The 144179-nt window shown below is 38.4% G+C and overlaps 7 protein-coding genes across 16 annotated transcripts; 4 read left to right on the top strand and 3 right to left on the bottom strand.

Moving 5' to 3' along the window:
• Window positions 1–2456: 2456 nt before the first annotated feature.
• LOC121642980 (C-terminal binding protein 1) lies at window positions 2457–24631 on the bottom strand. Its single transcript, XM_041990087.1, has 11 exons — window positions 24411–24631; window positions 14720–14874; window positions 13015–13159; window positions 11350–11453; window positions 10832–10934; window positions 10505–10629; window positions 9086–9175; window positions 8542–8672; window positions 7053–7180; window positions 6460–6574; window positions 2457–5109 (listed from the first exon to the last, which is right to left on the bottom strand). The coding sequence occupies exons 1-11, from the start codon at window positions 24448–24450 to the stop codon at window positions 4914–4916; spliced, it is 1332 nt and encodes a 443-aa protein (XP_041846021.1). The 5' UTR covers window positions 24451–24631; the 3' UTR covers window positions 2457–4913.
• Window positions 24632–33356: 8725 nt separating this feature from the next.
• Window positions 33357–44057, top strand: maea (macrophage erythroblast attacher, E3 ubiquitin ligase). Of its 2 annotated transcripts, none has more exons than XM_041990549.1 (9): window positions 33357–33461; window positions 36215–36397; window positions 39219–39422; window positions 39678–39800; window positions 40880–40956; window positions 41058–41166; window positions 41720–41853; window positions 42049–42244; window positions 42360–44057. In XM_041990549.1, the coding sequence occupies exons 1-9, from the start codon at window positions 33393–33395 to the stop codon at window positions 42453–42455; spliced, it is 1191 nt and encodes a 396-aa protein (XP_041846483.1). In that variant the 5' UTR covers window positions 33357–33392; the 3' UTR covers window positions 42456–44057. The 2 variants fall into 2 exon arrangements, with proteins under 2 accessions (XP_041846483.1, XP_041846484.1); XM_041990550.1 differs by lacking the exon at window positions 33357–33461 and adding an exon at window positions 34469–34490.
• A 1278-nt stretch (window positions 44058–45335) lies between these two features.
• On the top strand, window positions 45336–48641 carry LOC121643512 (heterogeneous nuclear ribonucleoprotein A0-like). Its single transcript, XM_041990966.1, has 3 exons — window positions 45336–46493; window positions 47891–47992; window positions 48539–48641. Exon 1 carries the CDS (start codon window positions 45408–45410, stop codon window positions 46311–46313), a length of 906 nt encoding a protein of 301 aa, XP_041846900.1. The 5' UTR covers window positions 45336–45407; the 3' UTR covers window positions 46314–46493; window positions 47891–47992; window positions 48539–48641.
• A 1623-nt stretch (window positions 48642–50264) lies between these two features.
• On the top strand, window positions 50265–51830 carry LOC121643513 (heterogeneous nuclear ribonucleoprotein A0-like). The gene has a single exon (XM_041990967.1). It carries the CDS (start codon window positions 50341–50343, stop codon window positions 51229–51231), a length of 891 nt encoding a protein of 296 aa, XP_041846901.1. The 5' UTR covers window positions 50265–50340; the 3' UTR covers window positions 51232–51830.
• Window positions 51831–52972: 1142 nt separating this feature from the next.
• Window positions 52973–67714, top strand: klhl3 (kelch-like family member 3). Of its 3 annotated transcripts, none has more exons than XM_041990965.1 (15): window positions 52973–53113; window positions 55209–55343; window positions 55948–56054; window positions 56135–56256; window positions 58808–58970; window positions 59078–59187; window positions 61817–61933; window positions 62110–62259; window positions 62405–62522; window positions 62722–62919; window positions 63839–63940; window positions 64037–64165; window positions 64928–65068; window positions 65493–65636; window positions 65729–67714. In XM_041990965.1, exons 1-15 carry the CDS (start codon window positions 53061–53063, stop codon window positions 65755–65757), a joined length of 1818 nt encoding a protein of 605 aa, XP_041846899.1. In that variant the 5' UTR covers window positions 52973–53060; the 3' UTR covers window positions 65758–67714. The 3 variants fall into 3 exon arrangements, with proteins under 3 accessions (XP_041846899.1, XP_041846898.1, XP_041846897.1); XM_041990964.1 differs by having other exon boundaries at window positions 55206–55343; XM_041990963.1 differs by having other exon boundaries at window positions 55185–55343.
• Window positions 67715–72482: 4768 nt separating this feature from the next.
• Window positions 72483–134653, bottom strand: fam13b (family with sequence similarity 13 member B). Of its 7 annotated transcripts, none has more exons than XM_041989547.1 (24): window positions 134434–134653; window positions 119173–119325; window positions 117953–118171; window positions 113428–113640; window positions 112212–112389; window positions 111591–111735; window positions 101298–101425; window positions 88436–88480; window positions 86668–86763; window positions 86094–86241; window positions 84750–84847; window positions 84055–84106; window positions 83711–83840; window positions 82358–82429; window positions 81535–81808; window positions 81061–81199; window positions 80541–80622; window positions 79719–79895; window positions 78854–79068; window positions 77470–77553; window positions 77278–77373; window positions 76623–76981; window positions 75950–76051; window positions 72483–74517 (listed from the first exon to the last, which is right to left on the bottom strand). In XM_041989547.1, exons 3-24 carry the CDS (start codon window positions 118116–118118, stop codon window positions 74394–74396), a joined length of 3123 nt encoding a protein of 1040 aa, XP_041845481.1. In that variant the 5' UTR covers window positions 118119–118171; window positions 119173–119325; window positions 134434–134653; the 3' UTR covers window positions 72483–74393. The 7 variants fall into 7 exon arrangements, with proteins under 7 accessions (XP_041845481.1, XP_041845482.1, XP_041845485.1 ...); XM_041989548.1 differs by having other exon boundaries at window positions 119173–119320; XM_041989551.1 differs by lacking the exon at window positions 77470–77553.
• Window positions 134654–136133: 1480 nt separating this feature from the next.
• Window positions 136134–143220, bottom strand: cxcl14 (chemokine (C-X-C motif) ligand 14). The gene is made up of 4 exons (XM_041991141.1): window positions 142886–143220; window positions 141277–141382; window positions 138383–138496; window positions 136134–137612 (listed from the first exon to the last, which is right to left on the bottom strand). The coding sequence occupies exons 1-4, from the start codon at window positions 142947–142949 to the stop codon at window positions 137597–137599; spliced, it is 300 nt and encodes a 99-aa protein (XP_041847075.1). The 5' UTR covers window positions 142950–143220; the 3' UTR covers window positions 136134–137596.
• Window positions 143221–144179: the final 959 nt, after the last annotated feature.

Genomic DNA, 144179 nt, shown 5'->3' with positions numbered 1-144179 from the left:
GTGCTGGAAGAAAAGTAGAGATTACAAAGCAGGATAAAAGCAAAGACAAGAGAGATAAATGTCTTGTTACGTCCTGTGCAAGAGGACAGCAAAAGTCAGTTCATGATCAAGTTCTTGGAATAACATTAATTAATAATAATAATAATAATAACATTAATCTTTTAACATCTGCAGGAAACTCCTGTGGATGTTCTATCAGTCTGTGGTGGCTAGTACGCTTTTTTATGCTGTTGTCTGCTGGGGGGTAACATGACAAAAAGGTTTGCTAACAGGCTGGAAAAACTCATCAACTTAACTTAAATCCTTGACGATCACTTTAGCTTCCAGTAATTTTTCAATTCTTCTTTGATTTCTTTTTATTATTATCATCAAAATATTTAATCTTTCATCTGTTTCATTTTTCAGTTCTAATTCTTCTGTGCGTGATATGTCACTTATTGCCACGTTCATACTGGCTATTCTGTCTCTCCAGTTAATTATATGAACTTTAATTTGATGACAAAAAATTTTCTGTTTGACCAATCTCTTCTGCAGTCAGTATGGACATCCACAGCTCTGATGTGAAACAACTTGTGTGGAGGAATGTGGAAAATGTAACTTGTATATTTTGCATAAAACTGAAAACACATTCTGGTTGCAACTCCACCATAGATTCAGATGTTAGGTCTTCTCTGCAGCATGACTGTCACAGCTCTGCTGGTGACATCTAGTGGAAGAATGTTGTAAATTGATATTTAGAGTTGCTTAGAAAATTGTGCACTTAGTAAAATTAAAAACTCTTCTCATATTTTTTGACAGATATTGACAATATTTTTGTGTAGGGAATACTTTATTAGTTTATCAGTAGTCTGAAGCACTCGTAATGTTAACCACAGTCTTGTAAATAGGATTTTTGTACCTTTTTTCTGTTTTACATTTTATAGATCGTTTTCAGTCTAACATAAAAAAAACAGCCAAATAATAATGATGCTAAATTTGCAGGGAAAAGATAAAGATGTTGATAGTAGTCTATCAGTAGAGTCTGCATGTCATTTTATAAAGGACAGCTGTAAGTGAATCATCTGCTCTTTCTAGAAAACCAGTTTTTTTTCTAAAATGCACAAGCTGATATTTTCAGTTTGTCCAGTTAACAGACCAGAAACCAAAGATCCCTTTTATATAAAAGAAAAAGCAGAGAATCGCTGGAAACATATATTGTGTTCCAGTTTTGCTTGAAAAGTCAAAGTATGCCATTAAAATGTTTGCAAGCCAGGTTATAATTCACCAGATGCAAAACCAAATAAAAAAATAAATAAATGCACACTTCTATTCTTGACCTAAGTTTATTCTCTAAACTATCCTGTGTATTTTTGCCAGAGGTGGCAGTATTTCTGTCAAATAAGTTTTAACTTTAAACATATCAAGTTAGATATGAGAAACAAAACAACTGCAGTTGTCTCACAAGAGGGAAAATAAAATAACTCTTCTTCAGGAATTACTTCAGTGTCTGGTAATGTCTGGGATAATGTATCAAATCTGGGAAGATGGTAGCCAGTCATGTGAGTTTGTTCTTGGATGGCTCAAACTGGAAACAGCTGGGAAATCCCATCATTTTAATTTTTCCCATGTCAGAAATAATTAGAAAAGTTATTTTCATTCCTCCAGATGTGCATCAACATTTCTTTGAAGCAGCTCAACCAAACAAAATATTTTGTCATCGCTTATCACCTTTTCTTGTTTAAATCATCTAAATGTTAATCAGAAACTACAATAAAACCATGCAAAAGGATTAACTTTACTTTGTCTGACTTCCCTTTTAATAATTTTAACTGTTCAATTCTGGAAAATAAAAAAAAAAAAAATTAAACCCCATAGACAGAGATGTGTGATACAGGTCAAAATTTATAGTCAGAGAGAAAAGATTAATAAATTTATTTGCATTTACCCCCCACCCCTCGCCAGGTTTGGCATAAACCACCTCCATATTTATTCTAAAGGAGTCTTTTTAATTTTAAGCCAAACAGTTGGCATCTTTCTACTAAAACCTGGATTATTGAACAATACTGGCCAATTGGACCTTATCTGTAAGTCAGTTATGTCAACGTGTGATTTTAAAGCATTCCTCAGCCAGTATAGATGTTGTATTGATGTTATCATCATGCTGCCAAACATAGTATGAAGATGTCTGCTCTGTTTTAAGTTTCCAAATTGTAAATTTGCATAACATTACCAAAAATCTGAGCAGGTATTGACTGGTTTTAGCAATCCTATTGATCCAAAGTAGAATATAGTGTCATAATTTGTGCATATTTGTGGTCAACAGAGAAGCTCAGACACTCATTCCTGCCTACATATCTACAGCAAATTTGAAAGGACTTTATTGCAACTTTTTTGTAGGATTTCTAAAAGAGTTATTTGTGAAATCAGGCAGCTAAAACTATTAAATCAGACAGACTGAGAAGAGAATGGCACAAATGTCACCTTTCCAAAGTTTATTTCCTTCTAAAATAATTCATACAAATGCATACAGTCACAAACATATCTTTTTTTCAGGTTTTCATTATTTGACCAAAAATAATGATATTTACTGTAGAATATAGAATATGTATACTGTATATTGCTACGCCTACTACTTTACCATAAAGAAGACAAAGGTAGGCAACAGTGGACTGTGTGTTACCATCAGGGATGGAATTTCAAGGAGCACCTCAACTTTTTAAAAGTTTGCGGCACCTGTTGGTTCAAAGGAGGAATGTTTACAATTTATATTGGGAAGGAGAAGCAAAGAGTTGTTTTTTTTTCCTCCTCAACATGGCAGGCATCTGGTGAGGAAAGATAAAGTTGAAAGTTTAGAAAATAATCTCATGGTTTTTTCAGGGCTTCAGCCTAACAGTACCTTAGTTTCTATAAGCCCTGCTAAGAATCTGGTCAGAGAGAACTTGACCAAGGCTGTCAAATGCTCGCAGACCGTTTGGAGAAATTTCCATCCCTGATCGCTACGCTTACCACCTCACCATACAGAATACCAGGTAGGCAACAGTAAACTGTTTTTACTACTCAGCTGTTGGTAGGAGGGGATCCAGAAAGTACGGTCACTCAGGTGGCCTGCTAACATCTGAACTGGAATCACTTAGAAATACTCTAGAGTGAAGATGGATATTGGATATTTAACCAGTGATATGACAATGTCAGCATCTTGTTTACCTTAGTTGGAATGTAACCAGTTCAAGTGTAAGTGGATAATGCTAATGCTGTGTGGGACGTACTGGCTGCCACCCCTCCTTCCAGCGCTGTTTTTTTACACACAGATACAACCAAGTCACATTGACACAGGCAGGCAGAACACCATATATACACAAAGACACAGAGGCCACAGAGGGTGGTTAAATGGTACAGTCAGGAAGGACCCGGTGAAATGTTGAAGGACCGCTAGTCTGGAGAAATCAAGTTTGTCCTGACATAATATTGTTAAATGCATTTGCTTCTCTGTGTTTGTATGGAAGTTATCTCCCATGTTGTCTTTAGGGGAGTTCCTCTTTTAAAAATATGATCAAACTTACAAAGTGTTCGGTCTTTTTTAAAGGCTTAAAAGGTTGGAAGAACATATAAGACATAAATTGGTTTGACTGAACATTAAGTATACTGCTTCCTTAGACCTGTACAATGGATATGAAAACTTAGCATCTCTTTTATATGATTAAACTTACATGGAGTGATGGGTAGCATCAATAAAATACTGATTTATAAGCATGTGGCAGCATAAAAATGAATTAAACTGTTCATGCTCTAAAACCTGCAGGATTATTATGTATGAGAAGGGAAGCATTGGATCATTATGCAAAGTTAGGATATGAAACCTTTTTCAAACTCTCAGCTACTGCAAACTCTCAGTGCATCACTTTGTTGGTGTATAAATTAAAATCATGACAAGGAAAAAAGTAGTTCCAGCCAAGCATACCAGTTTCCCACCTCTCTGGGGCCTTTCTTCCTCAATTTGGGTCAAACATTTACAGAAGTCCCAAGAGCAAAATAACATGCCCCTTAAACAAATCCAACAAAAGCAAACATTACATCAACTTTGACTCTTGCTAAAGTTGTTTTTTTGTTTTTGTTTTTGTTTTTTGTTTTTTTGTTTTGTTTTCCAATGTAGAGGGACACAGAAAGGCAAGCAGGTAGCAAAACAAAAGCACTAAGTGGCATCAAAAAAAACTTGTTCAAGAAAAAATATTAATAAACCAACTGCGGAAACTTAATTTCCTGAGATGGTGTGCAAAAAACTGCCTTTTTTTTTTTTTTTTGAGGGGGGGCTGCTAATTTGGAGACACATAAAAAGGAAAAGAAAGCAGATTTTGTCTCAAACAGTTTTGCTACGTAGAGATCTCCTTTTTCTTAAGACTGGAAAACAAATCAGTTTCCTCTTGCTGCAAGTCTAAAAACTGTTCACAGACAGGTTACATTCATTTCATAACCCACTAACTTTGCTTGTACATCAGACTAAGGAAAGGACACAGAAAAACATGAAACCCGCCCCTCTAACTTTGGACACACTATAGTCTATAACAGCGGATTTTGATCCTGTATTTTTTTCTTCTCAAATCAACAGATAATTTTATTTATTTATTTTAACCTCAAGCAGAGGATGTAGAGATAAACCTGTAATCAAGCAGGTCAAGCTCTGGCTGGGGTAGAGGACGACTGTTGTGCTCCTTAATAACAGTTATCCACTCCCTCTACATCTTTACCTTCCTTTTCTTCCTCTTTGGAGTGTGACCAGGCTGTTGGGAAGCAATCGCCAAAGAGTTGTGAATCCAATCTGAACCTGTCTGATAACAACTTTACATTTGGAAACTTATCGCTATAACACCCGTTGCCATGTCAACATCCTCCAGTCACCAGACAACACGGGCAAGCCTGTGCTTGTGTGTGCAAGGAGCCTACAGTTGGTCGTTTGGATGCTGCTCTCTGTCGCTCTCGGGTGGCTTCACTGTGTTTTGTCCAGGAGACAGTGCATGAGGAGGGTGTGTGACAGCGGGCGGGAGGGTGTGTGCAATCGGCACAGCGCTTGGCACAATGCCTTCAACTGGAGGTGGGAGGCCACCAGCTGGCAAGCTCACCACTCCTGGGGGATACCTGAAGTGGTGGAAAAGATTTAAATCTTATTGAAAAAGAAGAGCTGATACAGCAGTAGAGGATGGTCCATAATGAAGCAGATCTACATCCAATCACTGTAGCCTTATTCCAAAAGTGGAATTTGTAAACTACCAAAGTAGTTAAGAATTAAGTGTTTTATGGAAAGAAGAACACTTAGAGTGATTCAATGGTGCACATTTATGGAGCGGTCACACGTTGACAGAGGTGCCACTATAGGTCGTACATCAAGCACTAGTAGTGTGGTGGCGGGGTCTGCTGCCATTTAATTTGGGCCTTGTTAAATCACTTGTCAATAGCCTTAAAATAAAATAAAATAAAATAAAGTTTCTAGATGATATTTCACCCCAATAGTGAAACTAAAAGACGTCTGTGACAGAACACTGCTTGCTGGGCTGGCAAAGGCCTAAAAGATGATAGAAAAATGACCTGCCCCCCTTTCCTTACTTAATTTAATTCTTATTGACGACTTGCGGACTCTTCTCAAATGTGAGATTTAACAGTAAAGGAGAACAAAACTCGTTTTTAAATGGCATTTGAGAGGCTAGAGTGGCTGCTTCAGCAGAGGTTGTTCATGAAAACATCAAATAACTGAGACTGTGAATAAGCAGCAAAAGGGGACATTGGTTACTACTTTTAAAAGGTAACAGTGGTATTCAGTTACTGTTTTGTGTAACCTTTTTGGTTTAATTGTTTTAAAAACTGAGAACATATAGCTGAGATGAGAAAATGATTTTTTCCTAATGTAGTTACCGAATAGTTATGTCCACTTATGTATTCCTTTGGAATAAAGAAACAAAAACAAGACACTTTTCTTACTTGGCTGTTCAGGTTTAATTTGGATTGGCTGATAAAAACATTATTTTCCATAGTATGTGGAGGAAGAGCAGTGTTTTGGTAGGAAAAAGAAGCTCTGTACCTCTATCATAAACTGTTGGGCTAAACTCTGCAAACACTCCCAAAATGATCCTAAGCAGCCCGAGTGTTGTGCTTGGTACACCATTTTCTGTCATTGCCCAGCTGAATTCCTCTTGCACTGCTCTGTCTACTTGTCAGTATAATTATAGACTTGTGCTGCCTCTCTTATCATGTGTAGTTGGTGCTGTCATGAAATCTGCAAGCACTAACAGACCGTAAATCCAACAGGGCGGCAACATGTTGACATTTAAAAAACACAAAACACATCCTGTCCTTTGTAATTCTATAACTTTGACAGGTCAAGTTCAGATTTTCTAAAATTGTTGATGAAAAATTATTGGTTATGATAAAAAAAACAAAACAATAATATTCAGACTACCCCTTCATGATGCTTGTTGCAGTGTCAGTTGTTACCTATAAGCCCCGTTAAGCTCAGGGTGGACTGTAGTTGGGTCAACTCCTGTCCAGTGGTTGTTTTGGGTGAGGAATTCTTTATTCACACAATTCTTCAGATTGTCTGGGATACGACCTAAAAAAAGATAAGAAAGACATAGCAAAAGAATAAGCAAGACAGAGAAAACTGTCTACTGTGAAAGCAAAGAAACTGGATCTAAAAGTCCTGCATTCTACAACTCACTTGGGAGAAGTAGTTAAAAGTTAAAGGACTATATTTCAAAACAGGTGTTCTTTTTTTTATGAAAATTGACCCAGTTTTTGCAAAGATGCAAAAGTTTGACAAGATTAAGCAGGTCATTGGTAGAATTGGGAACAATAGGATGTAAAAAATGAAAGAGACAGAAAAGGAGGAAAAAGAGAACTTTTTCCTTAGAAGACTGAAAACGGTCATCGCTCGCTTCTAAAATAAAAGTAAATGAAAAGAGTAATTTGTACTAAACTGCAGCAAAACATTTACAATGTCTCTTTCTTTCGGATGGATTTACATTTTCCATTTCAGGTGATGTTTTCAGCATGTTTCCATGCGTGTGTGTGCGGCTGTGTTTACTAACCTGTCACAGCCCTTCTGATCTCCCTGGCTGCCTCCTCTCTCATCTCCAGAGATGCCTGCTCGCTGTACCAGGCAGCATGTGGTGTGCAGATCAGATTGGGAGCATCCTTTAGTGGACCCTGGCTGAAACTGGCACATGCATAAACAGTAGAGTCAGTGTGTGCTGCAGCAAATAGTTTTATCCACCATTCAGTGTAAGCACTATCAAGTTATTTAAATGTTTTTCATAATAAAATAATAAAACAGTTCTTCTCATTTTAGATGCTGACATTTTGACTTGTATCTTATTTCAACTCTATTAAACTGAAGACAGAACAGAGGGGACGTAGAACATCTCACAACTGATTTAGTTATTAGTTAACAGGGCAGTAACACAATATTAAAACGCATCTGAAAAAGCCCAAGTCTCAGAAATGCACATAAAGAGCAATTCATTTCTCTGTCAAAGACTGCATAAGCAATTTCCAACATTTCTCATAATTAAATTGTAAAAATTTGGTGTATTTTGTCACCTATAGCACAGATAGTAATTAAATATTCTGACAGAAACACAGCAGCTGTTTGTGGGTTTAAGTTTACAGTGTACTCAAGTAAAGTGTGACCCCTTTTTTGCATCTTGATAAATCAGCATTTATATTTTGTTAAATCCTAAATACAGTGTCCTACAGACTAGTGGTGCTTATCATTTTGTTGTTTCCCTGATAAGGGTGCTTTGATAACAATTTTAAATGATACTTGTGCCTGAACTGTTCTCAACAACAGTATAGATCATCGGTGGAAAGCTACATAGCTTAAAGCTTATTTATGATGCGCCAAGAAAATGTGGATGACCGTCCTGCAAGCTGATGAATTAACATTTAAAATCATAAATCCTTAGTAAATCTGAGCTGTGCACACTTTACACGAGATAAAACTCTTTCAGTGATGTTGATGAAGCCTGTGCACATAGAGACAATATGGCCTAAAATCAATCCTACACTGGGTTACCTTTTGTCATGTTTACAAGCAGCAGTGCATGTTTGGATCATTCTGTTACTGATTACAATAACATAGGAAGCTATTCAGAAGAAGACTTTGCAAACAATATTAAATTAGGTTTTGCACATTCCAACAGCATGGCTCTGTTGGAAGTGATAGGGTGTCAAACTGGCTTGTCTTTAGTCCAGACCAGTCAGCCACTGAAATCATTTTGTGGACTATAAAATAAAAAAATTTAAAAAAAATTTCTCCAAACACTTAAGTCGCTAAAATCCTTTATGCAACAGGAATGTGGTGAAGCATGCATCACTTATTCTGTCTTTAAACTTAATTTATCTGAAGAAAGGGTTGAAATGTAAAATAGGTCATTGCAATAATTGCAATTATTGTGCACAGTGCTCACTGGTGAGCAGCAAAAGCATATTAAATGTTATCTACATTTGCTCTGTTTATAGTTAACAGCTGAACCTCCACCAGGGTTGATCTGTGTGTAGAAAGAGTAAATGGGTCACCTGAAAGGCTCTGTTTCATGAACATCCAGAGCAGCTCCACGTATCCTCCCTTCTTTCAGGGCCTGAGCCAGGGCTTTCTCCTCCACCAGACCCCCCCGGGCTGTGTTAACAAGGAATGCCCCCTGACGCATCTTTAACACATATGCAGAGTCACAGAATAAACAAAATATATATTTTCAAGATGAAAAAAATTGTGCTTTGAGTATAGAAATTACCAGTGAAAATTATGCATGAGATTAAATAACTGACATTTTATTGATCCATATAAGGCAATATTCTCTCCACTTTTTCCTTCCTCAAGCAAATTCATAAAAGTTTAAGTGTTTAAATCCCTCAAGTTAATGAAGAGCTCACATCAACAGATATTCCTTCACTCTATGCAGTGCAGAGGCTCACTAATCTATATGTCAGTGACGGGCCTGTCTGGGTGTCTTCTTCTTTAATATTTATGACTTTGGAATGCAGTATTTGATTTGTGTATGAATAAACAATTTCAGCGTATGTGCAGAGCTGTGAGTGTCTATGCACGTCTGTCCCAGCTTACCTGTTTGATGGTGAAGTCGTTGATCAGATGGTGGTTGTGTTCGTTGAGGCTGCAGTGCAGAGAAACACAGTCGGAGTGGAAGAGCAGATCCTGAACAGGAAGAGAGACAGAGGTGGCCATGAATCCCCTTTAACACTCCTCATTTGTCCAAGCGGAAGACCACTTAAAAAGATGTGTTTTTTTTTTTTATTAAGTTTTAGTGTTCATTTTAGTGTTTTTTTTTTTTTTTTTATCAATCAAAGTATCCACAACTCTGCTGCAATCTTTGCAACAATCTTTGTAACAATCTTTGTAATATTGGGCTGTTACCCAATTAATTCAAACCAAAACAGACCAAAACAACTTACAAACTGGTACAGTTTTGAGCTTTGAACTGGATATATTTACAGGTCTTTACATTTAGTATGGGCTGTACAATTTTATTTTTTGCAGCCCTTTATTTATAAGGTGCTCATTATCCCTTAGTTCTTCATTGGTACCTGTTTCTTCTGCTGTGTTCAGGCTTTGTCTTTTACCCTGAGATAAAGACTGGGACAGAAACTGTGGGCTATGCACAAAATGTTTGATTCCCACCAGAAAACTCCCAGCTTTATTATCCAAGTGTGTTTAGTCTGACTTTTAAAAATTCATGTTTACTTGTGTTACTGCTGATTAAAATGTTAATATGAGTTGGATGGCTGTAGTTTTAATGCATCTGTCAAATCCCACTATCACCTGACCAATACTGGTTCATATTAGTCTTTCATTCTGAGCCCCTTCATAAACACACATAGGTGTATTTTGTGGTAAACATGTCTAAAGCAAAAGCAGGGACCAAAATATCTTTTATATATTTTATTCTTTTAGGTCTACTGGATCATTTAGTGTAAAATGTATAAAAGCTGATGGACAATTGTGGAGACAGATTTTAGTGATTTTACTAATGAATAATTTTACTGTTATACAACTTAACAATTTACAAGTAAATCTTTTTTACACAGTCTATGTGTATTCATGCAATAGTTTAATAAATGTCAGCAAAATAGTAGCAAAGTCATGAGCAGACTGCAAGGTGTGCCAGACTGGCCTCTGAGAAAATTAAGCATTTGCATCCAAGGCCAGACAGCAGATAAGAAGCTAACATTGCTCTGTGTTTCCAACTGTATCATCTGCCCTGCGAAGGAGTGTAAGATAAGGGTATAAAATACTGAGCTCATCCTCCACAGGCAGAGAGCTCCTCCATTCAGATATGTGAACAACTGATGTGTGACCTCTGTCTCTTTCAAGATTAAAACACTTTGGCTCGGTTAAGCTTTGCAATATTTTTCTTACTGGACATTAGTAAAGGAAAAAGTTCCACAACAGTTACATATAAGAAGCAGTTGTAATGCCGATATGCCTCCTATGTGGTCATATTTATACCCCACCATGTGTATTTACCTGTAGTGTGGTAACTCTTTGTAGTCCTAGGGATCTTTCTACACCATCAGCCAAATAAGGGTCGTAGAAAATCACATTAAAGCCGAAAGCCTTGGCTCGCAGGGCTACAGCCTGGCCCACTCGACCTAAAGATACAAAGCCCACAGGCATGGAGTCACTCACCAACACATACAAGAGCTTCCAAATGCAAAAAAATGGGAAATGTGCAAGTTTCTGGTGCAGAACCTCATCAACAGTGCAAAATTTGCATGCAGACTTTAGTATGTCAAAACACAGATACTACATGCTCCCACTGACAAACTATGTCACATCAGTGTTGTTGCTCACCAAGCCCTATGAGTCCCAGGGTTTCTCCTCTGATCCTCGCCGCTCCCGATGCCACCTCCCGGATCTGCTCCACGCTCTGAACTCGTGTGCCCTCCCGGAGAGCCTGACACAGACAAAAGTTAGTTATCACCTCTAAACATAAAGCAGACACAAAAAAACATAACAGCTCAACATAATCCAGCTGTAATTGAAATCAGGACTGTGCACTTAATGACCAGAAGCTGAGTCCTTTTAGACATTGTGATCATGGTTGAATGAATAAGTCTAGATAATGATTTGAGGAACAAATCATTTTACTGTACCTTCTACACTTTACATCAACGTCTTTCAAATACAGCCACATTCTAAAGAAAATGAAATGTTTTAATTTTGCTGATATGTCAGTTGTCAATGATTAGTTGTCGTCGTAACTGAAATTGTAATGACCGAATGCACCGCTATAACCAGCACATTCAGATTTAGTTCATTTACATCCAGTCCATATGAGTTTGATTTATTATTCAGACAAGGCTACAGACCTGGTGCAGCCAGGTTGTACGTCGGTACAAGGTGAGGATGTGACAAAGCGTGGAGTCCGCCGTCTCCTCCACTGAGGCAGCCGGCATATTACATACAGCTATGCCTGTTGGACAAGACATCATATAAGGATTAGTAAAAGCTTTTTGGGGGGGTTGTTTGGGAAAGTATAAAGTTTGGTGAAAGCAATTTCTGTAGAGCGAAGTGCAAGCTGGAAGTGTGATGTCAGCAGTTTTCACTACAAAAGACAAAGCTACATTTATAAATAGCAGAGCCTCTTGGTGAAAGAAGATAGGAGATGTTAGGAAAGCTCAGGCTGTTGGAAGAAAGGTATTTATTTTTTTCTAAAATATTTCTGACTTGTAAATATGGCAGCACGAGGCGTGCTGAGAAAATTAACATTTTGCTGGTTGGCTGGGATTTTATTAAAAGACTGAATTGACATAGTTCATTAATTCAGATGAAATATAACTGAAAACGTTTTTCTTTTTAAACCTCCTGAGCTACACTTCTTTTTTCCATAGGAAATATGCTAAAGCTTAACTTGATACTATAGTCATACTCACACACAAGTAGCCCATTTTAATATTGCAGCTCACAATACAACAAATGGTCAAATAAATCCCAGTAAGTACCCCTGTTAGATTAAATAAATTTTGCTCTTACAAAGGAAATACCAAGTCTGATGCTGCGTTAGTTTGATTGAGTCATTTAAGATAGTAAAAATCATCTGGTGGCTCCATTCTGAGTAGCCTTAAGCTTAGCATTCCCATCAGAAATCCTTCCTGGTTCTCCAAACTGCGAGTGCCCTGATGACTGCTGCAAGAGGCCCAACTAAACTTGGTCAATTTTTGCACATTGGCCTCCTCTAATAAAGGCTAATTCATCTTGTGCACTGTCTCTGAACTCTCTCCGGCAAGTAAAAATCCGTCCAATGTTGATTCTTGTCTTATTTCCTCCTCTCCTTTATTCTCTTCTGTATCTTCTAATAATGTCCTCTTGGGTGTCTTTGCTGAATTAGCCATGGTGTGTTTTCAAAACAGTCAGTGTGTTGATATCCAGTTGCTGGTTTGTGACGTGGTGTCATAAACCAAAGTGCACTTGTTTGATGCCCCGGGATGGGGGGAAAAAGTTGTGATGTGCAGTTTAAAGATCCCATATTATGCAAAATTCACTTTCTAAAGGTTTTCTAACAGTCATATGTGTCCTCATAGCCTGTGTATGAGGCCCAAAAATTAGAAAATTCTGTCTCCTCTCTCACTTGCTTGCTCCACTTTTTAAGCAAATGTGTGGTTAAATAAGTAAGTCTGAGGTCTTCCCTTTGTGACCTCATGAAGGGAAATAACCACTCTCCCCAGTACTAGATGCTGCCACTTATAAACATTTAAAGGTTCAGACACAGAAACAGCCCATTCTCATTAGAGCTGGAGCTACTTTTGGAATGGTTGAAATTAAGGACCAAGGCTGAATTTGGGGTAATACACTTTGAAAACAATGTTGTTGGTCCTCTGAAACCCACATGAAATTGTTGAAAAAATCTATAATATGGGACCTTTAAGGTGTTTTGCAGACTGCCTCAAACAATTTGCTATGCAGGAAATATGCAAACAAGTTTCATGCTTATAGCCTGTTATTGTTTGAATGTTTGTGTGTGCACTTGTTTGTACCGAGCTCTCCGGCAGATTTAATGTCTATGTTGTCGTAACCGCTGCCGATGCGAACGATGATGCGCAGAGCTTTAAACTTCTCCAGGTCTTCTCTCATCAGCGTAATGGTGTGGTACATCAGAGCTCCTACAGCTTCGTTCAGGACCTGAACACACAACACATGCATTGTAAGTTTATCGATAAGTTTACAGAATCGAGTATAAAAAACATGAAATATAAATTAGCCTTTAACATAAAACATTTTCCAAATGCCAATTATGAATTTTCCTGCCTGTGCATAACATTCTCATCGTATTCTGAGAGGTCTGTAATCAAGATGGTGTCCTTTTGCCTTAGCTGACAATGAAGTAGCACAACTCAGAGAAATATCAATAGATTCCTATATAGAATGAGAGTATAATATGATAAAGCTGCCCAGACATCACCTTTTAATTGGTTTCCTGTTAATAGTATTATCTTATTATAATGTTGCCAACTGTCCTTTTCATGAACGTGTGAAAGGGTGAAAATGCCATGTGGTTCAATTATAATTAAAAAGACCTTTTAATTACACAGTGAGTTTGGCTGTTTAGTGGAGAGCCAGAGAGAGCAAGAGATAGAGCGAGAGCCATCTGTTTCTCCCACACTGTGGCCTACTGAGCACGCTCACTGAGAGAGTGTGCCTGGCAGACACCCAGAACAAGACGTAACCCTGCCAGACATACAAACCCATTTACAGTCCATACTGGCTGGGGCAGCATCTGAACATGACCCACATTTCAAGTTTCACTCTTTGTAGTCCTTATTCTGTCTCACTTATTTTTATTTTTATTTTACTTGGTCTTTGTTTCTGTAATTTATTTGTGTATTTCTTTTATAAATATTTAACACTTCCATAAAGACAGCCAGTGTTTTCTTTTAAACTTAAACAGGGATTCCTCTCTTTGGTATTGAAACAATGTGTATGAATTGTAAAGAAACAAAGTGACCCCAAATGATATCTGTGTTGCCATATTAATAAAATGTTTATACATTCAATGAAGACTGGTATGATTTTTCTTTTTTTTTCTTCTTCTTCTTCTTTTAAACATTTAACGTACATTTAACACAGAAAAAGCCTCACATTTAACTTTCACTTTGTTTTATCTCCTGTTCACTAACTGAAGACAGAATAGACGTTAACTTGATCAATGCATTAGGGGACCAAAAGAAAAGCCATATGTTCTAATAATGGGTTGATTTATTGCAAAATATTTGATGTTTTTCTTTGTCATTCATAAAAGTAAATGTATTTGGGTTTTTATCTGCTTCTTAGAACAAAAATGCAATTTCAAGGTGACAGTTGGTGCCTTTCTGGTGCTTTTCACATTTTATTTACAACAATTCAAATGCAAACAAATTTATATTAAATATAATAATTAGTTGCAGCTCAAAAAGTATAATTCCGAGTTTTCAACGTTAAAATACATATCCCGACATAAATTGAAGGCAGGGGCACAACTTTCTAGGACCCACATTAGCTACCATATTCTTCTTGGTTTTATATCAGCCAAGTAAAACAAGCTTGAACTTAATTTAACTCTACGTTTTCAATTAACCAAAACTGTGCTGGTGGAGTCCTTTAAACTTAAAGTGACATGTTTTCTGAATTTGTTGAAACACAAAAAAAAAAAAAAAAGGAAAAAAAAGAAAAATCTGTGCGTAGATGTGATTTAAAGTGTGTTACCTTCTCGTGGATCTCCTGTGTGGACTGGGCATCACAGAAAGCTACAGTTGCCACGTCTTTCAGGATGGGCATTTCCACAGTACAGTCGCGCCCGTCCAGCAGCGCCACCAGGGGGCGTGGGTGCATGGGCCCATTCATAATGGGTGGCCTGATGCCTAACCATAAAGAAATAAAATGTTAAATAACCACAAAAATATAGTGACAAGAAAGAAGAAGTAAATAATGAGGTTTACCAATTGGGACTTCTTTATTTGTTTTGGAAAAGAAATGTTAGCTCTGCCATTCACTGAATATAATTATATTTGTAGGAAGAAGTATTGCAGCATCTTAGGTCTTAATGGGTTTGATTTGTCCAGTTTTGTCATTTATAAAATGTGTGATTGTTCCAACACATGTAAGGATGTGTTTCATCTGGATCTCATAACGTTTCTCCAGACTGATGCAGTTGCCATGGTAAAAGTGTGGCAGAAAGAAAGGCAGTCAACAGGGAAATCAAAACATCATCAACAGCAAAATAGCGTATCAGTGAGCAGCTATTTACTGACAGCTGCAGTGTGAACTTGTGTTTCACAACTGTTTTTCTCCTCAGCACTTATCACTAGCACCTACTTTTAGTTTAATTATCATTACCTTTTTTATTAAAATTGCTGACACTTAAAACAGACTGTATTCAAAGAGATGGATGAGGTTGCTCTAGATGCATTTGAGCATTGGTAATTAGCCTATATGAGTTAAAACTGGTTGTATTTTTTATTTAGAAACCCCAAAACAGGTGCATAGAAACATTTCAGGATAATAAATGTCAGTCTGAGCAATGGAAATGTGAACAATGAGAAACAGCCAGTTGCTAAAATCTGTCAATAATTGAATGAGGCTGTCCTGCAGCATCTCCACAGGATGTTTTATTTAATCATCACTTCAGATTAAACCGTCACTCCGAGAGTGCTGCTAGGCCTTACAGGAGGAACAAAGGCAGTTAACAAGGTAAATGTGCCAAACAGTTCCACAAGTGAACCTTTGTTCAGGTTTAAAAAGGACCATGATTGACAGGAGTTGCATTTGTTAAGCTTAAATATTCACTCCCACTGCAATTATTTCCCTGGTATATTAGTTCCTCTCCAGATACTGAAGCATTAATCATTTCATGTCACTGGCAGCCACACTGACTGGGATTCATCTCAAGCATTGGCAGATGTAAATTTACAGTTTGTGCAACTGGGATTCTTTGACATGTAAAGTTTTTGACAGCACTGTAAAGCTATAGATAAAAAAAGAGAGAGTTATGTGTATTTTACTGATGCTGCAGACTCTGCCTATCACTCAATTCTTACTTACTCCCATCTGGGACGTACAGGCCAACATCTCAAATAAGCAGCCTCCTGTCAGTTCATTCAAAAAAGTTTGTCTTAAAACTTCAGATTGATGCACAGTTGACGTTCCCCCGGTTTGAACCCATTTCTCCAGTTGCATAAGCCTAAGTTGTGAGGAAGATGCCAAATGACTAAAGTGATCAATAAAAGAAAAATAAATAATCAACTTCAGCCAGTTTCTTTTTATGTTTGTCCTCCTATCTGCCATGTGCCCAAAAAGTAAAGGCGATGTACTCTGCATCTCCTGGGAGTGATGAGTGTAACACTAAATATTGTGATTAGAGAAACTAAATAAATAAAAAAAATCACAAAGTAATCACTTTAACCATTTTGCAGCAGTGTTCAGGACATGTCTGTGATAAAAATGAAACATTCTGATTAAAGAAAACAGAAACAAGCGGTTTGTGTTTAAACTATTTAATAATGAAAAACCAATAAGTTTAAAATTTGAGACTGAAAGAGGAAGAAGTGTCCACCCATCCCCCATTTCCACTAGAAACTTAGTTATTTTTAAACTAGCATACCCCTGTTTCCCTCAGCTTTTATCAGCACAGCATACAGAGCTATTTTATCAGTGACCACAGGATGAGCGCTTACATTTAGGATCAGGAACTTAACACAGATATTTACACAAAAAGTAGTGTTTGTTCCTAACCACATGTTTTAGGGTTTCATCAGACTTACATAGATCAGCATGAATAGAAACCCACTATTTCTATCCTCGTTTTTTTTTTTTTAGTTTTTTTTCTCTGATTGAGTCAGGTACATGACTACAGCTCTGGTTTCTTCTCCAGTTCTTACAGCATGTTGTTTCTTGAACAGCTTGAAACCTCACTCTGTGAAGACAAACTTCCTGAATTATTTGCTAATAAGAAGACACAAGGGCAATAAATTGGACTTTTTTTTATTATTAATAGATTTCACAAGCTGTACTGAAGCAAATACAGATTACAATTAAACAGCCCAGCACTCCATTTCTGTATTATCTTCTTATCTGCAGATTACATCATGAAACTTGATTGATGAAGCAGCCCTGCAGCACTGCAACAGCAATGGGGAGAAACTTAAATCCTGCCCCTATTACCTTATGTGGTCTGGTAAAACATTAGCTTTACATAGAACAGGATTTGCCTGCAGGCAGTTGCACTTATGCGTCAATATAAAATCCATGGTGCATTGCCGACAGTAATATTTGACAGACTCATGCTTTTCTGTGCAGTGTTGCATTATTCAGTATTTCTTTTTTATTGTTTTTTTTTTTTCCCAACAAACAAACTGTTTATAAGATTTGATTTGAGTGGAAACACTTAGACATACAGTTAAAAAATAACAGTATGTAACAAAGTGATTTTGACTCATAAAATAATTTTATCTCCCCAGACTAGTCAGTTTTTCAGTAGAGTGAGGATTTTGGAACGTAACAAAGATTCCAAACATTTCTACTGCTCACACTTGGTCAGACTGAAGGAGGAAATAACTCTCATTCCAGCAACATGGATGACCTTGGAAGGACCAGCACTACCGACTGCTGACTCGTACTTTATAATAAAGCCCTGGCCTGTTCACACCCTCTGTCTCTCCCCACCCCCGACACACACATACAGTTGTCCTGCACAGTAAATATGAATCCAATCTGTCACTGAATTCCGAAAAACTGAACAAACTTAAGTACCCATAATTTCTTGGTCTCAGTCATTAAATGTATTTTCCTGCTTTCCTGTCACATTAAATAATCATTAAGTCCTTTATTATATAAAATAATTACACAGGGTTTTTTCTCAGTCCCTCTAGTTCCTAAACCTCTTTCTATCCCCGTCATCTCCTCCTCCATCTCCTCTTCCTCTCTCATTATTTTAAATACTCCAGTCTGGGGTTAGGGTGATATGCTGGGAGCTTTCATAGGGCAAACCAGCCTTTTGACAGCCACTGAGACCCAAATATTCAGCTCTGTTACAACTACAGTTAATCTGATTTCCTATGAATACTACACATTTGGAGCAAATGCAGCAGGATATGGGTGTTCATTTTGATGCCCGTGAAACATTAAAAATATTTTTTAAAGGCGCTTTGCACCTAATTTACTTAAAAGCAATGACCTTATGCAGTGTAGCAGTAGTTTAGGTTTTGCTTAAAGGGCTTGACTAAGTGATATGAAAGACATGAAAATTGCATCCCCAGCAAAAAAAAAATAAAAATAAAAAATAACCAGAAAATATGGAAATAAGTCTGACTGACATTTGGAAATGGGAAAAGCATCTGCCAAAGACTGCTGGGACTGCAGTATGAGAGCCAGTGGGAGAGCCGTGTAGCTTGCCTATATCTACCTGTCATTGACCTGCTCACAAGAACATCTGGATTTTGTCCCGAGGAAGGAGACAATGTTTTCAGGCTGTCGGTCAACAAAGACTATGACAAAGATCATACATGTTTGTGCTCTTAAAATGTGCACGGTAATGAGAAGTCTGCCAGCCACAATGGAAAGTGAACACCACCTGCTTTGCCCAGGTTTTGACCACATGAACTGTAAGGCCTCTCAAAGTCTTACAAGAGGAAGTTGTGTTTTCAGGGAGCCTGTGTGTCCTTTAGGAACAAACATATAACTACAATAATTTATATAGAAATAATTGGATTTGGGAATTTTATATGTCGGACAATATCCAGAATATGTTTAAAAGTTTTAAAAACGCACAAGTTACTTTCTGACCTTAAAACTCATTTGATGGTCGTTGTGACACCTGCAAAGTCCAAGCAGTGTCCTAAGACTGAGAAACTACACATTTTTTCTTCGCTGTGTGACATTCCCGTTAAATTTTGCCTTACGCACCGCTTCACATGCAAGCTAGCAAGGGGCATTATGGCAGATTCAGCAAATAAATGCAAGAAGACATAGTCAGAGAAAAAGAGGAAAAGGAAGAAAAAAGGACAGAGCAAAAAAAAAAAAAAAAGAGTAAAGATTAGACTGTCTTGTACTGGCTGGAGAGAGCTCTCAGTGCAGGTAGGATGCAAGACGGTTGCCAAATTAGATGCTAAGAAAATTGCAAAAGTTCTGTAGTGAGTCTTTAAATGTGAGGATGTGCCCCCCCCCCCCCCCCCCCCCCCCCCCCCCCCCCCCCCCCCCCCCCCCGCCCCTTGTAGATGTTTGTTGTGTATGTTCTGTTAAATAGTACCTGACATCTTTATATCTAATAGCTCAGGTAAATATGACTTTTTAGATTTGTTATGATTAGTGAAAGCAGCTATTCTCTTTCATTACAACTTATTTAATCTGCTGTTTTAAACAGTTTCACTTTAAGGGTTAGAGTTACTATTACACTGAACCTTCTGCAAACATGTGGCAAAACATTCAACATGGCTGCTGCCTCCAGTCATTGGATGGGAGTATAACAAGTAAATATTATTTTAAATTAAAGTCAGTCCCAACAGGAATCCTTGTTAGAGAAGAACAAGGATACCATAGATTTCCTGATACTTACATGGACCTCATTTCTGCACTGGTAAAATTCACCAAAACCTAAAGACATATAAAAATTTGGATCTCTGGTTGTACTTTAAACATAATTTGTCTGTGAAAGTAAGGCGTGATAGATTCTAGTCAAACATTTTATGCAAGGATGAGTTTCATCATATTTTTTTAAGTAATGTTTGAGAAATATTTTATAAAATGTAACAGAGAAGACTAAGAACACTGGAAAAACTTGTGAATCAGGGGGTCCGAATTACAAAGGCCTTGATTTAACCATCTATATTTCTGCCCCGGATTTTAGTTGTCTCATTGAATCACAGGAATCTATTTTGCTCTCTTCTTTTTACTAAACCTTAACATCTTACTGAATCTGTTAGTAAAGGTGAGACCACAGCAGCTCTTTCATGTTGTAGATGTGTTTGTGAGCTGATCAAACAATTTGTGTCAACCTAAACCTGCTTTTTTGCGACACAAGTGTTGTGACCTGAAGAGCAATCCCATGTCTGATGCATCTCATACATCTTACCTTTGGATCTATTTTCTTTTAACCAGTAGTGATACATTACCATCCCTACAATGCGGCATCAATGCGCTGAGCTGTTTCCCAGCTCCTGTCAAAGAATAACCCCAAAGGAATGTCTCACTACTACCAGTTATCTCTCTGAATAACTCTCAGTTATGGTGAATAGTATTTTTACTTAAAATATCAGTCAAATCATATTACACATATTCAGCAGCATTGTCCCTTAATGTAGAAAAATTATGTCAGTGAATGATGAGGATGTAGCGATGCACCAGCAGGTTTGTATTCACATGACTTCATATCCTGAGATAATAGCTGTTTACAGATGTCCCGGGTAGACAGTAGGCTATGCTGACAGTTAGCCGTTTTATTACAGTTATTTAGTTATGTTAGGCTTTAAAGGTTCTTCCTCATTTGTATGTGTTATATGATCCTGAACCATATAAAACACAATAAAAAATTGAATCTTGATAAATTAAAGAGTGAAGTTATATGGCTTTGTCAAAGAAGAGCCAATAAACCTTTTTTTTTTTTTTTTTTATCTGAGCCAGCTCATCTTAAATATTCAATGCTTATATGTCCGGTGCCTTTTATATTTATGTGTGACAACAAGACACAAGCTCGGATAACAACAGATCAGGTTATTTGCATTTCTACACTAATTCATGTTTTGTGCCTGCTACACTGCTTTGGTCATTATCAAAATGAGCTGGTTGCAGCTGTCTTTGAAAAATCAGCCTTAGAACCGGAAGCTTCTGTGAGGTTTTATAACACGTTCATTTGCTTGGTTTAGTAAACGTGCACCACAGTCAAACAGAGCCACACAAGTTGCAGCTGAAATTCCTTTTCAATTTGAAGTTTGGAAAAGAGAAATGTCTGTTGTTTAAATCTGTTTTCAGTTCATTTCCAATTGAACTCAGCTTGAACTCAGATAAGACATCCGTGTTTATATGTGTGTGGAAGAGAAGCAAAGCGAGGATGACACCTGTGATCAGTCAGCCATCTGTGACCGTAGAAACCAAGCATCAAGCCACTGCAGGCTTGATTTATGTTACAGGCTCTTGTGGCATGCAGGAACATGGTGTGATTTGAAAGCCCTTACATCCTAATCTTTCACCCCCTCAGTGTTGATATCACCACTCCCCTCATCTATAGCTGCCTCATTTTCTGATTTTAATCTCTCATTTCACCATGTCTTCCTTTTATCTCCCTTTCCTTCTCCCTGTTTTTTTTTTAAACTCCTGCCATTTTTATCTCTAGCAGTAGCAAAAAACATGTATCACATCATGATTGTTTTCTTGCATAAAAATGCATAAAATACTGAATATCCAAATACGAGACTAGACGTGCCTGCAACCTTTAATCCTTTCACTTTTTCTTCTGATTCTACCCACACACAGCTTGGTTCCCAGAGAGGAAAGAGAAAAAAAAGATGGTAATATATCTCACTTTTTCCATCATTCCTACATCTACCCCACCCACATGTATGGACATACAGGTGCATACTCAGCACACCAGCCCATAGTAGATAAAATTAGTACTGTGCAGGGATGTTTTTGATGTGTACAAGTGCTTACACGATCACCATGCAGGTCTCTCTCACACATTCACACACCCTGTTGTACAAGAAGACACACATATTTGTAGGTAGTATCAGCAAGCCTCTTCAGGTTTGTCAGCTTTTTGTTCTCATTACAAAACACACTAGCTGCAAAACAGACCATAGCATTCGCAAGGAGAGTTGTTTTGGTGACTAGTTTAGAGCTGCAGTCTATGTGCCTAAACAAATTTAGATTTCTCACTGTATAGAAACTGGAAGCAAATCAAGTAATTGTTAAAAAGCAGACTTTCCAGCCCCACAGCAAACATACTGCATAGATTAAGCAGTTTATTGATCTTCAGAGCTAGACTGTAGCTCAATATAGCTATACAGTGAATCAACAGCAACCACTTACTATAGGAACAAAGAAAAATGTGGGACATTGAAAGAGAAATAAAATACCTTCAATTAGTAAGTCCCTTAAGATTAAGCTAGTTTAACAACAGTGATGAAAAGCAAAATTCACTGTGTGATGGATATCACCACCAGTCATCAATGGTTCGCTGCAACTGACAAACCATAAACAGGCATAAACAGTGCTTGCACTACTGGAAATTCTACATTTAAGTACAGGCTGTAACTGGATTGAAGCATAATGGCCAGTCTGCTATATTGGATTAACTGTTAATATGCAGAAATAAAGTCACAATCACTTTGAAGTTTCATCCTAAAGGACTATTAAGCCCATGAAAGCTTTATTGTATTTAGATTCAGGCTCTCAAATCAAGGTCTAGGGACTCGTAGGGTTGAAGTGGGGGTCAGTCTGGTTACAAAAGTAATTCAAATAAAAAAAAATTAAATAAAATCTACTTAACATATCTAATTCTGTTTAATAAGTCAGGATAGAAGAGCTTTGTTGAAAAACCAAGAGGCTGAATTTTAAAATACAAATGGATGAAAGAACTGGCCTTTATTTTTACAGCAAGTTATCTAATAAAGCTATATTTCAAGACAATTTTGTAGGATGGTGCCACATGGCTCTTTTCAAATAACATTTCAACATACGATTATTTTTTTCATATATATTTCCTCTGCCAAAACAGGATCTAGAATAACATATTTAATAATTCTCTTTTAAACCTCAAGTAATTTTTAATCTGCCTAACACATAGTTGACACGGCTTCTTTGTAGCTCAGTTTGCACACTATTAAGTGTTATAAATGCAACCCGTCCAGGCTGCAGAATGAAAATGCTCGTCAAAACAATCGTCTGTTAAACTGGAGTGTCTATTTTATATTCCAAGATCTGACATCTAATGGTACTTCACATCATCTTTTGGTTTCTCAAAGCTAACATGTAACCACATGAGTAGTTTCCCAAAATTTCATCATTTGAAACCAAGTGTGTCAACATGGAGGAAACAGCTTGAAGCAACGAAGCACAGTCACACTCCTCTCCACCTTGTTGTTGGGCTATTAAGATTATTTAGTTAAATCCACCTAATTAAGTGCTCTTAAAAAACAATAAATGTGGATTTCAGTATTTCATCCTGTAAATCAGATTTTCCTGTTTTTATGGGGGTACTGGCACATGTCTATGTGGTTGATCTGGGCCTGTATTGTCAGATCAAACATGACCTGATAAGAGGACCCCCGTCTTTCCAAACATGAATCAGGATCTAGATCAGCCAGTCATGCTTTCATCTAGAATGACAAGCAGATTTTTTTGTATACCGTCACTAAAGCATTCTGTAGCCCTCACCGCTCGCAGAAACAAAACCCAGTGACCAGACCGGTGTTGGGATTATTGACTGGTAGACAATTCTGCACAAGCATCTTGAAAATCACAGACCATCTTTAACTGTAATTCACGGTTGTCATTTCTGTGACCTTCACAAGCTGTTGGTGTAGATATGGAGAAGAATTTTCCCAAAGCAAGAGCAGAGGGAGGTGGGGGGGTTAAAAAAGATCAGAAGTGCAACTCCAGTCTTTGATGTCATCAAGAGATAGAGCCTGGAGCCTGCTGATGACATCACATATTAAAATCTGTGGTTCTTTAGAGACAACTAGGCTCACAAAACTACAGATAAAACATTTCAGCTTTTGGGTGGATACTCATTTATCTTCACACCCTCCTCCTTGGCTCCAAATCCAAACCCCACCTTTACCATTTCCTTGTTCTTAGCAGCCCTACCTTGATTTTCTAGAATAGTCTTTTCCAGCTACAATCACAAGGTGCATTTATCACCTGTGAGTGAATACGGCGCTGTGTGTGCATCTCTGTGCTCTAAAAATGTGTGTGGAATGAGTTCTCTTTATATGCATGCAAGTGTGCATACATGTAGATTGTGTGTGTGTGTGTGTCAGGGAACCACTCTCCATAAAAGAAACACAATGAAAGGGAAATATGTGTCATGTCCTTGCTAGCCCTCGAAGGAGAGAGAGATCTATTTCTGTCGCCACAAATGGAGGTGCTCAAGCAGCCTTCAATGGCAGAGATTTTCTCATCACACACACATACGCAGTCCCACACAGAGCTTCAGAGAAAAGGCTAACCGTTCTTGTGTGACGAGAGGCTGAGCGATGTGAAAAGATAGTGTGAGAAAGAATTAAGAGAAGGAGGAGGAGGAGGAGACGGAAAAAGGGAGAGGAAGAGAGAGAAGGGGGAGGGGAGAATGAAGGTAAAAATGTACACTGAGTTCACAAATATTAGTGCACACACACACACACATTTTAGAAACACATACACACACACACACACACACACGCATAAAAGCAGAGAGCTAGTTTTTTACCCAGAGGCATGCCTTTGTTGAGGATATGTGAGCTTCCCATGGTGTGTTCCCCTGCCGGCCAGCACACAACAGAAACCTACAGTCTTCACAGGGCAGACATGAACAGGAATCCAGTCAGCATATGGCGGCTGTGGCCAGCTACCTCGCTTCCCTTAGTCCTTCTCCCAGCCCCTTAGTGACAAGCATACACATGTGCTCCCCCTCTTTTCTCTCACTCCCCTCCCTTCCGTCCCCTTTGCTTGCCTGCTCTCTATCTATCTTACCCCTCCCTCCTTCCCTCCCTGCCTCACTAGCCACCTCCCGCCCCTTCCTTTCTCACTTTCTATTAGACAAATTCTCTCTCTCTTTTTGCTTCTTCCTCTGTCTCTGTCAGCTCCCCCCCCTAAAAGATTATATATATATATATATATATATATATATTGTGCGCACACAGAAAATGCATTTATAGGAGTAAGAGGGTAAAACAGAAAGAAAGACATGGCGAAGGAAGACAGGGCACAGAGTGTGTGTGAAAGAGTGTGTGAAAGAGTAAGAATGGGGAGGAGCTAACGCCGGCCAAAATTCATCTTTTGTTTCCTGAAAGATGACAGAGAGAGACAGGAAAAAAAAAAAGTTATGCAATTACAAGTCTGTAAGAGGAAAAACCAGTTCCTTCTGATGCCAGGAAAACTAACCTACCTGTTAGGGGGGGAAAAGCTTACTTACAACATGATAGAAAAAATAAAAATCTGTTTGGTTTTTTTTGTTTTTTGTTTTGTGTGTGTGTGTGTGTATGTGTGTGTGTGTGTCTTACTTAATAAATTTTCTAAAAACAAAATCCACCCACAATCCCAAGTTGCACCTATGACCTGAGTCAATTCAGAGTTTGATGATTTCTTTAAGAAGTTTTACAGCTGAAAATGGGTTCATTTTAATTACTGATTGTGAAAATTCATATTATATACAGAGTTTATCTGTGCATGAAAAAGTAGAATACTTCCTCTTATGCATAAAAAAAAAAAGAATATGAGAAAAAAAGACCATGAAGTAAAATCTTGTGTGTATGAAAAGTAAATAAACTTGAATAAAGTTATAAATAAATCTATTTAAAATGATGACAAGGAGCCTGAAATATGTTGAGGTGTATTAGCAAAGAGCCATGGACCCCCTGCCCCACCTCGTACTGCAAGCATGCTTGGAATTATGCTTTTAAAAGTGAGATTCTCTCCATAAATGATGTATTCTGACTGAGTCCTGTCTGATGGATATGGATGATGTGTGGACATTAATCATAAAACCCCCGAATGTTCAAAGCCCCAGGGACCCCCTGTGGTCTATGAGGACGCCCTTGGGGGGTCCTGGACCCCATGTTGGGAACCACTGATGTAAAGGGTATGAAACCAACTTTCAGGCTTGAACTAGAGATTTTGAAAGGACATTGCTTTAGCTTTTAGGCTTTAAAAGTGCATTTTTCAAATGTTCATTTGCCTCCATTAAACAAACTTTTAAATGAATTCAAACTTACTGATTGTTACTTTATAATAGCTTTCTTTCATCTGATTATCTAGTCATGTTATTGTACCCATCTAAATGATTCCTTAATTAGTTAATGATTTTACGTTTCAGCGCTTAAACAGCAAATACTATGTTTTTGCTTTCATTTCAAAGTTCATATTATTTTTTCTTGTCAAATTCACAAAAATACGTACAGTTTTATATAGAACATCAACAAAGAACTGTTAACACTGACAAACAGGAAAATCTACTATCTTACTAAAACTTTGTCATATAATTGTGTGTGTGTGTGTTTATGTGTGTGTGTGTGTGTGCTTGAATGTGCATGCACATATCCACGCCCCCTCAACCCAACGTTAGGGCCTAACCTACTTTAACAGCAATAAGGATTACATCACATCCACACTATCAGTAAATGTCACCAGCAGCCAGTGGGCAAGTTGGTTAACTCCATAAAGAGTCGGGAGGTTAAGGAAGCTGTTGTTTCCTTACTGAAATAAAAGGTTCAGATAGCACCTCTTTTCTTTTTCTTGCCATTCCTCTAGTTGTTCTTTAGACTGAGTAACAAAAGTGACTTTTACCTTTAAAATAACTTTTCATCTCCATCACTTTTGATGTATTTGGACAATGAAGATGTAATATGTATACATATTGTTCTTTTCTATTACATTGTACTGTATGATATGCGATATGACTTGTATATTTCTTTCCCAATTTAGATTTCTATTACAGACAGTATTGTCTCACTGTGTTTTCAGTGCATCATCTGTGAAGCTACAGTGATAAAAATGAGATATACAACTTTTTGTTGTGTGTTTATTATTGATTGAGCAGATGGTTTTATGAATAGTGACTTATGTGTAGTGTATGGAGGAGTACAGACTGAACAGCTTTTACTTCAGAGCAGTTTAATCTACTCGTGGTGATCATAGCAAATTAAATCAATCTGTGAAATCACAATTCACATTCAATAAACATGTTTATGTTTTCATTCATCTTGCTCACAATCTGGAATCCATGTGCACAAATTTATGTGGTAAATTTTCCACCAGTCCTTCAAATGACGTCATGGAATAAAGAAGTTTGTTAGTGTGTGTGCAGCTGTAGAGAGTTGTTAACACCTATAGGTAATGATTCTGTTTCAAATTAAAGTGGCATTACTGAACCTTAGTAGATTTTGATAATTTGGCACCCCCAGTAAAGGCTATTTTACATCCTATCTCTTCTCTGAGCTCCGTCCAGCCAGTAAAAGTCAGTCGGATGTTGACTCTTGGTCTGTCACTCTCTTGTCCTTTTCCTCACTTCCTTTGATAATGTCCTTCTGTGTTTTCTTGCTGAATTAGCCATGGCGCACGTTCAGAGCAGCCAGTAGCTTGTGTGTGACAATATGCCATCAAGTATAATAGAGTTGTTTGATGCCCTAGTCTGGAAAAATGTTGCAAAGTGTGGTGTCTCAGCCTCGGGATGCTGCAGGTGATGACAGCTCCAGGAATGTGCATAGTGAATATCAGTGTGCCATCAAAATGAGTCAGAAACACACAGTTTTAAGGTCAGAAACTTGTGTAGTGTTGCTTTGAGATAATCGCCTGTTGAAAGAGTCGCAAACATCAACATGTCAAATCCGCTCAAATTTAACACAAACCTTGATTATTGTTCGCATTGGTTTTGTGGCCTTCAGAAAAGAGAGATCACTCTGGCTTTACAGCGAAGACAACAAATGCACAAGGTGGAAAGCAGAAACAGGCTCTTGACATTTGTTATCGTCATCTCTAGAAAACACACTTCACAATCACATGGTACTCTGGGGTAAAGAAAACCAACTTATGTGCGTAATTCCAAGAAAAGCAAACATTTTTTTTTGTTGATTTTAATGTCTACCGGTTTCCCCTATTGAATAATGTTAATATAATACAACCCATTTGAAAAGTCAGATGTGGGTTTTGGAATGGGCAGAAGTCATATTCTCATATTTTTTTCTTAAACAACACATAATAAATCAGACCATTTTGTCTTAGAGCTGAAAAGACAAAAAGTTTGGTATGGGCATGCAAAACTATGTTTGTGACCATCTATTTCATCACTTCAACTGGGTCAAAGGGTTCTTAGAGAGACTGTGCCGGATCAAAAGCCAAAGCCAGTAAGGAGATATTTAGTAGGGATCAACATAAGTTTGTATCTGGCTTGTATTCTTTCACTCACACCTTCTAGTGAACTGCACCTAACTGACAGTATTCACACTTGAGGAGTCGCTCATTTCTAAAACACAAAATATCCTGCAGAAAAGTACAGTTGATATATTTTGAGCAGTTTTGGGTGACTGTAAATTGGCTAATGACAACTTAAAAGTTAATTTGACCATGCTTTACAAATCTGAGAACAGTAACCACTATTCTCTTTATGAGAACACAACAAATATAGTTATTTTTGCTTTTCTTTTTTAAGAAAGTTTGTTACTTGAAGTCAGAACTGCAGTCAGTGGTGGTATCTACTGTGAACAAACCTTGGCCTCTCCTTTTCTCACTAACTTAATAAAGGTGGTAGGTTCTACCTCTTTTTTTCACTCCTCAACAATCCTACAAGATCATATTTGAAGCAAGAAAAAGCCACACACTAAAGCATAAATTACATTCAGATCACAATAGCTGCTTTAATAATTTGCTACAGGATTAGGAGATTTGTGAAGGGTAATACAATAAAGATTTTACTCCGTATAAACCCTGTGCTGCGTGAAGAAGCAGCAGTATTAAGGCAGATTCAATATCTTACTGTAATAACCATGATATATTAATTTTAATAAGTAATGCCTGCTCTGTATTAAGCTTGTCACACCACAAATGGATGATAATACCAAGAAACAAGCATAATATGTAAGAATTAAATACTACAATGCAAATACTAATAATACATACTAATATTAAAATTACATGCAACGCTATGATTCTTAGACTGAATTTAAACTGAGAACTTGGTGTGAAAAGTAGGTACACACTCAACTCCACTTCACTCCGACTGCCTCTGACACACACAAGAGCCAAATGTTCCATACACTGATGTTTCTGAGGAAAGAGATGGTATCCAGCACCACAGGGGATAAAAAGAGAGGTGATGGAGAAATTATTTTCAGTCCCATTTCAGTCTTTGCTGTTTAAGTCAAACCTTGAATATTACCAGCATTTCATGTGAGGGGGAATATTTACACTCTGTCCTCTGCTTATCATTTTCTGCACACATCTTCCTCTTCTTCATCACTCCTCCACTTTCATTCTTGCTCTCACTCCTCATCCACTGTCACCTCCCCTCTGCCTCCTTCTCCCCTCCCTCCTCCTTTACCTGCTGCTCTTCAGTCTTGCCGTCTTGTTTTCTGTCTTCTTTCCCTCCCGATTTCTCACTCAGTCTCATTCACACTCCATCAACCCTACCCAACCCCACCTCCCATTCCACATTCCCATATCTCTTTCCCTCTCTTTTTCCATCTCAGGGTTTCTCATCATAAATCTCCACTCCCCCATACACAACACATACACTCTTTCTGTTCTCTCTGTAGTCACTGCAGCGTGTCTAATGGCTCTGCTCCTTCTCAGCAGATCCACCACGCGGAGGCCAGACAAGCAGCAGCCCCCGACCAACCGACGGCCTTATCAAGACTGACAGCCAACTAGACCTGGAGCTATCACCAGCACACACACACAAGTAATTACAAGAATACAAGCCTGCACGCCTTCAACAATGCAAGCACAATACATGCACTCTCACATAAGCCGTTGCAGGCAAAACAAACACACTGTGGTGCACATTCAAACACAGATACACGTGATGTGAAATAATGCTGCTGCAAAAAAGCCTTTTGTGCACTCATGCACACACACACACACACACACACACACAAAAGGATGCCTGAATGTGCTCTCACACACAAACATACAGAAAACTATATATGGTGGAGGTACAGATACACCTGTCACAAAAGCAGCAAACATGCACACGCAGGCATATAAAAACTCACATGGACAACAAATAGAATTTATGGATGCTGAAAGTGAGCTGCAGAACGATGTTGATGCACTACAGAGGAGAGAGGAGATACTGCAGAAAGTAGCAATCTTATCTACTGTAGGCGGAGAGGGTTCCTGCAGGCGTGAAGAATGTAACAATCATGTGTAAAAGAGGGAGAGCAGGGAAGAAGAGAAGGGAAGGAGGAAAAATAGCTGAAACAAAAGAGAAAAGAATGGAGAACAGACATGTTTGGAAAACAAAATAAGGGTGAAGAAGTATAAGAGGAGAAGGATAAGAAGTAAAGCATGAAGAACCATTAAAAATTACAGATATGGAAAATTTACCACGTAAACAGAACATGGTTTTATTCTGGCTTTTTCTTTCCTTTGTCTCCCATTTGCCTTTTCAAGCAGTAAAAAAAGCAACAGTCCAAGGATGAGAGATGCCGGATTAGTTTCTTCCTGTTCGGTGAAAATTAGCCTAAAATGCTTATCCATGACAACGCCGAAGTAAACTGAGAGCTGTTCTAGAATCACGTGAAGTAAAAACTATCATAATGCAAAATGTTATAAATTAATCTAATCATGAGGATATCACTTCTCCAACAGTATGTGCAAAGGTAAAAACTTACAGCACTTTTAATCAACAGACCACATTCAACCTCTCAAACACACAGAAATAAGATTTATTGACTACTTTGAATGTATGTGTTGTTTAATTTCTTATCCAAAGTTTAAAAATTCCTGTTGTAGTAAGTTTTAGCAATTCTGATTCAAACATTTTAAGACAGACCATCTCGCACTGTAAACGGTTAATGACCTTATACACAGACCAGAAAACATCAGTACACTACACTAAAACTAGCCTTGAGGGAATGGGTTGACAGTTAAGCTCTGAATTAACTGAATGTGTGTGTGATTGAGAATATCTTTACAATATTACACATGTCTATTCACAAATGATTGGCTATATTATTTAAGTGTTCTTACCTGTTAAAAAAAACTTGTCTTAAAACTAATTTTTAGTTTTTGGCTTTCTACCTCAGTGAGATTTTTTTGTTTCTTTTTTATCTTTTTTCTTTTTTATTGGTCTAGTTGTGTTGGACTTCAGTTGTTCTTATGTCATGATTGTATGTGTGTGTGTGTGTGTGTGATGTTTTGATTTGTTGATTTATGTTTTTTATAGTTTCTCAAGTATTCAGTAATGTGCAGCACTTTGCTTCAGCTGTGGTTGTTGTAACTTGCTTTATAAATAAAGTTGGTATGGCATCTAATATAAGAGTTGCAAGGCTGGAACGCTGAATTTTACAGTGCAGTGATAAATTAAACTTTTGACAGAGGTCTGCTATTCATAATGACTTCTGCATTCTGAAACCCTCCTTTCTTGAGGCACAGAATTGAGGACCAATGACGTTTTTCTCAATTAACTGTAGCTAAATTCAGCAACGCAGCAAAAAAGCAGCATACATTAATGCCGTGGAGATATCAGGAACTAATAACAGTCCTCCTGTCACAGACACTGTACCAGCAGTAAATTACTGAACAAGTTGTTATACTGTAAACACATGTAGCTATTTCCCGCCTTTTTTGGCTTGGCACAGTCAGTCAGGTCAGGCCACGTTGAGAAGTACAGGAAGTACTCAACACGGTCCCTCATAAAATAACGACGCACCATACATCACTTTCTTCTCGGAGTCCACAGTTCCACTTTGTTCCAAAGCTGTAAGAGGGCGGGGCATGAGGCAGAAAATGAGCCAATTGTGAATGAGCACAGTCAATGCCAGCCAATCAGAAAGGCCTTACTCTGGACTTTGGCCAATAGCAATATGTGAACTGAAACTGGGGGAGGGTGCTGACACTCAAACAGGAAAAGAAATCTGGCGGTGTAAACTAATATATTACATGTGGATTTTTGGTTGTTAATTACCTTGCTAGTATGTAGTGTTAAACATGACTCATCATATTGGGCTTCAGTTTTCATTTAGTTTTTCTTTATGATTTAATAAAATAAAGGTTTTAAGAAAATATTAACCCCTTTTAAAAACTATTTATAAGTGTTGTTCAACATCTTCAGTTGTTTATCCTGTCTCACAAACTTTCCAAATATTTAACAGTGATATTCAGTTATCAGATTTTGCATTTGGAAAACAAAAGCATATTTTTAAATATAGTTCTCTTAGTTGTCACCTTAGTAACTAATTAAAGCTTAATTTTTTTGTCGGCTTAGCTAATTTAACCATTTCAGCACTGCTGAATATTTGGTATTTGCTGCTGAAAATCTTGTTTTATCTGTTCTGACTAGACAGAAATTCTACTGCAAGTAAATTTAACAAGTAAATCTCATTGAGGATCAAACTTACTGTTGCTTGAAATGAACTATCCAATACAGCTGTCATGAAGCAACAGAAAACACAGGCGGATTAATGGACTTTGCTGCAGTCACTGATTTATTTAATTACAGAAATATCTCAAAGTCCTTCAGTTCTTCCAAGGTAAAAAGATATATATATATATATATATATATATATATATATATATATATATATATATATATATATATATATATATATATATATATATATATATATATGTATGTATGTATAAATATATATATATAGTTAAGACTGTGTTGATTTGATTTCTATGGTACATACAACAATCAAATGACCTAGAAAATCTGAGTTATCTGTAAGCATAGAACAAGACCAAAAGAAAACAGTGATTGGTCGTCATGTTCAGGCCCTCAGGCAACACTGCATTAAGGGCTGATATAATTATGTTGTAGAAATCACTGCTTGTGCTGAGGAGCACTTCTGAGAATGCAGAAAATATATACAAGTTTTGGAGCAACATATGCTGTCATCCAGCTTTTTCAGGAAGGGTCTTGTTAATTGACAGCAAAATGATGCCAAGCCATTGGCTGTTTGTATTACAATAGCATGGCTCTGTATTATAAGAGTTCTAGCACTAATCTGGTCTGCCTTCAGTCCTAACGTTCGAAAACTGAAAATATTTGCCACATTATATGAAAATAGTTCACACTGTACAACTGCTGAAATCATATATCATATATCAAGCTAGAATGTCGAATATACTATTTCTTAATTAAATACTGTGTTCAAGTTAATCAAAAATCAACTAATTCTATGTCTAATAATACTACTCAGCGCCACAGCTGAAAGGGTTTAGGTTTGAGTTTCTGTATCATACATTTTTGTCTTCTTCTGTTCTTCCACTTTTTAGAGTTGCTTTAAACTTAACGATTTTTTGTCTTTTTGTTCACCAAAATGAATGGAATGAAATGGTAAACACAATGGCTAAAGCTTAAAACCTGTTTTGAAAATAATAGATGAATTCAATTTAAATTTGAAACAAAGCCGTCGACGCTGTCAGTCAGTACTGGCACCGTGTCACCAGATGGCGGTAGTAAGCGCTGAGGCCATTCTGAGTTGACAGAAAAAAACGATAACAACCACAAGAAAACCCCAAAACCAAGATGGCGGTGCAAGAGACAGCATCTCAGCTGTCTATGGCTCTCAAAGTCCAAGAATATCCCACCCTTAAGGTAAACAAAAAGAAGGCTGGTGGATATTGATAGTTTAATGATCGTGATGTTAGGATGCACAGTGTTTGCAATGTTATTTGTTATATGTGGATTGGTAGTTCCATGAATAGCGAGGACAGCGAACTTGACAAGGAGGCTATCGTTAGCTGAGCTAGCCTAGCTATGTAGCTAACGTTCACAGTCTACTAGATTTGTAAAGACAATGTTTAGAATTTGGATACATAAAAGTTGCGGGCGGTTTGTTAGCTGCCTTTCCTTTGGTTTGATTGGTTTGGTTTCGTAGAGTTGAGAACGTCAAAAGCCCTACAACTGTAAACTTAAGTCTTACCCTGTTGTTTTTGTCATGATGGGCTTTACAGAGAAACTGCAGCATGTCAGTTATTGATTACCTATCCAACGCTTCATTAATTTAAACGTTTCTTGTCAGTGATTGTCACTAATTAGTGTTAACGGATCTAACAGCTAATCCACTTTGTTTCGGGGTTTTTTTTAAGCTTGAGAACCTTTCTATTAAATTGTGGTATGAACTGTATTGTGAGTAACATCACAGTCGAAGCCTGAAACAACATGGTTGCTCTTCCCTTCTGGAGCCAGGCAGGGCGTCAAAGAAATGACATGCAGACGTGATTGGCCTGCTAACGTTAGCTCGGTTTGCTGTGGTTAAACTAGTGTTGGCCATCTTTGTATCCTCAAAACTCTACAAGCCTACCCGATCCGTAAGGTCGAGATTGTGAATTCTAGCTGTAAGGAAGATCTATCGCTGGAAATCGCCGGACCTAAATAGTCCGTATCCCGACGGAGGAGCAGCCCTGTGAGTTAGCGCAGTGTCATCAGACTGCTGTTGCCTCTGTGCACTTCAAAATGGCCAGTGAGAGCAATCACAGCCTGCTGCCGCACACACGCACTGTTCCTCCATTCCACATAACGTTACTGCGACACCACTGCTAAAAGACGAGCTCCAACAACCCGTGCTGCTTAATGTTATACCGTATCGGTCAGGAAGACAGCGTCGTCGTTTTAAACAGGGTTGTGAGTACCCATGCATTGACAGCTTTGGTGTTGTATCTAATGGCGTAATGTTGCCGTGATTAATGTAAAGAGGTGCTTCGTGTAGCTGGCTGCGTTCAGATATGTCCGTGTTGAAATGCATGGTTGTATTCTGGGGATCTTTCTGCTGCAGTGAAATGATGGGCACCATTTTAAGACATGGCTGATGGTTATAATTGGTATCAAATGGGAGTCTACATCTGTATGAGACTGTGGTGGTTACATGTTGAGCAGAATAATGATCTGTCTGGGATGTCTGACACAGTGAGAAATGAGGTTTTCCAACAAAATGCAGCATATTGTGAATGCTGTGACTTTGTGGATGTCAGAATGCCAGATCAGTGCATCCTTAAAGAAAAAAGTAATAGTAATTATACATTTACATACAAAAAGGCTTAGGCTTTGTGTAATGGCTAATAATCTGTTTTGCTCATTAGGTTTTTTTTCAGGTATTAACCTGCACAGTGACCCTTTACTGTCTGGCATTGTTATATTGCTTTTATAAAATTTTCAGACTTGCTATAAATTACCTGAGCATGCATTTACTGCTGTTATTCTAATTATTAATGAGTAATGAAAACTGTTTGGAGAGGGCCTCTATGTCTCTTTAATTGAAAAACATCTTAAAATCATAGAAGACAGAAATCATGGTTATACAATGTCAGCCTGGTTCATCACTCAGCTGTCTCTTAAAATGAGGTCAGTTATATTATACAGTATGCAGCAGCCAGTAATATATTAAATAATAATATTTAACTTGTTTTTTAATGGCTTCTGCTATAATAGATTTGATGTAGTTAGATTGTAACTACATTTATTGCACATGCCATCTATACATTTGTTGGCATCTTATCATAGGTTATCTATATGTTTGAACGTCTCTTTTAATAGGGTCCTCGAGGTTAAAAAGCTTAGAATTTGATTCAAGTCATTGTTTTTTTATTGTATGCATGCTGTGTAATATGGGCCAAAGATTATATAATTACCGTTTTTAAAGACAGAATGATAGTACATGGTGCCTTTTTAACAAATGTTTATCGTTAGTATCCTTGTTATGCATTTATTACTATACATAATAGTAATAAATGTTTGAATTCTTGTTATTGTCAGCCATTAATCTCTGCTTCTCTCTTGTTTTCTGTGTACCAGTGCAATGCATTTTAATGCAGCTTAATTCCAAACTAATTTGTTTTCATTTACATGATTTACTGTTTCTGTTAACAGACAGAACAGAAAAAGTCTACTACAATGATTTTAATAACCCCAGCTTCATCTAAAAAAAATTACCACAAACAGCTGCTAATCTTTGTGTTTAGTTATATTCGGTGCATCAGATAAAGTTAGTTTACATGCACAGATCAATGCCATCGAAGGAGCTGAATGTGCTGCTGCCTCTGACTGAGCCTGGCGGACAGAAAGATGTTTAAAGACAATCAAGTCATTCAACTTGGAGGGTTGCTCTAGTTACACTTGCAGTTTCAGTAGTTTGTCGAAAAATTGCTTTAATTATTTGTATTATCCGTAGCAAAGAGTAACCAGATGCATAAATTGTTCATCACACATTCCTAATCTTAACAAATTTAGTCCTTTATCAGTGTAAACTAGGCTCCACATGATTGAGTTGTTATGGTAGTTTGTACAGAGTTGCATTCATGTCCTTTCTGTCTGTTACAGTGGTTCATGCTGTATGAAAATTTTCATTGCAGGTGCCATATGAGACTCTGAACAAGCGTTTCAGAGCAGCTCAGAAGAACATTGACCGGGAGACAAGTCACGTCACCATGGTAGTTGCAGAGCTGGAGAAGACGCTGAGCAGCTTCCCAGTGGTCGATTCAGTGGTGTCGCTGCTGGACGGAGTGGTGGAGAAACTCAGCGCCCTCAAGAGGAAGGTGAGGCCAGCACATGGACAAACAGCCCATTCAAGATGTCAGACAACTTCCTTTCTGTTTTGTGCAAGACTGACATTTAAAACTAAGATCGTATGAGTAAATGTATGTTGTTTGACCCTGGCACAGTGGCCCCCAACCTATTTTCCCTTAGGATCCCCTTCGTGCAATTACCAACAAGCTGTGGACCCCCTGCCCACTCCGTGTTGAAATTATGCTTGGTTTTTGCTTTCATTAGCTGTCTTCTCACCATAAATGATGCATTTTGGCTGAGTCCTTTGATAAAACCAAAGTTAAGGTAATTGCCTACATATATCCTTACTTTTTTTTCCCTCAAAATAAGGACATCATCTGCACTGTGGCATTTCCTAGACATGTCTTATTAATAAAATTGTGCAAAGTTAGTTTTCTTGGGCTCCAAAAACACTGGTTTCATGACTGAAACACCCAAATGATAAAAAAAAATTAAGCAAGTACACCTCAACTAGTCTCTCTGTTGACACGGTCTTAATTTAAATCACTCTGGCTCCAAACAGTCAAAGCCTCTGGGACCCCGCTGTGCATCCCAGGTTGGGATGTTCCCTAGCAGATTCAAGACCCAAGTTATGTTCCTTTTGTCTCTCTGTGGCTGCTTGTTTTGTGCTTCAGTAAAACTGCTCACAAAATCAATTCTTTGTCAAGGTCATATTTTAGTATTTCTGTCTTCAGAGGATCCCTTTTGCACAAAATGGCAAATACAGAGATGATACAAGGCATCAGAAAGCTACGAATGCTGTGAAATGCAGCCTTTCCAGCTGTGTTTCAGGTGGTTTATGACTGTTTTTGTTTTTTTAAACCTGGCCTGATAGCATTTCATCCCACTGAACAGCTGTTCTGAGAGCAAAGACTTGCACTTTATTATTATATAAATGGAAAAATTTCTGATCAGACCTTGAGTTTCTGAAAAAGTCTAACTGCTATTGCCCCTTGTCTTTCTACACCTTTTCCACTACAAGAACGTACTCACCTGTGTTTGAATTAGTAGAGTCCCGGTCTCTAATGTAACTCCTCTTTTTTTTTTACCCAGTTTACACCCCCTTGAAAGTAGTGCCAAGTAATGTGAGGGAAAGGGATAGCTGACCTTCTATGTAACACCTCCTGTGTTGTATGCGAAGGGAGGTGATTGGGCTATCTTAACATTTGGTTGCTCATGTTGCACCTAGACTTTCATCCATCAAGTCTGTTTCATTGTTGACACACGTATGTATTTAAATCTAAAAAAACTCCAAAGAGACATTCTGTGTGAAGCTACATTAATGTCATAGTTAAGATTTATGTGCTTGGCGGCTCTTTTTAATAATGCATATTAAGCCACAGTTTTAAACCTGCTGAACCTTTGGAGGAGATTTCATAATGACTTTATTGCAATTATTTCAGCTGGTGCTGTCATCATCTTGCATAATTGCTTAAAAAAACAGTCTCCTGCTTAATGCAGAAAAAAAGAACAAAAATGTTCTATTTTAATTACCCTCATTGTTTTATTTTTTTCAGTCACTGTTTGCTCATCATTTGGAAGTTCTTATTTTCTTCTGCTGTGCTCTAATGGCTCCAGCTGTTTATCTCAATATTTAATGACTTAATATTTAACCAACAGTCTGTTTTTTTTTTTAGCATTTGTTTGCACTAAAATGATAAAATTTACTTTAAAAATTAAAAGCCACAGCAGTAGTATTATTGCCAAAGTGAAAAATGAGAGCCCAGTATTTACAGCTGCTAGTAGCATGAATAAAAAGCCTAATTTAAAAGGCAATCACAATCATATTTTGGTGATTAACTGTCACTTAACATGCCATGAATGTTTCAGCCCTTCATACATCATCAAAGATCTCACTTCAGCTGTGGCTTAAAAGGTTATTCATTCTGAACAGAAGCGCCTCACTGTGACTTCTTTATTATGGTAAAACCAGGACCATGGTGGGTTGTTTGCCCAATGAGCTCTCTCTCTCTCTCTCTCTCTCTCTCTCTCTCTCTCTCTCTCTCTCTCTCTCTCTCTCTCTCTCTCTATATATATATATATATATATATATATATATATATATATATATATACCTATATAAAATTTGTTTATATTAAGAGAATTGAAGTCACTTCCATAATTAGGGGTGTAGGTGTTTTCCCTCTTGTAATTATGTAGTCTAAAGCAGTAAGGATTGAAATCTGCATGTCTGAACATAGGGGACTAAACCAGAAAGTCATATGTAAAAAAAAAAAAAAAAAAGTGCTTTATAAATAACATTTTATTTGGTTTGATTTGATCAATGAAGTCACAGTGAATGGCTATATCTTCTTCCCAATGTCCTCCCAGCTGAGAAAAACAGAGATCCTTTCAGTTGTGTTCACTCAAACAATACAAGCACTTAAAATTAAATTGCATCGGGGTCTTTATCTTTCCTCCTTTTTAGGACACACTGCTGTAATTTGCAGATGCAAAAGTGAAAAGATAAGAACTTCTCACAGGAAGGAGATAGCTCTGATTTCATGATGTCTCTAGAAGGTCAGACTGATCTGCAGAAGCTAAAAGGAGATGATGAGTTTATTTCATTTTGTTAAGAAAATATAGGAAGTAAACATGGCATTATATAGCAGCATGTTGTCTCCACTTCATGCAGTTTTGGTTTTAGATAAATAAATACAAAGTTTTCTCCGTGACGACGTTCCACAGAAAGTTGCTGTTCATCAAGGATTTGAATTTCAAACTTGTAGCTGTACCTGCTCTGATTTGGTTTAAACTTGTTTTACATGGTACACATTTAGCTTTTTCCAACTTCTACTTGTATTCCTAAAGGCTGCAGAGTCAATTCAAGCAGAAGATGAGAGCGCCAAGCTGTGTAAACGGCGCATCGAGCACTTAAAGGAGCACAGTAGTGACCAGCTGGCTTCGGTCAACCTATGGAAGAAGAAACGCATGGACCGCATGATGGTGGAGCATCTGCTGCGCTGTGGCTACTACAACACAGCTGTCAAGCTGGCCAGACAGAGTGGCATTGAGGTGATTGTTTCTGTGTGAATGTTCTGTCTTTAAGTTAAGCCAAGTATTTAGGAAATGAGGGAAGGAAAGAAGTGCATAGTGTACATACAGCATAGATTTATGTACGTTGTGTTGTTGTCATGTGAGTTGTTGCTGAAATGATCAAATTGTGGTTACTTTAGATGCTTCTTTAACCTTATGCTTCATGCATTTCTCAAATTTAGTGATTTTATTCTGATTCCTTATTTTTCTGCATCACTTCTGTTGTATTCTTAGGATCTGGTGAACATTGAGATGTTCCTCACAGCGAAGGAGGTGGAGGAGTCTCTAGAGAGGCAGGAGACAGCCACTTGCTTGGCCTGGTGCCATGACAATAAGTCCCGCCTCCGCAAGATGAAGGTTAGTTCAAATATGAGTTCGAGTAATTGAACCCATTCTGACTTTAGGTGCCTTTAAAAAAAAAAAAAAAAAAAAAAAAAAAAAAGTCTAAAACCTACTTTTTTCTAACAGGCTTGTAAAACCTGAATGTTTAATTACAAGTGTGACAGCATTTTCACAGCCCACTAAAAACTTTATTTCTGAGCCTGAAGAAACTGTAAATGTGAAATAAAACTGTTTAATAAGTTAAATAAAAATAAGTTATTATAAGCATTTATTCTCATTCCATGTTTTGTGTTACATGAAATGATAAGTGGCTTAAAAAGAACTAGCAAAGTAACCTTTGCTAGACCTGAAAAAAAAAAAATCTGACAAAAATATTCTTATGTGGAATTTTATCTGAAACTATCAGGAAAAATCTAATACCATTTTTTGTTATTAAATTATAATTCTATGTTTTTTATTAATTTTATTTAGTAATTTTATGCATTTATTTTTTCTGTTTATCCATCCATCCTTAAATTATATTTATATTAGATTAGATTAGATTATTCAACGAGTGAAGCCAAGACACAATAATCTTATAGGTTGTGTTTCTTTGATCGTTAGTCTTGTATTTTGAGGGGAAAGAGAACATTCGTTTTTATATCATGCTTTCAACTCTGCAGTAAATGGGCTGGAGTCTTTTTTTTAGTCTTTATGGACTACCAAACCCCTTTAACTACAAAGCCCCAATTACTGAGGCAAATAGACTTACACACTGCTGACACAAGGAGAGTGGACACAAGGGAGGGAGGGGGGTAATTTGGGGTTCATTATTGTGTGCAGAAACACTTTGACCCATGCCCTGGAGGAACAGCAGGAGACTGAACGATTGACCCTGTGGTTAGTGAGCAGACTGCTCTACCTCATGAGCCACAGCCAATAAGATATATATTTTTTAACTTCAAAAGACAGTTCAAAGCCCAACTGTGCTGCAAGATTTGCATGAAATTGATCGATTTTCTGTCTCTCCTCTGGGTCACGGAAAGAAAGCGTTCAACCACAGTTCAGTTTCGTAGTGTCAGCCTAACAGCAGCTTTTGTGTTTTTCTTTGGCAGAGTTGTCTGGAGTTTAGTCTGAGAATCCAGGAGTTCATTGAGCTCATCAGACAAAACAAGCGCATGGACGCAGTCCGGTACTTGACAAGAACAACTACAACACTACAGTCAAGCAGGATGTTGCAGTTTCATATTTTCAGACTGTCACTAAGTTTGTGGGTCTCTTTGTTTACAACAGACATGCAAGGAAGCACTTCAGCCAAGCAGAAGGTGGACAGTTGGATGAGGTTCGGCAGGTGATGGGCATGCTGGCCTTCCCATCAGATACGCACATTTCCCCATATAAGGTAGTTTATTTAGCTAAGCCTTCTTGCACAAATCTGGACTGAATTATTCCACAGAGTTTGTAAATTCATCAACACATAGCTTCTGATTTGTGAAAATCTTATTCTGTATGTGAAAATGCAAATAGGTTTCATTTTATGAGGTTTTTTTTGGCATCCAGAGCTGATTAGACCAGGTCCTGCTGAAGAACTGCAAGACTGAAGATAGTCAAATCTGGACTGAATTGTTCTACAGAGCATATGAATCATTAACAGTTTGTGAAACCTATGTTCGGTTTATGAAATAGCAAATAAGGCTTGTTTTATAACTTTTTCTTTTAATTAATTTTCTTTTTGCATCAGATGAGGTTGTGTTTAAGATTTTTGGATACAGATTGAGTCCTATAGCCACCTACTGACATTTCTTGGTATTACTGTTTTAAATAACTTAAATCTCTAGTCAAGTTGCTATAAAACAAGTTTCTTTTTTGCCAAATGGCCAAACCTAACTGTTAATGTGGTCAGTTTACAACAACTTTAATCTTACTTTTGTTTCATGTTCTTTCTGTTCCATCAGGATCTTTTAGATCCAGCCCGCTGGAAGATGCTCATCCAGCAGTTCCGATATGACAACTACAGACTGCACCAGCTAGGAAACAACTCAGTCTTCACCATCACCCTACAGGCTGGTCTCTCAGCCATCAAGACACCGTATCCTTTCTTCAACTGTTTAGCTCCTGCTATCCACACAATTTTTACCTAAAATGTCCAAGATCTAATGAAATGAATTACTTTGAAGACATATTTTGCTCTCTTGGAGTGTGAAGTGATTTGTTTTTTTCATTCCAATATCATACAAGGAGAAAATTTGTTAACTATAAATGTGATCCTTGACACCCTCTTCAGCCAATGCTACAAGGAGGATGGTACCTCCAAAAACCCAGACTGCCCCGTGTGCAGTAAATCTCTTAATAAACTGGCTCAGCCGCTACCTATGGCCCATTGCGCCAATTCCAGACTAGTCTGTAAGATCTCTGGGGAGGTCATGAATGAAAACAACCCTCCCATGATGCTGCCTAATGGATATGTCTACGGCTACAATGTGAGTACACGTTGAGATGTACGGGCATAAAGAAAAGTCTATTTTTTTTGTCAATATTAGAAGTGCAGTATGGATTTAAAAACAAATGTTTCCTCTGTTTATTTTCCTCCTACAGTCTCTTCTGTCCATTCGTCAAGATGACAAAGTAGTGTGTCCCAGAACCAAAGAAGTTTTTGACTTCTCTCAGGCGGAGAAGGTCTACATCATGTGATCCCTCAGAGGGTCCTTCTTAGTGTTAACAAGATCAAATATGGCCCGTCGTCCTTCCTCCTGTGACCAGGCCAACTTAGAGCCACCAGTGGAGCTGTGATCCAGTGCCCCCCTACAAACCTGAAAAGCCCTCAACACCCCCACCCACCCACCCATTCTGCTAGCTGATCAAATTCACCCTCCTTCCCATGTTTATCCCACAGAAACTGGGCTCTTCCTATTTCAGACTCTGTTGTAGATGTGGCTAGAAGTTGTTTGATCAGATCCATTGAAGCACATGGACTATCAACATTTTCAGTACGTTAAAGGCCTTCACTCTGATAAGTAGTCTAGACAAAAGACCAATGGGGTGAAATACTGCTAGATAGATGTTTGATTTTATTACAATAAATAAAAAATCTTGAGGTTACTTTGACTTTTCTTTTTACAAGTGGTTATCTTTTGTTACTTAAATACTGTGTCAGAAACATGTTCTCACTGTATTAACCAGACCAACACATGGAGTTTGGGCCTTTTGCAAAACAAACATGGCTGACTGGTCTCATCTCATTGTGTGTTGCATGCTGTTGACATCATCTATCCTTACAATCTATTTTTAGGAGGTTGTTGGAGAATTGTTGTGACATGGCTCTTTTAAACTGCATAATTTTCTTCATTTTGTCCCCATTTTATGGAAATGGGAGTCTGATTTTGGCTGCAGTAGTGTCCTCTTCAAATGTAAATACTTAGAATTGATCATTCTTATGTGTAAATTAGGAAGTTTTTGGGACAACTAATGGTAACAAAAAAAAAAAAAAAGAAATCCAAAAAATGCTTTGTATACTGGGCAGGTTTTTCTTGGGTTTTTATAAACCTGCCATAACTTGTAGTATTCTCAGATAAATGGGTTATTTGGTGCAATTCATAATTTCTGGGAAAGCTCAGGTTTTACAATTGGTGATATTGATTACTGAGTAGTTTACAATATGAAATTAACTCAAGTCTAAAAATGACAACCATCTTTAATGTGTTTTTTTTTCCACCCATATCAATAAACCATCTATATTTGAGCACTACCTTACTTTCATTTGAGTTAATACTATCATTTCAAAGTGAGATCCAGGGTCATTTTTAATAAATTTTTCTGCAGTTTTCCAGTTTTATTTATTAGCTTGTGGCTCCAATACTATAGGGTTTATGTAGCATTTAAGTACATAGTTTTTTTTTTAATCAGCATTACATGTAGTTCTATGCAGAAGCCTTTTATTTGAGGCAAAGTTACTGGCCAACAGTGCCGGCTAAACTATTTCGGGTCATTTAGAGCAAGAATTAGTCTCATTCTTTGACGTGGACACACTTCAGTATCAAATGCATAATTCTTATATTTCACACACATAAAGCAGCCCCTCAAAACTAAAATGTAGATTTAATTGCAGTTTAACTAAATCAGTTTGCAGTAATTTCTTCCACCTGTTTTTATCAATATATCAAAAGCCTTTCATTTGTGTCCATCAATCATTTGGAAGTGTATCTGTGAAGACAGATGTGTGTTTGTGTTGGTAGAATAGAAATGGGGATTGTTTGATGAGCAATATGCCTCATAAAGATTTCAGTGAAACTTTGATTCTAGTGTTTCTTTATTTGCAGTTTCTGCTCTGGTCACATGGGTCTATAAAAGTTGGCATTACCATAAGCTCAGGTAGGTGTGATGTGTGAAACAAGTTGTAATTCTGGTTACATGGAAACTTTTTTCCAAGAGCTGTCATTTGCCTGAAACTAAATTAAGATCCTCTGAGGAGGCTGGCGTTCTCGTTGGAAGAATTTTAGATGTTGTGTTAGTGTTAGATAAAAGAACCGGCAGCATAGTTGAGAGAATTTATATTTCTTTCCACAAAAGACCTGCTTAATTCTTGATTTTATAACATAAAATGGTTGTGTCAAAAACCTTTAAAATAGTATGAAATCTGGACACATTAAAGTCGGTGAACTGCTGTACACTTTCTTTTAGGCCAAAAATGTCGCATTCATTTTAAATTAAATTTACCTGGTTACATACGCATTGGAAATTTTCTATTCTACAGTCATTTAGCAGACGCTTTTATCCAAAGCGACTTACATTTGAGAGGAAGAACAACACAAGCATGAATTCAAACAAGATGGGACGTCATAATTAAGTGATAGTCAGACCGCTTTTGAGTCCAGTTGGACCCAGGTGCTGTCATGTAGTGCTAGTGCAGTGCATATAATTGTTTTGTTTTTTTGTTTTTTTTAATACAGGATCACGATTTCATCACACAATATCAACTAGGTCATAAGTGCATGATTTCATCACATAATATCAACTTGGGCATAAGTGCATGATTTCATCACACAATATCATCTTGGGCATAAGTGCACACAGCTTCTTCAGTACTTGGTTGAGCCAAAAAGCTGGACAAATCTTTCTGACTCATTTAGTTAAGCTAAATTTTTAAGGGAAACTAAGACTATGTGGTTTGTGTTAGTCAAAAAAATGAAATAATCCTCCATTTGTTTTTGGCATGTATTAAATTGAAATCGGTTTAATCAGACATGCCAAGTTTTATTTAAAGAAAAATTAAATATTGATATTTCCGTTTTTTATGTATACAGTTCATGGCTCGGCTACTAATACAAATGACATTATTCAACAAATAAATATTTGGTTAAGTTACAGAAATCATAACTATAAACTGCATTAGCCATTTAACTGTAAAACTACATAAGCTTAGAACCAAAAAGGAAAAATGTCTCAAAAAGCCCATTTCTATTTTTCACAGTCTACGCACTTTAACGCGCATGGACTTGTGCACCGGAACAAGGCGCCGCCAAACGTTATGCTAGTCTGACGTCACGAGTCCCGTATAAATACAACTGCGTTCTTCCTCCGCCGCCATCTTGAGATAGGAGCATTGTCGAATACAGATAACCATCCTAAGCTCGCCATTTTTTGAAAATGAGTGACCAGCTTTGCAAACTTTTCGTCGGTGGATTGAACGTGGACACCGACGACGATGGCCTACGCAAACATTTTGAGCAGTACGGCACGCTCACCGACTGCGTCGTTGTGGTGAACAAGCAGCTGCAGCGATCTCGCTGTTTTGGCTTTGTGACCTACTCCTCACCGGAGGAGGCTGACGCAGCCATGGCTGCTAGGCCGCACACCGTCGACGGCAACGCGGTCGAGGTAAAGCGAGCAGTGGCTAGAGAAGACGCCAACAAGCCAGAGGCTCTTGCTAAGGTTAAGAAAATCTTCGTTGGTGGCTTAAAAGACGACATCGAAGAAGATCATCTTTCCAATTACTTTTCTCAGTACGGCCAAGTCGAGAAGGCCGAAGTCATCTCCGAAAAGGAGACTGGAAAGAAAAGGGGGTTCGGCTTTGTGTACTTCACTGACCACGATGCAGCTGACAAGGCCGTTGTAGTCAAGTTTCACACTGTTAATGGACACAAAGTTGAGGTGAAGAAAGCTCTAACCAAGCAAGAGATGCAGGCAGCCAGCAGAGGCGGAATGTCGCAGAGAGGAAGACCAGTTAGAGGCATGAGGGGAAATCAAAATGGCTACGGCGGCAGGGATTATGGCGGAAACTACAACTACGGAAATGGCGGAGGCTACAATTGTGGTGGCTACGGAGGATACGGCGGGCCCTATGGGGGTGGATATGGTGATCAGGGAAGTGGCTATGGTGGCGGCAATGGTTATAACGACTTTGGCAGCAGCTACGGCCAGCATTCTTCTGGTTATGGTCCCATGAAAGGGCCATTTGGTGGCCAGAGGAGCGCCGCTCCATACTCCAGAGGCGGTGGCGGCGGTGGCTACCCCAGGGGGGGCTACGGTGGCGGCGGCGGTGGCGGCTACTAAATGATCCAGCACAAAAGCAAACAACCACCCCCATTCCCTGCCACAAGGTACCCCTCCCCAGCCAGGATTTGGACGCAAAAAACTCAGTCAGTAATGGGGCGTCAGCCGTGAAACCCAACCATGGCAGAGATACGGACAGAGACCCCCTAATCATAACGAAGACCTCAAAAGCTCTAACAGGTAGGAAGGTCACTTCCCAGAACACCTGATAATACCAAGCAGCAGTGGTTGCCGTTCATCTAGGACACACAAAAAAATGAAGATTTACATTTACAGTGATCCCTTTTTTATGTACCCACGCCACCAGCGTGCAGTTATCGTTTAGAGTTGAAATCTTTTTTTATTTGCGCTCATTCGTTGTTTATGAAAAGTTTCGATGTAGGATTGTTGCTGAAGTTTTGATTATTTTAATATTTGAAATTTTAAGCAGTTGGATTAGATTTTTGTTTTCTGAAGCCAATTTAGTGTGACTTTTCAATGTACGAGGATCAGACAGCATGTTATCTGTTTTCCATAGATATGTTATATTATCAAATTGTATACTTACTTTGGTCATTCAGCCAAGGCAAAACATGATGCCGCAGATCTAGATTCCTTGTTTTCTTTCCCATACTGTACTTAAACTCCTCACATCTAGTTATAGCCTCAGTCTAAATATTGTTCAATTTCCATTACATGTAGCAATACCTAATGTATATTGTATACTTTCTTGTCTGGAGAACAAAACATTGTTAAAACGCTTTGGTATGCTTATGTATGTTCATTTTAAATAAAACATTACACCACTTAGCTTAGTTATCTTACTTATTTAACCAGGCTTCCTCAAGTTTATCCACAGGTTTATAAGACATCATCTTGTTGATCTTTAGTTACATGGCATCAGAGTTTATTCCCATACACTCAGGTGGGTGAAATGGTTTGTCTACCCACAGCCAATGCATGTAGGCTTTGTAGGGTGTGACCTTGTTTTTTTTTTTTATTTTTATTTATTTATTTTTTTTTTATTTTGTGGTTTTTAGATATTGCTCTTGACTCATTTTCTTTTTTCTTTAACATTTCTGAATACAATTATTTGTCGACATGAGGGCTCTGATATTTATCTTTGATTATTCCTATATTTAGGTGTTCTTACTCGTATTCCAGTAGGCTATCCCAGCCAAAATAGCCGTAGCAGTTTGTTTGTAGGCTACATCAGGACCCTGTTGATTACCTGGGGTCGATTGTGATAGGAGTCTGAAATATCTCTTTAGGATATCCACATCCAGCCAACTAGGTATGTAAATCAACCTGTCTTCACTCTGTGTTGGTCAACAATGTATGGAATAACTTTTAGATGGTGCACAAGTGTGCCATTGTTTATTCTTATCAGCTCAATGCGTCTCTTTATATAGCTAATCTTTCATATTAAAAAAGGGGGTGGGTCTTGCTTAATTTGGTCTCTAATGAGCTGTAACTGGGTGGAAGGGGGCACACTGTTCCACAATTAAAAGAAATGACGGAACAAATAGACTGGTATCTCCTAGAATAATCCATATGTCCATGGTTTCTCATTCTTGTTTTTCTCCCATCTTCTCCAGGTTGCTTTGGTAACCTGGACACGAGGACATCACCCTGATAATGATGGGGTGTGTCACCATGCAGACAAAGGACTGGAGATTGGTTGTCACTCTCCCCTTCAGGTGAAGTTTTCAGTGGTTTTAAAGAAGTTTTATTTTTGGTTTCTACAAAATTTTGCAGTTGTTGCAGACTTATCGTTCATCACCCGCTTTGAACTCTAATGCAGATTGTAGACATGCAGAGTACCATACAACATGAATTTGTTTTTAATATTTTATGTGACAACAGGAAATGAACTGCAAACAAAAAAAAAAAAAAAAAAAAAAACTTGAGGGTGCCAGTTCATCTCATGTAAAAAAAAATTTTGATTTGCCTTTAGAAGCCAATACATTAAGGTCTTTACCTTTTAACAGTTGAGAAAATTTGGGTTTTAAAAGCAAAGCCTTTTTAAGGGTTACATATTTTTGATGAATTGAGCCAAAAACTTTTAATTAGTAGAAATTGCAAGTCCAACCCTTTATCAGCTACTTCAAGACAGGAGGAAAAATACTTAAAATTTGAGGTGCTGTAAACCTGTTGGGCTCAGTTTTACTTGCGTTATGTGATCAAACTGCTGTTAGTGACCCTTTGTTTGTAAATCTTACTTTTTGTTTTCTTGCTTTCTGTAGGTTAATGGTGCTTTGGCGGATTACAGATCACCCATAATGAAAAGAAACATCTAATGATGACAGTGCTTGTTATGATTGCAAATAAATCTATATATTTTTCATACAAAAGACTGGTGATGTTTTTACACTGGGGGGTAGTCTGCTTTACTTCCATGAAGGAGCCCATCACAGAAGTTTTACTGGTTTTAAAAGGTTTGCAAAGAGAGGGTTGAGGCCAAGGATGTAAAGATGAAGATTTCACCCAAATCCTACAACCTATGAAAATGTGGTTGTAGCTCATGTTCAGCTAAGAATATTTATCAAGTCTGTAAACTTAAATTACATTGTTCCTAATTTCAGTACTCTAGTTACTCTGGGCCAGTTTGAATATGCACAATGAAATCTGAATTTTATGGGTTAATATTGAACACTTAAATGATGCACATTTGAAATGTCACAGTACAAATTAAGTCTTGGGCAATTTCTTGAATTGGCTGCTTTTCATGTCAAAATGCACCCACCCCTAACTGAAATAATTATTTTAACTGGGGTGGTAAATCTGGAATTTTAAAGTGAGCCAGTATGGACAAAGTTCAGTTTGCAGTACAATGTGCTCAAAGCTTGAACGTCAGGAATTAATAATGGTATTTCAAGTGGAAGGTATATAAAATAAGTTTTTTCCTTTAAGGACTTTGTCATCTGCAACATGTTGCCTTTGGACAAACTCTAAGGTCTTTACTGAGAATTATTTTACCTTGGGCATGAAGTGCATCAGGGATGTAGCGACTGAAAGATGAAACTTGATCTGAATGCAGCATTCCCTATTACAGGGCCACAGTTTAGCACCTACTAGTGGGAATTGTAACACCTAATGGCTCAGTACACCAGCAATGTTGCAACACAATTCATCAGCTCTCTTTTGTTAAAGCTATGTGGGGGAAGGGAGCTCAGATCTCCATTTCCCTAGAAGAAACTGGTAAGGCTCAGATATTTGGATACAGGCAATGTAAAAGTGAGCTTATTAGGATACGTGGACTTGCTGTTGCATTTCACAGTTTCATAGCACGTGTTGTATGTGAAGTGCTTTGTATACGTCTTAATAACCCATGGGGATAAATACACTCAAATTTAATCCAAATAATAAAGACTTCAATGATTAGTTTGCACAATATTTGCACATCCTTTAATATCGCCTTATTTCGAAGAATTACATTGGTTAAAGGGTCATGTTAACGCTCAGCTAGAAAATCAGAAATACTTTAACCCCTGAAAGAAACTGCTACTAGAAACCTAATAACTAGACGGGTTACTGAACGCTCTCTTAAATTGCATCTTGACATTTGAAATAACGTTTTAGCAATAAGGTTCACAAATAAGGCTGAATAAATATTAAAAAAAAAAAAAAAACCCTATGGGTTATTGCAATTTCTAAAAATGTAGTAGCCTAAGTAAATTAAAAAAAACGAGGGTAATATATTCATTAATTTTTAGAGGGTTGTTGGACTTGAACAAGTAATTTCTTGTAATTTGTTGTTCCAGTACCAAAAGAAATACAGAAATGTAGTCTAACGTGTTTGTACAACGACCGCAAAAGTCGAGCTTTTTTTTTTTAACAGGAATGAAAGAGTTCCGACGCCCTTGAAGGCCGCAGCAATTGGAATGGTTTGCGCGTCAGTTGGGGGTGCTGAAATTTTCAAGATGACTAATCAGAGAACAGTACGTCATACGTAGGCGGGGCAGTGAAACGGCCCGCCCTGACGTTGCTCATTGAAGAAGCAGAGGGACGGTTTCATCTTACCATCCTCCTCGAAAGAAAGTCAATCATGGCGGCTATACTGTGTAAGCTTTTTGTAGGAGGGTTGAACGTAGAAACCACAAGCGATGGCCTCCGGAGTTACTTCGAACAGTTTGGATCGCTTACCGACTGCGTCGTGGTTATGAACCAGCAACTCGGACGGTCTCGTTGTTTCGGCTTCATCACCTACTCGTCACCGGAGGAGGCCGACGCAGCAATGGCGGCAAAACCACATGTCGTCGAAGGCAACAACGTGGAACTGAAAAGAGCCATCGCAAGAGAGGATGCCAACAACCCAGACATCCTCGCTAATGTGAAGAAAATTTTCGTCGGAGGTGTGAAAGACCACATCGAAGCAGACAACCTGACCGAATACTTCTCGCAGTTCGGTGTAGTGGAGAAGGCTGAAATCATCTCCGACAAGCAGACCGGCAGGAAGAGAGGCTTCGGCTTTGTCTTCTTTGAAGACACCGACTCCGCCACCAAAGCGGCGCTGACCAAATACCACACCATTAACGGGAACAAGGTGGAGGTAAAGAAAGCCCTCACTAAACAGGAGATGTCCACAGGCGGCCGCGGAGGAAGAGGCCGGGGAAGAGGGATGCAGAACTATGGCGGCGGAAGAGGAGGTGGTGGCTACGGGGGAGGATACGGCGGCAATTACGGAGGTGGCTATGGCTATGGTGGGGGCTACAACGGTGGTGGAGGCTACGGCGGTTACGGAGGATACGACGACTATAACAACCAAATGGGGGGTGGATACAGTAACGGAGACTTTGGGGACGGGTATGGACAACAGCAGTCAAATTATGGAGCAATGAAGGGGGGCAATTATTCCTATAGGAGCGGGGCTCCTTACAGAGGAGGTGGAGGAGGCGGGAGCTACGGCAGAGGTGGTGGGTATAGCGGTGGCTATTAGTAGCCCCCGTTAATGAAAAATATGGGGAAATTTGAAACGAACTTGAATTTACACAAACATCACATGAACCCAGGTGGGGATGAGCGGTCTTTAAGTTTTCTTAAAATCACCCACACAAAATGAATGAGACTGACCTGGATCCGCCGCCCCCACGTGGACCCCATCTTGTTCCACCCGTTATGGACTTTACTACAAAAATATTTGTGAATTGTTGAACTGTATTTTGTTATGTTTGGGGGGGAAAGGTTTGTTGTGAACCATGTGTTAAGGTCTGTCAGTCACTGCTTCGCAGCTCAAAAATTAGTTTGTTTTGCAGAGCAGATGTTATTTTTGCATCATGAACTCAGGGTTTTAAGTGAAGTTGGTTGCAGTTGGAGAGCACGAGACTTGATTGCTTGAGTTTCTTGATCTTAAAGCATTTTCGTGACAAAGCATCTCCAAGCAATGTCACGTTTTATTTTCACTGTAAATGACCTTTTTCCACTTTACCGTCCCATTACAGGTTTTTCTTTGTTTTTTAATTAAAAATCAGTGTGTTCAATTCACCCATATGTTTTTTGTTCTACTTTTATTAAAGTTTTTAATGTTTTGAACCTCTATCTAATCTCGCCGTATTAATTTAAATCATTCTGCAGCACTGTGGGAGCAGTTTTCCTTTTTTATCCATCTTGAGCAGCTCGTGTTGAGTTCATAAAGCTGCCACAAGGAGGGAGTATTTCCTGGAAATTGTAGAAAATTCATTCGATCGGCCATTTTATACTGGTAGCTTTATTGTCTTGGTGAAACAAGATGAATGTGAGCATCATTTCAAGCAGCACTTTGGTCTCCACATTGCACATTTTTAATATTACAACTTGATCCACTTAAATGCGATTATGCACAGAAAAACGCTTTTAACTCAATTTAGATGCCCCGAAAATTTTATTTGTAGAGGTAAGTGTGCGCTGTGTGAGAGTTAAAAAGCGCGAGATCTCACTCTGATATTATTTCTGGTTGCGAAAACGACCAACGTAAGTACTTGAGCGTCTCTTCAAACATAAAAGGAATCTTGATAGGAGGGGACTTAATTGCAATAGATGAATTTAGTCCATACACAATTAAAAAAGAAACTACTTTTAAAATTTCCAGAGATTTCCTTTAAACAATTTTGGTTTAAAAAAAAAAAGGGGGGGGCAGAAGTAATAACTTTAAGAGCCCCTTCCGCTACTTTTGTCTATTAGTTTTGTTATAAATCAAGATTCAAAGTACTGCCCCCATACATTAAATACATTTGAAATCCTCATGCAACAAAACAGGATGCCTTAGATGCACGTTGTCCAATACTAGTGTAAAATGTCAACAGAAACTTGGATTTGGCTAAATGTTAAGGTCAGGTGGGACAAAAAACATGTTTTTGTTTTCTTCAGAAGTAGGAATGAAATTTCAACACATCTTTGACATGCACAAATTACAATGCTGGTACTACAACGCTGTAGATGTGACCTTCAACCAGTAGGCTATGAACACTATTTTGCCTATTTTTAGCTGATTCAGTACTTTTCTAGGAAGTCGCACAATCTGAGCAAATGCAAATTGTATGAGGTCTAGCCGTCAGATTTATTGATGGTGTTGAACTATGAAGGGGTTGAGAATTTGTGACATTCAAAAACAATTACTGAATTTACCACAACTATATTTTAAGTACATTCCAACTATATAAGCACAAATTATCAAGTTCATTTGTACCTGGTGAGTTGCGAAACAAAGGCCGCGTACGTTGGCACCTTTTTGTAGGAGTGATTCATCTTGCTAATACGTAATCTTTGTGTGGATACACGGGCAGCGCTCTCATGCCTGCTGTGGTGTCTGATGACTCTGTGAGGATGGACGGTGTGTCGTTGGGGTAAGTTGGCTCAGCAGTGGGGATTATTTTGCAAAGCTGTGATTCACGCTGCTTTTACATCTGCTGCATAGCATTTTAGCCCACATGACCAACTGGCCACAAATCCAAGGGAGACAGTTCCAAGAGCTCGTTGCTAGCCCACGAATTCAAGCTAGCCATGTTGACTAGTTAGCATCGGTTAGTTAGCTAGCATCGGTGGCACCTCAGGTGATACAGATAAGTTGCCAACCAAAGTTAATATGTTAAAATTAGGGAAATGACATCTGTTAACTGCAAATACACAGTCATCTACACATGGAGCGGCTTGTAGTTAACCATAAAGTGGCTAGTTGTATGACTGGACCAACGATTTATTGTATTTAACCAAAGCTATGGCTTATGTTAGCAGTTAAGTTGAATGATTAGCAACGCTAAGATCTAGCCAGCCTGTCAAGTTGAACCAACAAATTTCCAATAGAATAAGATAAAATAAAATATAAACCTGTTATTTTGGATGCTAATGGATACTCTTATAGTGAGCGGATAGTTAGGGGTATGAACAAATGAGTTAACGAACTTGTGCTAAAGTGTATTGTTGGAACATCTTTTGATCAAGAGTCCAGCATCAATATTTTTGCGTTATCTTTGGGATAGGATGAGTTATTACGAGAGGCGTGTTAACAGTACAGTGTATGCGATGTCGGACTTCAGACTGTAAAACATTAAACCCAACAAAGATAGTCTGAGTTCTGCTCTCAGGGTGGAGCTGCTTACACTGTGTTTACATTTGAATTTAAAACTTGATTTGCTTGACTAGTGTCCAAAGTCAGACTTCCACATTGGTGAAGAGTATAAGGAAAGTGAGGATGGTTATTCCCTGATCCATAAAGGATACGGTCACTCCTCTCTCACACTGACTCCTCTTTATTCATATATTATTATTATTATTTGATAAGTCTAGTTTAAAATAGTTTTGCTCACAGATCATGAGAGGGTTATACTTTCCACTGCATTCACTTCAATTGCCAAATCAACAGAAACTTAAGACTGCATGTGTTGTTAATTCAGCTGCTGTTTAATTGGGCATGGCTGAATGGATGTTTGGTAGAGGACCAGGAACATGAGAGAGGCACATGCAATTTGAATTTTGCGTGCGGAGTACTAATCAAAAACACATTTACATCTTGGTGTATGAGTGTCAAATTTTTTTATGTAAAAGGAAAGTATGCAAAAGTAATTAATTATGTACCTGCTGTGATTGAATACAACTGATTGCTGTTTTGCAAATGCAGACATTTTCATTTGAGTGTAATTGTGTTTTGACATCTCGGGACCAGACTAGAACCCACGTTTTTCATTTAAGAGGAAACTGATTGTGATTAATTTGGTATATTGGAGCACATTTCATATCATTTAAACTGTTTCTGCTTTATCCTGTGAGGTAACCTGAAAAATTAAGATAATGGCTCTTTTGTGGGCAGGATTGATTTATTTCCTCTCAGCTATAATCCCAAACAGAGATTAATCTAGGTTAGATTATCGAATTCGGTTGTTAAATTCCTGATGTTTTGACAAATGTGTATTTTCTCAAACCCTGTTCATACCTAAATTTGAACACCGACAGTCATTTCTTGCACTACCCATTCAACCAACTTTGTCCTGTTTTATATTTTAAAACTGACAAGTGTTAATCCATCTGAACGTAGTGCATGACTAAGCCTTGCATGCATGAATGTCTTCTTGTGGATCATTTGTGTGACAGTTTGAGTTACAAAGCAGATTACACTGAAGAATTGTGGATGGGTCACTGGTGTCATGCAAGTGTAGCTAACACTGGCTAACAGTGAACTGTGTCAAGAAAGAGCCCCACAGGTCTTACAGGTTGGGAGTAACATTGCTGAGGACATTTGACATGGTGCAAATAGACTTCATGTGGGCAAAAATTAATATAATCAGAGGCAAATGTTGCATCCCAATTTGGTTAGAATGCTTCATTGTCAGTGTCCCATCCTTTTTTTTAAAAAAAAAAATTGGCAATAAAATAATGAAGCCTGTCTAACTGACGGGTTTCCATTTATCTTCACTGATGCAGACACTGCCTCTCATGTCTCACCAGCCTGGTGGCCACACCGGCCTCACCTCGCCCAAACTGCACCACGGATTCAGAGGAGGACACGGTGAATGGGGGGATGCACACCTTCAACCAGACGCACATGAGGAAAGCGTTCCAGCTGATGAACGAGCTAAGAAGGTGTGTCGCCCTCAGAGTTGTTTGTGCCTGCAGACGCACTACAACTGATGTATCCATGTTGGTTTCATAGATTAACACCAGTTTTTCTTGATTCACCGGCTCTGAAAATGCCAGTGCAGCAGTGGATTCTGCCTGCAGAGGAACTCTTGAATTTTTTTTTAAGCAAAAAATACACGCAAAAAGAAATATGGAAGATAAAACCAGTAGTAAAAAATATTTGTAAAATGCCAGTAAAAACAAAATGCAAGGATTTAGAAATGGCACTAAAATATCAAATGGGTACTTTTACTACTGGGATGCATCACCTTCTATTTATTCCTTCACCTACTCATTCATGCATTTCTCTGAGTGTAATCTAATTCAGGGGTGCCCAAATCCGGTCCTCGAGATATACCGTCCTGCAACTTTTAGATGCAACCCTTCTCCAACACACCTGAATCAAATGACTGACTCGTTACCAGGCCTCTGCAGAGCTGAATGTCATGCAGATGACATAATGATGATCTAATTCATATCATTGTTTACATGGAGTCCAGTCTGCTGAGGTTAGCACACATGTAGACAGTACTATCTATTTCAATCTCTGTCTCTCACCTTCCTTCAGTAAAAAGATGCTGTGTGACGTCCAGCTGGTGGCGGGGAGTGTTGAAGTGCCAGCCCACAGGGTGGTCTTAGCATCCTGTAGCCCCTACTTCTGTGCCATGTTCACAGGTACAAACACTGTTTTCTTGATTGAACCAGAGGCTTGTGTATCCTTTATGCTTAGCTGAATGTGCCTGTTTTGTGGGCAGGTGACATGAGTGAGAGTAAAGCCCATCAGGTGGAGATCAGAGAAGTGGACGGTCAGACTCTGAGAAATCTGATCGACTACATTTACACAGCAGAGATAGAAGTTACAGAAGACAACGTCCAGGTGAGACACTGTGTTTGTGTGTTGCTGTTAATGAGGAAAGTAGGAAAAACATAGTCTCTCTCTTTGTTTTTCTGCTTTTACTTTGGATTTGACCGTTTTTTCAGACAGTTTTTTTGCTTTACAGAGTGACTGCTGGTGTGATATACAGAGCTATTTTTATTTGCCATTCATATAATCATATAAGCGCTTCCTCACCAGTATCACAGGAGCACTGCTGAAGACATAGACATGATGCTGCTGGAGATCTCGATTTCAAAACACTTCTGCTCATTTTTTTCTACCACACATTCTTCCTTATTTACAGTTTTGGATAATTAAGTCAGAGCAGCTACTCTCAGCAAAAATACCACAACATTAGTCAGAGCTTCCTGCTTGTTGAGAAGGAAACTTGAAACTGTTGCCTTGACCTTTCTCTTCTGTGCAGACCCTTTGTTTTTGTTCAGCAGTTAAAGCAAAAACATGTCAGAGTAACAAAATAACAAGCTGGTGTTAAAATGTTCCTGAATTCGCACGAATAAATAAGCAAGCAAACTTCAGTTTGCAGCAAATAAACCAACTAAGCAAATTTGTTCATGATATTTCTTCTAACATTAACATGGAGGGAAAATTAAACGTGGGGAAAAGTGCAACGTTAATGTGACAAATATCTTGTTTGTGTTTGTCATTATTAGTGTTTTAAAAACTGCCTTAAAGAGAGACTTCTGATTTAATTCAACTCCAAGATGAATACTCTGTATTTGAAATAAAACTGTGTTGGAGACTAAGGAGTACTGAAAGAATCAGTTTAATCGACTTTGATAATTTGAAAGTTTTTAGCGTTTGTTGCACCTGAGGTGAGACGCATCACACAACTGCACACTTTTAACTGTCAAACTCTGGAAAGCCTGGTAGCTTTAAGTTTTGGTCTTTCCCTTAAATTCAGGTCACAATGAACTGGCTTGAGAAGCTGATGTTTACTACAAGGGATGTCAGAGCAGGTAATGGTTGGGAGATGTGTGTGTGGCAGTGCACGCACAGGATTGAGGCCTTGATCATCTGGGTGGTATTAACTGTTGAGCTGCATGGCTCTGCTCAAAGCTCAGCTTGATCCAGCTGCAGCCAGGATACTTCCTCTGATTATTAGAGCAGGAAGTGTGCATGGAGAGAGACAGGAAATCCTCCCACTGTTAGCTGTGTGTCCGTCTGATTGGCTTTTTTTTGTTATGTGTGGACTGTGTACAAGTTCTGACTAATACTTTGAAGAAACAAGGTTAGAAAATAGTGTTTAACTAAATCTCCTTTTTAAAATATGAGTTCTGTTTGCAGTCCTTCATGTATGTGTCACAGCTGCTGCATGTTAGTTTCTGGGGGTTAGGTGCTATCTTTGAAAAGACACAAGGCTTCAGTGCAGCTGTGAACAGGAAACAGGAGACATTAGCAAAAGTCATGTAGAGGATAAGTGAGTGAGCAGTTAGACAGGGAGGTGTAGAGGCCGGCAGACTGTCTCACTGACCCAGTTAACCTAATGTGTAGTGATGTTCCAAAGAGAAGCTTTGTCTGTTTGCAGTATGCTGTCAGCAGGGGATCCCTGTCCTAAGAGCTGGAATCAAAGTCAGCATGACTTCTTTTTGTCTCCTGGAAATGTTTTGCCTCTCATCCAAACAGCTTCTTCAGTTCTAAACTGATGAGGAGGTGAGGAGCTCCAGGCTTATAACCTGTTGTTTGGGCATTCACACTTGAGGGTTGTTGAAGTCATGAGTGTTGTTGACCCATCCAACCATCTTGTGGGTCCTTAGGATTATTGCCACTCGTGAGTTGTTTACCTGTCTTTAAAACTGCGGAGAGTTTCAGCAGACCTGCGGTTTTCTGGGAGTTTGTTCCACATGTGGGGAGCATAAAAGCTGAACGCTGCCTCTCCATGTTTAGTTCTGACTCTAGGAACAGAAAGTAGATTTGGCCCCGATGACCAGAGAGATCTGGTTGGTTCATAATGAACCAGAAGATCCTGAATGTATTTTGGACATAAACCATTCAGTGCTTTGTAAAGTAACAGCAGGACTTCGAAGTCAATTCTTTGACAGACAGAAAGTCAGTGTAAAGATCTGAGGACTGGAGTTATATCATTAAATAAATGCACTCTGTTTAAAATTTAAAAGATGAGCTGATTGAGTTGAATATAGTCAGTGGCATAAATACTCAGGTGCTGTTTTAGCTCATTTAACTGCAGCACTAGTGTTTTTATTACCCAGTTGTTTTTGTACAGGTGAAGAGACAATGTTGACAGTATACAAAATGACAACAGTCAGCACAAGTAGTTGGATTATGTCATGATTGTGACAAGCCTAATGTTTCCTGTGAGAGGGACATGAAACCATCTTAATGTGTCTTAGTTTAGTGGTTTATACAGTACAATTGTTAACATTTTGTATTTTGTACTGATTAATTAGCTGATTTTAAACTTTACTGGGTGGTGACATGATTGATTGGAAGGTTATGTCTTGGTGAATTGCATAATTAACTTTTTTCTTTTTCCATATTGGTCCAATTATAATGATATATTTTTCTTCTTTAGGTTCTTTTGCCAGCAGCCAGTCTTCTCCAGCTGATGGATGTCCGTCAGGTTTGTTGCGAGTTCCTGCAGTCTCAGCTTCATCCCACCAACTGTCTGGGCATCAGAGCCTTTGCTGACGTGCATACATGCACAGAGCTTCTCAGCCAGGCCCATGCATATGCAGGTAAGCCTTGTGCTGTTCACACCACAAAATCTGGCTCTTGGAGTTTAGGAGATTGCAAACTAAATGTTTCAGCTGTTGTGTGTAACCCTGCGTGTTTTTCTTCTCAGAGCAGCATTTCACTGATGTGGTGCAGGGTGAGGAGTTCCTGGCTCTGTCTCTGCAGCAGGTGTGCAGCCTCATCTCCAGTGACAAACTCACCGTCTCCACTGAGGAAAAGGTCAGTTTGCACCATAAACACACAACCTGTGACATTTAGTCACTGCTTGTAATATGCAAGTGTAATAAAAATATATATTTTTTTTCATTAGGGATTTTTGAGAACAACACAAAATGTTTTAGGTTTCGTTGGAGTCAAACAAGTTTGTGTCAGTATGTGTCCTAATCACACTGGCTGTGCATGATAAGCTAAAGCTGGCAGCAGACGTTTTCCAGAAGATGTCTGTCTGTAGTCAGCATGAAGCATCTCATGGAGCAGCTGTGTGTCATCCAGCTGTCAGAGCAGCGGTTCAGGCGGACAGCGGGAGCTGTCATATTGTCCCAGCGTAAAACAGACTGCAAACAGTCTTTAAAGCATCAGCTACCACCAGGCGTCTGGCTGGTTCGTGGGTGACTGTATTAAACCGAGTCCATGTGTTTGTTGACTCAATGTTACAACTCTGAAGATGTGGAAAAATTTCCATTTTGAAACCTAATTTAGAAATTATGTACCCTTAACCATCTTTGAAGACACCTTGTCTACATGAAAATAAGTCATGAGCTAGTTGTTATGGTTACTGTAGATGGTTATTTCAAGCAAAGGACTTCTTTTTTCCAAAGATGATAAAAATGACTATTGTGTAACCAAACTTTGTGATCTTTGATTAAACAGCATTAAAGGAACAATTGTAGGAATGGCTGCTCTTGGCTTCCATAAATGTGTAGCAATTCATGTGGTTATGTTTTTTATTTGTTTGGCATCTTTTTGTTGAAAATCACCACATTTGTGCCTCCTTTTACCCACTTGCTTATTTACTTTTTGAAACAGTCTTTGTTATTTCATGTTTACACATTTTATGGACATTCTTGATAATGACTCCATTCACACTGCATCTCAATTCAGAATTTTTTTTTTCCCCCATATGCGATTCAGATTTTGTAATGGCGGCCTGAACAGCACAAATCCAAATTATTATTATTATTATTATTATTATTATTATTATTATTATTATTAATAATAATAATAATAATAATAATAATAATAGTAATAATAATAATAGTAGTAGTAGTAGTAGTAGTAGTAATAATAATAATAATAATAATAATAATAATAATAATAATAATAATACATTTAAAAAATTTATTAGTATGTTTTTATCTGACCCAGGCCACTTTCATATCAGGTCCTAGATGGGATTTGTATCCGATTTGTGTGGAATCGTCCTCAGTCTGAACGGCCATGTCGAATTTTATCACAATTCTGCTGTTTCACAGTATTTACTGTATTGCTGTCTTTTCCTTTTTTCTATTGTAAATTACGACGACAAAACAACACCATCACTCTGAAAATATGAACAAAGAAAGCAAAGTAATGTGATGAAGGGGTCAGGATGGGGGCATATTTACAGTTAGTGTTAACGTGCGGGTCAGATCATGGGTTAGTTCCTACATTGTTGGGTCGGGTCTAGATTTCACAGGTCGGGTTTAGTAATCATCCTCTCGGGTTGCAGGTTGGTAAAATTGGACCCGCGCAGGAGTCTGCACAAACGAACTCGGCTGCATTGTCTGTACATGCCTCTGTACAGAAGTAGACGCCACTGCTCCACAAAAGGCCAGCATTAACATTCATGCTCTCTTTTTTTTCTGTCTTCTGTCTTCATTCATCAAATTGATAAACAGACATGAAACCTTCAGTACATCCATAAATACAACGTGACGTGTTATCCTCTGCACATGTGTGCCACGTCAGGGCTGCATACCTTTCACACTTGAGCACGATGAAGGTTGCATTGAAATGATAATGTGAACGACCACGCAAAACATCGGATACGTAGCCTGGCTGTTGTCATAAGTGATCAACCACAGAGGCATAAATAACTCATTCCTGCATCGTAACATAGCTGATTTATATTTGGCGTTACTCTGTGTCACTGTGATGAACCCGTTGTGCTGGTAGGGTGATCTCTGGATGGCAGAGTGGGGGGGTTGGCTGTGTTAGATGTTGTTTTCCCCTCTTTATTTGTTTATTTGGTTCATCCTGTTACAGGATTAGTGTGGGGATGGAGCTGGACAGAAGAAGCAGCAATGGAAGAAAATGCTGCTTTTGTTTATGTGCATGATTGAGACGATACTTCCTTGATCTAGGAGTTGCAAACATCTATTTCAGAAGCCTGACTAAAGTTAGTGGATTTTTTCTGCTTTAGGTGTTTCCAGATTTTGTTCTGAAGCAAAACCCTAGAAAAGAGAAAAACAAACTCTGGATGGGCATCGAGTGATGGTCCTGTTCAGCAGACAGATGATCACCTGCAAATGTGTGTAAATCACTGACTATAGAGCAGTAAATTACTGATGGGCTGCAGTGAAAAGCAAAGCTCTGCCACCTTTGTTATTCTCACTGCTGCTGGGAGTAATCCACCCTTTGGTTTTACCTTTGAAAGAGAGCAGCATCTTCAGTGGAGTGTTGTGCTTAACCACCATATGTTGATCCATTCTCAAGCCATGTCTGCATTTCCTCTTGTTTTTAACAGCAGCAAGGGAACTGAAAATGGGATTGAGCGCATTTTAAAAACTCAGCCCTTCCTTTGTCTCTTTCCAGTCTTCCGAGTCATCTTTGCTATCATTTGACTCTACTCTTCTTCTCTCTCTCCCAGGTGTTTGAGGCAATGATAGCTTGGATTAAGCATGATAAACCAGCCCGTCTGGAGCACATGCCGAGACTAATGGAACACGTTAGACTTCCACTACTGTCCAGGGACTACCTGGTTCAGGTAAACTACATATTCACTCGTCCCCTGAATAATCATCTTTTAGCCTTTTACACTGTCTGCGACATGCAGCAACAAGTCCCACTAAAGCAGAAATTATAAAAGTCTCCAGAGGTACATATATATTTTTAAATATATGTTTACTTATTTATTGTCTAAACTGTGGTTCTTGTTTATAGATTGTTGAGGAAGAAGCTTTGATTAAGAACAACACCACCTGCAAGGATTTTCTCATCGAGGCGATGAAATATCACCTGCTGCCAGCGGACCAGCGTCACCTCATCAAGACAGACAGAACACGGCCGCGAACTCCGGTCAGCATCCCGAAGGTACACAAACGACAAACCAACACCTGACAAGAACTTATTAAGTGCCGGCTGTCCTTTTAACAAAACACCTGTGTGTGTGTGTGTGTGTGTGTGTGTGTGTGTGTGTGTGTGTGTGTGTGTGTGTTTACATCTGTCCACCTTACAGGTGATGATTGTGGTTGGTGGCCAGGCTCCTAAAGCCATCCGCAGTGTGGAGTGTTACGACTTCCAGGAAGATCGTTGGTACCAAGTTTCCGACTTGCCTTCGAGACGTTGCCGGGCAGGTCAGTCTGTGTGTGTGTTCGTTTTTTTTTTTTTTTTAAATGTTAGATGAAAACAAGAAGCATCAACATCCTCATTTGCTACTGGACATGTAAAGACACAGTAAGAGAGAAAATCTTGCCAGTATATCACATCAATGAACATGGCCTTTAAAACATTTTAACATATTATCCTCGGATATCCTGTTTTTATGTTCCCCAGGCGTGGTTTCCATGGCGGGCCAAGTGTATGCAGTCGGTGGGTTCAACAGTTCGCTGCGGGAGCGGACGGTGGACGTGTACGACGGAGTGAGGGACCAGTGGAGCGCTGTGGCGAGCATGCAGGAGAGACGCAGCACACTGGGAGCTGCAGTGTTGGGGGACTTGCTGTACGCTGTAGGAGGCTTTAATGGAAGCATAGGTACACTTAAACACGAAGGAGTTGAGCAGTTATAAAGTTCAGGGTAAAATAAGTTGTCTTCACTGTTGATTAACAGTATGAAATACCTTTTTTTTATCTTAAAAATGAACACTTTAAACACATTATCTTAGTTTTACTGTTTGTGCGAGTTTATTGAGGATTATCACTCATGTTCGTGGGATTGGGTAGTCAGTTAAAGAAATTAGACTAAAAAGCGCTTTAAAAAAGAAATGTGAAGTCTCCAGCTTATAGCAGCTATAAGCTCTCCATCTTGTTTCATTTTCACCACCCCGTGCTTTTTTTATGGTACGTCAAGCTTGCTCTGCAAAACATAAAATACTGGAGGCAGAAGCTGATGTGTTACACGTTCTGATTGTAATCTGGTACCGAGGTATTTTTGACTCTGTAATCTAAGGAAGCCGTTTGAAGCCCTGCAGTCAAAATGCAGCTTTAATGGTGTCACAGCACAATCTTTGAATGAAAACGGCTCATGACAAACACCTAGACATGAAATTGAAATGAATGAAGTCATTTAATTTTTAACTAACTTTTCAGGTATTTATTTGTATTCACACATCATTCAGACAAAAAATAGTTCCTGTTTAAAAAAAAAAAAAGTTAAAATTGAAAAAATGTAGGACACATCAGAGCCGTTGTTCCCATGATTCTTTGCATCGTTATTGCACTGCTCTCTGAGCCCTATTCCCATGATTCAGCAGCATATCTTCTGCAGCGTCTACTGCAGTGAGCACAGTAAACACAGGCGATGGAGAGCCTCTTCATCTCTTGACATGGCTGGTAGTTTGCTGCAAAAAGCCTCCTGATCCAAACAGTTTATCTGTTCTTTTAAATCTAAATTTGAGTCTTTTTCACTGTTTCATTTGTCTGTTTTTCTTTCTTTGTGTTTCTGTTTTTTTAGGTTTGTCAACTGTTGAGGTCTACAATTATAAAACCAACGAGTGGCTGTATGTGACCTCCATGAACACCCGGCGCAGCAGTGTGGGTGTCGGTGTGGTTGATGGTAAGAAAGTGTGTGAGTGAGTTAGAGCTGCCCTATCGAATAAAAATAAGACATTTTTAATATGAGTTATATTAAGAGTTGTGTGTTTGTCTACAGGTAAGTTGTATGCAGTGGGAGGTTATGATGGAGCATCTCGGCAGTGTCTCAGCACGGTGGAAGAATATGACCCAGCCTTGGATCAGTGGTGCTATGTAGCTGATATGAGCACACGGAGAAGTGGAGCAGGTACATGCACACTAAGTTCAAACTAATCAGTCTCCATCTGGAGCAGCTCAGTTGAAACAGGTGATTTACCAGCTAGAGACGAGAGAGAGACAAGAGAGTGGCACATTATAGTCTATGCCAACACAAAAACAACACTGTCTGTTCATTCCTGCTGATTAAGAGAAACTATACAGATAATACTCAGCTTTAACTTGATGAGAAGCAGCTGCTCCCCCTAGTGGTCAATTAATGTAGTTGTACCCCCAAAATGGTTGGAAAGATCACAAATTCAGTTCATTACAGCCATTAGATGTTCTCAGTTTTAAAGAATCTTTTTAACATCCAGTTTTTTATTTTTTATTTATTTATTTTTTAATTATTAAATAAATAAAAAGAAAGTAGCAGAAACATTTTTTATTTATGAATCAACTGGAATGAGTAAATACTTTGGGCATTTTTTTTTTGTTTATTTTATCTTCGGCTGAACATTTATCGTGAAATGAATTAATAAATAAGATTTTGTGTAAATAACTGTTAGATTCTCCTTTGAAAGTTGACTATTGCCGCCCCGTCCTGTGTGTGCTCAGGATGAGGGACTGCACGATTTATTTTTTATGAATTGGCTTGTGTGAACACTGTTCTTATAAATAAAACTAATGTGTATTTGTTAATTGGATCACAATAAATTGGCTTGGCTTGATTACATCTGTAAAGTACCTTAAGACGACTTTGTTGTGAATTGTTGCTATACAAATAAATCTTATGAAACTATTTCTGATGCAGGTGTGGGTGTGTTGGGCGGTCTGCTGTACGCTGCAGGAGGACACGATGGTCCTCTGGTGAGGAAGAGCGTGGAGGTGTATGACCCACAGACCAACACGTGGAGACTGGTCTGCGATATGAACATGTGTCGAAGAAATGCAGGTCAGAGGGTGACCACGGACACTGCATCCATGCGCCACTTGTCCAAAGAGTCAAAGAGAATGATCCATAGAGACTAAAAAAACTAATTCTGTATATTAATAGACTTAAAGCTTTATTTAAAATGTTGTAGTTTCTCTCCACTGAATAGGAAGTCTTTTTAACCTCATTGTAAACTGAAAAATTAGTTTCAAGAGTAGATCGACTAGAGTAGCTTTAAAAGCCACAGCAGGATACCTTTTTCTCAAACTGACAACAAGGAGATCTTGATTTGCTTTATTGACTTTTATAATCAAACTTTAAAGCTGTAAAGGGTCTATCGGATCATTATGGATTATTAACTGATATCTTGAAGCTTTTCTGGTCTTCATTTTAATGCCTTCACATCTAATTGTCAGTTTAAATGACCAAGTTATTTATCCTGCAGGCGTCTGTGCCATTAATGGGCTGCTGTATGTCATCGGAGGAGACGATGGGTCCTGTAACCTCTCCTCTGTAGAGTTTTATAACCCGGCTACAGACAAGTGGAGCCTCATTCCCACCAACATGAGCAACGGGCGCAGCTATGCTGGTAGGTCTCTCCTCGGCTCACCACAGGCACAACTTCTCTGTGGACTCATGTTTAGCTTTGTTTTTCTCTCTGTCATGTTCTCACTTCTGCAGGAGTAGCAGTGATTGACAAGCCTTTATGACCCAGGGCTTCCCACAGCATCACATCTGTGCCAACAGCCAGTGTCACAGGAAGCAAGCCAATGGAGAAGTAACGCCTGAAATAAGCACTGTTCTAAGAAAAAGGGGAGACTCCCTCAGTCCTCAGCTAACACAATCACAGATTAATCTATGAGCCTCAGTTCGGGATCTGCTAGTTGTCTTTACTTTGTTGCTGTCTCCAAACTTTTCCTGTGACACATAGGGGCATTCTCTGCACTGAATAAGAAGCAACAGCCACAGGAGGGTGGGTTTGCAGGAACTTTTAGTAGGAATTTTCAAATGTAAAGCACATGACCAGGAGCTGTATCAGCTGTCATGATGTGGACTTTGATGTGGGTGTTGGACAGTGGTTTTTGTCAAGAAAGAGCCGCCGTTAATGGACCAAACGGAGGCGAAGGTTTTAGGTGCCTGATGAAGAAGTAATGCTTCATTTCATGTGATGGACCAAGTGGAACTGGGGCAAGTGAACACTTTGAAACACCAGCTGAGGAGGACGTTGACTCAACAACACTAGCTATTTCAGGAAGTCCAGCTACCAACTGCATCCAGGATTTTGCTGCAGTAATCCACCTGACACAAAGCTGACCTTTGATTGGCTTTTGCAGGATTATTATTTTTTTATTCTTAGAATCCCTTTTTTAAGTGATAGCTATCGCACAACTTGTTCGTCTTTCTAGAATTAAGAATACAGCTTACGTCAACCATGTCCTCAGCTTGGTCCTGAAAGAAGAATGGAGCTGTTTGTTTGCAGCTCCAGTGGTTGGACTGGATGAAAATCAGTTGTGGTTACAGATTCACCTCAGTTACCAGCAGTATTAATTCTCAGCTCAAAAACTTGGACCTAAAGAGCTGCAAATTTATACAAAGAATGTTGAAAGCCTCTTATATGCAAATCAAGTCTCGTGTTAGATATTTTTTAGATATTTTTTTCTCTGAAGTTTCAAACCACTGCTGCAACTTATAATCAGGCTGATGGGACTTGGAAACACTGCTGATGCTCTGATCTTTTGCACTGACTGCTGCAGACTGGCAGGATTCACCGATTGGCCGTTGGAGCGTCTGACTGTCTTCTGGCTGACCGACAAATTGGATCTCTGACCTGCTGTCAGACAGGCGCCGCTCATCTGTTACTGACTGACACACTCGAGAAGGCCAATCATTTATTCAGAAATAGTAAAAAAAAAAAAAAAAAAAAGAAGTGCCAGTAATGATAAACTAAACTTGGAGCAGTGGTGGAGTTGTTTTTATTGCTGAATAACAAACTAAAACGTTGAAATGTTTGTCTTCCAGTAAAGAGTGTCAAAAAGCACTGTAGAAATTCAGCTGTAAAAGATGCAGGGTTAAGATTATTTGTTGTCCGTATTGATTACATAGCATTTATTAACATGAGCTAAGGTTCTCTTTCTCAGTTTGAAATTGCCACAGTTCTAACCTGACATTCATGTGGACAAGGGTTAATATATTTAAGATGCAAGTAAATGACTGGTGCCAATGCTTTGAGAAAAGAGAATCATAGAAACTGTTTTATGGAGGTTTCTTTTTGGACCAACCTTTAATTTGTTATTAAAGTTATGAACCTTTTAGAGTCACAGGAAAACCAATACAAAGTTCTAATGCAACCGTACAGTTTTATATGTTAAGTCTTAGTGTGTTTTTTCTATTTATTCATGAAACAATCTGATCTTTAAGGATCTTTAGTTTGGAACTTTTTAAAAAGCGAACGCTGATGTGTTTAATGATGTAACGTGTTTCTGAGAATCAGTCCAGGACGGGTCATATTCAGATTTATTTAAAGTTAACCAGGAATCAGGTAAGTTGAGTGAATTGTGTGCGAAATATCCAAAAGACCAACCATGCATCACTAAACTTTGAACAAAAAGTAAGGAAACTTGGGTTTGGTCTAATATTTCTCCCTTTAATAAAACCAGTTGGTGTTAATTAGTCACCTTTACGAGGTCTAACTTATAAGGATTGTTGATCTGTGGAATGAGCAACACGGCTAAATGTGTGGTTAGTCCCTCTCCAAAAATGTGCCATTATCCCCTGCATCCATCCATCCAGGGTGGAGCCCATGTCAGCAATTAGCAGACAAGAAGCGGGGTACACTCAGGAGAGAGCACCACTCTATGGCCTGCCATATTCTCCTGGTGGTATTTACTCTTGTTATAAGATTCAAGTGCTGCCAGGTGTGTGTCAGTCACTATGACTGGCACGTAAACGACTGATTTATAGGAATGAGATTCTGGAGCCAGGGGTGATCTCGTATCCCCAGAAATGGGAAACTAACTCCATCCACCATGATGACAAGACTCTCCACTTCTTTTCTGGGGGTGGAGATGACAGAATGACCTGCTGTGAGACTGCAGCCCTATTAAACACTTGAGGGGTTAGCTTGGTTATGCTATACAGGCTAAAGTGACCCAAATAACGACCATCAACAACTAGTTAAGGGATGATATAGTTAGAGATTGAAGACTGCAACAAGTAAGGCAAGTCCTGAGAAGAACAAGTTCTGGGCAGTTAACATCTATGATCAGAGATCAGAAACCCTCTGGGATGAAAAGCTGGCCAAAGGAGGAAGTTCAGATGTTAAAACATGGAAGCTGTTCATGCAGGGAGGGTTCCACCACAAATCCAGTGTCCAGCCAAGAGGGAGGCCGAGGACCTGTGAGCATCAGGGCCACTATCCAAGACGAAACATCCAAGCTCCATGAATACATCAGGAAGATGACCCCAAGGGATGAAGCACTGAATGAGTTCATCAGACAATGGAACCTGGAGGAGAATGAAATGGAGGGACCATCGTGGGAGGACAAGCACCTGCATGGGCTGTACCACCAACAGCTGAGCTAAATAAGATGAGAAAAAGATCAATTATAATGTCAAACATGTTTTAAAACTGTGTCATCAATAAAATATTTAATAAGAAAGAATAAACTGGATTCTTACCAGGATGTGCCTGAAACCCTCTCCTGTTTAACATGGCTTTCTTGGGAATGTTGCAAGCTTTGCAGTCCTGCTTGTAGAGGAGCGAAGTGCTGATCACGGTGAAGATGGACCATGTCTTCTGGTACTAACCTGTGGAAATAGTCTAGTGGTGTGTGGACGGAAACAGTACCGCTGGTGACATCTGGACCAGAACAATCAGTACATGGACTAGTGAAATTCTTTTCCAGTCAGTGATATCGGTCCCAGGGGATAATCTGATGAGTTGTTTGGGCTGGTTTGGTTGGTTCAATGTCGTCATCATCAGCTGGGCAATCAATAGGTGTGTGATTCTGTTTGTCCACTGGATCTGGATCCTCATCCAGCTTCCTCATCACTGTTGATGTCTGAGTCCATTTCAATGCTCACTCAGTTTTGGACAGATTCAATGACGTCTTTCACACATTTCCTGGTAGCGTTGTGAAATGGAAATAATAGTAAGACAACACTAAAGTCTCAATCATTTCAATGCTAATAATGTGATACGTTCCACTCAAGTCATACAGTACCGTCTGGCTTGACCACTTACACCCCCACAGTCAATAACATTCACACCTAATAAGTAAATATTGCACAATATGTGAACATGTGAGAAGTGCTTTGTCCCATGTGTTGTGCAAGGTGCATATGCAAGTTTGACAACCATCCTCGTGCAAAGTTGTAAAACTACACCAAAGATAAGCTGAAAATCTAAGTTGGTGCATGCAATTAGCAATAATTTAGTAATTACGCATTCCAGACATTTAATAATCATAAAAAAAAATAATCACAGGTTTTATCTACTTCAGTGTTGAGAAATCCATTTCAGTGAAAGAGGGAAACATGCATCCAGGAAAGGTCACAGATTGTATGACTTCATGGCCTGATGGTCAACATGTACCATCCAAATGGCATATCAAGGCTAAACAATAACACCCAATGACCGTAAATATGGTCTTACAAAAAAAAACAAAAAAAAAAACACATTAACAGGTTTGTTTATGGGACAGCTGAAGGTGATGTAATTTTAGACACTGGCCCTTACAGCGTTAAACTGAGGTATGGAGTTGTTGGTAAGACATTTAAAGGTTTAGGATGGTGGTAAATGCTGTCATGAGCTTGCAGCCCCTCAGAGAAAAACATATTTAGCATAACGTTTCATTTTTACTTAATGACACATTCTTTAGTTATTTTATCCATCCTACCATCATTTTATTTCATTCAGAAAAAATAATTGGACATCGACTGACCACACTCTATCATTTTTATGCACAAGACTTGCCAGGCTTATTTTCCTCTGCAGGATGGCATATAAACATGTTTTTCTTCTAGCTCGGTCGGTATTAAATTATAAACACAAGTCATGTAACCAGTTAGATATATTGAGCAATGATGCTGATAATTCTTATGTAACTTCATTTATCTTCAGTAGATAATCTGTATTTGACTTTATTATCATAAATTTGATAAAATCCAGCAGCTGAGACAAATCTTAGCAAGCTAATAAATTTATCAAGACACCATAGGGAACAATCTGAATAAAGAAGACTAGTTTAGGTTCGTTTAGTTATTTTTCAACATACATAGTAGCCTTTTAAAGGTTAATTTTGACAGTTGACCATAACCACACAGAGATGAGTCTGACTGTGTCTGCTCAAGTTTTTTTTTTTTTTTAATAATCTGGACATTTCGTTCACATGAAACTGGCATTTTGTGGACAGGGAAGGTAAAAAAAGGTAAGGCTATGTAAGCTTTGTTTAACATGCTAATAACATGCTCAGATTATTCATTTTTTGAAAGGTTAATGTGTCTTTGCTGTTTCTGTTTTTTGTTGCAGCATTGGGTAACATTTTACTTCTTATATCAGAGAAAATGTTAACATCTGAGGTTGATTCCATTGTTATACTGTCGTTTTTAAATATTAGAAACCTTTGCTTTTGCGGCTGTTGTCCACAAGAGGGCGCTGAACACTTATTACAACAGAGCTGAAGTTTGCTGGCAGGTAAAATGAGGAAAACTCACTTATTAGATGTGAATTTCTGAATAGCTGAACTGTAACAGCATTAACTTACTTCAAAACTACTTACTTGAAAATTACTTTCAAATATAAGTTATTGGAATCCTTAATGAAAGCTAGATTATAAAGCTGTTCAATATACATCGTAAAGTATGAACACGAATTTAAATTAAAATTCATTACAGCTGCATTATTACAGTGATAATCATTACCATTTTCAAGATGTTTTTTTTAAGGCAAGTCTGAAATTTCTTTAACTTTTGCTATTAAAGTCTCAACTCTGACCAGAATCATCACATTAACTTATTAAAATCCACTCATGCAGCTCCAGCAGAGCGTGGCTTGTTTTTATTAGTTTGACTCAAAAAGTGGGAGAACTGTTGTGGCAAGCTTGTAAATTTTATTTCCAGGTGTAAATGTTTTGTTACTGATTGTTTTTCTCATTCTTTTTGTTAATGAAGAAACAACAGAGCGCATTCAAAGTAAGAAAACATTTATAGATACATACGATATACTGATGTGATAAAACATGAGCGTCACAGAGATCAGGAGGAGGACGAGGAATCTGAAGCAAAATTCAGTCTCAAAGATGTCACGATGTTTACTCTGACTATCAGCTTGACATTATGATTGAGATTTGTTTGATAAAACAACAAAACTTTATTGAAAACGAAACAGATTTCGACTTTGCTCTTTTACAGAAGCCAAAACTATGCATTCAATGCTGCTGTTGATCTATAAAACTGATCATTTCTGCAACATTTTCGGTAGCAGCTGTGACTGCAAAGACATCTTTGATGATTTCTGCTGTGAATTCCTGGTTTGTGGAACACACACCTCGGATGGGTAAGTGTGAAGCATACAGTTCACCGACAGACAAAGTACATTTACAGTTAACGGCGTGTGGACCACATGGATTTTTACCTCTGCTGCAGGCACAATGAAAAACAAAAACATTGTTTGTACACTTGAAAGATTTTAAGTAACTGAACTACCAAAGAAAAAAAACTAAATGTAAAAAGCCCTTCAGAGATAAATGACAGATTATTTCCACCTTTTTGAGCGATGATAAAAACTGGAATGTTTTCAGACGTCTGTCATTGGCTTCTCAATCCCTGCTAATCCTTGGATTTCTTCATATTTTGGTTTTCAGCAGTGCCAACACGATGCAGTGGTAAAAACACATCAAGCAGAGTGTGTATTCAGTGTGGAGGAGGGAAAAAAGAACAAGACACTAACTTAAATCACACCAGAGTGGGTGGAAAACATCCTTACCCATGACCTGAAACATGTTAAAATGTCCAACACATTTTTTTTTAATTATTGCTGCTTCTTCATGGCACAAGTAATGAAAACAATACATCATGTTTTTCATACTATTATGTTCTCCGTTGCCATGCAAGCTCACTACAGTACTGCTTCTATATTAGCTTATTTACACAGAGCGACAAAATGGTTGAGAGAACAGAGCAGGTTCTTGTGATTCGCTGCACACGGTGCCAGACTAACGTCTACAGCTGGTTTTACAGTTCGTGAGTAGATACAAAAGGTCTGATATTTTCACACAAATAATGTTTGTGATAGCATTAGCAATATTAATAATAATAATAATAATAATAATAATGATAAAAAACAACATTCTCAGGGCATCACAAACGTAATAAACTAAAGGGGACCAAACAATGTTTGAAATAATTTAAATATTTCTGACATTCATTGTTTTTGGGTGTTTTTTTTTTATTTTTATTATGTACAGTATATATTTATTTGTATAGAAGTAGTGCTTAATTTCTACAAATAGAAATGGGGAAAAAAAAACACAAGGGCTGCATTCTGTGAATGCTGTGCAAATAACTTTTTAAAACCAAACCTTACTGCCCCAACAAACCCCCCCCCCACACACACACACTCTTCACAAACAAACACATAAAGTTCAACTTTTAGACTCATTCATAGCTTCCGTTTCAAATGAAACCTGCCATCCACTCAGACCAAAAACTGTAGGCAGCTTTGAATCAGGTAGGGAAATGTAGATCAGCTTCATCTTTTTCTGCCTCCAATGAAACACAAGCGACCAGCCACTTCAGCAACCAGGAGGGTTCCAACGCTCGGCTGAATTCATCACACAAAACCAGAAATCAGCAAATGTTGCAGAGCTTTGTCCCACTCCTTAAAATGCCACTGACTCCAATCTGACTGAAGATTACATGCTCTTACAGAACTCATTCATCAGCATGCAGTAAAACCTTCATTCAGGCTTTTTGCTCTCATTTGACCTGCCAGCAGGAAATCAAACTTAAACGGGACTGCAGAATGAACCGAAGCTAACCTCTCCTGCTTTGCTGAACAGCACCTTCCCTCCTGTTATTGTGGACGTTGTGTTTTTAAAATCAGTGCTGGCAGTGTTGACACCTCACAGATGCAATCAATCAATAACCACCATCAGTTTCTGCCCCCCCCAGAACGTCAGACTCACCTCCTGCAGCCACCATGGTTGTAAGTTCAGAGAAAATAAAAGCAAACTGAACAGAAAACGAGGAAACTTTGTCAGCTGATGCATAACTTTCCAGATAAATTTCTGGAACTATAATTCTTGTTGGCTTCTTCTGTCTCATGCTTCCTTTTAAAATGGTGTAGGAGAAACAAACATACAACTCAAAAACTTGCACGTCTGAGCTAACCTCCTTTGTAAAATGCTCACAGGGAAGCCATCTTAGTTTCCCCCTGCGCACCAAAAACACAAACAAGAGTAAAAAACAAGAGAACGTAATGAAAAGGAGCATCTCTATCACATTTTCCCAAAATGCATCATTAAAGAAGACATTCATGAAGATGTCTAACACTTTATACACATTTTAAAAACAAAAACACTTTTCTTTAAACTTTGAATTTTAAAAGGTAAAGCATCTACAGTGTGAGGGTGGTATACTCCTAAAATAACAACCACAAAGAGAGGCTGAAACACGGCAGGACTTCACAGTGTGAAACGTCCCAACAAAGAAGTGTCTTGAGTCAAAAGTGTCTAAAATGCCAGTCCTCGAGCTGTCCGTTAAGATTGCTCAGCAACACAAACGATGACAAAAGAAAAGTTCCTGAAATTAAAGTCATTTTCCCCCAGTGAGGAAAGAAGGAGGTGGACAAAAGATGAGTGCAAAGTCTTGACGATAAAGATGACGACCAACATGGTGATAATTACGTTTTCTCTGTGATGATAAACTGCTGCCGTGTTTCAAATGATATGAAGTCAGATGGAGGCGGCAGATATCTGCTGAGGCTGAGCGGTCGGGTTTGACCCTTGATGGTTCCTCCGTCATGTCATGAGGGAAAAACAGGCTGATGAGATTACTTTGGATTAAAGTAAATTTGTGATCAAATCTATATTTGGATTACTTCTGTGTCCTAATACTCTTAAATCATACTTTGATCGAATCTAAGAGTCTGGGATGTAACTTTTGACGCTGTTATGTGTTTACAGTCTTGTTTTTCCACATGACGTGACTGCAGTGAACCAGGAAAAGGTGGGAAGTTGTGTGATCTGCATGTTGCTGGCTGGAGTGTGTATCGTCCGTCTGGGTGTGGCATCGCTGCAGTGATGACGGCTGATGTGTGCGGTGATAGCGGTTATCTCAGGAGGGTTTAGATGGATTTGGAGGAATCCTGTTTGCTGATGAGGACTTCAAGAAGGCGCAGTTTGGCCTTGATCCTCTTGTACTCTCTGTACTCCTCCAGCATCGGCATCCGGTCCTCCTTTTGGACATTCCTGAAGGAGAAAGAGTGAGATTAAAATCTTTCTAAAAGCATGGATTCAGTCCATCTACAGCTCAGTTATTTAGTAGCGTGTGCATGAATTTTAGAGGTTTGATGTCAAGTTTCCCTGCTGGTGGTATTAAAAATCAGGCTGTCAGCCACATTACAGCTCGGTTTGTTTCCCCACATTAAAAGATTTACACTGCATGCTTTTATTATAGATAATAATCTGCAGTGTCTTTATCACCCTGATGGAAAAGTTTGCGAGCACGCCTCTCATGATGATAAATTGTCCTTGATAATGCCGTACTAGTGTAATGCTTATTATCTATGACAGAGTTCTGCACAGTTAAATAAACCAGTGTGAAGGAAAAAAAAAACACCAAAACTCCTACAATCGCCCTCACAAGGTGCTTTATTTACAGAGATGTGTTCTAAGTTCCTTGCCTAACTAGGCTTGAATTGATTTGTCTGTAAACTGCCCTGAGATGTCATTGTCGTGAAGTGGCACTCTATAAATAAAGCTGAATTAAACAAGATCCAAATGTGAGAATTTTAGTTTCTCCTACCAACCCTCTTCCCCCACATCTCACAGGTTGTGAAACACCAAAAGCTGTTTGGTTGACATGGACTTATGTATTGTATTTTCTTTATTTTTCATAAATCAGAGTGTTCTAGTCGTTTTAAGCCCCTAGTAAAGCAGGTTCAGAAATGCCTGGTACACACATTGTGGCTGCCCCAGATGAATAATGACCCACATGAAAGAACTATAGTGATGTCTTTGTAGCTAAAAGTCACACACTGGACGGTTAGAAAGGTTAAGGGACTGCTGTCGCCACAGTCCTGCAACCTCAAACAACCAGGGACAAATTTGTGACGGTCTCAGCGACAGCGACACCACTGCTGTGACCTCCATCTACTAATAATCGACCAGGAATGTATCGTGGGATGACGTGTTGATCGAACAATGAGAAAGAAATGCTATTGTATAAAAACCATAACTGTTAGTAAGATACTGACTTTTTAAAACGTTAAAAAATGTCATTGTTTTAATCATCATCACCTCCCCTTGTAATTAAGACTGTTGTTTAAAATAAGTTCCCTAGTTATCTATAAGTGCTACTGTCTGACAGAGCTGTTTGTCTCAGACATTTTAAAGTGCTGCTCTAATTGCAGCAACGAAAGAAGTAATCAACCTATAAATAATAACATCCAAGTATAAAAGGAAGCTGTTGCTGTGTGGTTACCACGTCCTCTCAACACAAAATAAAAAAAAAACAAAAAAACAGTGAATTATTATTTCACTCTGCCATTAAAACTGTTTAACAAAACATTCGGTCTAATGTTAATTACAGTTTACCACTCAGAGTCCAGAAGAAAAAGCACTACTGCTCTTTCAAGGCTCATTTTTACCTGATCGAAAATCTCTTTTTCTTCCTTCCTACCTTCCATTATGCTGATAGAAGTCTTCCTCAAACTCTCTGATGATCTTCCTCAGTTTCTTCTTCTCTGCTCTGGCTTTCCACAGCTGTTCCAGCAGCTCTGGCCTGGAAGATGACGGGACAGTTACACATGCTGTTAGGATACTAATATAACAGAGTAGTGTTACAAACTTGAAGAATTTATTTTTTGTTAAATAACTTAAACATATATATATATATTCCTTTTCTTTGGATTGTGAACTCTGTGTAAAGATGTGAGACTAGTGTGAGCAGGAAGTAATCTGTAGTGACATGAGGGATCAGCTATCAGGATCATGTTCAAGTAAGAGACCTGCAAACCTGAGCTGATTACAGATGAATATGGGTCAGTGTGTTAATTACAGGTACGACACCAGACAGATAAGCCACCTGTTTCCTGTGTCACCTCTTACTCCTGATTGTGTCTGCTCACTCAGCAAAGATAATCAGAGCTTCTTATCTTCGCCGAGGTTGGGCAATACATACAGTAACACATCTAAATGTTTCTTTCTCTGATAATCGTTTGTACTCTTGTGTTATTTACATTGAAGCTGAAATAATCCTAATTCACCATGTGTGGATTATTTTGTAGACATTCATAGATGTGTATAAAAACCCTTAAATCAACATAAAGTATCATACTGGTCTGTGTTCTTACATTGACGAGGCATTCGAGCTGGACAGCCGCAGGTCCAGCGCCAGCCTCCCCGACCCTTCTTCCACCTTGTCTCTCATTGGACAGTTCCCCTGTCCATCAGGCTGGTTCTGGCTCCTCACAGACCCATCGGTTGATGTCATGGCATCAAAGGCCATGATGACCTCGGAGCTCTGCATCTCTCCACCGCTGCTCTCTCCTTCCTCCTCCTCCTCTTCTTCTTCCTCCTCCTCTCTCTCTTCTTCTTCTCCACCTTTCCGCTCATCTTCTTCCTCTTCTTTGATCTCCTCCCAGAAATGAGCAGTTTCACCCTCAATGATTGGCTGGAGGGTTTGACTCCGCCTCTTACTAGAGGGGGATACCTGGAGAAGAAAACAAACCTATGAATAAACGCCTGTTAACATCATTGTCAGTTTCAGGTGACAGTAGCTGTGTTTACACCGAAAACTTTTGATCCAATCATAATAAAAACACGTCACGTAAACACTTCAGCTTTTCCAATCGGTCTTCATCTGAAAGAATTTTCAATCCAGTCGAAAGCGATGTTTTAAACCTTTTCACGACTGGATCAGCAAGGAAAAATAACCAAATATTCATTCATTCTGATCGTTCCTGTGGTGTGTGTTTTTGGCTAATGACAGCTTGTGAGGGGTCTTACTGTGACGGGGGTAATGCTGACTCTGGTAAGCATCTGTTTGACCAGTCTGTAGCGATCGTAGAGAGGCTTCACCATCAGACGCTCCTCTCTGGTGACCTGGAAGGAGTGACAGAAAAAGTTTGAATGCGTTTATTCAGGCGACTTCGCACAACTAAATCACATCTGCAGGATTTAGGATGCTGGAGAGCTTACAGGTCGACCGTGCAGGCCTTCATAATGCAGCAGATTCTTCTGGAGGAGCATTTTCTCACAAGACAATTGTTCTTTGGTCATCTTCTACAGACACAGACAGTGACATTAAAGTTAACCCTTTAGGCGCCGGAGTTTTTAAAGATTTTAAGGCAGTTTTAAGGAGTTTTTAAAGATTTTAAGGCATACTGTAAATGAGACAATATGTTGAATACAGTATATGTAGAGGTGGGACTTGAATGAGTTAATTATGATTAATTAATTACAAAAAAACAAAAGAATGCGTTAAAGAAAACTAATGCATGTAATCTTGCATGTAACGTGGAATGTTTGTTAGTTCACGGTTTACTTGTACACCGATTACAATGAAACACACGTCAGAGCTCAGCTAACGCAGCGTTGCCAACTTAGCGACTGTGATGCTATATTTAGGGCGTTTTCAGACCCCTCATGTGACTCTATTTAAAAAAAGTGACTGACGTGAAAGCACATATGTTTACTCTAATCAATGTTTTTGTCAGATATTAAGAGTGTGGACCGAAACAGTTGAAGAGTTAAGAGTATTGTAACTTGCTGTAGACTCCAGCCATCGCTGCTAGTTAAAGTACTTAAAATGACACTGTAACTGGCCAGAGATATTTTCTATTGTTTTTCTACTGTTTTAAATTGAAATGTTACAGTACATTACTAGCTCTTGAGATTCCAATATTAATGTCTATATCTATTATTGATTTGAGTTGTCCTCAAAAATACATTTAAATAAAAAAATGTTGCTTTTTGCTGTTGCATAACTATTTTTATGCATTAAAATGTGATTAATTAATATGAATTAATTAGATAAATTCTTTAATTGAGTCCCACCCGTAATTTAAATATATGCTGTTGATGCTGGTCAGCTGATTACGGACGAGCACATGTCTGCCATCTAGTGGTGGAAAGTGGTAACAGGTTCAAGCTCTCCTTCTGGAGACATGTTCTGGTGCTTGTCGCAATTTTACAACTTAGGCGCTTAGAGGGTTAACACAGCTTTCCCTATGAAATGTAAAAATGACCTGAGATCATGTTTTTTTTTTTTTTTTTTTCACCAACTTATTCCACATGTTTTCTTTTTTGTGAAGTGGCTCACTATTTTTGCTCTTCATGAGCTCACAAACATTTCCAGTCAATAAATTGTTGGCTATGAATTTTTTAAAAGGGTTGTCTTTGCTTAACACAAATTTTGTAATTCTGTTTGTTCATCAATTTATTTCACTGATTTCATGACATGTTAGTCCTTTAGTCAGGACAAACATGTCTTCAATAGAAAGGGTAATTAAATGTTGAAAATCAAGGAATTTATAATGAATAATATACACATTCTCCAGTATGAGAAATATCTGTCCCTCACCTTGATGTCGTCAGGCCAGCCATCCTCCTGCCTCTTCCCTTTGACTCTATGCTGGATCAGCTCCAGTGTTTCCTCCCTGGTGGGGCGTGGACCCTTGACCTCCCAAGCTGTGTCCGAAGCACCTTGTTCCAGTGTGGAGCCGAAACTCTTGGGAAGGGTGTTGCTACGAGGACGTGTTTGCGGGCCGAGCTCAGTCTCTGCACAGTGTTTGGCATCTAGGGAAGAACACAAAGATGAGAGATGAAGACAAGAGAGACTGCTAAGTGTGGAGGTGGAGTTTAAAGGAAGGATGAGAATAGAGACAAAAACCCCACATAAAACAGCTTTGACTTAAGTCCTGGTAGACAACTGCCACGACTGAGGTGAGCCAATCACCCAAAAAAAGAAGAAAAAAAAAAAAACAAGTAACGTGCATCAACAAGTCACCATGCAACACCACACTGAGCAAAAACGTTTTCCTGAACAGTTTAGTTACAGAGAATCACGGAAAAAATGAAAACCTGCAGAACTCTGATGGTTACAACACATAACACCGCTGCCCACTTAATCCAGAACTTTTAGTAAAGTCAAAACCCAGAAATGATCCTAAATCAGGAAAATAAGTAGCCAGTTATGATTTACAAAAATGATGAAATTCAGTTAATCATTTGAGCTTTTGGTCATACATAAACATGTCTAATAACACCTCAGTGTGGTTATTTTGATATCAACTCTCCCCCCTCACATTACACCTCTACATTTAACATCCCATGCCAACATGCCCGCTCAACAGTAAACACACTATAACAAGATGGTCTCACAAGGCCGCCTCACTGTGACTGTTAATAGCGTTGTAATGTCTACTTACTGGGGGCTTTGTACTTACTGAGGAGAAACGGTCTAGAGCTCAGGCCTGAGCAGGGGTGGAGTGGGGGGGTGGGGGTGTGGTGGGGAGGTGAGTAGATAGAGGAGGAAGGGGAGGAGGGAGCATGGTGGCGTCTGTGTGAATGGAGCAAAGCCTGGTGCCTCAGCGTGCTTCTGGGTAAAAGGTGGTGCTGGCGTCCTGGTTGGGCCAATCAATCAATCAATCGGTCGTTGGGTGATACAGGGAGGAAGGAGGAAAGTGGAGAGCGGGTGCTCGCATTATTGGTTTTCACGTTTGATTTGAAACAGAGAGAAATGTTTCAGCCACTGCGTCCTCCACAAAGGAGAGCAGTCACCTCGCAGAGAGGAGGTGGGCGAGGGTCCTGGGGTTGGTTCAGGATGGTGAAACAGTACACTAGAAGAGATTATTCAATGCTTAGAAAGCCGTTTTTATACTGACCAAAAACCAGGGTTTGGGCTTGCTGACTGCCAATAAAGCAAAATAAAGTCTTGATTGTAAATCCGCCACCGTTTTCTGTTTTTACATAAATAAATATCTTCCATCGCTTCACCTTACTGAACTCACCCTGCAGGCTATGGATGTGGGTTCACAAGGACGCACCAGCACACTGGAGGGTGGGAGCCACGCATGTGAGAGCCACGTCAACACTAAACATGTGCATGTCTGCTTTTGTTCTTTAGAACTTCATGCATGCAATGCTGCTACAAAAGCCAAGGGTTAGTGGGAGGTGTGTCAAACTGTCCCACATGGAACAGGGTGGCACACACTCTCATCCCCGACACACAAATGCACATTCACAGGAAATGGAACGAGCGGGTCTACCTTTAATCTGTCTGCGGATCTTGGTCAGGTCAGTCATCCACTTGAGAACTTTGGGGTTAGCTGCCCTGTCTGCATGAGAAGGCTGGACAGAGAAACCACAGAGCAAGAGTCCATATTTCAGACAAAATACTGAGACATAAGATTAAAGAATTTACAACAGCAATAAAGCCACTCAGCTCATCTTAGAGCTCAGGAAGATTAAGTTATAAAAATAATATCACATTATCAGCATTTGTGATTGCTTGCAGGCGATCAGCCATGAATCAAATTAAACATCACTTTGGAGGTTTATAGCTACTTCAGGTATCTCAGACTGTTTAGAAATTGCCTAAGTTCATCAGTAATTTCTAAACTGAAATGTTCTTTAAAGCTCATTACCACAAAATACCATCAACTAATAAAGTGACTAAAATGTGATGCTGATTGTTGGTACTTCATCCCACATGCATGTCACTTGCCTAAGAGCTAATATAGAGCCGAAATAAAACGCTCAATATCAAAATGAAAAAGACATTTTTACCTTGTAGTTCCTCTCCTTCTCAAACTGCTCATCAAACTGTTTGATTTTCTTTTTCAGATGCTGAAGCTTCTTGGTGAGTTGGTGGGTCACAGAATCTCCTCTAATCGCTTCTCTGGAGCCAAAAGATGCTCGCCTCGGCCTGAGGGTACACAAGTCAAATCAAAATATCTGTAAATTACTAGATTTCATTTACAGTTATAATGTAAAATGGACCAATGCCACAAAGATGGACACAGAAGTACATTCTTACACCCTGATCAAATCACATAAAATAGAAAAAAAGAAACATCCACAATCTTAAAACTTAATATCAGCTGGTAAACTGTTCAAAACAAGCTGTGCACATCAAAAAATACTTTCAAACCTTCAGCTAGTTTAACACGTATGAACCAACATTTTCATCTGGGCCCTGGACTGCAGAAGTTATTCTCCACCTAAAAGCCAAAAGCAGTGACAAGTTCCACATCGTCCCACCTCTGTGCTTTGGTGGGCGAGGTAACATCAAGGTCTTGTGGGAGAAAACGTTGGGTGCTGTGCGCACCAAAATCTAGAAAGCGTCGTGCCAGGACATGAGGGTGGGTGCGTGAAGAAGAAGGGGAGTCGTCCTGCCCTCCCTCTCCTTCTTCTTCCTCATTGTCCTCCTCTAGGGGTAGCGGGGGGAGAGGAACCATTCGACCGGCCAGCGGGGAGAGCTGAGCCTCTCCGCTCTCGCTGTCATCCTGCCAGGATTTGTAAGCTGGAACGGGGTCTAAAGGGAGGAGAAAAGACATAAGAGAGAAAGTTAACAGGTCGGGAAAGTGGAAACAGAAAAGACTCATTTTATCATCTGAGAGTGGTGCTGTACAGTAAATTTCATGATGTAAATTTCTTCCTCTGTGCTTTGCCCCTTCCCTCTAAGCCTGCCTTATGGTCTCATCACTGTCAGCACTATGGCAACAAGCTGAGACAAAAGGGAAAGAAAAAAGGAGGAAAATATTGTGCAAGAGGGGTCACAACAATAATGAGGCGACAGAGAGGCAGAGCGAAAGCGAACTATAACCAGAGGAAAGGTGTCCTGGCCAGTGTTCAGTGACGTGGCAGCAGAAAGAAGATATAAAAAAACTTCCAGGAACCCTATTAAAGTGTTTCACATGCAGGGAATGTCATCATCATCATTACACACACATTTTAAATGTGAGAACATTTTAATCCCGTTTACTGCACGGCGTTCACACCAGCAAACTGCCAGAAAAAATGAATGAACACGGGTAGAGATGGTTAGAGCAGTGGATGGATGCACAGACATGAAACCACTTACCATGGCCTTCCTTTTGTAGATGCATACATGAGAAGTCGATGGGAGGGAGGTGGAGATGGGAAGGGGGTGACGCTGTTTGGATGTGAGGAAAAGGAGAAGAAAAAGGAGGAGGGCCAAGGAGAGAGATAGCACAGAGAAGGAGCAGTGAGAACAGGCATTCATAACCTCACTCACCAGTGTTCCTGACATATACAGTGGTGCTAGAAAGTTCTTTTATATGCGAATGCAGATAAAGGGAACCCAGTTTAAAAAGAAAGTGACAAAAATTTTACAAATTGTCATTTTTTTTGGTTTATAAAAGTATCCAAAATTACAAATCTATTAGTAGGACAAGTATGTGAACCTCTTTTAATCAGCTTGTCTCAGTCAGTTGGTTTACAGTCTTCTGCGTGTGTACAATGTTTTAATACAACAATATGGATGAGTTTCATAAACTTATGTATCATATGGGGCACATTGGCTCTGGAGGCAGAGCACATCATGCAAACCCTGTTAGTCTCAGTCATTCTGCTGTTTTTTACTGTGGCAAGACTCACAAGGACAAACCCCAACTCCCAAGACTCCTTTCCTCCAGTATCAACAACACTGGAGGTATTACTAAAGATGGTCATGCTACAAGATTATGACCATCAGTAGATAAGTTAGTCCACCAAAAGAACGATTACAGAGGAGTGATGCTGCTAATTTGAAATGCCTAAGTCTAAGTCTAGACCTTAACCCAATGAAAACAAAGGAAAACCAACTAATATCCCAGACTCCTCTGCAGAGTGGAAAGAGGTAAAATTCCTCCAGGCTGGTTTACAGGATTGGTTACTTGTTACCTAAAACGGTTAGAAGTTGCAACTTAACATGGGTCTCGGCAGATACTGAAGCCACATTTATGTAAAATAGAACAAAGAAGTTCCTTTACTTTCAAGATTTGTTTAAAAAAAAAAAAAAAAAGAAGAAAACTTTAGATAAAACTTATGTAGGTTTGTAATACATGGGTCCACAAATTTTTACCCACCACTGTATATGGGTCTTGGGCTTAACTGGCAACCAATGGGGTTTATCTTTTTTCATCAAGTCATACTGGATATATAACAGAAACATGGAGAAATGAGGTGAATGGCAGCTTGTGAAAATTTAACAAGATGAGCACAGGTGGGGGTGGGGGTGGTATAAAACTATTTAACTCGACAGTAAAGTAGAAAATTTGAGGGACAAATGTGGCAAAATTACTGCACCAAACAGAAGGAAGGAAAAAGAGAAATATTTAGCAGGTCTGTAAGTAAATAACTGGATACTGATTTAGTTTCTACTGGATGGAATATTTATGTCGTACAGAGCACGTTGAGATGAAGTGATACATACCCTCCCACTGGTTATCAGGAAAAAGTTGGAGGTGGGGGTTGTGGCCAGAGTTTGGTTGGCATGGCGACAGGTGGTTCTTGTTGTTTTCGCTGGTGTTGGCATTCTGGTCGCAGCTAACTAAATCTGAGTCCTGGAAAAAAAACAAAAGACAGAAACCAGTGAAGAAGAGAAGCAATGAGGAAAAGTTGTTAAAAGGTGCAGGTGAGGGTTAGAAATTTTAGAAATGAGCACAAATACAGTAGATAATATATTTGCACATTGAGAAATTACTCTTCTTAACTAATTGAATGTCAAAAAAGGAACAACAGAAACCAAAAGAGAAGTAATATATTCCCACTGCTTACACAGTTTATGGTGACAGTCTGCTCCATGGTTTCAAGGGGCTGATTGTCCTGCCTGAAGACAAAAAAACACACACACACACACAAAACAAATAAAAAAGAAAAACATCAGTTCAGAAACAAGATACAGGCTTGACTGATGAAATAATCACAATCCACTAAATCACACCAACAAACAGACTAACTGCTATTCTCTCAGTGACAAGTAACAAGTAAGTCAGTCCAGGAACAACTTTATTTATTTCTGTGTAGATTAAAATGGGGAAGTGTATTTTTTCATGTGATGGCCAGTCATTACATGAACACCATAACTGTGGAAGGAGTGAGAAACAGCTGAGGAGGAGTCACATTCCAGTCACAACTAAAAATCTATTCACATCCCGAATAACGTCACAAAGCTAAAACCTCGAAGGCAAATGAAATCGGTGCTTATCTTCTAAACATTCGGTCTTACTTCTTAGCTTTTAAACACTAAATGATTTAAAAGTTGCTGCCAGGTCCGTGTTTTCCACAATTTATTGATGAAGCATGAGTTATTATGTTGTGTGAGGAAGACAGATTTTATTTCTGATGCAGCTCTGACAAAAGCGATTCGTAAACGTCAGGTTGTGGCAGCCACATCACTAATCATCATAAGTCAGTGAAGGCCAAATGTAGTTGCTGTTGCAGTGAGGGAGTTTGTGAATTAAACATCCTACCTGGCAGTGTTAAAGTTGTTCTCAGCATCTCTGACAGCTTCTGCATCCAGGTCCATACCTGAGCTGTCTTCCAGGGTGGAGACAGAGTCCACGAAGTTCTGGGAAAAAACGAGAGCAACAATTTTTAAATGAATTCTGTGGCACTAAATATGTGACATGAGAAGGGGAGAAACTGAATTAATTTGTCCAACACAGCAGAAGTTCAGTGTAAGCTGAATGTGAAATGTGGTGCCCCCACCGGTTACAACTCATAGACGTGCCTGTTTTATTGATCTTTTTATGTACAATGAGAACTTCTAATCAAAACCTTTATGTGTGAGATCTTAATGAACATTTTCAGGGGTTTTAATGAATATTTTACACATTAGCTCTCAGCTTATCTTAAACTGAGCAGAAAGTTTTTCTCAGAATAGAAAAGTTGAGTGAGGAGTTTTCATGTCGAGCAGGACGATGACTAAATGTGTGTGTATGTGTTTATACCAGGGAGGGAAAATAACAAGCCAATTTCTGGAAGAATGTGCTGTGACTGCTGAATTTAATTATTCAACAGTCATTGATCTATTTAAAGAAATAAATCCAGATTATTGTGAGACCAGGTTTATCTCCATTCCAGAGACACACCCTGTCCAGCCCTCACCTCACCATCTGGATGCTGTGGTGAAATGAAATGGATCCTGGAATAAGAAGCACTGAGGCTCAAAGGGGTGTGAGGGGTTTTATTTCCAGTGCTCCAGTAAAACTCAATGTGATGTGTGCTGGGAACATTTCTTTCTCTCTGGGACATTCGAGGGGACAGCTGAGACAAGCCTTCCCATTTGTATTTGCCATGAAATCTAACCCTGTTTTATCTCTTCATCACACATATATGAGGCCCCTGGAGTGGAAGAATTTGAAGATGATTTGAGTTTACACTTGTGTAGTCTGGCCATACAGCAGGTGTAAAACGTATGCAATGCTTTGGCAAAGCATCAGAAAACAGCTTTTCAGAGAGTGAAACAGGACTGCTGCTGAAACCGAACAGAACAACGATGCACGGCGCTGATCGGATCAAATATTTAGTCTTGGAATAAACAACACTGAGGTGAGAACGCGAATACGGGGAATATGGAGCTGGTCTGGATCTGTGTATTGAGAGTTCTTTGTGGGAAAACTTTCCACTGTGTGTGCTTGTGTACCCATCGGATTTCACTTTCGGTTTGAGTGCAGAGAGAGTTCCTGTTTTTTTCTTGTCATTACACTCATGTTAACAAATAAGCAGAAGGAGAAACTGAGCGAATGTTTCTCTGGAAGTTTGTCAGATTTGATTTTTGTGTGTGGCATGAATGTGCGTGGTGCACCACTGACCTGTGTGTCTGTCTGATTATGCTGTATGTGCTCTGTGGTCTGAGTGAGCAGGGTCTCCCCTTCTTTGTCACAAGGAGTGTCATCAGGATCAGTTTGTTGCTCCTTGTCTCCATGACAACCCCGGTCTTCAGGCTCAGTGGGACTCACCCTGTCATACAGGTTAAAAATGTTAAGGAAACAATAAAAGTGTCTATATTTTTAACACAAATGAAATTTTACTTTCAAATGAAAAACCTGAAAAGTAAAGTAACTAAACCTACAAGACTAATATGTAGACAAACACATAGCTGCCTTTTTTAAGAGTCCTACCTTATCTTTGTCTAAAGAAGCATCTGACTTTGAGCAGTTGTGTCCTTCAACATATCATTAGCTTATTGGCATCACTTCTACCAACATGGTTATTTTTAACCTGAACCATCTGGTTGGCGTTGTGCCTCTGTACAGCACGTTCACTGTGGCACATTTGCGTATTCAAAGTCATCTGAGGCCAGTATCAACCATGGAGGAATCTGTGTAAGCACAAACTATTTCATATATCTGGTCTAGTGTTCAGACGTTGGCAATGCACTCTCACCCCTGGCTGTCATAGCTGCTCAGGTCCTGGCTGATGGAGGTTTTCAGCTTGAAGAAGTGCTGCTCCACCGCTGCTCTGATGGTTCTCTGAATTATTCTGGAAAACACACAGGATACATAACACATAAATTTTACCTGGAAATCTGAGGATTTAGCTTCAAACATGGCCCCACTGGACACCCAGTCCTCAGGGCAGTGTAACTGAATGTAGTGTATGTTTCATAAAACTTTAACAAACTGATTTAAAATGTTACAAGCTCAGTCCAAGTCTGTCAAAGGTCATTTTTATCAGAGGAGAAATTTAACTTTCACAATTTATCCTTAAGATTTTTTTCTCTGCAGCAACTGCTGCCCCACACAACTTTTATAGTTGCTGAATCTAATTTTCACTCTCAGTATTTAACTTTAACTTTTAAATATATATATATAAATATTATTTCTACTGTGGGATCCTACTTGTTGGGATTTGCATGAATGACATATTCACACACAATTTCCTGCTAAAACTTTACTGTATTTGCATTTTTACATTTCTTAATTGAAGGCAGACAGTAAAGCTCAAGTCTATGTGAGTTATGAGTATTTAGATGCTCACAAACACCACAGGCGACCCTTTGATTGCAGCAGCAACTTTGCCTCTCGATGTTGGAAGCTCTTTTAAATATACTATAAATCATACAAACGGCCCTCTTCAGAAAAAGAAAAAAAAAAAAAAAGACATGGAATGATGTTTTTGCTGCCTTTCGTGTTCACACATACAGCAAGAAGAAGCACTGTTGCCGTCTTCTCTCTCAAAGTGGAGAGGTTTTTTAACACATTCTGGTAGTCAGGAGGGAAATTATGACAATTATACTCAGACACGAGACCAAAGTCCTGGCACTGTGCTTTACAGAAATGCTGTAAAGCTACACACCTTACAATTCAACTTTCCTCCAGGGATTAATAGTTTTCTGATTGCAGCGTGTGTCCCAAACTATTTAAAACCCTCTATCCACAATGTTATAATTAAAACCTGTCTGTGGCATTGACTCCGGCAATTAATTTTCAACATATCTTCCTACACATTTAATTATTTCTTAAGATAATCTGGCTGGTAAAAATCTATTTCCCAAATAAGCCGCAGCTGGTTTACTGAACCCTGAGGGACACACATTTCATCGGTGAAATCTGCTGGTCAAACACATTTAGCAGCTATTTCAATTTACATGACTGTAAAGCCAAAATAGAAATATTTCCCAGCTGCACTTTGTATGAGGTGAGGATTAATGTGTCTGTGTCAATTTAAATGGGAAGGTTTATGAATTCAAAGCTTCAGGTCAACACACTCACTTTAATGCACAGCACCACAGAAAAGAATTTCCATTTGGTTTTATTGTCATGCAGTGAAGAAGCAGAGACAGTCATGTGATTGCTGAGTTCAAGTCCCCAAGGCTCCAAAAGCAACAAGCTGTGCAAAATGCTTTAGCTAAGCTTTGTAATCAAAACACAAGGCTGGCTCTGCTCCTTTTTCTTTATTGCTTCTGCTTGTACCTTCTCTGTGTTAATGTCTCAGCACTGCCTGCTCGTCCTTCTTGATTTCTGTTATTTTGTCTTTATAAAACAGACTGACTTCCGTCTTTTCTCGCTACACACTGAAGGTCATCTGATATTATACTTTTCGATTTATTCAGTAACTTAACTGCAATTTATCACAACTATACGTGCATTTGGCCTCTGTATTATTTTGTGAAGCTGCAGTGTATGTTTATATATGTATAGAGTGGACTTACTCGGCAGAGTCAGCAGGGAGGATGGATATAGAGGAGAGGTGGGAGCTGCAGAGGGTGAGGGAACAACAAGGTTAGAACATCACGTACGCCTAGTCTCCCTCCTTGTGCAAACATAAAATGACCTTGAATAGTAAGAGTCAAAACAGGGAAGGAGGAGGACAATCATTAGCTAAGCATGGATATGTGTGTGAGCATGGATATGTGTGCGTTAATTGTGTGTGACAGTAGAAACTGAGCACTGAGTGAATTTTTAGACCAGTGGAGGTGAAATGGAATGCAGGTCATGGTGAGTTTAGGTTCTCCCTGGCTAAGATACTCTGTACCGAACGACAATCCCAAGAAATATATTACATACACAAACACAGACATGCACATACACACACACACAAATACAAAGTTTTAGACAGTGGCGCCCATCTGGGTGGGCAGATTGTTATTTAGACTACAGAGCTCGGCTGGATCCTGCTGATCAGATAGAAGGGTGTGTCATGTTGTATTTGTTCTTCCATGTTTCTCCTTAAGCAAGAACTTGTATGTGTGTGTTGAAATGTGTCCTGTCACTGGATTCTTAAATGCACTCAGTGACAGGCATGCTAGGTATCCATATTTATATAACTCTGCTTTACAGTCACAGTCATTCACATTATGCTAAAGTGCACGAGTACATTTCATATATAGCGTATGCGCCTGTGTGTTCGGTCAAACTCATGGAACAACAGCTGACGTTATGCAACCTTTGGTGAGCATGTGCATGTGCATTAGTGACTCTTTGACACAACCCCACACAATTCTAATGTAGACAGAAGTGCTCAGGTAGATCGATAGGGTCTGAATTATTAATGACAGACAGAGAACCAACAGGCCTCTGACTTTATTCCTTGTCTTCTTCTGCCTTCCCTTCAACCTTATATTTCTGCTGCTCTCCAACCATCTTCTTCTTATTTACTGTTCTCACTGATTTTACTGCTTCTTTCACCTGCTCATCCTCTTTTTCCAACAATCTCATTTTCTTGAAATCACTGTCCTTTATTCTCCTTTTCAGTTTGTTTTTCATCTCTCTCCTTCCTTGACTCCCACTGACTTTGAACATACCAACCACCTCACATTCTTGTAAGGAAATTGTAACGTTAACTGGTAAGATAAGAAGAAAACCGAATGCTTGTACTGCAGAGGTCTGACAACGAGCCTGCAAATGTAATCAGTGAGGGAAAGTAAGAGAAGAAACTTTGATAATACAATAAAAGACATGATACAACTTCAGTGGCTGGATAGCTTACATCAGATTCTCCGTCATGTGAGTCTCTTCACTCCCTTTTTCTGTTAATCAACATACTGAACTGTCCTTTAAACAGGAACAAGGGCAGCAGCTTCCCTACAGCAGCAGATGTCCCTCCAACACACTGATAACATCTGACAGAAGGCTCTGAAGCTGACTTACCCTGAAGGGCTGCACTGGGTGGCTGAATCTCTAACAATAGATCCTTGAAAGGGCTCTTCAGGATGTTACGTAATTGCCATGGGCCCCAAGTAGCAAAGATAACATCTAATCTTACACTATCATGCCCCTGAGAACTTCAACAAAAACTGTTGTTTGGGTAGGGGGTGCTTTTGCCCTTTTCGGCCTCCCACAGCAGCAAAGGTAACGTCAGTAGGTCTCTGTAGGATTATACAACGCAGCCTTTATGGAGCCATTAGGGGCATTTCTTCTCAGGCTGGAGCCCTTTGAAGGACAGATCACTGAACATGTACTAGAAAGTGGTTTTGGTTATGTTTTAAGTTAAAAAGACAAGTGACGTTGCCCTTTACTGGTAAACCAACCAAACATACTAATACCAGAGGGAGCTATGTGCTTATAGAGAGTCAAACTAGTTACACAAAAATGCTTTTAAATAATGTTTCAGTTCTTTCAGTTTTAACAAACAGTTCTCTCAGGAAGCGTCATGCTTCCCATTAGTCGCTGGTCTCAAGTGATTTAAATTTTTAACCGACTGTGGTGATGTAAAAGTGTAGTGGAAGATGCAGGCAGGTGGTCTTTCTATTAAATACAAGTTTTGAGGTTTCACTTTGACACACACACACACACAAAATCATCTGTGATGTGCAACTAAAGTTCTACTACAGTCTTTGGCCTAAAACTACACAATGTACTAGTGTGCCACTGTGGCACACTTGCTGGCAAATAATTAGACAGCTTACAGAAGTGCTCCAAGTAGTTGGATTACATCAGCTCCTTAAGCCAGAACTGCAGACAGAGATAAGATCTTGATAACAACTTAACAAGTCACACCTATTGCAAGCTGTTTGTTGGCAGTAACACTAAACCCTTTGATAGTGACATCAGTACACAGTTTCTTTGTTTTTACACAGTAGCTAAGAAATGGCCTGCTTTATTTCAGTATGCTTAGTAAAAGATCATTTATTGATAGCACATTTTGGCTGCTCACAAACAGAAGCTTTGTCATCTCTAATCTTGAATTCCTCATTTATTTTGCTTTATTTCCTTGTATGTTCTGAAGTGGCCTGAGACAAGCTTGTGGGAGAGTTAAGAAACCTTGTCAGAATTGCTCACACCAGACTTGTTTGCTGTCTGCTGATCTCTCAGCATGAAAAATCTCCACAGCAGCAGGTAACCAGACACAGGAATTTAATTAGGAAAGGAAAAAAATAAGCAAATAATAAAATAAAATAAAGCCGATGTTTTGCATTTGTTCTGTTCTATGTTAAGACTCTATATGTGACTATTGTGGCTGAGTAAAATTTACAGCTAATGTAAAAGATAATGAAGATATTTAAAGATAAATAAAATTTACCTATGTGCATGTTGCAGAGGTGGTGAAAGCTTTACTTTACTGGTTTTATGGTGTACATGTCTTATTAAGCTCCTATTAAAAGTCATACTCACTTTAAGTAGAGGAGATCCTGTATCACTTCATTCCTGTAGCAAGGATGTGACCTTCATATATTTGGAGATTTAAATCACTGAGAGACATGGCTGAACCTTGGCCAACTGATAGTAAACAGCAGAATTTAGCCTGCTCTTTACTATTTTAAATAACACTAGCTAAATAACACTGTTCTGTATTTTGATTTTGATGTTTGGTCCAGATAAGCAGGTCACATCTTGTTGTGTAACTTAATGACCTAAACATACAGTAGTAATGTATATAGGTGGCAAATGTAGAGCAAGAGTATCAGCTTCAACATGCCAACGAGAACGAGATGCTGCGCAGAGCATCAGTGGCACCAAACCAGACAGAACAAACACATCCATGAATGAAGCTGGTTTGCTGCATCACATGAACAGAGTAAAAGGACTGCAGAGATCTGTTGTGTGTGCTGAGTCTTAAAAGGAAAAACAATTATCAGCAGCATGTTTGCATTATCTACAGCAATTGTTCGAATGGCTTAACAGAAAGATTGTGTGTGTGTGCGCGCGTGTGTGTGTGCGCGCGTGTGTGTGTGTGTGTGTGAGAGAGTGTAATTTGGAAGTTAGTTGTGATTCCATAGAGGTGCTGTTGTCAGCAACCTGACTCCGGTTGGCTCTGGCTGGAAAGCAGCACTGACTGCAGCAGGCGATGCTCTCACCCAAACACACACACACACACACACACACACACACACACACACACACACACACACACACTCACCAGAATGCACAAGTGAAGCCAGATCACGTCTCTCACTTGCCACCCAATTCAGACATGAATCAATTTGATCTCCTTAAACCGTCCTGGCATTTACAGAACATCTAACTTACATGTACAGGCATCCTTATCATCATCTTACATCTCATAAACAGTTCTCCTCGTTCTGCCTCTTAAACAGTAAACATTTAAAGCTCTTAAGGTCAGGGCCAAGAAATAATCAAAGTAGACCAACAACAGATGTCTGCATTTGAACTCAACAACACAAACACAGACAGATCAAAATATTTAAGATCTGCTTGATGTTTCGGCCTCAGTGCAGCTTACTGGTTACCCGTCAGGTGTTTTTTTTTACTGAAGGACATAAATGCCTGATAAAGCATTGCTTCATTTATTAGAGTTATTTGGCCACCTGAAGAAAATCATCCAGTTTGCTTAGTTGACTTAAATCCTTCACAGCAGTCTTCTACCTCCTCATCCCTGCTTTGATTGATCATTCCTCTTGCAGAGTCATGAGGAAGTGACGCAAGATTCCTAACAATTTGCACTAAAAATGCTACATGGTGAAGCCTTAGTGAGGCGAGTAGACATGCTTCTACTTGGGATTCATCATCAAATAGGCACAAATGCAAATAAGCCTCTCTTGTAAATCCATTACATCTCTAAATAAATAGCTAAAAACTTACAGCAAATTGATATTAAAACAAACCGATTTCCTTGAATTACGACTCCATTTAGAGTGTTCATATTTCAAATCTTATGACAAGCTTAATGTATTGAATTTAATGAAATGATGAAGCCTAAATGAAGAGAACACACTTATTAGAAAGACAGCTGCTGTTGTCGTCTTACCTATTAGCAAAATGCTGACACATTCTCAGGCAGCCCCCCCTCTGCTTCTCTTATTAAGATTGCATAACATGATACAGGCTGTTAAGTAAAGCCATGATCCCTTTCTTTCTGAAAAACTTCCTCATCCTGTCCTTTGTTCTTTTTTCAGCTCCCGCTAATAAGTAAGCATTGAGCAACAATCACACTAGCCTGATATCCCATTCCATTCTTCCAACAAAAAAATACCTGAAAAAGCTCAACATCCGTTCCACCCATTTATCCCCCTCCTTCACAAGCTAACCATTGCATCAATCTTTTCATTCACTTATTATCTAGCCACATATTTACTTTCTCCTCAAGGCATTCACTGATCCATGAAATCATTTATTCTAGTCAGAATACACGAGTTACATAACCTTGTTTACCTCTGCAGCAGAATGTCACAGGCCATTCTCATGTTTCCAGCTGTGTTTTCTCTCGCTTTGATCTGTTGTCTTTATGCCAGTGGGTCCACCTTGAAGGTGTGTCGATACCAGTCTGTCCTTGGATATATGTCAGCTTTTCTGGAGGTTCTGATGATGACTGTGCAGTCAGTCCAGTCTTTTTACTTTTTGAATGCCCACCTTGACTTTTAACTAAACTCAACACGATTTCTGTCTTTCTCTTTTTGCTGCCTGTTAAGCACTTGACACATCTCCTGCAGGAGCAGGATCCAGCTGTTAATCTTGTTCTGTCTGAACTGTCACTTTCTCTTTTCTTTAGAGTTCTCCTCTTTCGGTACTTGACAGGTCTGTAGGTCAGCCTTGTATCAAGTGGGTTGGTTATCCCAGTTGAGCACTTTGAGATGTGAGCGTCAGTACCAGCAGGTCGAGCAGCAGAGCAACAATATCACCAGTGTGCATGCCGAGGCGTCCTCTGAAACCGGTGTGGGTATGTGTTTGTTTTCTGCAGTGTGTGTGTCTGTAAGTGAGTGAGGCTGTCTCACTCTCCACTCTGTAAAAGTGCTGCAGTGAACATCCAGAGCGCTGCTCAAATATATCAGCTTCTGATGTAACCAAGCAACAACCGCAGAAGGACCAATGGGATGGGAAGGGCTGGAGTTAGAAGCCAATTGTAAAGAGGAAAGGCGTTGTGTGGGCCAGGCTTGAGGCAGAAAGTGGGAGGAGGTACATTTTTTGGTCCTGTCAGTAATGACTATGAACTCAGCAGTTATTGCAGTGGCCCAGTGGATAGTGTCATGCACACACACAAATACATACACACACCCATAAACACACAATTCACAATAGCACAGAAGCACAAAATCACACGCCTGCATTCCTGTCAGCCTATGTAAACCTTTTGTGATAACAGTCTATCATGTACATTAACACACTTATAAAAATGACAGACCACTGAAGAACAGAAAGAGAGACATAATGAGCTGAATATTAACCTTTGAAACGTTTATGCCTTTGTTTGAAAAAAGCCTGTGAAATCCTGGAAAACTGTCCACTAAATTTTTTTTTTTCTCTGGTTTTGAAGAAACAGGGAACAGAAAAAAAGAAGTTACATTAGCCTGCATGTACTGCAAATTATTGGCTTTGAGTTAATGTTTGTCCACAGTTTGTGTTTCGTAAACTTAATCAAATCAAAGGAGGTTTGTTTAATGGAAAAAGGTTGAAGAACCCTGCCAAGATTATAATTAATTTTTCATGGGTATTTTTAATAGTTATATTTTTGTGTGTGCTGTCTGCGTGCTGATGTTACTTAGTACATTTAATCTAAGCATTCTTAAAATCCTTTCAAATACTCTCTAGTAAACTAAGTTAGTACTTCAAAGTCTAATAACATTTCTATCTGCCTGCCAGAATGTTTCCAATAATATAAAGACCTTAGATGACCTTCTTTTAAGTCATGTAAACAAAATCAAAAAATGTCTGTCAAAAGAAGGACTTGATCTAAAATGAGGCTGCTGCTTTGTTATAATGTAATAACATGACCATGATGACATGATAAGAACTCATACTACTTGTTTATTTTAGCCTGAACTGACTAAAACCTGTTCCTTTAACAAACTTCCTTATGAAAACAACTGATGTAAAAAGATGAATCGAGAAAAATGTTGAGAAATTTTAGTTACACGTCACTGCGGAACTATGAATATGTGATAACTGCTGGGTGTGTGCAGTCACCAGATAGGAGTCTGTGGCTAACCTAAAGAAAAAGAAAAAAGGTTTGAAAAATACAGCTTTAAATTCCTCCAGCTGACTTTTCACCTTTTAGTTGGTAAATCCTAAAATTTTCATCTATCTTTGTCATTAATTTTTGATTTGATGTATATCAAGAAATATTTTAACTGTTGCTGTTTCAGGAGAAAACTGCTGCTAAATCTGTTTATTTGTATAGTTCAGGGGTCTCCCACCTTTACAATCCACGGAGCCATTTTCCCCTCAGCCAGCTAAATAAAACTCGTTTAGAGACCAAATGTTAGGAGACATTTTGAAAAAAAGAGAACTTTTTTTTTTTTAATAAATATCTACTCCAGGATTGTCATTTCGGAAGAATCACATTTTTATTTCTATTATTAGGTTTTAACCCATAAGAGCCTGACGTGACATATTTGTTACATACCGTTTCTGAGACATTTTGCTTCAATTTATGGTAAAAACTCAATCTGATACTTGTCTTCTGTCCCCTAATAGATACCCAGAAGCAGAAACCACATTATAATATTGTTAATATATCACATGGTAACAAAAGGTAGATATCCCCCCTAAAAATTTTTATTTATATATATATATATACTATATAATTATATAAAATTGTGATTATTTATTAGACAATAATTGTACCAAAAAAATTTCTAATCGTTACATCCCTATAGCCACACACCTTACTTCTATTTTATAATATACTTATATCTAATCAAAAAATCTATAGATTAATAATAATAATAATTAGCCCCAAATTTTTATACTTTTGGATGACCATGTTCTTATATGATGATTTAATGAGTGCATGTTTGGACATTGGCTGTGTTTGTCCCCCAGCCCATAACACAGTTCAGACACAAAAACTTGTCCTTGTGGTTCCCACCAAATGCATTCTCAATATTGCATTCCCCCATAAATCACGACCCCCATTTCTCTGGTTGAAAATATTTTAGATATGGGTGGTTGTAAATGTTTACTAACTTTATACATGATCTATGGTGTATAATAATGAACCAAGTCTTGAAGTTTAAAGACCTTCAAAGTTAGAAGCAGATTTGATAGCACCTGTCCACAAGTGGCTCTATCTGGGACACATAAATTGTCATATTACACACTGTGCCCCAGTGCAGAGGAAGAGGAGGACATGGAATGAAGAATCTCCTTTAATTAAGTAGACATGCATCTTTAAGAACATCTGTTAACAGATAGTATGTGCTATAAGAGGACAGGTCCAGAGGTTCAGATACTTAAAAAACATAAACAAACCATTTCACAAAACAAATATGTTTCAGAAAATATTTCATCTTTTTGCTAATAGATACAAAAAAAAGAAAAAAAAAACATTCTGGTGGTTAACACACACAAAAAAATGGCACATAAAGTTAACAGGCCAATTATTGTGCTTCAGTAATTATACCTGACAAATACTAAACTCAACTGCAATGTGGAGCCTAACTACAGAGAGAAAAGTATTAAACGAAAACAGGATTTGGCCTGCCACAGTATTTGTCTTTGTCTTTCAGGTTTTAGCCACAGAGGAAAACAAAGTATGATCTACCCATCAACTAGGTCAAAAGCAGACAGCTGTTACTGCTGGACTGACCTATTTACTTTTTTTGTGTCCAAGTAAAAGGTCATCAGGACGCATCGAATCCAACATGTACTTCCCAGCTCCACCCCTGCTAACATTTGAACAAGAAAAGCCAAAAAAACAAAAATGGGTAAAAAATGCGAACAGATTGTCCGTTATCATTATTCATTTACAGGCACACTGTGCCTGTAAACCACGCCACTGTAAACTAGGGTGTACAGTAATGTGCACTGCTGTTACATGTGAGGAAAGCAGTATGTCAGTCATTTACAACATACAGCAGTCCAGGAAACTCAAGAGCGGTTTTTAGAATTCTACGTTCTATTTAATCACAACAGTAGTGAAGGCAGAGACGAGGCGACTCTGGGTTCCTCTGTGGAACAAGTACAGCAAATTTTCATTTCTATGCCCTGAAACAAGGAATACACTAGCCCGCTCTATAAAACTATCAAACACAGCAAGTTTGAGTACACACCTGCTCCAGACTTTAGTTTTCATTATTTATTTATCTATGACAAATGTCCTAAAATGTGACATGACTGTTCCCCTTTTTAAACCAAACTGTACAAACGCATTGGTGCGTACCTGCAGGGTCCTCCCCGTGTAAAACGATACCAAACGTGACCCAGAAAAGACAACAGTACTTGTTTGTGTACCCATTTATTTGTGGATAGGCACATGCTGCACACTGTTGGCACAAATATAAAGAGCAGAGAACTCCAGCATGTTGTGGTGCCACCCAGGGTAATAAATAAATTTCACAATGATATAAAAATAAGCGGCAAATAACTCCCCATCAAGTGCTTTAAAGAGATGTACAAAATGAGTAATCTGCAGCACAAGATAGCACACACATCAGTCAGACTGGCATGTTGGCTGTACTGCTTAGAACTGCCCATCAAGAACAGAGGGAGGATAAAATTAACAACACACGTGCTCTATAATGTTATTAAATTCTATTGTCTGCGTTGACCTTTTCTCGCCTGGGATTGCCTTTTCACTCAGACTCCAAATCAATAAATCGTTTATAACTAGGGTTGCACTCCAGTTCTCCCACCCTCTTCTTGTGCCGTCATGGTCCTCTCTGCACTCTGTTCCCTCCATTAATCCCCTCTCCTCCTCTTCCTCACAGGGGCCAAAAGCACTCCCCAAGAACCCTTTTCCTCAAGCTGGCAGGAGACTTCAACAGCCTCATGAAATACACTTTCCATTAAGAGCTAAAATACAAGCAGGGGAAGAGAGGAGGGGAGTAGAGACGGGGTAGGAGAAATACCAGGGATTATATATAGATGTGAAATGAGTAGAGGCTGTCAGAATGTAAGGTGTGTATGTGTGTGTGTGTCTGTCAGAGTCTATTAGAAGAGAACTGCAACAGCTACAGACTTGCCTGTCCGTCAAGTGCTAGACAAACATGTTGATTCACAAGACGAGAACTTTGGCTAAGTTCACAGTGCAGGGCATAAAACTCAATTCAGATTTTTTTGTGAAATCTGATTTTTTGAAGAGTCTGTTCACATTTCCAATTAAATGCGACTTGTATGTGATCTCCTGTGTGAACCTTATGCGCACCGAAAGTGTCCCGCATGCATAGAAGACATGACGACGTGGCACTGAGCGAGTGTGTGACATCTTCGTGTTTGCAGTAGCAGCGGAGCGTTATGTTGCAGTTTTAAAGTTATTGTCCAGCCGTAGCCGGCACATTTTTAATTGCATCGTTTTAAGGAGGAGATTACAAAAGAGGAGAGCCAGATTTTTGGCCATGGCATTTTGTGGAGCAGCGGCAGCAACGTCTGTTCAGAGAAACGTGGGTACAGAGTTGCAACCAGGAGTGGTGAGAGAGTGATACGAGCTCCTTTACAAATAAGGAGTTTATAAACAATAATGTGTATGACATGTAGGTCGGATTAATGCGACCTGGCCATTCAGACTGAGGTCACATGGCAAAAGATCTGATATGTATCAGATTTAGGACCACATATCCAAGTGGCCTGGGTTGCATTTGAAAAAAATTGGATCTGTGTCGTTCAGACTGTTGCATAGGGGCAAAAAAAAAAAAAAAAAAAAAAAAATTGGATTTGGGTCACTTCAGCCTGCAGTGTGAACCTAGCCTTAGTCTACATTTCAAATCTTTTACAAGCAGCTAAACTGTACGACACACGTGTAATGAACACATGGAGCTCTGAGCCCCATTACAAACGGTTAGAATACGCTCTTCAAATTGACACAGCATGTTGGAGTATTATGCCAGAAATGGAAAGAATGCAACATTTTTGTTAAGAAAGTTAAGAAACAGTGAAGCGACCGTTTTCCACTTTCCATACGACAATATATGTATTGAAAATAATATCAAATAGTAAATTACCTTTTTTTTTAACCAAAAGAAGTCTGGGTTGGACCACAACATCTAAAACCTACTTTTTAAAAAAGAAAGGCTAATTCAGCATCTATTTTGCATCCAGTCTCTTTTCTGTGCTTTCTCCACCCAGTAAGTCAGTCTGATGTTGACTCTTCCTTGATCACACGCCCAGAGTTTTAAGGCCGGAAACTTATGTAGTGTTGCTTTATTTCTCTTTCAATCAGAAACTAAGCTTCTTTATTTGTTCTTTTTACAGGTTTCTACTTCTAACATGCAAATATTAAATAAAAGGAAAAAATAGAGATTGTAAACAAATAAGAAATTAGCAATTAATAAACAGAATGACTGATGAATACTGAAAAAGTTTTAGAAGCTGCAGTTTCTAACATGACTGCAAGAAAATTAATTTCTTAAACTCATTCACATTTGAACATTTTAATTACAATTTCAGTGAAGTACACTGAAATAAATAAACTGATATAATGACACTCATTTTAAAATGAGGTTAAAATGAACCTGAACATTTCTGCTGTCTAGGATAAAAAAAAAAAAAAAAAAAAAAAAAAAAAAAAAAAAAACTTTTCTGCTTTTGTTGTTTAAAAAGGAGTATGCTCAGTACTATGTTAGTTTTAAGGCTTTGCTGTGTAGACTGTTGACTCTTTATTCAAAAATAGCAGTAATCCACCAGACCAGATAGTAGGCTAGACAAGGTCAAAGGGATGATGGCTGCATGGTCTGTTACAGTTTACAGAGAATTAACCACACAACAAATAAATAAAAAAAATAATGCTTGAAAACTAAAGACTAAAACAGCCAGGTCAGGCTTATTTGAATCCAAATATTTTGCTGCAGCTCTCCATCATGAGCAAGCAGTGAGTGCACTATGATACAGCCGCTGCCATCTAAAGTCTTCCTCCATCAGCTAAACCTGCTTATCTTGTTTGAGGGTTGATGGGACTGGATTACTGATCTGATCTCTTTAGACTGTGGGATGGAGCCAGACCACTAACACAACACGAGGCAAAATGGAAAACAGGTACACTTAACAACCGGCACGTTCAAACTCCAGCTCCTTGTTATTGTGAATGCAACCCACTGCACCATCGTAGAGAAATACAATAGACACATGGAGCAATGGTGTTGCCTCGCAGAGCAGGTGTTTAATGCATGTGTGTATGTGTGGGATTAATGACTATAATCATCGTACAGGCCAGTAGAGAATGGCTAGCAGCCTGAACCCAGCACACACAGATGCAGAGTTCAGTCAGTGTTGTAAAGATGCAGAGTCAAGTGATGGATTGCTCCCCACTGCTTCACAACTGTTGCTGGAAGCTACAGAGCAACAACAGCAGGACGTAAAAACATCAAATTCAACATAAATCTTCACATTAATGACATTTGTTTACATGACTAAGCATGACTATATAATTACATAACTACATGGTTCCTACATGAATAAAGGGTAAGTCATATACCACTGAGCAATTAAAACAAACTGGTCACCTAAAATTGTCGTGTGAAGCAAAAGGCAATAATGTTGCTGTAATTAAGCACAGCAGAATAGTTGAAAAAAAGAATGTAAAACACTGTGGGACGTGGAGTCAGCTATCCACACTCAGCTTGAATGAATAGAGATCTTTTTTTATTAATCTCTTAAAAAAACAAACTGTAAATCCTATTCTTCTAGTTTTATGATACTGACTGTCTTATATTTTATGAAGTTGTAGGTATCTATATACAATAGTATGGATATGCTGCTTGGTGCAGGAGGACCTGAGAGGATCTAAACGGTCAAACACGAAGACTGACCTCTGGTGTGTCAGTATACATCTGAACAAACTGATTATCATGAGTACATGACCAATGACATGTGTAAGTCAACCATCTTTTATCTTATTGGCTTCTAGTTTAAAAAAAAAAACATTAAGAGGCAACAGCAGCTCTATCAAGATGTGTGATAAAATGCTGCAAAAATTGAAAAGATTAAACCGTTTAACAGTTGTTTTAACACACTGATTAAGTGAAACCGACAACTGAGAGATAAAGAATTGCAAAACATGAGCTTCTCTTTCCAAATTCATCACACAGCAAACAAACACAAGCAGCTGACAGCACAACCGAATGAAAGACTGAGCTGAAGGGCCAGCTGTGAATGTCACTGCTGTATGTTGGTTATAAAATCCAGTCCAGGTCATTTGTCACATGTCCCACCCTCTGTATATCAGCTTCTGAAATGAAGTCTCACCTGGCTTCTGGGCTGTCATCAGTGCATGTGTGTTGTGGTGAGTCAGCGGTTGCAGGTCCGTCCTCCGAGTCCTGAGGCAGCTCTTCACATTCTCCCTCACACTTGTCATCATCCAAGAACTCTGTGATCTATAAAACATGACAAAAGACAAAAGGTTAATAGTTAACATCGTCACCGTATTGTGAAGAATTCAATCTTAGGAAAAAGGGCAAAGATGACATAGGTGTACCTGGTTGCCATGGATTTAAAGCGTGCTCTAAAGCTAATATTAAAGTGTAGTGCGATTCATGAGAAAATATTCCCACTGACATTTAACAAACTAATAAACTGGGCTGGCTGTTTACTGGTATAACCTCATCCAGTAGTTTACATCTGTTCAGTCATTTATTATGTACTGTATGGTCTATTTAATTCTGACACAGTTGTGTTCACACACATTTACAAGGTTTAGTTAGATTTATATTGCTGTTAGTGTGGATCGTTTTAATTAGTGTGAGCACTACCATATTATCCTTGGCTTGTGGGACAGGTAGATCTCTGTCCACTTGGAAACAAACTCTTGTGCGTTTCAACTAAAGCACAAAGGCAGCATGGATCAGAAAGATGTGCAAACTTGCATTAAGGGATTTTTTATATCAAGCTTACTTTGTGGATGTAAACATAAAGTTATGCTGCTCATTGCGGTTTAGTACAGGCATCAGAACTCACTTCCTTTTAAAACTTTTTTGCTTGAGTGTGCACCACAGGACATCCTGGTGTTATTTAGACTTCTTAGTTCATTTTAAAAGTTCTGCAAGAAATCTTCACTGGTAAAAATGCAACCACATCCATATCCAGTAGCACATTTAGTCTGACAGAGAGCTGTTTTGGAAATCTATAAGTTTTCTCAATAAAATATATGTGAGAGAAGCCATCCAGTCCCACTGGCATCTTACAAATGTGAACATAATGATTATAAATGAGGCATCATGGTGGTTTAGGACAAAAACTATAAATGTTAACAGCAAAGTGAACCAGAACTTAACCTGTTTTGATCTTGACTAGACAACAGAGCTGCAAGTGTGAACGCACCCTTAAGTGTCCAGGGATAACAGAGATATTAAATGAAACGTGTGGATGCTCACATCCTGTTCCTGTTCGTTCCAAGTGACATCTAAGTATAGATAAAGATAATGAAACACACAGATACAGTACTAAGCAGGGAGACAGAAACAATGAATTAAAAAAGAAAATATTTGAAGGACAAGCTTAGAGGGTGAAGACAGAGGAGAGGGTGAGCAGGGTTTTAAATGTATAAGGGATGGAGTGTTGAAAGCAAGGCTCAGGCATATATCATTTTCATGTTGACTTAGCAATGTACCAAAGCATGATAGTTACATTACAAACTGCTGCACGAGGCAAAGTAGGTCCACTAAGACCCACTTAACCTTTTGTTTACGTGGCATAAAACATATCCTTGAGGAAAACACAGCATTTTGCTTTTTAATTATTTATTTTTAGCCTGATTAAAACACATTACACTATATTCTCAAGCTCATGATAATCTCTCATGAACTAAGTTGGCTCACCTACAGTATTGACATTTTGGGGTATTTTTATTTACCAGTTCAATCAAGCAACTTTAAACACCATATTTACAACATTATATTCTTAGCAGCCCCAGTTTAGAGGTGAGATCAAAGTTATGAATTATTGGAGTGAATGTGGTGAGGAAAGGCGTAGAGAGCCAAAGGGAGTGAAGGAAGGAGTGATAATGAATCTGCCAGTTATAGATGGAACTGGAGATGGTAATGAGAAAAAGAGAAGGGAGGTGGACGTTGGACAGAGAGGAGAGCGAGTAAATATGCTGACAGAAATAACTGATCATCACACTAATAGATGGCAGCATGCGAACAAGACACCAACAGATGTTTTTGAGCTGTAGTTTAATCCCAGAAGAATTTATCTTCAGTTGATTTAGTGATGTGCAGACTTATAAATAAATGTAATTAAAATATTGTCAGCTGATTCTCATCCTGATGATTCAAGCTAAACCTTGTTGACGAAAGTTTTTAGTGCAGAGAATCAGTTTAATCTCAACTGAGGGAAATAAAGGGCTACAGATTTAACTGGATCCATTGATGCTTTTGTCCTGTTCGGTTTCTTTTCCTTTGCTTTTCTCCTTCACAGCAGCACCCCCATCTGCTGCTGTCACTGTGTCGTTGCTACAGAAACACCTCTGTTCCAAAAGCTCCAATTGGCTGTTAGGGAATTCTTGCATCGTCACATGTGCAGATCTGGGAGGATGACTCACAACACTGAGCGTGTGTTTCTATGTGTGACACACACACAGAAAATGGATAAAGATGTCTTACCTCAGACAGCTTCAGTCACAATAATCTACTTTTCCTTAACAGCCAGACCATCTGTGAGCTCAGTGTTTTGAAGCTAGATTTTGATGTGTTTTTACGTGCAGGAGTCAGTTAAATGTAAGCAAAATGAATGACTGAAAAGGGGAGCTGACAAATAAATATTGGATCACCAGAACCTCAAGCAGGAAAAAGAATGCACTGCAAAGCTGCCTCACAGGAGGCTTTTAATTAAGTTTGATAATAAAGCATCAGTTTTTTAGATCCAGATATAGTCTTAGTTGTCTGAGGAGCTTTTAGCTGGATAATGTTCAAAGTTACAGCTCCTGTCTGATGCAAATGACATCAACAAAAAAACGTAATGACTTGCTAGAAAGGAAATATTTGCATCTTTAGCATTTATTCAAATGCTTTTTCCTTCACCAAGTTGAGCAAGCTTAAATGCATCAAAATGAGGCAGATAGACTAGAAGTCAGGGATTCAGGAATCAAGAATAATTGAGTCAAGCTCATTAAATTAGTTTAACCAAAGGTTTAATGAATTTATGCCTTATTCTCTTTTATGTAACTCGCAAAAACAAAGTTATGTTATAAAACTCGAATCATCGTTCTTTCAGTTGTCTCCGAGTCTCTTCTCTGAAGCCTGCTGAAATAAATAACACAAATAAAAAAGACTATTAATAAATAAATCTAAAAGGAGTCATAATGTTATCAAGTCTTCAGGACACTGACTGAGAGGTGGATCTGTATTGCCAACATGTAAAATTAATTCAAAGTGATTCATCAGTAATATAAATGTGTGAGTATGGGACTTTGCAACATTCACCTAGAGCATATTCCAACAAGGCTGGTGGTCAGCGACATGAAAAAATTCAGCTGGATATCACTTTAAACGTGTACATGCATTAGCATTCAGGAGCTGACATAATGAACAATGAAGCTTGATTGTATAACGGCTCTCTGGGCTATAACTGTTCATCCAAATGGCATAAACTGACTTATGTGAGTGTGATGACTATTATGCTGAGTAAGTGATTAAAAAGCCTTTGAGGTGACGTAACAATATTAGAGGATAAGTTTAATCTCTTGTCAAGATGACCTTGCATGTTCATTCATGGAGCTGAAAATATTATCCCCTTTACTTAAGACTGTGGAAAATGTTAATCACATTGACTCACAAATCAGTTTCAAAACAGAAGCCAAAGTTTGTAGCGTGTGTTGTTTTTTTTTTTTTTTTTAGATAAAAAGCGCCTGCTGCTGTCATGCATGGTTGATACACAAGAGGATGTCTGTATGTTGTGTATCTGAAAAGACAAAGGAGGAGAACCGTCTGCAGCAAAAGGTCATGATCTTGGCTCTTGTTTAGTAGGCTGGTCCGAAGTTTCAAGACAGAACACGAAGAAAACAAGGCGCTGCGCTGACATCATTAGCTTGGGCTGCTGAACTATTCGTGGGCCAAGAACACAGAACAATGAACACTGACTACGACTGATATTTCAAGTCCAAAACTGGAGCTTTCAGTGCTTTTTGCGGGCCACATTCACTCCTATGTTCAGCTGGTTAACAGCAAAAAAAGTTGTGCCAATAAACAAATTGTAATAAGTGCATTTTGTTCAAGCATAAATCAAACGATCAAGTGATATTTATTGATTTAAACCCTAAATTCCAAGAAAAAACATTTCAGTTTCACCATCATCTTTTGAGTGCTGGTGTTTATTTTGCAGAAAGGCAGATGCTCCTTGTGTTATGATGTGTCTGCTGGAACCAACAACTATATTTTTTTCACAAATTACAACAATTGTGTGCTTTGTGGTTTTGATGCTGGCCATTCAATGAAGAGGTCTGTCCATCAGAAATAATGATGTAAGTTTAAATAGCAGAAACACTATCTGCTCCTCTGCACCACTAAATAGATGAGTACACATTGAACTAAATTAAACACTCATTAACTGATAAAGAATAATAATAATGCCATTTTTATCATTAGGAGAGAATTATCTGCTTCTGTAACTGGGTTTATAGGTCTCATATTCAAGTTGATGGGAATGTTTTTCTGTTTGACCGCTAGAAGTAAAAAAAAAAGAAAAAAAGATGTAAACACCTCGACTGTTCAGTTTTAGCTCTTCTGATCTTTTTTGTGCCTTCTTGCCTGTATGACTACCTTGTTTACTTCTAGCTGTACCACAGAAGATAAACCCTGCAGTGAGTGGGTAGTGTGATCCAGAATTCATCTTCACCTCTGAATGTGTTAGCAGCTGATTTATTCACATTCTTTGCAGCCACCCAAGGTAGCCTGGGAAAGTAAATAAAAGAAGAGTGTGGCTGTGTAATTCAAAACAGTGTTAGAGAAAACATGTCCGTATTTATGCAATCACACCAAGAGTTCTCTTGCAGAGATACTGCTGCTGCCGAGCCAGGCCTTCATCTCTTCTTTAAATAACTCCATGTTCCAGAGTAACCAGGTTACTGCTATTAGCAGCTTATCAGTGTCAGAGGATTGTGTGAATCCACATGCTTCAACCTAGAGACGGTTTCCTGCTGATGCAAATTGTCTCAGTCTTTGTTATTTGTAAAATTATTACATGTACAGTATTGCAAGTGAAGTTCAGAGTGCCCTCATTAAGAGATTTTTAATCTAATCATAAATATCTTGGAAAACTAATGGTCTTGCCCTACACAGTCAGGCTGGCTTACTCTTAAAGCTTTTCCAAACCACACATAAATAATACTGGTTCCATGTAGCCTTTAATCCTATGATATGACTTAATTTAATTCAGACATTGGTATAATTTATGCAAATATAATCTATAGCTTTATTAAGTTAAGACCGGATATTAATATATAAATAACGTCCTCTACAATAGTGTTATTTAATTTGTGAGGCCAGTAATGTCCTCACAAGCTGCACATCTGATTGAATTAACAATGTAACTGTAACTGATTTATTGAATGTCTTTGTGGGCACAAGGGATGTTACAGAGGGATTTGGAGTGAGAGTCTGAGAGAAAATTGTCACCAACCTTCTGTTACAAGGGGAAGAGTGCCTCACAAAGCACATATCTGAGATTCAGTGGCCAAACTAAATCAAGCTAACAAGCCATGTATTGTCAACGGGGAAACTACAGTGTGTGCAGAATTATTAGGTAATTTAAAGTATTTTGATCACATCATCCTCTTTATGCATGTTGTTCTACTCCAACCGGTACAGGCTTGAAAGCCTACTACCAATTAAGCATGTCAGGTGATGTGCATCTCTGTAATGAGAAGGGGTGTGGTCTAATGGCATCAACACCCTATATCAGGTGTGCATAATTATTAGGCAACTTCCATTCCTTTGGCAAAATGGGTCAGAAGAGAGATTTGACGGACTCTGAAAAGTCAAAAGTAGTGAGGTGTTTTGCAGAAGGATGCAGCACTCTTAAAATTGCCAAGCTTTTGAGGTGTGATCATCGAACAATCAAGCGTTTCGTTCAAAATAGTCAACAGGGTCGCAAGAAGCGTGTTGAAAAAACAAGGCGCAAAATAACTGCCCATGAACTGAGGAAAATCAAGCGTGAAGCTGCCAAGATGCCATTGGCCACCAGTTTTGCCATATTTCAGAGCTGCAACATCACTTGAGTGCCAAGAAGCACAAGGTGTGCAATACTCAGGGACATGGCCAAGGTAAGGAAGGCTGAAAAACGACCACCACTGAACAAGACACACAAGATAAAACGTCAAGACTGGGCCAAGAAATATCATAAGACTGATTTTTCTAAGGTTTTATGGACTGATGAAATGAGATTGAGTCTTGATGGGCCAGATGGATGGGCCCGTGGCTGGATCAGTACAGGGCAGAGAGCTCCACTCCGACTCAGACGCCAGCAAGGTGGAGGTGGGATACTGGTATGGGCTGGTATCATCAAAGATGAGCTTGTGGGACCTTTTCGGGTTGAGGATGGAGTCAAGCTCAACTCCCAGTCCTACTGCCAGTTTCTGGAAGACGCCTTCTTCAAGCAGTGGTACAGGAAGAAGTCAGCATCGTTCAAGAAAAACATGATTTTCATGCAGGACAATGCTCCATCACACGCATCCAAGTACTCCACTGCGTGGCTGGCCAGAAAAGGTCTAAAAGAAGAGAAAATAATGACATGGCCTCCTTGTTCACCTGATCTTAACCCCATAGAGAACCTGTGATCCCTCATCAAATGTGAGATCTACAGGGAGGGAAAACAGTACACCTCTCTGAACAGTGTCTGGGAGGCTGTGGTTGCTGCTGCACGCAATGTTGATCGTGAACAGATCAAGACACTGACAGAATCTATGGATGGCAGGCTTTTGAGTGTCCTCGCAAAGAAAGGTGGTTATATTGGTCACTGATTTGTTTTTGTTTTGTTTTTGAATGCCAGAAATGTATATTTGTAAACTTTGAGTTGTTATATTGGTTTCCCTGGTGAAAATAAATAAGTGAAATGGGTATATATTTGGTTTTTGTTAAGTTGCCTAATAATTATGCACAGTAATAGTCACCTGCACACACAGATATCCTCCTAAGATACTAAAACTAAAAAAGCCCCACTCCAACTTCCAAAAATATTCAGCGTTGATATTCATGAGTCTTTTGTGTTCATTGCGAACATAGTTGGTGTTCTATAATAAAATTAATCCTCAAAAATACAGAAAACAGACACAAGCTTATTATGATGGAGGATGTTTTTTATGCTTATTATAGTGCTGCAGCACTGTTACTCAACTTCTGAGACTTGTGAAATCATTATAGACGATGTTGTTTCTACTGAGGCATCCATCCATCTCTCCCCATACGGAGAGTAGGGTTTTTGGGTATTCAATCAGTGCAGACAGGTTTGTGTGTTTTGTGTAGTCCTCAGAAGACGCTACGTGTAGGTCGAAAGTGGATTGGTTAATAGTTAGTTTGAGCTGCTAAAAAAAAAGAATAAGGAAGCATGTTTGAAAAGCGCAGAGCACAGCTGCACTGGACGATATTTGCTGTTACCACTGAAGCAGATCTTTGTCCATTTTGACTTCTGTTTTTTCTGCGGCAGAAACACCACCAAGACAACCTCAGACTGTTGCACATGTTGCTGAGTCACAGCAATGCAGAACTACGTTCAAGCCCTAATGCTGGAGGATGCATTGTGGTTAAATAAACTACCTGATCTATTCTGCGTGAGAACATATGTTCTAAGAAATCAGAAACAACAGCCCAGCCTTTGTGCTAAGTTATGAAGAAAATTTCATGGGCAGTGAGTGTAAACAAATGACAAAATTCCACACTCTTCTCTAGGAATGACAGATGATGTGGGTAACTTTTGCATGCTGTGTAAAGAAATTCCACAGCTTGTTAAAATGGTGAACATCACCCAGGATCTTCACCAGCACCAACAGGCCTCACTCTCACTCAAACAATAATTTCACTCTGTTTTGTCAACAAACTAAAATCTATCTTAGTTTGTCCTCCCTGTCAAAACAACTCTAGATTTAACGAATTTCTGTTATGCCAAAACACACCATGTGTTGACGGTCTTTTTCCTCTTTTTTTTTACTCTGTCTAGAGCTTCTCTGTTAAAACCTACTCTTTCATTTTTCACAACGTGCTTATTTATATATACCAGTTTTACTAACTATTCAGCTTGCAACCCTTATAAGCACTGTGTGTTTTTCATGTGGAAGCAGGTGTGTGTGGGAGATTATCCCCTCCATGAGGGTTTGCTCACGCAGAACCATCTCCAGTGTAGTGCAGGGGAGGTTACATCATCATCAGCTTCTTTTCTTATCTTCCTCCCCTACCTCCATGCCTCTACCTCCCGCTCGTCATTTCTTTCTTTTCTCTCAGCATTCTAAACATTCCTTCCTTTACCATCCTGGCTGCCATCTCAACCCCTTTCTCATCCAACCCACCCACTTTTTTTTGTCCTCTCTTACATAACACCCATGGATCAACGTGCAGCTAAGTCCTTACAGATCTGGTTCACTTTTTTTTCCTCTGTTAAATTTTCATTCATCTGAAAAAAGAAGAACAATATCATGTGTGAAATGTAAGATTGAAAATTAAAAAGTTGCATAATAAGCCAGAGCTCTGAGAGGGTTTAGAGTTTTCCCTTAGAAAAAGGTCAAATGTGGCATATAATAATTCAAAGGGCTTAAGATTATAAAGCAATCATTGATGGAGTCTTTTTCCCACAGTACTGCAGTAAAGAACAAAAATAAATTAAAAACCTGGAGCATATGTTTAAGATTAACAAAGATCATCGGAACTAAAGTTAATAATAAAAGCAGGCCGTGTTCTTTATAAAGTGACCTACAGTACTTTTTTTTCTTTTTCTGGAAAGACTTTGACGACTGTGTATTCTTATCCCACAGCTTTTATAGATTATCTTCCCTGCCTGCCAGCTGTGTGGGACAATGTACTCTTAAATGTTACAGGAATAAAAATAGGATATCATGTGAGATACAGATCAAGATTTGACTCGTAGACATTTTCTTTGTGTGTGCATTATCATATTATAAAACACTGTAATCAGGTCATTGTTAAGTTAAATGTTAACACATGTTTTCTTTCTCTTTAGTGAAGGGCAGTACTTAGTATTGTGTATGTAGTTTAATAATTCTGTGCCTTACCTAGAAAGCAAAGTTTTTTAATGCATACATGTATGTATGCATACATCAAGTGTGAATACGTGTGTGTTAGGATGGGGCTCAAGGAAATATTTTGTGTACAAAATAACTTTTTTGCTCCTTTCAGTCGGTATTTGTGTGGACAGAAAGAGAATAACTAGAGGAATGAGTACAGCTGGCTGTTAATGCCTGATCAGTTGGGGCTAATTAGTAACTCTGGGATTCAAAGTTTGTTCATACAGGGAGATTTTTGTTTCTAGGTAAAAGATGCAGTCTCATAATCTTTGTAAATGTGTTTCTTAAACAACTATCTCATGAGTCAAAATAAAGCAGAGTGGTGCTTGTGGTTTTATCTTTAATAGCTGAGCATTTATTATATCTGCTATACTGCAGGTGGTGCCAACAATTAGTCAATGATTTATGAAATTAAGAGCCCAGCCTAAGATGACCTTAACGTATTTGTTAGCTCAAAACCAAATCTTTAGAGAAGTAATTTGAGTGTTTTAAACAATCAAATCATGGTAGATTCATTCCACTGCTTACGTTGTCAAGCCTTTTTCTCACCTGTCTAGGTTTACAAGACAAAGAGGAAGACCTTTAGTAAACCTTTGTGACATCTTACTGTTGTGTTAGAAATATTGACAATGGTTTCCTTTGTTCCAGTTTTTTTTCTTTTCTTTGTAAACAATCTCAACAAGGCCCGTTCAGTCCTTGCGGATCGGAGCCATCCCTTGGCTCATACGTTTCGGCTGCTTCCATAACGAGGCAGACACGTCTTCTTTTGTCCCTGCAGCCATTGCCCCGTTGAACAAGTTAAACAAGTAGCTCGATGTTTTGTCTTTATTTATTTATTTTTCATTGTCTTTAGAGAAATTTATTTTTGTTTGTGTAATTGCGTGCTGACGGATTGTTTTTACTGCTTGCTAGACAGCAAGTTACCTTCATCGGATAATAAAGATTCCTTGAACCTTGCAGCAATGTCTGCTTTTTTTTTTACTTTGCACAGCACAATTTTGTTGCTCTTCATTGTCAATGAGGTTTATAATGACTGTAATTATGCAGGGATAAAAATAAAATAAAAAACCCTGTAAAGGATAACAGGAGGGACAAAAATAGATTTAAATGTGGAACATGAAGCAATGGTTTTGCTATGACAACCTGAACAAAATCTACACCATCTTCTATTATATGAACACACAGGCAGAAAACTCAAAAACCTCAACAAAAGCTATATAAATACTATTTTCTTACTAATGGGTATGAATTATTTAGAATAGAAGCAGTCTGATCAAGAGGAAGAAGAAGACAGAAATAAAGAAGCAAGGCCAAACCTGTTCATTGATGGAGCTATAGTCATTGGTGGTCGAGACATCATCATCCTCTGAGTCAAACAGGCCTTCCTGATTGTCCAACAGCTCTGCCAAAACTCTGCTGACAGACTCCTGATCCCGAAGGTCCTCTCCTTCAGTTGACAGACTGCAGGTGGAAAGCAAGAGGAGAGTGTTTGGAATTGTGTGAACTTTGCTCTCCATGAGATGGTAATCTATTTCCTGTAGCTAAATAAAAATGTATATTTTAAACCAGCAATATGCACACCTCTGCATGTAAATCTGCCAGATGTAACTTCAGAGTATCAGTTTTAAGACTTCACCAGTTATATAAGAGTTTTCACAAATTTACATAAGCCAGTTTCCTAGGATATTCTATTGCCTATAAAGCTGCGTACACAACTTTACTAAGGTAACAACAGATGCTGATTTTCCTCTTTAACTATAATGAATATACATATAACAGATATATAATGGAAACCCAGCAGGGTTACTGGATCTTCATAAACCTAAGTGTAAGTATTTGTACAGCAGACAAACACGTATGTGGTTGTACCAGCATGACAACATCTGACTGTCTGATTGTCATCTTTAAACCACATTGTTAGTTTGAACCAATCTTACTGAAAGATGTCTGGTCCGAAGACAGCGGCCAGCGCCCCGACGTTCCAGCTCTCCTGCTGAAGTGATGCCACGCTGGCCAGGAAGCGGCACAGAAAACGCAGCAGGCCGTAGTTCAACTGAGGAAGCTGCTGCAGCAGGTACTTCAAGTTTCTGCTCAGCTCTTCTTCATTGCTGTAATCTATGTTTAGGAGCAGAAAACAGGATATCATCATTGCTAATATAATTTGCAGCGGAAAAGGGTGTGGGTTTTTTTTTTTATTATCACATTTACCACCAGCACTCTGATACAATCATTGCTGCTAAAGAGCCCACTTTCAATACTGGAAAAACCCAGAATGAAGCAAATTTGAATTACCAAATCCTCATTGTTCTCTCAGAAATGACCTTAAAATTCTTATCATGAAAAAATATGTACATAGATAAGATTATGTTCAACCCTCTAGGCTTGAAAAGGTAAAATAAGTTTAAACAAAGGAAAGCAATAGAAATGAAAATAAGATAAAAATGGCAATCCTTTGTGTGGTATTGTGAAATAATAGCACATAATAGAATGAGAAACAAATAACATATCATGCAGAAGCCCACCACTCATCTGCTATAATCTACATGACTGCAGGACAACACCATCATGACAAGGGATCAGAACAGATTATCTATGACAGAAACAGACAAAAATGGATAGGGCAGAGAGGCTAAACAAAAAATGAAAACAGAACAAATGTGGAGATGGGAGATTTGTGAAAGTGATGAGGCACCGTCCATTAAAACATCTATAATTCAACCTTTCAATGAAAGGCAGGGGACTGCAAGGTCATCTAAAATGATGCATTTAAATACTTATAAGCATGCTCACATCTTGCTTGTTTTGTAAAGAAAAAAAGAAAAAAAAAAGTAAAAAATTAAATAAAAAAAAAATGGAAGCTTTATCAACTCAGCCTTATATTTTAACTTAAAATGAAGAAACAGCAAACACGTCACCACGTAGTCAGACTTGTAATAACCAGCTTCTCAAAAATGATTAAGCTCTGAACTGAATCTAAGCTCAGTTTCACAACTAGTACAGTCATTTTCCTGGAGTAAGCTTGAGACACATAACAAAACAAAAAACATATACATTAGCTGTCGGTTTTAATTAAATAAAAAAATTAATGCATAAACAAGCGGGGAAGAAATACAGCATGGCATGAGAAGAGGAAAAGCTGCCCTCGTCACACACCTTGGTACAGCTGAAGTATGTGTCCTTGTATTGCCGTTGGGATGACGGGCTCAGGAAGCTCCTGCAGGAAGAGTCGGAGCAAACTGACCGCTGATGCCAGATCGGCCTCCTTCTCTAGCTCCACCTCCTCCCCGCTGTCATAGCGCTGACGTAGCCAGTCCACTCGCTCCGCGTTGCCATTAACCAGACAGAGCCCCTCCAAATCCAGATGACCTGATGACACAGGCAGTGACAGTTACTGACATGTGGGCTTCTGACTTACACACAATATCATTTAAAGTTTTTTTTTTAAATATTTAATATTTTTGGTTTGCTTAAGATGAAAGTGTTTTTACAGTAAACCAAAAAGGAAAAAAAAGACCAAAAAGAGGGATTTTTCAAAGGATTTCTGTATATGGATTGCTAATAACTTCTCTAATGGACAAACATCAATGGACAGGATGGAACTTTATTTTTAAAAAGTTATTTATTCTGCATAAGCCTCTAAAAAAAAAAGTCCAGGTTATGCCTGTGGCTTGGTACAAGCAGTGTAAGCGTATTCAGCAGGCATGCCCACCTTGTGCAGACATTCTAAGTATTTATATAAGCAAATGATCAAGCAAATAAGCAAATGTCCTCATTGCAATGAGTGTGTTCATATGGAGAGGCTGGATCCATTCAAGGGTGCTGTTCACAAATACAGGTGTCTCACATGAACAGACTGATTGCAATTTCTTTTTACCCAACGATAAAAGCTAAGCTAAATATGACCACAATTTAATTCTAACAACAAATAGCAAACCTCTAAAATCAAATAATCAACATGTTAAATTAACAGTCGATGAGACTCAACTGGAAATGAACGAACATGTACGGGATGGACGACCCGACTAAGTTTTTTTAACCTTCCTGTTATCATTTTGGTCTAGAAATGTGGAACAGAAGGATTCAAACTCTGCACCGGGACACATCTTACTTAAGCGCAACAGAAAAAAAGAAGTACTAAGATAAAGTGTTTGTGTGTGACGAGAAAAGCTTTTATTTTGGCTGTGGCCGCCTCCTTTATCTGTAAAAACAACAGCAGCATGCCACACTGGCAGCTCTCAGACTTGATGGAAGTGACATTGATGGAAGGATAAACTGATAACATCAGCACGTCCTGTCATCTTCAAAATAATCATGTTTCTTCTTTTACTTACATAAAGTTCAATCAGTCCATCTCTAACTCTGTTAAGGTGGTGTTTTGTACACTGTTACCACATGACTCTGCTGCCAGTTTTGTGCTTTTGTAACAAACAAAATCAAAATTTAAACACATAAGCATCAAGGTTATTTGCTCAACAATGCTAGTCTATAGTCAATGTGCATCTCGAAGTACTGAATAATACTGAAGCCCTGATCAGATTAAATTATTCTCTGTTATACCTAGTTTGGTCAATGGCTGCAAATGCTGTTACACTGCATAAGTATTACTTACAATAAGTCATGCAGGACAAATTTAGATACAAAATGCAACCCTTAGTATTTAAGTGATGATGTTGAGGCATGTGGATTCTGAAACTGCTTGGTGGTGCCTCCTGTATCTTTTTCACTCCGTGATCGCTCATCCAAGAACAAGCCAGTTAACACACTGTTCAAGTACACATGTTTAGCAGGACTCCTGTGGGACATATTCCCTTTTATAGCCCTACACAGCCATGCAGGGTAGCTACAGATTGACGGCACTTGTGAAAAGAGTTAAATAAAACTAAATTAAATTCAGCAGGATATACCTGATGTCTCTGTGACTTTGTTGAGTCATTATCATCTTACTCAACTGTGATGTAAAAACAGAATCTACCGGGATGGTTGATCCCTGTCAGAGCTCTGGTATGACATGTCTCAGTCTTTTTATGTTTTTCATCACTGCTTTCTGTCAAAATTACAAACTCACAAGACTACCCTTTTAATAAAACCCCAGGCAACATACACACACACACACAAAAACAAAAACAAATGAGATTAAGGCCTTTTCATGAGCTGAATAACTTCCTGACAGCCAGTACTGCTCTAATTAATGCTCCAGCAGAGACCCTGCAGGATTACAGGCCTGTTACATAACTCCACATGGCCGTGCAGCCCTGGGTCACACAAACCCCCAACCTGATTCAGTTCTTACTTAAGGGGATTTCAGGAGACACTTTGTTCCAAAGGAGTGCAAACATGTATAGTAACTTGACATGTTTTACCAAATGGTGTCTTAGTGTTCTGATTGATGTTGCTGACCAGAAAGAGATGGATGGAGGGAAAAAAAAAAGTCATTGTTTAATTTGTCACTGTAGATACGTGTTCCCGGTTTTAGAATCACAGAGCTAATTGAAATATCCATCACATGCTCTTCTCTTTTATATTTTGATGGTGCAATTCTCTTTTTTTGGTTACATTTTTAAACACACTGTACAATTTTAATATCAGACATAAAGTTAATGTGAACAGAAATATGATAAATCTAATGAACAACCAAAATGTCTTCAGTGATTATGGTTTACACACACAGCATGTCTTTAGCAGCTGGACTGTGTGGCTAGGTGTCTGGTTGATGGTTACGCTACCTTTTTGATATAACAAACCCGGCACTAAATGTGCTTTCATGGCCATTAACAACTAAATTGCAATATATAAAGTATAAACACACCTTTTCCTGAACTGTTTTTTTTTTAAAGAAACTGATATATTTTAAGAGTTTCTGCTGTGAGATGCTTGTAGAGAAACGATCTGTGGGAGGATAAGGGAAGGCCCGGGTACACTTCTGTGGGTCACTCTCCTATCCCTTCTGCTTTCTGTTCTCAGCAACAGTCAGAGGAACTGTTATGTAATGAAAAAGGAAGCAGGTCATGTCTGCTGGTGTCAAACAGTTTCATTTTACAAACTGGATCTTTGTAAACAATATATTTTGGGCCGATCATGATGCAATGGTTGTCAGGTCAACAGCCAGTAATACAGCCATGTTCCTAAATACATCTCAGACTTGCTGACCTGGCTGGTATGTGCTCTCATGACCACTGAGGTCCACAGATGGAGCCTTGCTGGTTACTCTGAGTCACAGTTTATGACCATGGATGATTGAGCTTTTACTTTAAGATCCCCGCTCTACTAAACACACTACAATCTTAGTGTGTTAAAATGTTTATTACAATTTTTTTTATATCCATTTCTATTTAGTTATTTTTATTGGATTCTGATCCTTTACCCTTATTCTACTGCTTGAATATAAGCTATTGATAAAATAGAGGGACGAAAGAAAAAAAAGAAGTGGATGAAATATCTGCTGTACGGGGCCTCGTACATCACTTCATCCTTCGGGTACATTTGGAGCATCAGGGAACGTAAATGTTTCTTGACGTTATGGTCCCTTTTTTTTTTTTTTAATTTAACTTCTCTTTTCAGACTATTCAACATGTACAGTCATCCTTGCATCATTTGTAAGAGTGCTTCCACTGGTTGGTTGTTCAGGATCGTGAATGAGGTCACAAAAAGGCAGGCAGCAGCAATGATGTAGGCCAACAGCTAACTAAACATGTCACAAACAATTTCCCGCCATTTGTCATCTTCATTCTTCTAAGACAAATAACACTTTCACAACGACGTGACCATGAGGAGTGAAGAAACCGAAAACCGACTGATAACGATGACTTTCCTCCTTTCTCTTTCTCTTACTGTACCATCCTCTTCCTGCACTGGCAATCTATGTCTCCTTGTATGGGTGTAGACTAAAGGATTGGAGGGGAAAAAAACAAAAAAAAAAAGAAAACCACAGAAAAAGAAAATTGATATGTTGACATGGTGACGTCCCTCGCTGATTTTGCATTGATTAATGGTTGCTGAAATGTTCTGGTTTTTCTTGCAGCTATGTAAAACCTTGCTGTCAGCTTTAGTAATATAATCTTCACCAGTCTGCTCCAGGATGTACACCTCTACGGTGAAACAGACAAGAACGTTTACCTCAGGGCGAGAATTATCCATGAACACAGCTTGGTTTACCACTCATGTTTACCCAGTGATTGCTGCACTGACATTATCAGCTAAGCAAGACGTTTTTTATTCATATATTGTTCTTTTAGTTATGTAACAGAGCAAAATAACATGAACAAATAGACAGAAAACTGGGTATTTAGAATAATAACAGATTTTTTTCTTCCTTCTGTCACTTAAATAAAAAGGCTGGACTTTAGACTTTTTGTTCAGATGGTTACCACTTTGATCCTTTTTATTGAAAGGAGGCAATTAAAAAAATTTATTTTTAGATAAAAGATCAAATTGAAATGGTATTCGAGTATTTGAGTATACCATTTAGCCTTGCATTTTCTCTTCATAATTCAGCTAAACTTTACGAGTAACCCAGAGGATGAAGATTCAGAGTCTTAACAGGTGCGTCACCACAAAAAATGTGGGTGTGTTAGTCATGTTAATATACCTTGTATCTCTAACATGCCTACATATTTAATATCAAATGCTTGATAATACTCTGTTTTAATAGGAATGAGTTGTGTGTGTGTCCATTGCTTACCATGCTCCTCAATGTAGTCCACAATGTGTTTAACCAGTGCAGGAACTTCTTGGCCGCTGACAGTGTGTGTGCGCGTCACCTCCTCCAAAGGGACTCCAAAAACCCGTGTGGTGCTGGCTGAGCTCCCGCCCTCGTTGCCTGGCAACAGAGACACGCTCTTCCTCATGGCCTCCTCTTCCACCTCCTCCTCCTCACCACAACCCCGCCAAGACCTCACGTCTTTCAAAAGCAAGAAAATTAACATAAAAAAAGGGAGGGGTAAAAAAAAAGACAAAGAAGAGGATGGCCATTAAGTGAATATGAGATACCATCTAACTTCAAGGCTTATAAGTAAAAACAAAAGTCACGATAACTGGCACTAAAACTTGAAATAGGGGATTGTCTGGTGTCTACACCCAGCTTCTGAAGAAGTAAGAAGACCAGAACAGAGTTAGAAACACCACCCTTTCAGTACAAATAAAATCTGTTTTAACAGCACTATAAGTTTGTCTGAAAGTTCAATAAATCTCTATAAAATATAAAGCAAAGCTATTTGCTTTAATACTGTGTTGTGTTTCATCTGGACTTTCACCCTCTCAAGGATAATAAAAATAATAAAATACCTCCTCAGAAGTGGTATCTAACTAAGTAATGCACAACTTTGACAGTGAACTGTTGCGTGCTAAGATTAAAAGCAGAGTAAACTATCTAGCAGATATCATTGCATCTTGCTGAACTTGGCTATTAGGACCTAACTTGGAAGTTGTTTAGCATAATGACAAACAGTGGCTTTGATATGAGATATATCTATTCAAGAATTTTTGCATGAGATGCAAAACCCATGCTCAAGTTTCAAAAACTGCATGTGCTGTTTTCTTTTTAAAGGATTGAATAAGAACTGGAAAAGGAAGGACCCTGGAGTTTTTATTCCAAGGTGAAAATGATGGGTCAACAATAAGAAAAAAGTTACACTGCAAACTTTGCACAAACTAAAATAAATAAATAAAAATATTCTTTTTCTGATAGCTTTGAAAGATATAATAAAAACAAAATGCACCACCCACTGTAAACTGAAGTGCTGAGCACAATTAATCTTGCAGTGGAAAAAGTAGAGAAAAACCAGTGCCTGTATTTTTATTTATTTATATATATATATATTTATTTAGAAAAAAAAGTAGTCCATTTCTTCCCTGAGGCATGAATATGTCTCTATGTGAATACCTTTGTGTTTGTAAACTCACCGTGTAGCAGTGAAAGTGTGTCCTATCCTCTCCTCCCCTAGCCAGTGAACCACTGAACCATCTATGGTTGCTTCAGGTTGTGGCAGAAGATGAGCCGGTAGTTCCTCATTGACAGACCGCTAATCCCTCTTGCAGGATTCCTTTCTAGCTACACTGAGGACAGACACAAAAAGAAGACAGAGGAGAAAAGAAAAAAAGGAACAGGACAGAATGAATAAATGAATGAACAAAGTAGGGATTATATCATATTTACATTTATTTTTCTCAACAATCAAACAAACACTTTTCCATCTTGGACCACAGAAAACTACAAAGAAAATAAAGCAAGTACATAAAATTCACCCTAGGGTCAGAATTCAGAAAATGAGGCTCTCTTTTCTTCTTTTTAGTGTTTTTGGTGCTTCAAATATTTCTATTTTCTTCTTCTTTCCTTGCTGTTTCCCAGTCATCCTCATTCCTCCACTTTTCTGAGGCTCAATATGTCAGGGTGAGCAAAAGTTTGCTGGAGAAATGTTGCCATATACATTTCAATACTCATAACACTGCGCTGATTTTGAGGATCTTGAGGGAAACCATGTAGCCAATGAATAGAAAACAAAAAAAAAAACTGTTACTGGTACAAAATTGTTCATATCAAGAGAATCAGGAACAGAATCTGCCATGACAGGCTAATAATAAGAGCTTCTCTCAAAAACACCAACTACTTTAAAACTATGTTTAACTGGGTCATATGAGCAAGTATTTCTTAATACAAATGCAGCATATTAAAGGAGTTTTTAGATCTACTAGAAATAAATAAAAATCCTGGGTCATGGGTGTGAAAGCAATGCCTCAAATATTTTACATACAATGAATATATTAGAAAATAATAAAAACTGGGAAAACAAATGAATAAATAGCCAAGTTTTATGGGTTAATGCCAATCCAGACTTTTTATATCACGTTTATCTAATAAAACAAATTTCTTCTTAACCAGCTAAGCATGCCAAACTATGTCAGTGAAACTGAGTCAGGAAAAATCAATGAGGGCTTTTAACTAGGGCTGCATTATATTAGAAACATGCTATTATGCAATATCAATATGGAATACTAGGTTAAAGATTTAACTTGTGACATCCAAACAAAAACTGCTAAATGTCAAAGCCTGCATTTCATGTCTGTCCCTGCATCAAATTCAATCAAATGCATTATTTATCTACGTTTCAAATTTTCTTAAATTTAATATTTCTCTTATTCTGATTTGCTCACTTATTGATTAAGCTTAAAAACTTCTAATATATGTCTTCTTTATTTGTATCAGCACTGAAGTCTTAAAAAAGAATAAAGCCGGTAGTAGTTATCTGGTGACAAAGAAGAGGAGGAAGAAGAAGAGGAAGAAGATGACAACGAAGCTGACTTTCCATGTTCCAAGGTTTTGGTTTTTACTAAAGCTGATTAAATAGGGGGTTTCAGGAGTCTTATGTTTGCTCAAAATTATTTCCCAGTTAAAGGCATTTTTCAGTCCCTATTCTTTCTGAAACCAGCTGGACTGGCACTTCTAGTGTGTAAGCCTCTTTAAAAGCTAAAGAAAATCCTCCTATGCCTGATGAAATTCTCGTACTGGGTCAGAGCCCTTACTACTGAAAATAAAAGTGGTCCCACAAGCCAGGTGCCTTTGTTCTTAGCAAACTAAGCTGGTAAGAAGCCTTAAATGCACATACTTTTGAATAGTTTGTAATGATTGCTACTCTCACAGGCTGAGGGGCCGAAACAGCACAGAAGCAAAACCTGGCAGCAACAGAGTCAGAACACTCAAATGTCATCAAACAGGAAAATAAGGAAAGGTCACTGACACACAGAGATTAGAGAACTTTGTATTTGTAAAACCAGTGACTTGTCCGCCATGAAAAATGACCCTAAAAGGCTTGTGCAGTGATGGTTTAGTGGATAATGGAACAGTAGAGAAAAGCTGTTCTGTGCACATTAATCCCAGATATCATGTCTGGCAAACTTGCTCAACCACAAGGGACATTGTTAGATGGAAAAGTGAGAAAACTAAAGTCTGAGTGCTGGAAGAAAGAGAAAAATATGAATGAAAACATAAAGACCAGGTTGGAAAGTGGCCATTCATGAATATGTACAACACAGTGTTTAAATGTACAAGAAGAGATGCAATTTAAGAGCAAAACTGTAAAAATCAATTGAAGAAGAAGGCTCCATTTCACTTGGGATACTGTTTTTACACATCAAGTACATAAAAACACATCAATACTCAAAGCAAAAAACACAATTAACCTTCAGATATAGGGAGTGTCAAAGACAGCAAAATGCATGAAAGTTAATACTGTAAACAGCTAAAATTTTTATCACATTAACAACCTCACATAACAAGTATTAAGACAAAAAAATTCTATAAGAAAATTATGATTTTGACTGTTGAATACATCTATGATGCTACATGCTTCGGCCAAGAGGAGATGTCTTGGCGGTGTGTAACTTTCACTGGGCGTTTCAACCCTAAACCACAACGCCCTCCAGCTGGTGGGTCCAGCAGTGATGGCCAGTCACTGCCCATCTTCTCCTGGCCGCCAGCACAACTCCTCCCTCCTGTTTCAGAGCCAACGAGATGCTCTTTCTGCTGCCTCCCCCAACCTACGGACAGCTGTCTCTCTCTCCCCTTAGGAGGGAAAGGGGGGAGAGATTTGCTGTACATTTTCATTAACAGCTCTCCCAACTGTAACGCCAGCAGTAAATTTAAATGAGCCAAGTGTGTATTAGATTTCAGTTTGTTTCTAAAAACAGCACCAGCCCACATTCAGAAACATCCCTCTGTGGGGTGACAGCTGTTAACAGAGGTCACAGGTTCAATACCTGCAAAGCAGCAACCAGACACCAAACCAAAAACACCAAAAGCCTACTGTCCTCAGTAATTCAATGCGAGACACAACGACCCATTTCCTAAAATGTTAACTACTGAAAAAGTATGCAAATGTAAGGAAAGAAAAACAACCCCCTCCTCCTGCTGATTAATCTCAATAACCTCAGCTCTATCAGAAAGCACTGCACAACCAAGAGAACAAAACCACAAGAAAATATTCACACAGCATTATGAATAAATCAGCCAATTTCATCCTACTTGCATCATGCTGTAAAATTCCCCAAATGTGGGATCAAGGTTATTTAACTTCACATAGTTTATTATTACTGGCTCAGCAGCCATGGGCAACGAAAATCACTGAACTATAAAATGAACGGGAAAGGTTGGACAGCCAAATTCCTCTTTCACATGTTAAAATTCATCTGATTTCTCTGTCTCCACAAACTCCAGCAGTTAGAATAAATATAATTCCAAACTATCTAAAAGAAATGTAAGTTCTATAGCTTATGTCTTGGATCTAACAAGCAGAAAACGTAGATTGGGACCTACTAAACTCTCAGGACTGCCCTCAAATTCCATAAAACCATCAGGATGAAAATGAATGCCTGGTATTTGTGCTGTCTACGGTGTCATGACCCTTGCACAACACATAGCTTCCTTGTATTCGGCAATGTGAGCATGAAATTTCACATCAACATGAGCACGCACCCAAAGAAAAAAGAAACAACAGAAACACGCAACAAACATACAGAATGCAGAGATACAAATCTCTTAGCATGTGACAAGGATTCTTGTCTGCTCTATCACAAACGCAATGAAAACAACACGTCATTGTCAACTCCCATAATAGAAGTATCTGTTAAGATAACTTTCATTTCAGGTTAACCTGCTAAACAATACAAACTGAACATGAAAAACATGATAAATGTTACTTCAAGCTCAGACTTTTTATGGCTTATATGGAGATCTGTTAATTACTTTATAAACACCACTTACAAAGTGGCACATCATGGAAACGATGTTAATTTTCTAATAAAATTAGGCTAGTTAGTCATTTGGAAAACCAACTCATTAGCACAACAGGAAGTCAATGAATAATCTGCTAAAAGTGATGCCAGTGTTTCATGTTGGTCTAAATGGATCCAGTATTGTTAGCCGCACGCCTCCACTTTACCGCTGCAACAATTCACTGTATACCAAACATTTATGGACGGTGGTTTAACACTGAAAGGTTTACAAATGAAAGCCTTCAGTGTCAACACAAAGAGAGGAAATGTACCACGAATTAAAAGCTACGCAAACACATGTGAAAACTGACTTGAAACCTGTTTGTGCACATTTTTAGATGCCATTGGCACCAATTCCTCTTGTTGAACAACAGTTAAAACAGAAATGAAGGCTAACAGCCACCCTGGCACAACTGCCAAGAGTGTGCTGAACTAAGAGGGTAGCTTATACACTGGGACATAAAGTCAAATGAAATCATTTAAATCAGTTGTATTTTACAAACTATAGATTTGACTGGGTTACTACATTTATTGATGGTTTTATCTGAACAAAAGCGTCATCTGCATAGTTGTGGTTAGCAATTTATTCAAGTTTTCTTAACATACAACACAACTCATGTGATGGGTGTGTTTGTGTCCTAGTCGTTCTTGGAACTCGTTATCTGAAAGAACTTTTGCCTGAAATGATGAAGTGATATTGTTTTTTTCTGGACAGCGAACTTAAAGGGTTGCACAGGACCCCTAGATTCAGGATTTAAAGAAGGCTGCTCCCACTATAACCTGCAGTCCATTGTTGTCTTTATTAAATTTCTTAATATATTTTGTGGCCATTAAGTTTCTAGCCTAAACAGCAACAACAGTTGTGGTTATTGATAATTATGTTGTTATGGTGGGAAAATTTGTGCCAATATGTGAGGCCCATTAATCATTATTACCAAAGTTGGCTGGTACTCTCATGGTGCACATTTTTATAATGGGTTTGTGATTTTCTAGTTTTATGTAGAATAATTGTAGATGCTCACCGGTGTCTATTTTTTCTAAGTTGGTGCAGCTGAAATGCAAACTACCTGGTAATGACATCACCTACTCTACACCACTCTTTATAGTTATAGTTATGAGACAACTGGAACACACTATTATTTGTTTACCTGCACTCCTCCCACAATGAACTAGTAACGTGACCTCTTTCATGTTGTATCATGCATTTGCTCACTAACAAACCTATTATTTTCAGGGGCAAAAAAACAACAACAAAAAAAACAAAACAAAACAAAACATCGCAGTAGATAAAAGGGAGCATTATGGTAGTTTGTTAAAGCACATTAAGATTGTGTCATATAAATTAATAATTTTATTATTATTAATTGTAATTAACAGAAAAGCTTCAAGTCCTAAACGTGCAGTAAATTCAAGTACTATCAAAAGCAGTATCACTTAATACTGACTGACAATAGGTAGTGATTCAGTCAGATCTATATTATAGGCTACCGGTGGCAGTGTGGTTAACACTGCTGCCTTGCAGCTAGGAGGTTCCTGTTTCAAACTTCAGGTCTGGGGCCTTGCTGTGTGGAGTTTGGGGCAAAGAACTAGCCTCAATGTTACTGTTTCTATTTCTAACAGCAGGATGGATGGCACAGGCACAGAAAGACAGCCCAGAACAGTTGAAGTTATAGCAAATGGAAAGCACTATCACTTAAAAAAAAACAAAAAAAAAAAAACAAAACAAAACAAAAAAAACATAAAAAACAGAAGAAAATAAATGAAAAAGCAAGAGGATGAACAGAAATGAGAGGAAAAGAGAGTACATGAGGTAAAGAGAGGAAGATCAGGAGCCTGTAAAGCCAGTGTTTGCCCTTGAATCCGTGGCAGCTGCAGCTCGCTGCTCTAGCCTACTTTAGCTGCTCCAACCACGCTGGCCCTGTCAGTGATAAATTAATAAGCACATGTCTTGGGGGGATATCTGCTTTTCCAGGCCTAGTTATCCCTTACAGTCACCAAACATGAATATTCTTTCCATCACTTTTTTGAAGATGAAGAGAACATCTGACACACACACACACAGAAAAAAATCTTACTTTCCAAGAGTTTTTTTTTTTCTCTATCCTTCCACAAAACCTGAAAATCAGTTAATCAGTAATAAAAATTGCCTCCATTCAGAAATGTCATACTTTCAATGCAGACTACACAGTCTAAACTAGTGCAACCAAAGCTTTGGAAGGTAACAGCTGTCTCTTATCACTTCCAGTATAGGGGTTATTAATGCTTCCTGAAAAAGCAAGGAATTGCCCAGAACTTATTATTCTCCACTATCAAGCCAAATAATCTATGTTATTTGTGTTTACACTAACCTTTTAAGTTAAATTCCATTACAATTACACAGAGAAGAGTAAAATAACATCCATTCTTTGCTTCCTAGAGGTGTGGGGGGGGGCACGTAATAAGCCTTGAACGCCTACAGTGGAAACACAAATGCAGCTCTATGTTGGCAACTGTGGGAGTGGAAGGAAAACAGCCCGTTGTTTGGTACATTTGCATCAAGTTAAGTTTGTTGCTATGTAGGTGAACAGACACAGAGGCTGTTTTTCTATAAAGTCTTCTTAGTCTTCTAACATCCAATGGTAGATTATTTTTAACATTAAGCAGTGAAATATCTTACAGAATTTATAATGACAACTAATCATACACAAATCTCTTATGAGCTTCTAAATTAGTCAAAGAAGTCTATTTTAATAGTGTCTGATCTATAAGTAATAAAAGCTGTGCTCTTCTATGCAAACCAATTTACTAGGAAGGATGATGTGAGTACTGTGAATTTATTTATTAATTTATATTTTTTAGGAAAAGGTGATTTCTAAGCATGCATGAGCTAAATTTAGAGCAGAAGTAAAATTTTTCAGGTAATTTCCCTTAGGCTTTCAGACAGTCAACTCTAAAACTGTGTTCCTTATCCTCACAACCAGCATGTTTACATGGCCCTACAAAACATAAATACATAAACGATTGTGTTACTCAGGCAACATCCCTACTTATGTTTATAACAACACTATAACAAGTCATTTATAGATGATGTCTTTGCAGTACTTACAAGCATGTTAATCTCTAATGGACAGCACTAAAAGCTTTAAAATGATGTGAACATGTTCTCATACAGTCCACAATGTTGTGGGGTTGAGCGTAATTCAGTCAATAAATTGAGTCCCCTCCAGTGCATCTATAACCATCCATCTTTATCTCATGTATCAGGAGCTCTCTGGACAACGCAACATCTGCCAAGAAATGAAAGTGCAAAGTTTTAACCCTGTTTTAAAGAAAATCTAAGCTAAAATAGGTTGCTATGGATTCAGTTTTGCACAATAAGGGATTTAATTTAAAAGCTCTGTTCATAGCCAGCTCCCAACGCTGTGTTAAAAAAGGTTATTATTTTTACCACTACAGCTAGGCCTGTCACGATAACAAATTTAGCTGTACGATAAATTTTCTCAGAAATTATCGGGATAAACGATAATATTGCGCAAAGCGCTAATGTGTCATTTTGAGACCATTCTCAACTAATATAATGACATATGCCATAATAATGCAAGTACACATTTTCAAAGATCAATAAACTAAATAAATAAAAGCGCCTTTTCACATACGCCGGGACGCCGGCCCAAAAGTAATGCGGCCCACTGGGAATCCTCCCAAACCTCTCGATTAGCCGGCATTGCTCTTAATGTGTATTTTGTCAAATACGCTAGTATATAGGCTGACTCTATTTGCGTAATGTGCCTGCGGATTACAGGGGTTATTACGGTAGACCAGGAAGTGGGGGCTTTGTACTGACGTCGTAAGCTAGAATGTGTGTGTTCTGCTTACATGTGGGGAGCAGCGAAATGATAAAAGAGGAGGTGCTTGCATCTATTATTTCTCCATTCGACTTATTTACATATTTCAGCATGAGAATCGGAGGTTTAGCGCAAGAGCGTGAGAAGCCACTTAAATACGCAAGTCTCACGGCCATTGCGTGTTGGCAGCCCTGCAAAACAAATGCGGCTTACCGGCTCGTGCTGCAACATGCTGCTGTCAAGTATGACACCAGAGAGATCACTCCGCAAGAAACCAGAGCGTTTAGTTGAAATACTCCATAGTAAAACCTATTGTCATACACAGTCTATGGTAAAGGGGGGACTAATAAAAATTATCGCGGCCGGCAAACTTATCGTGCTCTTATTTTCTTATCGTTCAATTAATTGACTTATTGCTTATCGCGACAGGCCTAACTACAGCAATGGATTACAGTACATGTGTTGGGTAAAAAATGTGTTCATGCATTAGTGGTAGAGAAAGTAAATTCCTCAATACTGTTATTAGTATAAATGAAGTCAAATATTTAACCCTTTGGTGCATAGTGTCCACTACAGTGGCCACATATTTAAAGGCTGTTTTCAAATGTATGCATGGGTGTGGATCATAAATGATCAACTTCATTGGACATTAGTGAGTCACCAATACTCTGCCACGTATAAAGAATAACTACATTTGATAAAGTATATACACATACATTGAAATTACCAAGTTTGCCTCTGTGATAAACAGGGCAAGAAAATGATCCAGGTGTTTTTATAGAAAATTTATATTATATTAATATGACAAGATATTATTTTATAAATATTTTCATAGATAAAGCAGAAAAATCAATACACAGAGTAAAAGTTAAAATGAGATTAAAAAACAGAAAAACATCAATGTGCATGTCTGTCGAAGTAAAATCTTTTATTTAAGAAAATGTGGTACTGTTTAGTAATACGGCGACCCTCGAAGACTGGAGCTGGACAGTGAGCTGAAGACCCCCCCCCCCATGGAAATTTCAAAACCACTCTATGAATACCAAGAACTCTGTCATTGTTTTATCCTCCTACATACATTTTTATATTCTGCGCATGCCTATCAGCTCTATAAAAGCTCTTGTGCAGAGAGGAAGTGAAACTTCTGTGAATCAATGAGGAAATCATAAACTTCTGGTTAAATATGACTGAATTTAGAGTTCTTGCTCTATTATATGAGGACTGAATGAGACTTGATTAACAAAAAACTCACAGCTTGTACAGGATAGTACAAGTCTTGACACTCCCATCTGTGTGTGCGCTTGTGTGTAAAGAATAGATTATAACAGCAGTTGGAAGGGTAAGCTGACAAATGAGCAGAAAAAAGGGCATGTAAACCATGACCAAGCAAACTGACACTACAGTTCAAGGTACGTCTACTGAATAAATCAAGTTATCATTACTTTGCATTAGTTTCATTTACTTGGAATTACCCCCAACAATCCAATAGTGCAACAAGCAACTTTAAAGTAATGTTTAAGAGAAATAAAAACAAGTTAGTAAACTCTCATTTAATGCACACTTACTGTTTTACAGTTTCATCTACTGCAGGACAGTTGATTCAGTTATTTGTTGCTGTTTTAAATTAATTCATTTTACCTGGTCATGCTAGACTCTAATGGGGCCTTTTCATCATACACATCCATATGAGCTGTGACATGAACCCTAAATGAATCAAAATGAAAAAAGATATCAAGTTGAGCAGAGTTCTCACAAAGGCACTATGTGATGCAGGAGTAATTCCCCTAGATAAGCAACGACTTGACTTAAATGGCTCCAGAGCAAGTTTTGCTAGTTTGCTGCCAGAAACAGACTTTTGTCGTTCCACTTTTCAATCCAAGCCAAGCAGCTTAACTGCCAAGTTCATTTCAGGTAAGCTCATCTTTGAGGTCAAGTTGGAATGAATGTATTAGCTCTCATATTTCCAAAAACATCTGCCTACCTTACACCAGGTTAGCATGAATCACTAAGCACTGGGCTAGATAGTGATAACTGACTGACTAATGGACAATGTGGCCTGAATTTGTCTTATAAAAAAAAAAAGAAAAGGACATGCATCCAAAACGGGTTTTAAAAATTCCTGGTGAAAAACAGACTATAATATTTATTTGGAACGCCTTTAGCTTTGATTACGGCACACATTCACTGCGGCATTGTTTCAATAAGCTTCTATGATGTCATAAGATTTATTTCTATCCAGCGTCGCTTTAATTTTTCACCAAGATCTTGTATTGATGATGGGAGAGTCCGACCACTGCGCAAAGCCTTCTCCAGCAAATCCCAAAGATTCTCAGGGGTTCAGGTCTGGACTCTGTGGTGGTCCATTCATGTGTGAAAATAATGTTTCATGCTTTCTGAACCACTCTGAGGTAGTCAGCTGACCTCATTCTTTGGGCGCATAATGTTGCTGACCTGACCAACTGCACCAACCAAATTTCTTCCTGGACGATGATGGTTTCCCGCTATCCTTCCAGTTTTTAATAATGCAATAGAGAGTTCTGAACCCAATTTTAGTAGTTTCTGGATCTTCTCAGATGTTATCTCTGCTTGATGCATGCCAGTGATTGATCCTTCTTAAACAAACTAACATATTTTCCACAACAGGACTTTTAAAGTTGTTGTTAAAGAAATGAGAAGCTACTCATTGCATCAGTTGTGGTTAAATAACTTGTTGCCAGCTGAAAGATGATTGCACATGCAGTAATTATCCAATAAAAGGCTCAAACCTATTGGCTTAGTTAAATCCAGGTGGCAACTTGTTTTCCTTGGCCAGGCAGTGTATGTTCAGTGGCCTGAACTATATCATTAATCAAACATTAACACATTTCAGATTCACTTGAGTTGCAAATAATAATTCACAGAATTAAAAAAAAATGTAATGGACACAATTTTAAAAGTAAAAGAGCATAATACAGATTATTTGTGATGTTACAAAGCTCAGTATTAGCACACTTCTGACACACAATGACAACACCAGAAATTTTTACATCTCATCCAGTGGACCATCAGCTGTTTTTGACACAACTTTACTCAGAACTCGAGTGCTGTGAGGATTCTTTAGTTTTGACCAATCACAAGAATTTCACGTTATGGAGAGCCCTGCAGATACAATAAGAACTATCAAGAGAACTCATAAAAAAAGCTCCTAGTAATCCATTAACCCCCCTCCCAAAAAATATTGTCTACCTCTCAATAAGTATCTTTTCTTAAAACTTTGAAGAACCAGCTAATATATTGGTGGTGACTCCACCTCTTGTACATCTATACACTATCTGTGTACTAGTGTGTATACTGACAGGCTTCCGGTATTTCAAGTCATGCGACTGCTTCAGTCTGAAAAGCTGTTGGTTCTGCCAATTAGCACAACAACAACAAAAGCTGTGTTCCACTGAGGCTTGGATGCTACAAGACATTTGAAAGTACCCAAGGTAACTAACAAAGGGGCATTAGAAAACAAATCCTTTGAGTCATGAAAGTAACACTGTAGAGTCCATGCATCATCTTCACTGAGGCAAACTCCCAAATTTATGGTCTTGGTTACCCTTGCTAAGATCTTCAAACTACTTCTTTAAAAAAAAAATAATCAGCCGAGTTTCTTGGAAGCCAAAGAGAAAATATTAAGTCTTTGAAGAATTGGAAGAGTGAAAATTTCCAAGAGTCATCACCCAATGATCAGTGTAGTCACATGATAACATTCTGTTGATAAAACCATCATTTCAGCTCAATGCTCACAGCATGGTCCTAAGCAGATAGATAAAAATCGGTTATCTGATTTCATGTAAGCTCTTTTCTTAAAGAATGTTATTTCTACAATCACATGCATCAACGCTGCAAACTCAACGTTGTGCAATTTTAAAGCTAAGCCAGTACCACACAGCATTAAACCGCCTTTGGCCAGTTTTGGCTTGATTCTGAATTTTCACAGCCTCTTTCTCAATATAACAATTTCTCCATCCTCTGGCCGTTCACACTACACTCTTATCCTTAAAAACGTCTTGAAATAATTTAAGTTTATTATTCAGTTCACTCTTTCTTATTCTGGAAACGTGGCCTAATTGTTTAATTACAAAACAAAACTGCGCTGTAACTAAAATGGAGGTTGTGAAACATATTTTCAAAGTATTAACATTAGCAGACTGGGATTAAATCTGATGAGTTTATGGCACTGTGAGTCCGGCTTTAGACAGATTTAGACCATGTTTAGTTTATCTTGGCTCCCGTCCAGAGTCTAAAACAACCACTAAATGACCTGGCAACAACACTCACACACTACAGGCAGCTGTATGATTATGACAGTGCTGCGGCTGCTGTGTGCATACATGTTTTCCTTCCATATAAAAACAATGGCTCATCTTACATATCCTCTTATCTCACATGGTAGGAGGCTGGAGAGTTTTGACACGGTTGGTATTCGAGTACGTGAGATCCTTCATCTAAAGGCTAACTTATTTGGCTCAGTCAGACTTATTGAGGATAAAGGTTAATCATTTCATTGCTTTGAGTGTGTGAGTCACTCTGTATATTAGGCTTAACATCACAGTGATAACACAAAATAATCCGATTTCATTTTAGGATTTGGACTGTACAGTTCTTAAAACCAGTTTAAAAGAGTTTGATATCTAATAGGTTAAAGCAGGTATGGGAAGGAATTCTCTTTACAAGGCGTCTCGCTTCGATAGAGACACATGTTGCAGCTAAATATTTGTTAGAAAATAGCTGGCAGATTAATAAGTAAAGAAAATAATTGCTAACTGCAGCTGGCATGATCATGAAAATTTAACTGACAATTAACCTTCATACAAACTGGTTGTTCCTGCCTTTTACTTTCTTTTTCTTTTGTTTTTTTAAAGCCTGTTACAGTTTAAGCCAAGTAATAGTTTAATGATACACTTACATGTTATAAGGATATGGGTGGGGTGTAAGATGTGGATGGTTTTATATTTTTGCTGCACCTTTGACCATCACTGTTTTGCTGCCAACGCAATATATCGCCTCACCTGAAATTATCTAGAGATGTCCTTTAGCCACAAACCAAAATTTGCCCACTATTTACAACATATCAATAAAAGATCAAGCAGATACCACCTGCAGGTAAATGATTCTCCACTCAGGTGCTTTAAAATTACCAGCAAAAAAAAAAAAAAGAGGAGCATCAGTCAAACCTTAAATGATGAAAAACTTCACTGTTCCAGTTGCTATAAATAAAGGTGGCAGTAATTTATTAGTGATTATGGTGACGGAGCAAAGGCGATCGTGATCATCTTAAATAATTGCAAGTAGGAAATAATACCTTAACTGTGATACGTAGCAGCCCAGGATCTAACCTCATCCAAAACAGATGCAAAAACATTAACAATGAATGAGCAATAAATTTTGGCTGATATTATGTAATCTACAAGTCTACCTCTACAAATATTGGAAATGCAGAATAAAGTTCAACAGCACAGCAACCTACAGCCTCCAGCATGACTTAAACGAACACAGAGTTCAAACACATACTGAGCACATTATCCTTCAGGAAGGTGATTCATTGAAAGACTCTTACACTAGACTTCTGTAGCGTTAGTTTAAGCATTTGTATACTTGCAGCTTAGATGTATTACTGTGTATTAGTATTATTAATCAAAGTCTATAACGGAAACTGACTCGACAACTGTTTTTTTTTTGTTTTCTAACATACGTAACACTATAACGTTGACCTTTTCTCTACCAACATATCTGCCATATCTTGCACAATACCGGAGCTGTTTTTGTAACCTGTTAAGTACCTGAGCTATGTAATAAAGATTTCATACAAGTAAATATTAACTATTTCTGATCATGAACCTTCAGTATATTTCTTGGTCTCCAGTAGTAAAGTTTTGTACATTTACCTTATAAATTTCCCATTTGATTACACTGTTCATTAGAATAAGTGTTATACGTAAAAAGCTTAACACCACGAGCATTATATAATCACAATTCAATACACAGATATGAGAGGTTGCTTAAATTGCCATAATGAATCCCATTTTCTACCATTTGCACCCATTTTTCCAGCAATGGCTTAATGTTACTGACTGTTAATCTAAAAACTTATTTTCAAAGAGACATTTTGATGAGCATCTATTAAGATTAGGAAATTGGATTTAGATGCAAATTCATAATTACCCAGATCCAGATTCTTTCTCTTTCTTTTGTATATATATTTTTTCAATATCAGCAATTTTATTATAGCCCCCATAACAGTGCTGCTTGTGATGTTGGCAATGGTATGATACACGAAATTATTTAAATCAAAAATTGATCTAGCAATTGTTTTCAAATTATATTTCCTAAGATTTATTTCTTTCTAAACATTTAAATCTATAGCACTTCTTTTGTCTCATCATCAGCAGCAATAATTTATTAAACTGTACATTCTTATATTTGAAAAAAAAAAAAAAAAACCTTTTAATTGGGGAAAAAAAATAAAAATAGAAAAAGACTTGCAGTGCAGTTAAAAAATACATGCTCCAACCGTGGTATGGTGCTGCAAAAATCAGAATTAATGCTTTATTTTCTGCTCCATATTTCACAAATCTTTATGAATAACTGTGTCGGCATATGACACCAAGTCCTACCCAAACTCTATAATACATGGCAGTACACCATATGGAGAGACCAATCCTTTCTAATTCAGACCAATGGCCGGAAACGGTTATGTAATAAGCAAGATTTTAAAGATCCTAGAAATTAACGTCCGTCCCTGTCATCAAGACGACACAAAACTCAACAACTAAAAATAAGAATACATGTTAACCCGGATTATCGGCACTGGTAAAAACACTGAAAGCCAAATACCGATCCACAAAACACTAGAACATTCCAGCACTGCCCGTACGGACAAGTAGGAAGCATCTGTCAGTGATGAAGCTCTTGAGAAAACGAAACTGCCGGTTACAGCACAGGAGAGCAGCAACTCCATACATCCGAAACTCAACATTCATGCTGTTTCCATCAACAGCCGTGCACGATAGCAGCCGATTTTAACTTGACCGTTGCAACGTCCTTATGTAGAACTACTTTAACAGATAACGGCTGATTAAATTACGGTATCGAATATCTATAAAGGTCAACATTTAATGCACTTTTTTAAAATTACTCGCGTGGTCTCAGAAAGCTTTAAAATATTTAATTATGTATGACAGATATATAAATATTTTATTTCCTATTTCTGTCTCCTAGCTTGCTTTCTGTGCCTGCGGACGAGCCACAGATGTGATGGAACTGCTTCTGCTGCTACCAGTTAGCCATTAGCTCCCATTGAACACAAATGAAACCAGGAACTGTTTAACGCCACTGCACGATCAAATATCTGCTTTCAAATAGTGATACAAGCATGGTATATAAATTAACTAAGTACACACACGACATTTCCAAATAAATCCATGACACAAAGCGTCAGACATAGTTAGCCTAGCCGGCTAACATTTGTTAGCGTCTGAGATGCTGAGAGATTGAGAAGAAGCGCTGTTAGCAAGGCGAGCTAATCAGTCGCTCCGGGAAACCTTACCAGGTCAAAACAAACAGGAACGAGGAGCAAGATGCATTAATTTCTGCTTTGGTTTCTGTAGCCGACGTCTGGAGAGACAGCAACTTCGACAAAATCAAAGCAGACGATGTAGGAATATCGTCGGGAACATTGCAAAGACACTTGAAATTAATGTGGTTCCTGTTTTTTCCCCCCTTCTTTTTTAGCTCGGATGCCCGTTTGCAGGTCGTTGCTTAGAGAAACTCGCACACATACACACCCTCAAGGGACGAACCTGCCAAATACTGACCCCGCCCCTCTGACTGTGAGCGCTGCGGGAGACAGCTGCCAAATACTGACCCCGCCTTATAGACAGAGGGGCTTAATACACGCAAACACATAATTTCAACATAGCTTAACGATTATTTTATCAACAGTGAACTATTTAATAATTCCAATGTCTAACCCAAAAGATCTATGGTTCTTTATTTGTTCATATGCGTAATATTGTGCTCCTCTTTATTAACCTGAGATATTACAATGAAATTATTAAAATACCCCAACGTGCGCAGTTTCTAAATCCTAATGTCTTCATAGATAAGTTTGCGCAGTTGCCATGGGAATATTGAATTAATTAATAAATAATAATTAATTTGCGGAGAATTTTCTTCAGTAACTGCTACAGACTTGGACATCTTCCACTTGTATTGATGCCAAGCATAAGCAGGTTATTGCCGATTCATCTGACTGGTAGAACAATGTGGCATGAAGATTATGAATTCTTCTGCTTGAAACACATGTAATGCATTGATTCAGTCTAAGTTAACTAAGTTATGGCCTTGCTTTGCTTTAAAAAGTGCAACACTGTGCTTCACATACAGACTTCTCTTATAATTAATTTAAAAATTTTTAAAGTTATACTGCATATTCTGTCTGTTTAATATAACGTATACGTAAATTAAATTTTGTTTATACTGGTGTGGTATAAATAATGGCTACATTTAATCTCCACTGCGCTTGTTCGAGTTGTAAGTACATACTGCATCCTAGTGGACATTCTGTAGTACAGCAATGTGGTACACATCTGCTACCTTTTTATTCCTGGTTTGTTTTACTTTCAGTCATAGCTGTTAACGAATTCAATAAATCAAATGCAACCATGAGCTGCACTAAAGACACTTTATTGCTTGTGTTTATTGTTGTACACTGTGTCCCACCAATGTGTTTGGTGGGCCAGTCCAAACGCACACCTTCAAGATACTTGTTACCAAGATTTAGATATAAAAAAATACATCTACAATGTAGTAATACAATATTCATGACACTACAAAGTTTTAAGATGAATGAATTCTTATGGACATGTTGTTTGGTCCATGTACAAAATGTTTATATATATTTTCACACCAGGTACAAAACATGAATAATGCACATTATGTGATATATTGTTTTTTTTAAAGATGCAGATAAACATGTTGGAATTCTCTTTGTTGGCAACGAAACACTTAAAAGTGATTCTTTATGAAGTTTATACACAATATACAGAATAATAAAAAAACACAGTGTTCAGAAAATGTGGAGTACAGACCATTAAAGAGTAAATGAGTTGCATGCACCACATATCTTAAATATTTGTATGAGATGTTTCATATGTGGGTAGTGATCGTTATTTAGAATGATTTTTTTGTGTGTGTGTGTGTGTGTGTGTGTGTTTATGCTTGAAAAAGTCTCCCCCCCCCCCCCCCCCCCCCAACACTGGTCTTTGTATATTACACATAGCCGTCTTATAAGATGAATCTGATCATATTTAACAGTGTTTATTGTCAACAAGTCAAATCACAAAAATCCAAATGAAAACAAAAGCATTTACCCTCTTTGTTTCTAAAAACCTTGGATTTTCTGTGCTGTTTCGCTCCACTGTTGTCCAAAAACAATTTTAAAGAGCCACATGATAGCACTGACCGATGTACTTTTTTTATAACCATAAAAACTGTAGCTAACGGGCTACTGTTATGTTGTCAAGTCATGCACCTTTCTATAAATCCACAATAAAAAAAAACTCCTCATGGAATGCACAATGTTGAATTTTAACTTTGATAACAATTATTATTATATACTTTTTCAAAAGGAACAAATGAGATGGAGTGCCATAAATGGTTTGAAAGTTAGAAAAACAACATGGAGAGATGTTATGTGCAGGTGCGCTGACAATAATAAGAATCTAGATTATTGTCAGCTCTGTCCTTTTAGGATGCTATTAAACCCAACTCATTCCCAATAGCTCTAGACAGTTTATACATTATGACATATTGCTTCATTACACATTTATTTCAAGAGAAAAAAACAAACAAAAAAGCTTGACTAGTGATTGAATAGATAATGGTTTTGCCTTATTTGTGTATTTAATAAAAACTATGTATAAAAATGGCACAAATGATTTATTTGAATTGTGTGTAATCTGTTGAGTGTATGCCCTGCAGGTTAAGAGAGAAAACATTTTACAAAGAGGTTGGCGTGAAGAGTTGTGCTTGTTTGACACTTATACCTAGCATGGACATGCTAAATACATACTCTCTTACGCGCATACACACACACACACACACACATATACAAACACGAACACACAGTGGTTGAATTTTCTCAGTTTAAGAATGACAGCAACATCTGCTTCAAATGAAACCACACACTGACTCTCAGCTACAAATACAAACAATCTAACTTATTTTATCACTGCATTTCAACTGCAATCTCTTAACATGCTAAACCAGATCCTACATGCTGGCAGAGTTCAAATATACCTGTGTTCTGAATACAGACTTCTGTATTTTTCAAAGGAAGGTTTTGTCGGTTTCATCATTATCTTCTACACAGTATTCCCTGTGAATCCTAAAAGGCAAAGCAAAAGAGAAGTCCCTTTAAATAATACCTGAACAGAGCTACAACTGTTTGAGAACAGATGGCTGTGTCTCCTCCCTCTACTTGACAAACGTAACTACAGTTGTAAAGAACCTGGGAATGTGAGAGATGTAACTACATGGATGGCAGACTAAAAGAAGCCATTCAGATTATATACAGACTACAGATAACTCTTGATGTGCTTGACAGATCTGCAGGCAGAAGAGGGAGAAGTACAGCTGTAGTGTGTACAGCCCTGGTGATGTTGTCTTTTTAGTCACACTCCATCCATACGTTCTGGGTAGCTAAGAGTTTAGGCTTCATACACCCTGTGGATGAAAAAAGAAAAGCAAAAGTAAAATTAATTCCTCTCTGATTTCAAACATTTATTGAGTTTCTCTGTACTGAACATCTATCCACTTTACTTTTTTTTCTTACCAGTGGGTTACTTTAAAATATTCAAATTATAAAGCAAAGTTAATTAGAACATTCAAGGAAAAACACTCAATATGGCCTTCAACTTATAACAAAGGTGTGTGCCTGTGTTTGGTGTGTGTGTTTAGAAAGTCAAAGTGTATTCAAGCAGGAGCTTTATCAGTTTGCAGCTTACTAAGATGGCAACAGTGCTGGTAGGAAGAATTTGTTAGTTGCAGAGATTCAGGCAACCTGTTTTCACCTAACGGCAGGGCTAGATGGGTGGCCTAGGTGGGCACGGACTACCCGTAAAATCTGAGTGACACCCCTGGTGCCATCCCAAGAATAGACAATCAACGTCTAACAAATACTTAGTGTAAACTGACTTTAATTGGGGTAAACCTCAGATGCCCAATTCAAGTGAATGCAACATATAATCTACTCATGTTCTATAAGTGTTCTTTATAAGCTAACAGTTATGCAGTTAACTAATTACACAATTAGCTTGTTTTAGCTATTGCACTCACACCTTAATGACAATAATTCATTATTTTGTGCTTAACTAACCAGAAATTTATAAATGCACCAAATGTTTGTGCACATTCTTGTCATGTACTCATAAACCACATCTGTTTCCATGATTAGCTCTAACATACAGCACTGCAAACATATCTTAGCTGGTTACCTGTGCTTGTCCTTCCAGATGCGGAACCATTTGACCAGATTCTTTGTGCTCTGAAGTTTGGGATGAAGACAGTATTCCTGCCCTTTGAACCGGGAGACATTCTCCATTGTCACACTTAGGAAAGGAACAGAGAGGAAACAGCATGGAAACCTTTTAAATTCACACAAACAGAAGAGTTAAAGACAATTTGTCAAAAGTTGTGTTTTCACTTTACCCCACCTGAACACAGCTGTCTGCACTCACTCACAGCCGAATATCATAATGAAAAATAAAAACTGAGTTAGGATTTCTGTATTTAATTTGAAGTTTCTAGCAAGTCAGCAAAATCACCCCAAAAAAGCTCCCTGGCTGCCCTTATGGCTCATAGATGTTTACAGATGTTTTATATTAGAAAGAATGCAGAACCTAAAAATGATACTTTCAAACTCAACAACAACTTGTAAGTAGACTCTTACTGCTGCCTGAAGCAAACCACAAACAAAATGTCGCAGGATTTTTTACTGCCAGGGTGCAACGACGTGGCTATGAAACAGTTTAAATGAATTTGAGTTGAGAGAAAAACAAAACAACATTTCAAACCTTTTAGCCACTCAAAATTCTTCTGTATGCAGACCGGCCAAGTTGTAGCGCAGTTGACATGTTTTTTCTTTAGCTGTTATTCTTCACTACCACAGATAAAACTCCCACAACTAAAGGATTTCACAATTTAAAGAATCAGCCTGCACAACTTGGTCAACTTCTTGGCTAAAAAGCAATATTATGGAGCTGCCACTGAAAAAATGTGACATGTAAGTTCATTGAATCAAATGGTTTGTCTGTTACCCTCTGCTTGAGGTAACGACAGAGAGACAGTCTGCCCGCATGTGGCATATTCAAACCAAACAAGAGAAAGTGGTGCCGCTCCATCTACTGACACATTCAAAGCCTCAGCAGAACATGAATGCTAAAAGACTGAAAGACTACACTGTTGCAGTCAGTCACTTTAATGATTTGATTAAAGAGCTCTGCATTTATTTTCCTTCCCATTCACTTGTCACTTTGTTTGGCTATTTAGCCTTGAGTTGGATCGCTGTGAGTGCTTTGTTATAGAAGGACTGTGTTTTTAAAGTGTGACTGGGTAAGAGCATCACACTGCTTGTGCATGCATGCATACCAATGGACACGTATCTTCAAGGCTGCTCAGCGGGGATGAAGTTTAACCTCATTACTGTTTTAATTTGCGCTTTTGTCTCTGCTCATTATCATTCACCTGGGCAGCTGAAGCCACTGGCTCTACAACTGGTGAATGATGGGAGTACAAGGAGGGAAAAAATGCATAAAAGAAGAGGAAGATGATGAAGTATAAAAGACTAAAGTAGAAAAGATGAAAAAAAGAGCATATTGGAGAAAACAAGTAGAAATGTGGAAGAACAAGGACATTTGGGGTTCCCTGTAGTGTGCATTTGTGCTTTGGAGTTGCCGCTCAGAATGCCAAACTAAAAGCTGTAAGCCAAAAAGGGGACTCTCATACTCATTTCTCTCGTGCTCTCATTCTTTCCATGGCTTTCCGGAGCCTGCTGGGGCTCATTTTTCACTGGGCTTTAACGGCTGGTGGCCCCCATCTCAAGCTAATAGAGCAGCCTTGAATGATGACTCTATGGCAGGTAGCACATACACAGAAATGACCCTGTAAGATGGAGAATGCTGAGAGGTTTGCCAATTTTTTTTACTGGGGAGTTCCCAGTTTTCTTTTGAAAATGATATAAACATAGTAAATGCAACTTTTTAAAGAAACTAGTGATTTTTAAACAGATTTAAATAGCAGAGTCGGTGTTTCATCAGCTCTGAATGCATGCACGTCTACACAAACTTTTCCCTGCAGATTTCCACATCGTGTTCTCTGACTGTAATTTAGCAGCAGGTGGCAGCAGAGTTTGTGACTCTAACACTACACGGACTCCCTGGAGGCTGACATAACATCCCCATCTGACACGCCTCAGTGTAGCCCTGACACTGAACTTCAAATACATCCCACACAAAAATCCAAACCCACATTTCTGACTCTTGTGGCACTTCATTTTGTTGCACTCATACTGACAGAGAAAAAAGGGGACACATTTTGGAGCCAAGTTAGATTGTGTCTCTGTGAGCAAATATGAGTACTAATCTTAAAAAGATGCTGCTTTCCAAAGTGACTCAAAAAGAAAATAATGGTGTCTTTGAGCCTGAGCTGTGTTTTCATGGGTTAAATGTCATATGGCTGGGAGGCAGTGGGCGGGTGGATCAAACAGAATTTAAGAATGAGGCCATAGGCTGCTGTGTAGGAGCCAACAGAGATAGTAACCATCAACTTTTGACATGTCAAGTAAACCCACACTATGGTAAAAAAAGGTGATAATTCAGTTTGGTGAGGTAATTATAATGTCTTGTTTAAGTCATCTAAATAATCTGGAAAGTTCTGGAAATTTGAGCTTTTGTCCTCCCCACCTTTCAGTCAAGTAAATCTCCACCTTCTGGGGGTGGAGCGTAAATAAATCCATGTCACACTGCAAACGGCTGTCAGAGTTTCATCAGATCACAGTATGTTTTTCTTTTTCCCATTCAGCTGTCAAATACTTTAGTTTTTCCTTTTCCTTTTTTTTTTCTTTTTAAACAGAGATTGCACAGCTGTAGGTGTAAGTGCATTTGTCACTTGCTTATTGGGCAGGTTTTGTTCACAATAACAGAAGAAAGTATATTACATGAAGAGGAAAAAGACAACAGGAGGATAAATAACAGGGAGATGACAGACAGAGGAAAGAATCTAGAAAAATAAAAGAATATAGGAAACAAGAAGAAGGAAAAGGCTACAAACACGCAGATGGATACAAAGTAGCAACAAAAATGATCCAGGAAAAGTGACAGTTATAACTCACAATATCATCTTCTCTTGGCAGTTAGGGTGTTTGGGTTTGATCTCCAGCTTCTGCACATCCTTGTATCGGATCTTTGGTCCTTTTCTGGTGCACCTGCACTTGTAGGCTGTTAAGAAAAATAACACAGATGGTTCACTTTTTCTTCTTGTCAGTCCTTGTATTTTCTCAGAAAAATGATGTAACGTAGAAGATTAAAAATTCTGGAAAGGGATCATAATCATCATCAATCTCGTGATTGCTTCCAGCCACAGAATCACTGGGATGTTCAGCTGATAGGAAAATAAATCTTTGTGATGTAACAGTTAACAGGCATGAAACCAAATTCCCAGTTTGCTTTGTGAATATTTAGTGGTATTGTCAGTTCTCGTATGTAAATCTGGCAACCAACTCTTGACATTTCTCTTCAATTTGAGTGAAATTTGAAGGATGGCTTCCTTTAAAAGCATTACAATCTGGAATATATTTAAAACCCTGCAAAATATAAATAGTGCTAAAGGTTATATATATAATTTCTGTTCTGTTTCGTTTCATTTAAAAGATGCACTTTATGCATGGTTACAAGTGCTTTACTGCATTACACTTTTCAGTGTCAACAAATCATCTCCAGGTCCAAATTTTTAGCCACTGCAACCCTCTGGTGTTAAATAAACCAGCAGTGAAAATTAGTCTTGCTGGGCTGTATATTTGTGATGACCCAGATAGTCCAAGGTTTCCTCCATCAATCACCCGCTATCTATGCTGACCTCCAGCCACTAAATCTGTCACAGGCTGGTGGAGAGCACAAACATACTGGACAACAAAGGCCAGTAAAATAGAGGAAACACAGATGTTTATACTGTGTGGAGGAAACCAGCTACAACCCTTCACAAAGACAAACAGAAGGAGGTGCATGTTAACTCTTGTTTTAAATTAGGGGCTTATTTACATCTATCTAACCTTTAGAGGCTGGTAAACATCAGCCATCTCAGAGAAATAATAAGATTTTCATATTCAAATGAGAATGTAGTGAAAAAGTCAACTTCTCCAGCAAACAGGTGATTTTATGAACCCAAATTTAAAAGTGATCAATATGACATCTCCACCCACAAATACAAATACAAAACTTTGGAAAAGTGTTCCCCAAATGTTTAACATAAAAAATATTTATATTCTGAAATTAATCTTTTCTGGAACATTGGATGTAAAATATTTGAGCTACATATGTTTGCAAACTAGTCCTAAAGACACAAAGTTTCAGAAGGATCATCGGGGTCTATTTAAGCTTGCTGGCAGGACTTAATGAAATCAGATTTTAACAGGATGGTTGCATTTAGGTTTAAACAGACAGATTTGTATCGATACAATATGGTGATGAAAAAAGTACTTAAATGAATTTGGGAGAAACTGAACTTGTGCTGAGGATTAGAGGATTTTCCCCCATGATTTTAATTCCTCTATCTTCACCTAGACATACACGGTAAAGCAAACGTGGCATGAAACCACCATTAGTCTAATCCTGTTGTTTATCTAGTTACATCACCGTAGCTCAAGAGCAAAAGAGCCATTTTCCAAAAATAACTAAAATAAAATAAATAAATAAAAGAGCAAGTAAAACGTAGTTCAAGTTTACCTTCAGCGCTCAGGAAGTATATGGACACCGCTAACAAAAGCAGCACCACTGTGCACCGACGCATGTCTTCACAGGTAGACTAAAAAAGTGTTTTGTGAAATAAATTCCTAAAAAAATCAAATCCTTCAATGCGCACAATAACTAAGACTTTTACGGGAAGTCGATTAAATCCACTTGCAGAGATCACAGGCGGGGAGATGTGAGGGCGCGTTGAAGGTTTTCTGTTGTGTGGAGTGCCTTCGGTGCGCTGATTGTGCAACTCCGTCTGTGCGTCCTGAGCGCTTGAACGAGACTCCAGTCCGCCGTTCAGGTCTCTCTGTCTCTGTCGCTTGCAGTAGAGGGGTAGGCCGTCTTTAAAAAGCTGTCCACTGCCCCCTGCTCATTAATATGCACGGCCAGACAGCGAATCAAACACTTGTGGCCTGCGACAGAGAAATGGGTAGAGAGGGAGAGAAAGAAAAAGACCCAAAAATACACAATTTCTGCACTTGAATTAGAACCTGGCCATCATATATATATATATATATATATATATGTATGTATAATTGGATGCAGCATGAAGAAATCACTGCCCCAAGATACATTTGTTTTCCTCTGGTATTTATTTTAACAGAGATACATTATTTTCTCTGTCCCTTTTACTCACCAATCAAAACAATCACTAAACGTTTTGTTAAACAGTGTGATTATAATTTGTATAGTATGTTATTGTTTCTTTCTTTTTTGTTGTCAAAATAATTTAAAGTCTTATTCTGCTGCTGCATTTTGAGCCCTGCTCTCCAGATATGAATAAATGCAGTCATTGTTTCTCAGAATGCCATCAGGCTGAACCTTTAGTCTGTAAAAGATAGCCCTGAGAAGGAGGTCTGACCCCTCCCACCTGGGACATCCTGACTCCAGAAATGAACAGCATCCATTTCCATGTCTGTATGTGTATGTGTTCATTTTGCTTTCTTGCTTTATGCATTTGTGCTCACCTCGTGGCCCAGAACACCGATGCATTCAGCTCCTGTCATCACTCAATATGTGTCTACAAGAGTAGCTACTAGCATGCACATCCTGCAAGGTGGTGCACATAACCTCTGCACATTACCTGTAAATGTAGGTTAAATTTACTATTACCACATTTCTGCCCGTTACTCATTGACTTTTTTACTCATCAACATCAGAACAAGGTTCCAACACAAGTTTCTGTGAACTATGACAAATTAGGATGCAGGACATATTCACTGAGTTCCTCTCAAATGTTTTTGTCTATGATCTCAGGACAAAAGACATCAGTGAGCTGTCTGTT

Source organism: Melanotaenia boesemani, chromosome 7 (assembly GCF_017639745.1).
Source record: "Melanotaenia boesemani isolate fMelBoe1 chromosome 7, fMelBoe1.pri, whole genome shotgun sequence".
Classification (NCBI taxonomy): Eukaryota; Metazoa; Chordata; class Actinopteri; order Atheriniformes; family Melanotaeniidae; genus Melanotaenia; species Melanotaenia boesemani.
Note: the sequence above shows the minus strand (reverse complement) of the source record. Positions and strands in the feature narration are given on the sequence as shown.

Coding starts and splice junctions, on each gene's coding strand:
- maea (XM_041990549.1), top strand. CDS start 33,393: ATGGCGGTGCAAGAGACAGCATCTCAGCTGTCTATGGCTCTCAAAGTC. Junction 40,957..41,057: donor AAGCGCATGGACGCAGTCCG/GTACTTGACAAG, acceptor TGTTTACAACAG/ACATGCAAGGAAGCACTTCA. Junction 41,167..41,719: donor CGCACATTTCCCCATATAAG/GTAGTTTATTTA, acceptor CTGTTCCATCAG/GATCTTTTAGATCCAGCCCG.
- klhl3 (XM_041990963.1), top strand. CDS start 53,061: ATGCCTGCTGTGGTGTCTGATGACTCTGTGAGGATGGACGGTGTGTCG. Junction 55,344..55,947: donor CTGATGAACGAGCTAAGAAG/GTGTGTCGCCCT, acceptor ACCTTCCTTCAG/TAAAAAGATGCTGTGTGACG. Junction 59,188..61,816: donor CCGTCTCCACTGAGGAAAAG/GTCAGTTTGCAC, acceptor TCTCTCTCCCAG/GTGTTTGAGGCAATGATAGC.
- LOC121642980 (XM_041990087.1), bottom strand. CDS start 24,450: ATGGGAAGCTCACATATCCTCAACAAAGGCATGCCTCTGG. Junction 10,630..10,831: donor CCTGGGACTCATAGGGCTTG/GTGAGCAACAAC, acceptor TTGTATCTTTAG/GTCGAGTGGGCCAGGCTGTA. Junction 7,181..8,541: donor CATGAAACAGAGCCTTTCAG/GTGACCCATTTA, acceptor TGCATGTGCCAG/TTTCAGCCAGGGTCCACTAA.
- cxcl14 (XM_041991141.1), bottom strand. CDS start 142,949: ATGCGTCGGTGCACAGTGGTGCTGCTTTTGTTAGCGGTGTCCATATAC. Junction 141,383..142,885: donor ATACTTCCTGAGCGCTGAAG/GTAAACTTGAAC, acceptor TTTTCTTAACAG/CCTACAAGTGCAGGTGCACC. Junction 138,497..141,276: donor TGCCAAGAGAAGATGATATT/GTGAGTTATAAC, acceptor TCCTTTCCTAAG/TGTGACAATGGAGAATGTCT.
- LOC121643512 (XM_041990966.1), top strand. CDS start 45,408: ATGAGTGACCAGCTTTGCAAACTTTTCGTCGGTGGATTGAACGTGGAC.
- LOC121643513 (XM_041990967.1), top strand. CDS start 50,341: ATGGCGGCTATACTGTGTAAGCTTTTTGTAGGAGGGTTGAACGTAGAA.
- fam13b (XM_041989547.1), bottom strand. CDS start 118,118: ATGAGGAAGAGCGTGTCTCTGTTGCCAGGCAACGAGGGCGGGAGCTCA. Junction 88,481..101,297: donor GATGACAGCCCAGAAGCCAG/GTGAGACTTCAT, acceptor CACCCTCTGCAG/CTCCCACCTCTCCTCTATAT. Junction 84,107..84,749: donor AACAACTTTAACACTGCCAG/GTAGGATGTTTA, acceptor TTTTGTCTTCAG/GCAGGACAATCAGCCCCTTG.